Below are 144,179 nucleotides of genomic sequence, written 5' to 3'. Positions count from 1 at the left end.
AGGAGCGCAGTCTAGATTTACATTACTTTACATCTTTGGCTTAATAGGCTAGAAGACATGCAAGTCTTTTATGTTTATATTGAAATTGTAAATGTTTTGGTTTATTGATTGATTACATGATAGGTACACACATTTTTTACCTTAAAGTCACATTTTTGTGTTGGTGTAGATTAATAATTTAAGTATGGTGTTCCAAGACCCATCGAGTGGCAGGGCACAGCGCGGATGACGTCATCCAAAAATTGATTATTTTGGTTGCAGCATCGATGCCGAATCGCGATGCATGGATGCTGCGATTAAATTCAACACCCCTAATGGATATCACATACACTACACAATGTTAGGCCCCGTACACACGACCGAGTTTATTGGCAGAATTCAGCCAGAAACTCGATCGGAGCTGGATTCTGCCGAGAAACTCGGTCGTGTGTACACTTTTCAGCGAGGAATATTCTCTATTTCCTCGTTGTTCAATGAGGAAAGTCGGCCCGCCGAGATCCTCGGCGGCTTCAACACTGAACTCGACGAGGAACTCGATGTGTTTGGCACGTCGAGTTCCTCGGACGTGTGTATGGGGCCTAAGACATTTTTTGCTTGAAATCGATGCCCTCTAGCTCTTTGGCTACATTTTGTTTTTCAAGGTTGGACTAGAAAACATGGTAACAAGCTAACGAGTGACTGTGGAAGCCACCTTATGCACCTTGCTTTTTTACTGCACTGTTCACTATAGTAAGTGTCATGTACAGATAAGAGACAGATTATGGCTGAGCAGGGGCCATAGGTAAGGTAGCAGCTTCAGTCATCCCATCCTTTTAACTTACAATGCTAAGGATTGCAATAGGCTCAGAGAAGCTATCCAATTTAAACTGTCTGGCATGGCATGGCATGGCTTCATCAGGAACCAACTTCCTATAAGTAGCTACTCCCTTGTGCAATGACAGGCAACTGTGCCTACTGCAGGAGCATGAAGATTGTACATGAGCCACCTTGATATACACAAAGCCATAGGCTCCTTCCTAGGCTGCCTTTTGAATAATCAAGCTCTACAAATAGAGGACAGGCGGATAATTGAAAGGTTGGCCTCATGCAATCATAGAATGTGTTTCACTGATGGAACCTATAGCAAAGCTTTAAGGAACGGAGGAAGTGGGTGGAAAGGGCAGATATAGCTGCCGGTACTCTGGACGACTGCCAATGACAGGTCCAGTGCTCATGTTAACCCTCACAGCATAGGGGATTACTACTGCGAGGCTATGGGGGGAAAGGGGTGGCAGGGGACTTTGAATCTCAAAGAGCAGTGCATTCCCTTGTGCTAAATAAAAAAAACCTACGCTTTATTGAGCCCCTGTAACAAAACCTCTGTAGTACCCTCCTATTTAGTGCAGGTTGAAAGGTTAATTTAGTATTGGCTCCTCTGTAATCAGTGGAGCAGGGGTCAATTGTTTTAGCCTGTTCAGTGCCTCACAAGCTGTTGCTTTGATTACTTTCCCCTGTATTCTAGAAGATTCTAGATTCATAGCTGGAGGAAGAACAGAGTGGTTAGCAGTGGCGGCTGGTGCTAAAAAATTTTTGGGGGGGGGGGTGCAAACAAATGGAAAAAAAACACCAATTGCAGCCTCACTGTGCCCATCAAACGCAGCTACTGTGCCCATCAATTGTCGCCACTGTGCCATCAAATGCAGCCACTGTGCCCATCAAATTCAGCCAGTTGGCCCCCTCAAATACAGCCAGTTTGCCCCCTCAAATACAGCCAGTTTTCCCCTCTCAAATACAGCCAGTTTGCCCCTCTCAAATACAGCCAATTTTCCCCCTCAAATGCCCCCAGTTTTCCCCCTCAAATAAAGACAGTTTTTCCCCTCAAATGCCGCCAGTTTGCCCCCTCAAATAACACCAGTTTGCCCCCCCCCCCGCCCAGCACTTACCTTTGTCGGGTCAGCCCTCCTCCTCCACGTTCCCTCAATGTCATCTCTGCTCGCCTGTCGCTTCAGCCAATCAGGTGACCGGTAACCAGACCCGATGCACCTGATTGGCTGAAAGACCAGCGCTCAACAGGGGGCCGCACACCTGAATTGTTGGGGGTGGCAGCGGTGACAATGCATAGATTCATGCAATGCATGAATCTACTGTATGTATTGTTGTTTGATGGGTGCAGGAGAGAGAGGGCGGCGCTCCTTTGCCCACTATGGATGCACCGCCACTGGTGGTCAGCCTTAATATTTATGGTGAATCCAGCCAATCAATGGGCAGGAGTGTTCAGTAGGTGGCTGGGAGCCCATAAATAGTGTGGGGCCTGGGGTAGGGTGAGAAGTTGCTCCTGGAGGTGACCACTGTGCAGGGGATCTGCACCGGTAGCAGAATCATTGCAGGTGTCATCTAGAAGAGATCGAGGTTCCAGCTGAAGCTTTATCTGAGGGGCTTATTTGCAGAGATTAGTTCTGGAAACAAATCGGGTTTGGAAATGCTCACTGGGGAGTGCCAGGAAGAGATTGGAGGAGGAAAGTGTCCAGCTGTCCTATGGTGGTATGAATGTGTGTCTCCCTTTCAGAAGAGTGCCTGGTGGATATCGCAAGGAGGCAGCTGATGATCCTGTGGCCTTGTGAGTAAAGACTCCAGTGCTGAAAGTTAGTGACTGTAAACAGCTTTTGGTCTTTTGGGAGAAGCTATAGTCATCTGTCAGCATTAGAGATCCTGTGGGACATTTTGGGGGTTATTTACGAAAGGCAAATCCACCTTGCACTACAAGTGCAAACTACAAGTGCAAATTGCACTTGAAAGTGCATTCAAAGTGCACTTGGAAGTGCAACCGCTGTAGATCCAAGGGGGATATGCAAGGAAAATAAAAAACAGCATTTTAGCTTGCACATGATTGGATAATAAAATCAGCAGCACGCTCCCTCATTTCAGATCTACCCCTCAGATTTACAGCAACTGCATTTCCAAATGCACTTTCAGTGCAATTTCAAGTGCACTTTGCACTTGTAGTTTGCACTTGTAGTGCAAAGTGATTTTGCCTTTGGTAAATAACCCCCATAGTGTAATTCAGCAAGATAGAGGAGAGACCTTTAAAAGTTCAGTCCACCAATTTTGGGGTATCCCATGTTCCCTTTCACCCCATCCAAATTCACTGTTATAATAAATCCCTAAAAAGACACCCGTAATCGGTTCCTTTGAGCCAGTGACAGATAGGAGAGAATGTTTTGTGCCTTGCTGTGTGTACTTTAACAGGGGGAAAAGAACCAGCAGCTCATTGGGAGGTGCGCTACACTTCAATCTATCATTCACTAAAAGCGGAGTTCCACCTAAAAATGGAACTTCCGCTTAATCCACTCCTTGCCCCCTTACATGCCACATTTGGCATGTAATTTTTTGGGGGGAGGGGGCTTCAGGAGGAGTGGGACTTCCTGTCCCACTTCCTCCTTCCGCCGAGGGGCTGGTAAGGCGAATAGCTTAATCGCCTTATTGCAGCCCCTCCCTGTAGGCGAGCGCCTGTCCAATCGGACGGCGCCGCGCCGCTCGCGCATGCGCAGTGGGTGCCCGGCCGTGAAGCCGAAAGCTGTCACTGCCGGGTGCCCACACTAGGAATGAAGACGTCGGACGGCGAGGGGGGGCGAGGAGCGGAGCCCCGGGCCGGCGCGTCGCTGGAACCGTGGAGCAGGTAAGTGTCTTTTTATTCAAAGCCAGCAGCTACACTTTTTGTAGCTGCTGACTTTTAATAAACTTAAAAACAGGCTGGAACACCCCTTTAATGTAGAGGCATTGGTCTAATACTTTACACCATGACATGTAGTGTGCCACACAATGGTATCAGGCGCAGGTAAATTAATGGGGGACATTTTCTGACATTTTAGTCTCTATTAGAAGAAATTAGTAAGCACCGACTGCAGGTGACATTTCCATTTGAACTTTACAGCACATTTGTTCTGACCAATATAATTATGTAGGTCAGTGTTTTCTAGATCTCCCATTATGAAAGCATTAAGATATGACAAGTTACATGTCTTCTAGCTGGTTACACAAGTTCTGTTGGGCAACAAATGGTGCCAACCAGCGACTACAATGGCACTTTCATCACCATGTAATTTTATTCACTAGACAGGAAAGTAATACTTAGGCTGATTTCATGTTTTTGAAAAGTTCAGGAGAGCCACCTAGTGTACATATGATTTCACTACAGCCAACTTGCCAGTTCCAAGCGACAGCTTTTTCCTGAGGATTATATTCACTGTACTAGCCAACACAATGGGGTTGGTTTACTAAAACTGGAGAGTGCAAAATCTGGTGCAGCTCTGCATAGAAACCAATCAGCTTCCAGTTTTTTTTTTGTTTTGTTTTTTGGCAAAGATTAATTGAAGAAGCTGAACTTAGAAGCTGATTGGTTTTTATGCAGCGCTGCACCAGATTTTGTACTCTCCTGTCTTAGTAAATCCACCCGCTGTAGTACAAAGAAATTGTACTGAGAAAAATATGCAAAGGCTACCATTGCAGGCAGGGGCGGACTGACCATTGGGACTCTCGGGCACTCCCCGAGGGCCCCATGCCACTAGGGGGCCCCATCAGGGTTGCCAGGCTCAATAAAACCAGGCACAGTATATAAAAATCTGTGTTTATTTTACATCTGTCCCTGATATGTCCAAAACCGACATGCTTTTGATGTGAAAATCCTGAGATTTTAGCTGCCCTACCTATGCAATGCCTCCTGGCGTGGTGCTCATCTGTAAGCCCGGGGGCCCCATAATCTTCTATTGCCCGGGGGCCCCATGAGTTGTCAGTCCACCCCTGATTGCAGGTGTTCTTCTGAAAATGATAACTGTCTTTCTTTTCTTTGTTAATACTTTGTGACATTGAACCCGGACAAAAAAGCAAATAGGAAAAGTCAGAGTAAAGTCAGAATACCTAATCTGCATAAGTGTGTGTTGACACTATAAAACTGGTTCGGCCACATCTAGAGTTTTCCATCTAGTTCTGGTCACCAATCCTCAGAAGGGATGTGCTGGAACTGGAGAGAGTCCAGAGAAGGGCAACAAAATTAATAAGGGGGCTGGAGGACCTCAATTACAAGGAACGACTACAAACATTGAATTATTCTTCTGGGAGATGAGACGATTGAGGAGAGATATTATAATGATATACAAATATCTTAATGGTGATTCTAGCATAGGGAATAAATTATTTAGGCTCAGAGAGTGTAATGCCGCATACACACCATCACTTTATGTGATGAAAAAAAACGACGTTTTTAAAAACGTCACTTTAAATGACCGTGAAGGGGGGAAAAAGTTGTTTTATGTCTTGTGAAAAACGACAAAAAAAAATTGAAGCATGCTTCAATTTTATGTGTCGTTTTTCAAAACGTTGTTTTTTACTTCACTGAAATTGACCGTGTGTAGCAAAAAACGACGTTTAAAACTACGTTTTTACACCCATGCATGCCCAGAAGCTAGTTATGAAGCGAGCTTCAATGGAAAAACGTGGTGAACGTAACCTCGCTTTGCTAGAGCATTGTGAAAAAACGATGGTGTGTAGGCAACTTCGTCTTTGAAAATTGATGTTTCAAAAACGTCGTTTTTTACTTCACAGAAAGTGTCGTTTTTTTTCATCACATAAAGTGATGGTGTGTATGCGGCAAAAGAAGATACGCGGCCACTCAACGAAATTGGAGGAGAAGCCGTTTAACCTTAAACTGCGTAGGGGTTATTTTTCACTGTCAGAGTAGTAAGGATGTGAAACTCACTTCCACAATCAGTGGCGTCAGAAGGAATTATTGATAGTTTTAAAAAAAACTCTTGGATAGGCATCTTAGCGAACACAGTATACAGAGATATGGGATATGATTTTTCTTTTTTTACATAAACACACACACACACAGGTTCAACTGGATAGACTGGTGTCTTTATTCAACCTTACCAACTATGTAACTATGTAACTTACTTTTGCCAACCTACCAAAGTTACTTTGTTAATTCTCCTAGAAGTATTTTACATTTGCACTGATTAATTTAGAATAAGCATTGAGACTACATGGAAGAAGGACAAATCTGTGAACTCCATCAAAGAGATTTATAGATAGATTCAGTAAGAGTTAGGCCGGCTTATCAGTAGATAAGCTGACCTAACTCAGAATCTACGCCGACTTATGTTTAAGTGTATTCTCAAACAGAGATACGCTTAAACATATCTAAGATACGACGCCTTGTGCTGTCCTATCTTAGGTTGCAATATTTCGGATGGCCGCTAGGTGGTGCTTCCATTGCGGTCGGCGTAGAATATGTAAATTATTAGATACGCCGATTCACGAACGTACGCCCGGCTGCCGCAGTACATTTACGCCGTTTCCGTAAGCCATTATCAGGCCTAAAGTTATTCCATCTATTAGATGGAATAGCAATGTTAAAGTATGGCCGCCGTTCCCGCTTCGAGATTCGAAATTTTTACGTCGTTTGCGTAAGTCGTCCGCGAATAGCGATTTACGTTGTTTACGTCCACATCAAAATCAATAGGCCCGTGCGGCGTACTTAGCCGCAATGCACACTGGGAAATGTAGGCGCCCGGTGCATGCGCAGTAAAAAAAAAACGTCAAAAACGTGAGGTCAAGCCTTATTAACATAAAACACGCCCCCCTTACACACATTTGAATTCGGCGCCCTTACGCCCGCCCGCTTTAGGCTACGCCGCCGTTACATAGCAGGCAAGTACATTGTGAATTATGTACTTGCCTAGCTAACTTACGGCGGCCTAGCCTAAACACGCTAAGCTACGCCGCCGCAAGTTTAGGCATCTGTACGTGAATCTACCTAATTGTAACTGGAGACTCCCAAGAAACGTAAGAAGTGAGTTGGTGACTCAGTGCAGCAGGGTCAGTTGAGCTATGAAATTTAATGTACTGTACTTTTTACCTGGTTACAGGTGTGAGTGAGGCAGCTGTTAGGTATAGGCGGGATAGGGCGGCGTGCACAACCACACGGACAGGCATTTAAAGGGGACGTACAGGTACGTTGATATGCCTGTCCGTGCCATTCTGCTGACGTATATATACAGGGGCTGATCCTTAAGTGGTTAATATTCACTAGCATGATTCCCCATTTCAAAGACACGTTCATAAATGTTTTCACATTTGAGTGCCAGTGGCTAATGCTCTGGGCAGTTGCTGGCTCTTCATCCCACGTATGATGCCAATCATGTGATCACTATGTAAACTCAGAAGCACTAATCAAAGGCAGGCTGTTCGCTCCATTAACAAAAATATAATCCTTTGACCCGCAGATGCACATTCACTGCCACTGTCAGGCTGCAATATTAGTCTGCAGCACCATCTATTGAATGATGTAGTTACACTATTAAAAACATGAATTACAGATTAGATTCTGACTAAAGAATTAAAGACTAAAGTGTTTTTTAAATTGTATTTTTCTGCATTTTTGTCCAAATAAAAATGTGTATAAAAATGATTTCAGGGGCAGATTAGTCACAGAGTAATTGTTAAATTAGCCAACACATGGTGCATCTAGTCACAAGCAAGCAGAAATCCTCTTTTTTTAAATCCCCTCACACATGAGTGGGAATTCAAAACGAACACAACTTTCATTTATTTCCTAAACCAAGTGAATATGTTCTACTTTATTACAACAACTATACTCCTTTAGTAAATCACCCCCTATGAGTTGGCTTACTTGCTAAAAACAATGCACTCCCTGTTTGGTTGATATCATTTATAATTATTGTCATGCATTCATTAAATAAGGCTCATAGTCTTCATTGACTTTAGTTTGTTTGAATTAAATCAATGCTGCCATCTAGTGGACATTCTGTTTAGCTGCACCTGTTCTATCTTAATACAGTCAGTTAGAATAGTTCATTAGTTTGACCCATGCAAGCCTCTGTATTTCAATCCCATGAGGCTTTGGACCATCTCCAGAACTTTCTTTCCATTTTCTCCCTGGAAGCAAGCACATGCTGAGTTCTATCCCACGTTAGCCATACCGATCCATCTCCGGTACGTTTATCTTTGTGTCTCTAGCTAGGTAGTTAGGGATGCTCTAATTGTGTGATTATTTACTAATTGTACTTGTTTGTATCTATTACAGTTTTACTCTGTCTTGTACTAATAAAAGTTCAAAAGGATTCTGTGCCTACTGGAATGCATTGGTATGAGAGGAGTTAGCAGTGTGCCCGAATACACCTCAGTCACGTGTAGTGAGGGGCATAACAATTATATTGTAAGCTCCCACAAACAGGACCTTCTTAATCCTTTTGTACTAAATTGTATTTTAACTGTACTGCAACTTTTATTTTGTAAAGTGCTGCGCAAACAATTGGCACTACATAAATCCTGTACGATAACAATAATAATAATACAATAATAATATTAACAATAAATAATAATAATAATAACATAGTAGTTGACTCAGCAAAGTGATCCTTTCACATTATTTAGTGAATAAAGTAAATTGTTACTCCCCATTGCAAGCTTATCTTAGTGGTTATTATATAATAGCAACTGGTTAAAAAATCCATCCTGATCAGTTCAATCCACTATGTCAGCCGGGAGAGTTTGGGATTGAACACAGACCTATAATGATTGCTGATCCAAAGGCAACCAGGCAGATTGGGCAGAGATCTTACACGTGCTTCGACTTCAACACACATTAAAACATCTACTGCTTCAACATGCCTTGATGTGTTTTTGATACTTCTGAAATGCTTTGATGGTGCTTCAGTGGTACTGATTTGAAGCTTTAATGAAGCTTGGCAGATGCCCTGTGTGTGTGCCGATATCCCATACCTGCAATTTCTCCAAAGCAAAGCTAAAGCTGAATTAAAGCCTCTCTAAAGCTGCAGGTATATCAAGCAAGATTTGTCATAGACTTCTATGGAGGCTTTGAAGCATCACTAAAGCGACATAGGGTATAATTTTTGAAGCAAAGCAAATGCAAGTGTAGCACTACCCCCGAAGGAGCTGCTGGTTTGTTTTGGGTGGCATGTTACCTCTACTCCTTCGCCGTCTAGGGTGTACGATGAGAGTTGAGAAGAACTGCAATGTCCACACTTTAGGTTTCTTTTTCTCTGCTTTATTACCCAACGGGGTAAAATAGTTAAAGTGGTAGTTGAAGAGGTGGAAATAGTAATAGGTAGTAGGTTCAGGTGTATAACTTTGTTCGGAAACATTCCTGCTTCCAGCAATATAACTTTCGTTGCCACTCTAGCCAGAGTGGGTATTGTGCACCCGGATAGGCCTCTATCACCAGCCTAGCAGCCAGGGTGTCACACGGAAACTTTAGCAAAGTCTCTTCCCAAAGATGGAGATATATTTGGTCCAGAATCCTTCTCAACACAGGATTAAGCACCCGGATCTCTCTTGAATAAACTTGTGAACTCAGAACTGACAGGCGACCATCATTCAGCCTCTCAGCAATCGTGCGTCCTTCGATGACATTCAAGGCCTCTCCTGAGATACCAGCCTCGTGCTCGGTGCTCTCCAAGACAGGTTCTTCATCGGGTGGCTTCCTCCCTCAGGACGGACAGCACAGGTCCACTCCACGATTGTACACCCAGTCTGACTACCAGGCCTACATAGTAGATTACAACCCCAGACCAACGTGGTCCCGGAGCCAGGAACACTTGAACACACACACCCGGCCGTGAGGGCCACACACAGGGGGTGGTGGGACGACAGACAGGATCGGCAACAACGGCGACGACCCAGAACTAATGACGTCTGTCCCTTAAGTACTCTCCCCCAGCATGCACAGCGAGGCGATCAACCCCCACTGATTGGCTGCCAAGGAAAAACACCCAATACGCCCTGACTCAACTGCTGCCACCCTTGGCCTGGGGCGGTACCAACACCCCAGACAGCAATAGTGGTCACTCACAGTACAGCCATGGCTGGAACAGAGGCCCAAATTTGGCAAAACAATACGGTCAGGTAATTAAGTCTCTGACCACCCTCTACATTTAAGGCAGCGCCAGCTATGAAAGTAGCAGGCCGCTACACAAGATGTAAACATGTCTGTAAGCTAACCATTTTATTTAGTGACAGGGGCTTTGACTGGCACTCAGAGAGCTTTAAGGGATCGTTTACACTTGCTTTAAAACAAGGCTTCGGACATGCTTTTTTAAAGCTTTCTGAACGCCAGTCAAAGCTCCTGTCTTTAAATAAAATGGTTAGCTAACAGTCCTGTTTACACTTTGCTTTGCTTCAAAAATAATACCCCATGTCGCTTTAGTGGTGCTTCAAAGCCTCCACAGAAGTCTGTGACAAAGCTTGCTTGAAGCACCTGCAGCTTTTGAGAGGCTTTTATTCAGCTTTAGCTTCGCTTTGTTTTGGAGGTATTGCGGGTACGAGATATCAACACACACAGAGCGCCTGCCAAGCTTCAACCCACAACAGTAAAATCAGTGTGTATATGCAGTAGCGCATGCTTGTTATACCCACCGTGGAACCTAAGGGGTTAATCCTCTGCATTGTGTAAAAAGGATGTTTGGTCCAGTATTCTCTGATCCTCCCCTGCTTCCATAGTCTCCAATCCATTTGCTAATAGTACAGGGCCCTGGGGGCACTCTGCACATGCTCAGTTTGGTGTGTATAGCTAAAGAGTTTTTGTTTTTCTGGGGGGAGGATGTATGTGATCAGCACAGGGCCAATTAACACTGTCCAGTCAGAGGGTCAGGGGTCATGCAGCCTAATGGGACAATCAGAGGAGAATGAAAACTACTCCTAAAAGCTTTAACCAGACACTGATAGAAGTCTTAAGACTGATATATACCGCTGATGAGAAAAGGTATTTGGCTGTTTATGTTTACTAAAATATTTGCATTTCCATGTTCTTTGTACTGTGGGAGACCAGATATAGTGAATGCAGTGTCCTCGGTTTAGTAATACTTTAAAGTACAACTCATAACAGGAACAGTTTCAAAAAGGAAAGCTCTGCAATAAGAACTAAGCAGTGTGATGAAGAGACTAATATTTATTTAGTGTCAGATGTCAATAGGGGGCAGCAGATTAGTATTCTCTTACGGCAAACCAATTCTATTTATTTGCATGAGCAAACTGGAGCATAGGTGAGGCTGTTATTTAATGATAACTGAGCAAAACTTAATAACACACTTCCGAGATTACTCAGGTCTATGCCTTACAAAGGTCTACAATTTAATTCTGCTCTGTTGGACAATAATGACATCACAGTCACTTCAATTTTCTTCAGTTCTTATCAACCGCTTACACAATATAACCTTGGCTTTCAGGAATGTAACAAGGAATAACAAATGTTTCAAATAGATACAATACCACCCTCTGCTGTCTCTGAATATGAACTGCATGTGCTAAAGAAAAGCATGATTATTTTTTTAGCCTTTTATAGCTCTGACAAATATTGAGGACTACATCCATGATTTTTTTCAAATACCAATGACACCTAAAATAGAGAAATATATTTGTTTATATTCCAGTGCTTTATATGAAGCGTAAAGTCCCAGCTATGGGCCAGATTCACAAAAGAGATACGTCGTCGTATCTCCTGATACGCCGTCGTATCTCTGTTTCTAACTATGCGACTGATTCATAGAATCAGTTACGCATAGATAGGCAGAAGATCCGACAGGTGTAATTATTTTACACTGTCGGATCTTAGGATGCAGTACCGCGGCCGCCGCTGGGGGGAATTCGCGTCGTAAACCAGCGTCGGGTATGCAAATTAGGAGTTACGGCGATCCACGAAGATTTTTCCCGTCGTTGCAAGTGTTAGATTTCCGTCGCAAAGATAGGGCACCTTTAACATGGTGTAAAAGTACTCCACCATGTTAAAGTATGCCTGTCTTTCCCGCGTCGCTTTTGAATTTTTTTTAAATCTTTTATTTTTCCTGGCGTAAATCTTTTTTCACGTCGCGATTCACAAAACGTTGGAGCGTCGTAATTTTGCGCAAAGCACGTCGGGAAATTTGCGACGGGAGCATGCGCAGTACGTCCGGCGCGGGAGCGCGCCTAATTTAAATGGTACCCGCCCCATTTGAATTGGACCGCCTTGCGCCGGACCTGTTTACGATACACCGCCGCAAATTTCCAGGTAAGTGCTTTGTGGATCGGGCACTAACTCGGAAAAATTGCGGCGGTGTAACGTAAACCGGTTACGTTACGCTGTGCCCGCTGTACGTGAATCTGGCCCTAAGATCTTAGGTACCAGGATCAAACCTCTTCTGGCTAAATTAACTCTAACTGACCAAGTAGAATGTACACAGTAAAGGGAGGCCAGAGACGATGCCTCAAATGTTCCCCCTAATTTATTATACTTCTACAACCGATACACTGATGCTTCTCTGGTCAGCAGAAGTAGATCAAGCATATGATACAGTAGACTAACATAGAAACATAGAAAAGTGGCAACAGAAAAAAGACTAACGGCCTTGCCTACACACGATCGTGAAAAAAAAATGCTCTAGCAAAGCGCGGTGACGTACAACACGTACAACGGCACTATAAAGGGGACGTTCCATTCGGATGGCGCCACCCTTGGGGCTGCTTTTGCTAATATTGACGATTTGCGCTTTTCAGTCTGTTACAGCGTGATGAATGTGCTTACTCCATTACGAACGCTAGTTTTACCAGAACGAGAGCTCCTCTCATAACTTGCTTCTGAGCATGCGTGTTTTTTTCACGTCGTTAAAGCCCACACACGACCATTTTTTACAACCTTAAAAATGACAACGTTAAAAACGTTGTGAAAAAATAGAGCATGTTCGAAATTTTTAATGGGCATTTTTTAGATCGTGAAAAATGCTCTGGAGCCCACACACGATCGTTTTTAATGACATTAAAAAAAACTTCATTTTTTAGAACCCGAAAAACAGTCGTGTGTACGCGGCATAAGTGGTCTATTAATTTTGTCCCATTTTTTTTACTTTTCTGTCTAGATCAAGAGTCTATGTTTGTCCCAAGCATGGTTGAATCCACTTAATGCTGACTGGCCTGTTTGAAGTCTAGGGTGACAACGCTCACTTGTGTAGCCCTCTTATGGGGGGGGGGGTTATGAGAAATAGCCCTCCCCAAGTAGGATATTGCGCTAAACCTGTAGGTAAGTATGGGAACCAGAACTTTGCTAAGTGGAAGGGTGGGTTTGATGATAAAGTTGGTAGTGCCTCCACCCAGGACAGGACCTCTGTGAACAGAGGGGATTCCCTTCCTGGGAAATTAACCAGTAATCTAAAAAAAGTGATTGAGAGCAGATGAACTACTGTAACCAGCATATAACATTGTGGCAAGGTCCCAGGCCTCCTTCGGTCTAATGAGAACCTCCAGGGCCAGAGATAGCTGACATCCTCTTGAATATGGTGGGTTGTGAGACATAGTGGGTGCAAGGTAGTTAAAGTTATTGGTCACCAGACACTTCTTAAATGCAAAAGAGATTTTTATTTCTCTTAACAGAACTTTTAGGAGAGAGGGTTAGGGCCAGGATACCCTTAGGTAGTTGGAAGATTAATTGACAGACTCCGAGACTTCAATAGGAGGACAGCCATGCAGGGAAAGGCATCCAGCAAGACGCCACATCTGCATGTGTAGGAGTGCTATCTCCTATGGCAACAGTCTTTAACAGTTTCTAACACAAAGCATAACAGTTCTTTCACTTCCACTACAATCACTTCTTGTAGTTCTTCAGCCCACTGAGCACCCGGTCTCTTACTAGACTAGACTGACACTGAATCCCTTGAGCTCCTCCAATCTTCACAGTGGTATCTTCCTCAAGCGTCACTCCTGCTTCTCTGCTGGATCCCTAGCTTGGCACTCAAGATTCCTCTCAAGCTTCACCCCACTGGTCTGCTCTGCAAGCGTCACCACCACTGGTTGGGTCCCTGACTTGATACCCACTGAAGTTTCCCCATTCTTCACCATCCCCGGTTGGTGAGAACACTGCTCCGGTACTTGCTTCAGTTACTCACTTGATCCCAAGTAATAAGGTGGTTAATCTCTTAGTGGCAATAGCTTCCCCTCTACCTCTGACCACGACAGGTTCTCTGGCCGGCAGAACCGCCACTTCTGGTTGGATTGCAAGCCACAATCCCAAACCTGCACTGCTCTCTTGCTTCTGGATAGGCCCTTAGACAGCCCAGCAGCCACATGTGCCGAGGTAGGCCCAATCTCCAGCCTAGCAGCCCGGGTAGTACAACACACGTCCCCCCAGACAGCTGTCCAGGTGGCATTGAACACAGATCACCTGACTCCACCCGAATATATAATATATAGGGATACTTCCAGATGAATGTTGCAGCAAAGTGCAGTTGGTGGGACCCCCGAGGATGATGCAGCATCTGTCTTGTTGTGTTGGAGACCTGAAGCCAAGATCTGCAGTCATTGGAAGATCCTCCAACTGTTTTCCAACCAACCAATCAAGTAACATATATTTTTGATAAATATAATAAAATGGTTTCCATGGTATGGTTAAAAACAAAACAAAAGGGAACAAATAAGAAAACTACTAACACAAGGTTAGTTGTGTGGAGTAGTCTATGATCAAGGTAAGGATAGGGGCCAAGTATGTATAGGACACTTTTTGAATATTCTTTTAGCATTAGTCCAAACTTCCCATTGGGTTCCGTACTTGCAGAGCTATGCCATTGCTCCCATGTTACTTTTCTGCTGTGCTAACATGCTCTCGCTATTAATATCAATTTGGGTAACATAGCTTGACTAGTCATGTTTCTCCCACTAATAGTCTCACTGGTAGCATTCGCGCTCTGATTAGCGTCCCTCTAGTAACATTTTCCTTTTGACAATTTAGTTTCCCTGGTAACATTCTCCCTGTGGTAGCTGGTAGCATGGTCCCACTAGTACTAGTAATGTGATTTAAATGATTACCAGATCGTGACAATCCTGTGTCACTCTCCTCTTCTCTCCACTGCTTGTCATGCCTTCTGTTCAATAGTTCCTCATGGGCATATAAAAACAAAAAATAACATAGCCTGATACTATAAAACCAAGACCATTCTCCTCGTACTTTATTTATTGTGCTCACATAAACATGTAGTGATCTCACACTATACCACCAACAATCTTCCACCACTTAGTTATATCACATTTAGTATTCAAAGACCAGACGCTGTTTAGGCCACTGATATTAATTTCATAAGGGTTTACACTCATCTACAGTTGGGCCCTGAGATTACTAATGGGGGAACCTTAGTCTTTTTGGATTTAGAAAAAGCTTTTGATTCCGTAGACTGTAATTACATGCAGGAAGTACTATGGCCGTTTGGCTTTGGTCCCACATTTTGTGAATGGATTACGCTACTATATCATTCCCCTGTTGCGGCGGTTAAACCTAATGGGATAGTTTTGGATTTCTTCCCAGTAGCTAGGGGGAAACTCCAGGGATGTCCGCTGTCTCCTGGATTATTTGCCCGATTTATAGAACCCCTGGCTGTAGCCTTGTGTGTGTCCTCTGGGGTGAAGCGGATCCAAGTGGGGGTGTTGGAGGAAAAAATTATGCCAATTATATAGTACTATTCCTAGGAGATCAGGACCAATCGTTGACCTCTGCTTTATCCATTTTAGACACCTTCTTCCAGTTTTCTGGTCTTAAGGTTAATTGGGGTAAGTCACAAATTTTACGTTTGAAGGTTCTATCTCCGACAATGAGGGCCCCCGATAGGCTGCCCACTTCAGTGGGTTGACAAGGTGAAATATTTAGGCTTGATTATCTCACAGTCAGTTTCAGACTTCATCCCTCTCAATGTACTCCAATTCTGCAAACTCTTGAGCATCGTACGCAAGCCTGATAGGTACAATTAATCTGCTGAAAATGACATTTCTCCCCCTATTTCCATATATCTTCAGGAATTTTCCAGTATGGATACCCAAGACTATTTTCCAGACCATTCAGTGGGGGGACACCGGGTATTCCATTGCAAGTGTTGACACAGCCCTGTAAAGAAGGGGGGGTTGGCAGTACTCAATTTTGCTAGGTATTTCTTAGCAGGGCAGTTGGTATTTGCACATAGGTGGTTGTCCCAATTAGATGATGATGCAGCAGTAACTCTAGAAGCTGCAGTTGTAGAATCCTATGAGGCATTGTCCTATTTTTTTGTACCGGGAAGGAGAGCTCCTTATCCCCTCACGGGGTCCATGCGATCAGTCATCAAAGCGTAGGATTTGGCTAGAGGGTATGAACTCCAGAGAGGTGTGGTGTCTCCACTTACTCCCCTGTGGCACAATTCCCGACTGTCTCATTTTTTCTCGTATTCAGACCCAATCACTTGGACCAGATATGGGATTAAAACAGTAGGCGCAGTGGTCGGAAATGGGATGTTGTTGACATTCGACGAGCTTAAAAGTAAATTCCAGCTCCCCAACTTGCATCTATTCCGTTTTCTCCAGTTTAGGTACTCTCTTTCTGCCCAATTTGGGTCTTCCAATTTGAATGTGCGGGTTCGGTACCTGGAATCACTGCTCAGAGCTAAAGACCTTTTTAAAGCCCTGTCTATTATTTATAAGGAATTATTTACAGTTATTTACAGACATTACGAAGGTTTTAGCCTCCTGTCGAGCTGCATGGTTGTCGGATTTACCGCAGCTTGACAATAATGATTGGGCAGTGTATAGAGCGTCACGTTTACTAGCACCACGGGGAAACGCTGCGGGGTTACCCAGTGACGTTTACAGGTGAGCCCGCCCCCTTCAGACGCCACGGAAAACCCCTGTTTAAAAAAAAATTGGCGCAGGGTTCCCCTTAATATCCATACCAGACCTGAAGGGCCTGGTATAGAATTTGGGGGGACCCCCACGCAATTTTTTTTGTTCGGGGTTCCCCTTAATATTCATACCAGACCCAAAAGGCCTAGTAATGGACTGGGGAGGAGAACCCATGACGTTTTTTTCAATGACTTTTATCTGTATTGCCGGGACCCAACAATTCATTACAGCCGTGATCAGTTTTAAATTACTTTTTTTCCTTAAGAAATTTCATTTTGTGCAGGGAGTGTTCTAAACACAGGAAAATGCACCACTTTAGAGGCATACTATAGACACCCCCCAGGTTCAAAATTTAAAGGAATATTTCACTTTTGCTGTTTCACTTTAAGCATTATTAAAATCACTGCTCCCGAAGTTTTTAAAACTTTTTTTTGCATTGATACATGTCCCCTGGGGCGGGACCCATGTCCCCAAACACTTTTTATGACAATAACTTGCATATTAACCTTTAATATTATCACGTTCGTGTCCCATAGACTTTAACGGTGTTCATGCGCCTGCCGTGTAGAGCTGACTGCGCAGGCGCCGTAAACACCCGAGTGTCACTTCGGGTATTTTCGGAAGGCGTGATGCGCTTTAGCAGCCCGTCAATCAACTCCGCTTGGCTTAGGAACGCCTATACCCGGAAGGAATCCCCGCTCGGAGCCGGATAACAAGGGCTGATAAAACGATAAGTACAAAAAAAAAAAAAAAAGCATACTGCAGATGTCAGCAGTATGCTGGATCTAATGACAGAAAGTTGATTTTTGGGTGAACCCCCGCTTTAAGGAATGGAAGTTGAATCCAACATAATTTTACTTAAAGTGTAAGAAGATAATGACTTTCCTTAGCCCTGTCTTTGCAGTGATAACATTTAAAAAAAAATGTACAGCATGGGAGAAAGGTACTGTAATTTCTATATAGGGACTGCACTAACTAGAATAAAAACAGGAGGGTCGAGGGGCAGGGGAACATACGCACTATTTATCTTTCAAAAAGTGTTTCCCAGAGCTAAACCTTTCATGTAATTTCTAAATTGCTGCAATTGCAAATTTCAAAAGCCAGTATAAAGGAATAGTTGTGGTAAGAAAAAAGCACTTGTAAGTTTAACATTTTTTTTTATTTTACACAATTCTTCTTCGAGTGGGCGTGACAGGGGGTGTGTCCTATGCTTACATACTTTTGCTAATAGGTGTCCTTAAAAAGGTTGGGAGGTATGGACTACAAAAAGTGTCATTGCATGTATGTTCTATTAGCAACTACAAGTCCCTCTGCCCCAGGGACTTGTAGTCATTTTGTTCACAGATCCTACACTCACAGAGTAACGCTCAGCCATGCCAAATGTGAACATACACAGGGCGTACCATGGGGCGAAGAATCTCCGGATTCAGTAAGGGAGGGTAAGGGCAGTTTGGGAGTGAAGTGCTGCATAATCTAAATATGGGCATAACATGAAGCATGTTCAGAAAGGTGGACTTCACTTTTAAGTCTCTGTCATGCATTTAAAATTGTGTCAATACTATCTTCACACTCTATGGCCCGAAATCACGTACAGCGGCAAATAGTTATGCTGGCGTAGCGTATCGAATATACGCTACGCCGAAGTAGCGCAGAGCGGCGAGCACAGTATTCACAAAGCACTTGCTCCCAACGTTGCGCCGGCGTAACGTAAATTCGTAGGCGTGAGTCGGCCTAATTCAAAGTAGGTGGAAGTGGGCGTGATTCATTTAAATGAAGCGTGACCCCATGCAAATTATGGGCCCGAACGAACGGCGCATGTGCCGTCCCGTGGACGCATCCCAGTGCGCATGCTCAGAATCACATCGGAAATACTCCTTAAGATACGTCGAATCACTGCCTACGACGTGAACGTAACCTACGCCCATCCCTATTCACGTACTACTACTACGTAAACGACGTAAAATACGACGGCTGTTCCCTGGTTCATACCTTTGCATGAGTTGCGTCTCATAGATGGGAAATAACTATACGCCGGACGTAAGCCTTACGTAAACCGCGTATATTAATGCGCTGGGCGCAAGTAAGTTCGTGAATCGGCGTATCTCACTCATTTGCATATTCGAATCGTAAATCAATGGCAGCGATCCTTGCTGCCAGCTTAAATATGCGCCCACGATACGACGGCGTTGGAAACTTACGTTGGTCGTAGGAAGCCTATTTTCAGGCGTATCTAGTTCTGTGGGCATGGGCGCACAGATACGACGGCGCACATTTACACTTACGCGGCATATCTCGAGAAACGTCGCGTAAGTGCTACGTGAATCCGGGCCTATATCTACATCATCATTCTTTGTATACACAGAGAGCTAAAAAAAAAAGTATACTTTTTTAGCTTTTTCAGTTACATGGAATTCTTAAAAGTGCTTTAAGATCTACTTAGAATTTTGCCATTTCGCCCACATCACTCCATTGTCAGTAAGCCTTGACGTATCCCCAACATTTCTTTTCACGCTCTTACTTTTTATGACAAACTGGAAATGTGTAGGATGTGTCTTTTGATGTGCACACCAACTCGCATAATACTCTGAGAAGGTAAAACTGAAAATATACCAAAAGGGATTATATGAGACAAAAATGGAGAAATTCCCCCCGGGGCTTTTAAGCGACATACTGCGTAAAGTATATTAAATTCAAAGACATGGAAATATATAAAAAAAAATCTTTACTAGGTTTCTGTATCACGAGTGATGAAGATGCAGATAGTTGTAATATAAAATACATTCAGGTTACAGTTTGAGACCTATCTCAACAATGATTAAATATTAAATGATACAATGGAATAATATATAGTGCCATTGATGAAGTAGCTTCCATAAGAATACCCCGACGCGTTTCGACCACAATTTGGTCTTCTTCAGGGGGATTTGTTTTCTGGAAAGATGTCAAAAAAAGTATGTTAGGATTAGGGTTGAGCGAACCCTGTAAAGTTCGGGTTCAGTACGGACTTTGGGTTTTTCCAGAACCCGGACCCGAACCCGAATAGTTGGAAAAAGTCCGGGTCCGGGTTCGGGGTTCGGGTATATTTGGCGCGCTGCACGGCAGCCAATCGCCTTTCTTTTAACAACTGTGACTGTAAACTGATCACAGCCATGCCTACTTATGGCATGGCTGTGATTGGCCAGTGCAGCATGTGACCCATCATGTGACGTGCCTCTATATTAGATAGAGGCACACAGCACAGATTGTCACTCTGCTGCACTCTAGATAGGGAAAGGCTGGTGCAATCTGCTGCATAGGGAAAGTTAGGTGATCTGGCTCTATTCTACTTATGTGAGGGAAAAGGTTCCTGATTGTTCTTTAGGGAGAGTGTTAGGTCTGTGCTGTGATACTGCTCCAGAAATTTCAAGAGGGACACTTAATTCATTTGATATCTGCATCATCTTATTGTATCTGGCTCGTTGTCACTGCTGTACTTATGTGAGGTGGAGGCTTCCTGATTCTCATAGGGACAGTTTTAGGTCTATTGCTGCAGAAATATCAAGAAACACTCATTCATGTGACATCTGCTGTGTTCATATACTTTAGGAATTTTGTTCAACTATAGTGGCTGTTTGCAATCTATAGCTAACTGAATATTTCATCAACAGTACATCTACCACAGCACCTGTGCACCCGTGATATTCTGTGTTCTTGTCAAGTTCCATTAGCAGGCACAGTTTGCTGACATATTTCTTCTGTAGTGCCAGTCACAGTCATTACTGTATAGGTGAGGTGACAACAGTACATCTGCCACACCACCTGTGCACATCTGTGCTATTCTGTGTTCCTGTCAATTTCCTTATCAGGCACTGTTTGCTGACATATTAGCTCTGTTGTGCCAGTGACAGTCAGTACTGTATAGGTGAGGTGACAAGTATTTCATCATCATTACATCTGCCACACCACCTGTGCACATCTGTGCTATTCTGTGTTGCTGTCAAGTTCCTTATCAGGCACTGTTTGCTGACATATTAGTTCTGTAGTGCCAGTGACAGTCAGTACTGTATAGGTGAGGTGACAAGTATTTCATCAACATTACATCTGCCACACCACCTGTGCACATCTGTGCTATTCTGTGTTGCTGTCAAGTTCCTTATCAGGCACTGTTTGCCGACATATTAGTTCTGTAGTGCCAGTGACAGTCAGTACTGTATAGGTGAGGTGACAAGTATTTCATCAACATTACATCTGCCACACCACCTGTGCACATCTGTGCTATTCTGTGTTGCTGTCAAGTTCCTTATCAGGCACTGTTTGCTGACATATTAGTTATGTAGTGCCAGTGACAGTCAGTACTGTATAGGTGAGGTGACAAGTATTTCATCAACATTACATCTGCCACACCACCTGTGCACATCTGTGCTATTCTGTGTTGCTGTCAAGTTCCTTATCAGGCACTGTTTGCTGACATATTAGTTCTGTAGTGCCAGTGACAGTCAGTACTGTATAGGTGAGGTGACAAGTATTTCATCAACAGTACATCTGCCACACCACCTGTGCACATCTGTGCTATTCTGTGTTCCTGTCAAGTTCCATAGTCAGGGAGAGTTTCCTGAAATATATTTTCTGTAGGGGCAGTCAGCACTCTATAGGTGACTCTGTATATTTCACCAGCACAGTCTACCTGTCCCCTGTGATATACTGTCTGTGCAGTACATTGTTTAGTGCTGGCTTCCTGCTTCTTGCTATAGGTGGATAAATATATAGGTGAATCTCTGCCTATTTCACCAGCTTACACTTTTTTGTATTTAAAATTTCTCAAAATTAGGGCAAGACCCTAAATTTAAGAAATATGAGGAAACCGTCAAATAAGGGACGTGGCCGCGGGTGTGGTGCTGCTGGTGGAGCTCCTGTTAGAGGGGGAGGACGTGGTCGATCTGTGCCAGCTACAAGCACAAGTGAAACACCTTTCTCAGGTGCGAGTAGCCGACAGAGCCTGCAGCGGTATTTGGTCGGGCCTAATCCAGCTCTACGAATGTTGAGGCCAGGAGCAGAACAGGCAGTAGTAGATTGGGTTGCTGACAGTGCCTCCAGTTCCTTCACATTGTTTTCCAACCAGTCTTGTGCTGAAAGTTCAGAGTTGGCGCCTGCAGCCGATGTCCACCATCAGTCTTTCACCTCACCCCCTTGCAAATCAGCCAAGCAGTCTGAGCCCCAAAGCATGCAGCAGTCTCTTCTTCTTTTTGATGAGTCTGTTAGCATGTGTTACCAGGGCCATCCAACTAGCCCAGGCCCAGAAGGGGAAGAGATTGAGTGCACTGATGCCCAACCACTTCTATTTCAGGATGAGTTCATGGGGGGGGCCATCACAGCACGTCTTGCATGATGATGATGATGAAACACAGTTGCCAACTGCTGGTGCTTTTGCAATTGTGCAGAGCGACAAGGAGGGCAGTGGTGAAGACTGGGTGGAAGATGATGTGCAGGACGATGAGGTCCTCGACCCGACATGGAATCAACCTCGTGCAGGTGACCCATGTAGTTCGGAGGAAGAGGCGGTGGTCGCACAGAGCCACCAGCACAGCAGAAGAGGGAGCAGGGTGCCAAAGCAGAGCGTCCGTCCCCTAGACAGTACGCCTGCTACTGCCCAACCCAGCAAGGGTCCGAGCACACCAAAGCCAGGTCCAAGGAGTTCCCTAGCGTGGCAGTTCTTCACACAATGTGCTGATGACAAGACACGCGTGGTTTGCACGTTGTGCAATCAGAGCCTGAAGCGAGGCATAAACGTTCTCAACCTGAGCACAACCTGCATGACCAGGCATCTAAGTGCAAAGCACGAGCTGCAGTGGAGTAGACACCGCAAAAACCAAGAAAGGTCTCTGGCTCTTCCTGCTTCCTCGTCTGCATCAGTCTCGGGCCTCTCTGCCTCTTCATCCACCTCCGTAGTGACAGTGCCACCTGCCACCCCTCAATTAGAGGACCGGCAAGCAACACTACCACCTGGGTCACCAAACATCTCCACAATGTCCCATGGAAGCATTCAGCTCTCCATCTCCCAAACACTGGAGCGTAAGAGGAAGTACCCCTCTACCCACCCCCGAGCCCTGGCCCTGAATGCCAGCATTTCAAAATTACTGGCCTTTGAAATGCTGTCATTCCGTCTGGTGGAGACGCAGAGTTTTAAAAGCCTGATGGCATTGGCTGTCCCACAGTACGTCGTGCCCAGCCGCCACTACTTTTCCAGGCGAGCCATCCCTTCCCTGCACAACCAAGTGGGGGACAAAATCAGGTGTGCACTGCACAACGCCATCTGTGCTAAGGTCCACCTAACTACGGATACGTGGACCAGTAAGCACGGTCAGGGATGTTATATCTCCCTAACAGCGCACTGGGTAAATGCAGTGGCGGCTGGCCCTGAGGCCGATAGCAGTTTGGCGCATGTCCTTCCACCACCGAGGATTGCAGGGCGCTTCAGTTTGCCTCCTGTTCCTAACTCCTTCTACTCCGCTTCCTCATCCTCTGCCGCCTCCTCATCCAGTCAGCTTAAGAAACTCACCACCAACTTCAGCACAGCCATGGGTAAACGCCAGCAGGCAGTTTTAAAACTTACCTGTTTGGGGGAAAAAACACACACCGCGCAGGAGTTGTGGAGGGACATGGAACAACAGACCGATGAGTGGTTGACGTCATTGAGCCTCAAGCCGGTGGTGTGCGATAACGGGCGAAATCTCGTAGCAGCTCTGGGCCTAGCCGGTTTGACGCACATTCCTTGCCTGGCGCATGTGCTGAATTTGGTGGTGCAGAGTTTCCTGAAAACTTACCCCGATATGCCACAGCTGCTGCAGAAAGTGCGGGCCTTCTGTGCGCACTTTCGGCGTTCTCACCCTGCTGCTGCTCGCCTGGCAGCGCTGCAGCGTAACTTCGGCCTTCCCGCTCACCGCCTCATATGTGATGTGCCCACAAGGTGGAACTCCACCTTGCACATGCTGGCCAGACTGTGCGAGCAGCAGCAGGCGATAGTGGAGTTCCAGCTGCAGCACGCACGTGTGAGTCGCTCTGCGGAACAGAACCACTTTACCACCAATAACTGGGCCTCCATGCGAGACCTGTGTGCCTTGCTGCGCTGTTTTGAGTACTCCACCAACATGGCCAGTGCCAATGACGCCGCTCTCAGCGTGACTATCCCACTTCTATGCCTCCTTGAAAAAACCCTACTGGCGATGATGGAACAGGATGTGGCACAGGAGGAGGAGGAGGAGGAGGAATCAGGATCATTTGAAAGGCTTTCAGGGCAGTCATTCACAAGTGGCTCCGAGGGTGGGTTTGTGCACCAACAAAGGCCAGGTAGACAATTGTCTAGCAAGGGCACAGTTCTGGAGGATGACGCGGTGGAGGATGAGGAGGAGGAAGACATGGAGGAGGAGGAGGAACCATGTTCACAGCAGGATGGCATCCAGACCAGCTCATGGCCAGTACTGGTGCGTGGCTGGGGGGATACAGAGGAAACAGATGATACACCTCCCACAGAGGACAGCTTTTCGTTGCCTCTGGGCAGCCTGCCGCACATGAGCAATTACATGCTGCAGTGTCTCCGCAACGACCGGCGTGTTTCGCACATTATGACAGGTGCTGATTACTGGGTGGCCACGCTGCTGGATCCCCGTTACAAGGACAATGTACCGTCCTTAATCCCCTCACTGGAGCGTGAACGCAAGATGCGCGAGTACAAGCGCACGCTGGTAGACGTGCTGCTGGTGCAATTCCCACCTGGCAGCGGGGCCACAGTGGAAGCAGAAGGCGAAGGCAGAGTAGTAGGAGGAAGAGGTCGCCAACGCAGCAGGGGCACCGCCAGCACCTCAGAAGGCAGGGTTAGCATGGCCCAAATGTAGAAAAGCTTTGTCAGCACGCCACAACAAAAAGCACCACCAGCTGATATGGAACGTTTTAGCAGGAGGCAGTATTTCAGCAACATGGTGGAGCAGTATGTGAGCACACCCCTACACGTACTGAATGACGGCTGTGCCCCCTTAAACTTCTGGGTCTCCAAATTGGGCACATGGCCTGAGCTTGCCCTTTACGCCTTGGAGGTGCTGGCCTGCCCTGCGGCCAGTGTATTGTCTGAACGTGTATTTAGCACGGCAGGGGGCGTTATCACAGACAAGCGCAGCCGTCTGTCCAGATCCAACGTGGACAAGCTCACGTTCATTAAAATGAACCAGGCATGGATCCCAGAGGAGTTGTCCTTACCTTGTGCAGAATAGACACCGGGCCGGCCTTACCCATCCATTTTTTTTTCTGAGCTTTCTAGGGTTGCCATCTCATCGCTTTCAAAGCAAAAACATATTAATTACACAGGTTCTCTGGCTGATTAAGGTGCTGTTAATGAAACTCACTTGGTGCCTTATCGAGTCTATCGACATTAAATTAGCCCCAGAACCTGTGTAACTCTGTGTTCAGGTTTAAAGGGATGAGGTAGCAACCCTAGATCTGTCTAACTATTTTGGGGTTTACCCTAATTTAAAAAATAAATCAATTAAAAACCAAAACCTGCTGTGTTGGCTACCTACTCCTCCTCCTCCTCCTCCTACACCGCCGCTTCCACCTTCAGTCACATTCTTAGGCTTGCGCACTGCAACTGCTTTATTTAAGTCCCACCAGAGGTTCTCAATCAGATTTAAGTCTGGTGACTGCGATGGCCACTCCAAAATGTTCCAGCCTTTAATCAGCAACCATGCTCTAGTGGAGTTGGAGGTATGCTTGGGATCATTGTCCTGTTGAAAGGTCCAACGTCTCCCAAGCCTCAGGTTAGTGTCGGACTGCATCACATTGTCATCCAATATCTCCTTGGTACTGAGGAGAATTCATGGAACCTTGCAGACGCTGAAGCTTCCCTGTACCTGCAGAAGCAAAACAGCCCCAAAGCATGATTGACCCACCGCCATGCTTCACAGTAGGCAAGGTGTTCTTTTCATCATAGGCCTTGTTCTTCCTCCTCCAAACATAGCGTTGATCCATGGGCCCACACAGTTGTAATTTTGATTCATAAGTCCACACAACACAATCCCAAAACGTGTGTGGTTTGCCCACATGACTTTCGGCATACTGCAGTCGACTCTTCTTATTCTTTGGAGACAGCAAGGGGGTGCGCCTGGGAGTTCTGGCATGGAGGCCTTCATTACGCAGTGTGCGCAGTATTGTCTGAGCAGAAACTTCAGTACCCACATCTGACAAATATTTTCTCAGTTCCTCAGCAGTCACACAGGGACTTTTCTCCACTCTACGCTTCAGGTAGCGCACAGCAGTCAAAGTCAGCATCTTCTTTCTGCCACGACCAGGTAGCGTTTCAACAGTGCCCATTGCCTTGAATTTTGCATTTACTACTGTATTACAAAACCAATTGATATCATTTTAGTTGCATATGGTTCTTTATGAAGTCCTTGTAGGATTTCATTCTGAATACAATTACAAATGTACACTAAATTCCCTAAAACCCTTTACAGCATTGGGGGGTTGAATAATTTTGAACAAAACTGTATGGACCTCGTCCTCCAAGGTCAAAATCATTATATTTTTTATTTTTATTTTTTTTAGGTTATTTTGAGTTATTTCCCTATCCACATTTATTTCCAGAGTACTTGCCATGCTCTTCCCGACATTTTGCTGCCATTTGCAGCCCTCCAGCACTTTCCCTTAGTTTTTTAGAGACATTTTTGTAGTCAAAAGTCCGGGTCCCCATTGACTTCAATGGGGTTCGGGTTCGAGTCAAAGTCCGGGTTCGGGTTCGGTCCCGAACCCGAACTTTTTTTTCAAAGTCCGGGTTCGGGTCCGAACCCGAACATCCAGGTGTCCGCTCAACTCTAGTTAGGATACTAACATTCAAGCAAAATGCTGGCACCCATAGTACAGGTAGTGGGGATATATTTACCGCTCAAAGCATATAGAAGATGACATGTAACCAGAAATCATGGCCGTGGTGCAGACAAAGGATCCCAATATCCCCATGATGAACATCCCCCATCTCTCCAGGCGGGAGTCAACCAAACAGAGGCTTGCAGGGAGTCTTGGGTGTGGACCTGCGAGAGGGGGGGGCTAGGAAAAACAGACGACACCCATAATGATTCAATATGTATTTGTAATAAGAATATAAAGTCATTGTGTACTAATAAGATCTTGGCATAAATATGTATAAAGGAATATGGTAGAGTATGAAGGTATTGTTGATACTAAAATCAAAATAACATGTTATTGTTATTAAATATACCATAACCATAGACATGGTAGGTATAATATATAAATGGATGCAGAGTGAACATGCTGCTGGTGGATAACGTGATTAAAAAAAAAATTGACAAAAAATGTGTGGTGCGGAAGTAATGTGTGTGTGTGTGTGTGTGTGTATATAGGTACAGAGTGCATGTTAATGCACTGTGTATGGGTTTGGGAGTACAAATGTGTGTACAATGATGTGCAAAAAAAAGTAGAGAGAGAAAAAAAGAAGTGAGGAGAAAGAGCAATATGTGTAGTGAAAAGTGAAAACAGAACAAGAAAGACTAGCCAAGCAGGTGACATGAGCAGAAAGTTAAAAATGTCCAAAGTAAAAGAAAGTATGTGTGAATGGTGAAGGTCAGTGTGATTGTATGTCCCAGTGCTGGTAGTTGTAAATAAGTGTAGATATATATGTGTTTTAAAGCAGTAATGATATTGCTAAGTAACTACAGAGTGTAGTATAATGTGCAAAAGCAATATGAATATATGTAGTATGCTGGATCTAGTTCTCACATGGGCTCGCATCCTGTCAGTGTGTGTGGAGGGAGCTCTTCCGGCATCACTATCAGACCCGGGAAAATTAGGCACATTAAATAGGGTCTAAGCCAATTTGTGCCAGGTGTCGTTTTTTCCCTCCCCCTCATTAACCACATCCCCGTGCTGGTTAACCCTTTACTCCCTCGGCATTCCTGTAAGCTGATGCTTCGGCCACTGCCGTCACCTCCATCGCAATCGTGTGGTGTCATGACGCAAAAACGCACGCGGGGCCGAGGCCACGCATGCATGCAGCGTCAAGGCAATTCTAGAGGTGATCAAGGAATGCCGCCGACACGGTATTGCTCCCCCGGATGGCCACAGGTGGAATAGCACATCCTAATGGGAGTATAGCAATGGGGCGAATCGTGAATGATAACACGTCTCCCCACCGTGCCGGGAAGCCTATGGAAATGGCGGCACCCGCCCCACATGGAGAGTGGGGGGAGGAATGAGGAGTGAAGCATCAGTGTGCACCCAGGACATCAAAAACATAAGAAATAAGAAGTACAAAGTGAATAACCCAGAAGGGGTATGGTAATAGCATATACATTCAAACATTACATTAATGAGTGAATTACTTAACTGGTAAAAAAAACTATAGGCTAGATGAATAACATACTTTTTTTGACATCTTTCCAGAATACAAATCCCCCTGAAGAAGACCAAATTGTGGTCAAAACACGTCGGGGTATTCTTATGGAAGCTACTTCATCAATGGCACTATATATTATTCCATTGTATCATTTAATATTTAATCATTGTTGAGATAGGTCTTTGCGTTTTTGCATCATGACACCACGCGATTGCGATGGAGGTGATGGCAGTGGCCGAAGCATCAGCTTACAGGAATGCCGAGGGAGTAAAGGGTTAACCAGCACGGTGATGTGGTTGATGAGGGGGAGGGAAAAGACGACACCTGGCACAAATTGGCTTAGACCCTATATAATGTGCCTAATTTTCCCGGGTCTGATAGTAATGCCGGAAGAGCTCCCTCCACACACACTGACAGGATGCGAGCCCATGTGAGAACTAGATCCAGCATACTATATATATTCATATTGCTTTTGCACATTATACTACACTCTGTAGTTACTTAGCAATATCATTACTGCTTTAAAACACATATATATATCTACACTTATTTACAAATACCAGCACTGGGACATACAATCACACTGACCTTCACCATTCACACATACTTTCTTTTACTTTGGACATTTTTAACTTTCTGCTCGTGTCACCTGCTTGGCTAGTCTTTCTTGTTCTGTTTTCACTTTTCACTACACATATTGCTCTTTCTCCTCACTTCTTTTTTTTCTCTCTCTCTCCTTTTTTTTTTTTTTTTCACATCATTGTACACACATTTGTACTCCCAAACCCATACACAGTGCATTAACATGTATATATATATATATATATATACACACACACATTACGTCCGCACCACACATTTTTTGTCATTTTTTTTTTTTATCACTTCATCCACCAGCAGCATGTTCACTCTGCATCCACTTATATATTATACCTACCATGTCTATGGTTATGGTATATTTAATAACAATAACATGTTATTTTGATTTTAGTATCAACAATATCTTCATACTCTACCATATTCCTTTATACATATTTATGCCAAGATCTTATTAGTACACAATGACTTTATATTCTTATTACAAATACATATTGAATCATTATGGGTGTCGTCTGTTTTTCCTAGCCCCCCCCTCTCGCAGGTCCACACCCGAGACTCCCTGCAAGCCTCTGTTTGGTTGACTCCCGCCTGGAGAGATGGGGGACGTTCATCATGGGGATATTGGGATCCTTTGTCTGCACCATGGCCATGATTTCTGGTTACATGTCATCTTCTATATGCTTCGAGCGGTAAATATATCCCCACTACCTGTATTACCATACCCCTTCTGGGTTATTCACTTTGTACTTTGTATTTCTTATGTTTTTGATGTCCTGGGTGCACACTGATGCTCCCCTCCTCATTCCTCCCCCCACTCTCCATGTGGGGCGGGTGCCGCCATTTCCATAGGCTTCCCGACACGGTGGGGAGACGTATTATCATTCACGATTCTCCCCATTGCTATGCTCCCATTAGGATGTGCTATTCCACCTGTGGCCATCCGGGGGAGCAATACCGTGTCGGCGGCATTCCTTGATCACCTCCAGAATTGCCATGATGCCGCATGCATGCGTGGCCTCATTTCTGGTTACATGTCATCTTCTATATCCTTCGAGCGGTAAATATATCCCCACTACCTGTACTATGGGTGCCAGCATTTTTCTTGAATGTTAGTATCCTAACATACTTTTTTTGACATCTTTCCAGAATACAAATCCCCCTGAAGAAGACCAAATTGTGGTTGAAACATGTTGGGGTATTCTTATGGAAGCTACTTCATCAATGGCACTATATATTATTCCATTGTATCATTTAATGTTTAATCATTGTTGAGATAGGTTTCAAACTGTTTGTAACCTGAATGTATTTTATATTACAACTATCTCCATCTTCATCACTCGTGATACAGAAACCTAGTAAATATTTTTTTTTATATATTTCCATGTCTTTGAATTGAATATACTTTACACAGTATGTCGCTTAAAAGCCCCCAGGGGGAATTTCTCCATTTTTGTCTCTACAACATTTTGGGGTGTGTGGCCTTTGGACTCTCAATATATGTGTTTTTTCTCGTCTCAAAAGGGATTATATGGTTGTTTTTGTAAGACTCTATTCGCCTTGAGGCGATTCGGTTCGCATTTGTCAGCGCTATACAAGTTACTCACTCACTCACTCATTATTGCATGATACTTACGCTGATGTAGAAAGGCAGTATAAACCTTTGTAGCAACAAAATGCATCTATGGAGGATGGTTGAAAACAGGTGATAGTGTGACCTGTAGTTCTTTATAAGTGACAACTACTGCCACATCTTCCTCCAGTCTTTACCTACTTATTTGGAAAAGTCAAAATGAGGGATATGCCAAAAACTATTTGTATACAGTATATGCACAAACAGAGAGACTAATCCTCCCAAATGTATTTTGAAAAAAAGGACAAATCAAAAAATGAATAGAATCTAAACTGCAGCTCAGGGGAAAATGCATTTCCACCTTTTAGACACCTAGATAAATGAGCACCAGCATATCACTAAAGACCGATAAGCAGGGGATAATAAGAAAATAAGAACATAAAGTTGTGGTGAAAGATCTAAAAATAGAAGCATAATACACTTACACTTTAGAAGCTTTTTTTACTGATGGATGAGAAAAGTGGGGTGAATAATGATTCTTTGAAAAACAGAAAATAATGCTAACATTGCTTATGTATTATAGCAGCAAAAAAGCACAAAGTAGAAGGTTTAGGTTTCATACTAGGTTAACAGAGCTTTGATATCATGGTATTTAGGTATGGCCATTTCATAAATTGTTCAAGATAATTAAAATATTTAGTTTGTTCTATATTCCATGCTCTGCATTGCATAATACACTCAGAGGACTAGATTCACAAAAGAGATACGACGGTGTTTCTCCTGATACGCCGTCGTATCTCTGCTTCTATCTATGCGACTGATTCATAGAATCAGTTACGCATAGATATCCCTAAGATCCGACAGGTGTAATTGTTTTACACTGTCGGATCTTAGGATGCAGTACCGCGGCCGCCGCTGGGGGGAGTTTGCGTAAACCAGCGTCGGGTATGCAAATTAGAAGTTACGGCGGATCCACGACGGATTTTCGCGTTCGCTACGTCGCCGCTAGTCTAGTTTCCCGTCGCAAAGTTAGTCGTTTTTTTTGGTGCCCTAACTTTAGTCAGCAAGCGTATTGCTGTCTAAAGTATGGCCGTCGTTCCCGCGTCGAAATTCAAAATTTAATGTCGTTTGCGTAAGCCGTCCGGGAATACGGAAGTACGCTATGCGCGTCGCCGTTCGAAAAAATGACGTCACTTCGCGCAAAGCACGGCGGGAGTAAGGAAACGGAGCATGCGCAGTAGGTCTGGCGCGGGCGCGCGCCTAATTTAAATGTTAGCCGCCCATTCGATTTGGCCCGCCTTGCGCCGGACGCATTTACGATACACCGCCGCAAGTTTCCAGGTAAGTGCTTTGTGGATCGAGCACTAAACCTGAAAACTTACGGCGGTGTAACTTAAATGGCTTAAGTTTCCAAAGGCGCAATTGTACGTGAATCTGGCCCAGAGTTCCTTTCTGCCATTACAGTGGACCTGAGCTTAAGGTGTGATCTTATAGTGAACATTCAGAGTTGTTAATTGTGTCTAAGCAATACTCTGAAAGATGGACCTCTTTGAAAGAAGAATTTCTCCTGAGAACATCAGTGTACTTTTTGTGCCAGATTCACGTAGAATCGCGGCGGCGTAACGTATCCTAGATACGTTACACCGCCGCAATTTTTCATCGATGAAAACCTACGCCGGCGGCCTCCGGCGTAAGGCGGGCCAATTTAAATGGGCGTGTGCCATTTAAATTAGGCGCGCTCCCGCGCCGGACCTACTGCGCATGCTCCGTTTCCGAACTCCCGCCGTGCTTTGCGCGCCGTGACGTCATTTTTTTGAACGGCGACGCACGTAGCGTACTTCCGTATTCCCGGACGGCTTACGCAAACGACGTTGATTTTTAAATTTCGATGCGGGAACCACGGCGATACTTTAGACAGCAATACACTTGCTGACTAAAGTTAAGGCACCAAAAAAGTGTAACTTTGCGACGGGAAACTAGACTAGCGGCGACGTAGCGAACGCGAAAAACCGTCGTGGATCCGCCGTAACTCCTAATTTGCATACCCGACGCTGGTTTACGACGCGAACTCCCCCCAGCGGTGGCCGCGGTACTGCATCCTAAGATCCGACAGTGTAAAACAATTACACCTGTCGGATCTTCTGGCTATCTATGCGTAACTGATTCTATGAATCAGTCGCATAGATAGAAACAGAGATACAACGGCGTATCAGGAGAAACGCTGTCGTATCTCATTTGTGAATCTGGCCCTTTGTGCCTAGGCATTTCTGCGTTTCCATCATTCTCATAGCTGTACATCTGCAGTGTAAGATCATCCAAGACACTGCTGCCTCTGACTGTTATCCCCACAAGAGTTAAAGTGGTATTGTCACTGTAGGGTAGGGGCACAGAGGTGCCTCGGTGTAAATCCCCAAACTGGTCATTAGATATCACCTCTGCTTTTGTCTGTTTGCAACTGAAAGAATGTGCCGTCACATTGGGATTCACTGAAAAAATGTATATAAACTGCATTGCAGTAAAAGAGTTAAAAGGCTGTCCTGGTGTGCACGCTTTTTCTTTCCTATAAATTGGAAATGTCTTCTGCACAGTGGCGGCCCGTCCATAAGGGGCGCAGAGCACTGCGCTCCAAGCCCACCAAGTTGTGTGATAATAGTGAATGAATATTCACTATTGTAACACTGAATCTCCTGACACCCGTCATTCGATTGGCCGAAAGGAGATCTGTTTGGATTGGCTCGCAGGAGGAGGAGGGAGGATATGCACGGCGCATGAAGAAGAGGAGGGAGGTGACGCAGGGGAATCAAGCCAACAAGCAGCCCGGAGAGAAGCTGCAGCTGCCCACCGCTCTGCCTGCGAGATGGGGTAAGTGCGGAGCCACGACTGACTGACCAATGTGGGGGGGTGCCGTCCGTGACCCAACCGACTGGGGGGTGGCGGCAAATGGTATCAACAGACTACTGTCGTTGCTGGCTAGACCAGTCCAGTATGCCTCTGTCATGGCACCCAGCAAGGGATCCCATGCCCATAGCACCTCAGTGTGTCTAGGGGACCAGCCTAAGTCAGGCAGCAATGGGTTTAAGAGTACACGTGCTTTCCCACCATGAGGCTGGGCATATTAAGGACAAGTAGCCCAGCATGTTACACAACATCACTACTGTGCTGCTCATTGCTCTCCTGAGGACTTCCTGGAGAGGAATCTATGCCTGAGTACCTATTGTGAAATGATCTCCCTGTTTTAATTTCCTCATTTGTGATTTGTGCATCTCACATGTAGGCTCTCAGGAAAGAACTCATTTATGCATATTGTATAAAGTGAAATAGTGCTCACCAACACAAACACATACAGTACATAGTAACAGACTGGGGGGAAGACAAGGGAAAGTAATGCAATATTTTGGTGGTAGGGGACACAATTCTGAGAAGGACAGAGAGGGCAATCTGTAACAAAGACCTGAAACGCCAAACAGTATGTTGTCTACCGGGTGCTCGGGTTCAGCACATCACGGATCCGGTGGACAGATTACTGGGGGGGGGGGTGTTCTGGGGAAGACCTGGCTGTCATGGTACACATTGGCACCAATGACAAAGTCAGAGTAAGATGGAGTGTCCTAATAAACGATTTTAGGGATTTAGGAGCTAAATTGAGGAATAGGACCTCCAAGGTAGTATTTTCAGGAATACTACTGGTACCTCGAGCCACACCAGAAAGGCAGCGGGAGATTAGGGAATAAACAAGTGGCTGAGGAGCTGGTGTAGAAAGGATAGTATTGAGTTCCTGGAGAACTGGGCCAACTTTTTAGTCGGCTACCAGCTCTATAGAAGGGATGGACGGCACCTAAATGAGGAGGGTGCAGATCTGCTGGGAGTGAAGATGGGCGAAAAGTCAGAGGGGCTTTTATTCTAGGTAATGGGGGGGAGGGTCCAGACATAGAGATAGGAAGAGCGGAACGTATTTCAGTGGGTGGTATTGGAGGCATTAGTAGTAGGTTGACTAAATCTCCAAAACCCACAGTAAGTATAGTAACAAGTAGTATATGCAACCTCAGAACACCCAATAAGGAGATAGTATGCGACCAGACAAAACTACAAGGCATGTTTACTAATGCCAGGAGTCTGGTGGACAAGATGGGAGAACTAAAGCTGCTGTTGTATGAGGAGGAATTCGATTTTGTGGGAATTTCAGGGTCCTGGTTCAATAGTTCTCATGATCATTGATTTGAGGACTATCTCCATACTTGTAATATTGCTTTCCTTCATCTATAATAGATCAATAATTTTCTCCTTTAGATACGATTACCTGTGTCTTTCTTGGAGATCACTTCCATATTATTACCATAACATCTAATAAGGTATTTTTACTTTTACATTATTGTAACATCCCCACCATTTTAAACCTTATGTCTAATTCACTCTTTCTCACACCACTTAATGAGTAGACCTTCACCACACATGATTCAATTATTTATTCTCAACCCTTCATATTATATTTTATACTTCCAATGAATTGCACTTAATTTGCACATTTCACTAGTCACAACCTTATCTCAATTTTATTTCACATATTTGCATACACTTTCATAATATATTTCTCCCACTCATTTATATTAAGTTATACATATTCCTGTCATTCTTATTTGTTTATTACCTGTTCAGCTTCATGCTGCATCATAATTACTAGCACAAATAATAATTTTTATTTATATACACTTATCAATACCCACATTCACAACAAAACTATTTTTGTTTATTGTTTATTTCACTATTTATGACATTATTATACTTACTACCGTGTTTCCCCGAAAGTAAGACCTACCCTGAAAATAAGACCTACCTTGGTTTTCCAGGAGGGCTGCAATATAAGCCCTACCCCGAAAATAAGACCTAGTTTGAAGTGGTTGTCTCCTCCTCTTCTCCTGCCTGTTAGCGGGGGTTCTCGACCCCCCTCCCTCTGCAATGCTTGGCTCGTGGAAGAGAGCTCAGGCAGGCTATGGAAGCCCAGAACGGCACTCAGATCTCCTTCTCCTGTCAGTGGGGGATGTCAGCCCCCTCCATCTGTAAAGTTTGGCTTGTGGAAGACAGCTCAGGCAAGGCTATGGAAGCCTGGAGAAGCGCTATGATAAGGTACCTGACACAATACATTTTACTTTACTTCATACAGGGGATTCCTGTCAGGCAGAGATGGAGAGGGGTAGAGAAGACCGCACAATAGTAAGCCCTACCCCGAAAATAAGCCCTACTGTGTTTTTGGTTGCCAAAATGAATATAAGACCCGGGCTTATTTTCGGGGAAACACGGTATTATATGATTTATATATATAATATTTAGTGCAGACTTTTACCTACCCAAACATAAAACACTTAACCTTCATTGTAACCAATCATTACCTCTCCTGGTATATTATGGATAGAATGGGTTTATGTGCATGCCATTTGCCATTTAAAAGATTAATCTATACACTTGAAAACATGACACATGGACTGTTTACTATTTTATACCTATACTTTTTAATAGGCAATCTTTTGGCAGTCACTTTACTGGGTTCCCCCTCCCCCGCCCAACCCGGGTCTCCCGGCTGGTGCCCTGGATCCTTCCCACATTTTGCTGTGGGCCTCTGTAGGCCGTCCTATATGGCACATTGCGAGACTGTTTGGGGGTTCTAACCACCCTTGCGGAGACAAGAAACCAGGGGTCCCTCTGTGGATTTTAATTAGACTCTGGCCTAGATACAACTGAAACCTATACACCGTGAGTTGGTAACTATACATTCAAAGTTTATTCTGCCTCACTAGCACTTTTTACCATGTGCCTTATCGCTTTATTATTATACGTTTATTCTTTGTTACAGTTTTGCACCCTATTTTCCTCCGAAGAAGACCCCAGAGGGGTTGAAACGCGTCAGTAATCACTTGACCCGAATATTAACCATTCATGTTAATTGATGTCATGTAATTTGGTGCAATACTTCATGTGTGCATGCTTTCAGTGTAAACCATACCAGAGCTTATTGTTTTATATTTTTCTACCCATCAAATAATTCTACCTTTTTACATATGTTATTTTGTTGCATCCTTTAATTTCTTTTGCTGCCTAAAAACCCCACTGGGGAGCCTTTCCATATATAATAGTTGTCATGATTGGCTGGCGATCATTCAAGGGTATTCCCTATATCGCAGGGACAGGGAGGGTGAAAAGGGTGGAGGGGTATGCCTGTATAATAAAAATGATATACAGGTGAATATGAGGGATGACATCACTAATGGAGCAAGAGAAGAGATGGAATCCTTATGGATAGAGTTACAAAAGGAGGAAACCAAGGAGAAAGTTATACTGGGAGTATGCTATAGGCCCTCTAATCTGAGGGAGGAGGGGGAGGCGGACCTCCTGTCACAGTTTGGACTGGCGGCAAGGATGGGAAGTGTCATTATAATGGGGATTTTAATTGTCCAGATATAGACTGGGCGGAAGGAACCGTGCATTCATCTAATGCTCGCCATATCCTAAATGTCATACAGGACAATTTCATGGGTCAGATGGTAAATGCACCAACAAGAAACAATTCGTTACTAGACCTACTGATTACTAATAATACAGACGTGATTGCGGATGAATAAATATGGGGGAACTTTGGAAACAGCGATCACAGGTCAATTAGTTTCAGCTTTAACCACTTCCCGCCCGGCCTATGGCCGATTTACGTCCGGGAAGTGGTTACACAATCCTGACAGGACGTCCATGGACGTCCTGCAGGATTTCATGCCGCGCGCGCCCGTGGGCGGCGATCAGTGATGCGGAGTGTTAGTCTTACACCCTGCATCTCCGATCTCGGTAAAGAGCCTCCTGGCGGAGACTCCTTACCACGTGATCAGCCGTGTCGAATCACGACCGATCACAATGTAAACAGGAAGAGCCGTTGATGGCTGACAGACGCGAGTAAAGGAGAGCCGATCGGCGGCTCTCCTGACAGGGGGGGGGTTCACGCTGATTGTTTATCAGCGCAGCCCCCCCTCGGATCGCCACATGGACCACCAGGGACAAACAAACAAAAAAAAAAGCATGTAAAAAAAAAAAAAAAAGCTTTTTTTTTTAAAAAAAAAGATGCCAATCAGTGCCCACAAATGGGCACTGACTGGCAACATGGGTAGATCAGTGCTGCCCCACAATGTCCATCAGTGCCACCCCAAGTATCCATCAGTGCCACCCCACAGTGCCCATACATGCCCAGTGCCCACCTATCAGTGCCCATCTGTGCCACCCATAAGTATCCATCAGTGCCACCCATAAGTGCCGCCCATGAGTGTCCATCTGTGCCGCCTATGAGTGCCCAGTGCCGCCCATGAGTGCCCATCAGTGCCGCCCATGAGTGCCCATCAGTGCCGCCTATGTGTGCCCATCAGTGCCGCCTATGTGTGTCCATCAGGGCCGCATACCAGCGCCGCCAATCAGTGCCACCTCATCTGTGCCCGTCAGTACTACCTCATCGATGTCCATCAGTGCCATCTCATCGGTGCCCATCAGTGCCGCCATATCAGTGCCCGTAATTGAAAGAGAAAACTTACTTATTTACAAAAAAATTAACAGAGAAAAATAAAAACTTAATTTTTTTTTCAAAATTTTCAGTCTTTTTTTAGTTGTTGCGCAAAAAAAAAATTGCAGAGGTGATCAAATACCACCAAAAGAAAGCTCTATTTGTGGGGGAAAAAAGGACGCCAATTTTGTTTGGGAGCCACGTCGCAGGACTGCGCAATTGTCATTCAAAGTGCGACAGTGCTGAAAGCTGAAAATTGGCTTGGGCGGGAAGGTGCGTAAGTGCCTGGTATGGAAGTGGTTAATCACAAAAATAAGAAACATAAGGGGAATACAAAGACACTGAATTTCAAAAGAGCCAACTTCCAGAAATGGGATAAAATCCTAGGAACAATGAATACGGAGGAAAAATGGGTGTGCTTTAAGAACATACTAAATAAGGGTATTAGCCAGTGAATCCCAAAGGGTACTAAAGAGCTGAAAAGAAAAAGCCCTGGGTGGCTTAACGCCAATGTACAAATGCATATAAAAGCAAAGGAGAAGGCCTTTAAAAAATACAAGGCTGAGGGATCATCATCAGCATTTCAACTGTACAAAGAATGCAATAAGATATGTAAGGGTGTAATCAGGGAGGCTAAGATAGAACACAAAAGGCACATAGTAAAGGAGTGTAAGAAAAATCCTAAGGAATTCATTAAGTACATAAATATTAAAAGAGGGAGAACAGATCATGGCCCCATAAAGAATAATGAAGGGATTCTGGTTACAAAGAATGGTGGGATGGCAAAGGTTTTGAATGTATTCATCTCCAGAGTCTTAACAAGTAAACAGGGGGCTTCAGTAACCAAAACTGCAATGTTTGTCCTCATTTCATGTCACAGGAAGCACCCCTCATGATTAACAGAGGATAATATCAGAAACAGACTTGAAAAACTTAACATAAATAAGTCACCGCGACCAGATGCTTGCATCCGAGGATCCTCAAGTACCTCAGTCAAGTAATTGCCAGCCTGTTGTTCCTAATTTTTACGAGCAGTCTACTGACTGGTATGGTACCAGCTGATTGAATAAAAGCCAATGTAGCACCAATATTTAAAAAAGGACCAAGATATATCCCTGTGAACTACAGACCAGTTAGCCTAATATCAACAGTACGCAAGCTCTTGGTGGGGATGAAAAGGGACTATATACAAGATTTTAGTAATGACAATGGTATTATTAGCAGTAATTCATGAAAAATTGTTCTTGCCAAACAAATCTATTAACCTTCTGAGGAGGTGAGCTGCCATCTAGATCAGTGGTTCTCAACCTGGGGGTCGGGACCCCCTCGGGGGTCGAATAAAGATTTGGCAGGGGTCACCGCATCCCGGGCTGTTCCTGAAGCCTGCACTACTCTCCCAGCCTTTATGCAGCCGCCCAGAAGGGCAGTCCCTGGAGCCTGTGGCCGCCCACTCAGCCTCTTCGCTGGCGCCCATTCAGTTCATGGCATGGTTGGGGGGCAGAGACTAGAGATCAGCTGACTGGTGAGGAACGTGAAGTGGGAGGGGCTGGAGGAGACGATATCTCCTGATTTCGGCATCGGTGTCACTGCTACGAGACACCACAAAGTCAGAGAAACTGAAGCTGGAGACAGTAAGGCCTAGTACACACGAGAGGATTATCCGCTGGAAACGGTCCTCCGGACCATTCCCGTGGGTAAATCCTCTGGCGGATTTTGATCTGATGGTTGTACTAACCATCAGATCGAAATCCGCGCGGAATCCATCCGCGGTGACGTGTCGCGCCGTCGCCGCGATGATGACGCGGCGACGTGCGCGATGCTGGAAGGTAAAGACTTCCCACGCATGCGTCGAATCATTACAACGCATGCGAGGGAGGGGATCGGACGGATTGAGTCTGTACAGACCACCGGATCAATCCGCTGGACAGGATTCCAGCGGATAGATTTCTTAGCATGCTAAGAAATTTTTATCCGCTAGAAATCCATCGGCCCGAAAAATATCCGCGGAAAAATATCCGCTGGGCCGTACACACCACAGGATCTATCCGCTGGAACTGATCCGCGGATAAATACCAGCGGATAGATCCACTCGTGTGTACGGGGCCTTACACTACCTGTAATTATAGTTGCCATTAAAAGGACTCAGGAAGAGCTAAATGTCCGTGGGTTAAGGGCACAAATTACTTGTCTTGCCTTGGGTGCTGACAACCCACGCTACGAAAATTATTTTACTGTTAGGGGTCCCCACAACTTGGGAAATTTTATCAAGGGGTCAAGGGGTCACGGCACTAGAAGGTTGAGAACCACTGATCTAGATAAAGGAAGGCACGTAGACATAGTGGGGCAGATTCATAAAGCACTTACAATGTTTTTTGGTAGATGCACGGCGTAAGTGCAGATTTGCGCCGGCGGATCGCTGCGCCTTACCCAGAGAACCATATTACGCCTCCAAATAGACTTCATCGCCTCGGTGTAACCTTTCCACGCCGGCGCGGTGTTGGTGCAGATTTACGCTGGTCCGATCTGGCGTGGCCATGGTTTTTTTGTTTTAAATATGCAAATTAGGTTTTTGGGCCGATTCATAAACTTAAGCTTGTCCGGCGCAGGCTACTCCCGGTGAGCGGAAGAGAAAATTCCGGCGCCAAGTTACCCCTCATAAAAGCAGGGGTAGCTTTGCACCAGACTTGCACAGGTCAGCTGGAGAGCAGCTAAAGCAGCAGCGTTACACACGACCTGAGCAACAACACTTGCTGGACAACACATCTGTGTGCCAACATGCCAGGGGCAGCCGTGGTCCTTGCACTATTGCGTCGACGGGCACGTAGGAGGGCACGGGAGAGAGTATTCCGCACGCGCATTGACGTCTTTGACATGGGGGAATTGGAGGTGTTTCGCATCTACAGATTCAGCCGTGAAGTCATCCTGGAAATAACCAGAACCCTGCAGGATGACATCACCAGCAAGACACACCGCGTACATGCAGTGCAGCCACTGGTGAAGGTCCTGGCAACACTGCATTTCCTGGCCACTGGATCTTTTCAAAGAACAAGTGGATTGTCGGCTGGGATGTCACAATCCACCATGAGCAGATGTGTGCACCAGGTTATCCCTGCAATCCTGAGACGCATGGCCAACCAAATCATAAAACCCACCCAGGAGGTCCAGCGGCTGAAGACAATGACAGATTTCTACCAAATTGACAGATTCCCACGCACTGTGGGGGCCATTGATTGCACCCATGTGGCACTACAGCCCCCCCGTGACATGGAGCACATATACTGCAATCGCAAGCATTGGCATTCCATCAATGTACAGGTGATTGCCGATGCCCAATGCCTCATATGGCACGTCCGTGCCAAACACCCAGGATCCAGCCATGACAGCTTCATCTACCGGCAAAGCAACATCCCTACAGAATTTGAACAGAACGTGTACGGGAACAGCTGGCTGGTTGGTGAGTGACATGGGTGTCAGGTATGACTGTCCCCCCCCATGATGCAGACATCACGAGGGGCACATGCATGACTAACATCCTCCTGTCTTTTCCCTTCCAGGTGACGCGGCATATGCACTGGGATCCCATCTCATGACCCCATTCCGGAACCCCCAAACCCCAGGAGAGAGAAGATACAATGAAGCACACGCACGTACCCGTGGAGTGGTGGAACGCACATTTGGCCTCCTAAAGTCCCGTTTCCGATGCCTGGATAAGTCTGGGGGTACCCTGTTGTATTCCCCAGACTTTGTGTGCCAGATCATAGGGGCATGTTGCATGCTGCACAACCTCGCAGTGAGAAGGGGCCTGGAGATTGACATACGTGATGACCTGAGCCCCCAACCACATAATCCCCCCCTGCCAGAGGCTATCCCGTCTGCTGATGGAAGAGCCGTCAGGACACGCCTCGTGGAACGCTTCTTTTCTCGTTAAACACACACATTAATCATGTCACTATGAGAATGCACGCATGCACACCACTGTGGTCCCTAGCACACACACCCCACATCCACAATGAATTGGATTAGACCGAAGTACCCCCATGGTACTAGGGAGCAGCAACGCCGCGCCAAGGCTCCAATTATGTTGCTGTCCATTCATACACCTTTCACACGGGTCGTGGGGATCACTTCTCCCCAACGACTGAGGGTGACAAACCTTAAAGGCAGGATTGTCGCCCCCCCACATTCACACACCATTCACACTGAAAGCTGCACTACTCCCCGTGTGCAGGGAAATAAATTAAATTGACTCATAACCTGAGTATCTAAAAAATAAATAAGAATCATAACCTGAGTGCACAAAAAATAAACAAAAACAAATCAACGTCCCTTGCGTGGGCTCTTTCTTGTCCCTAAGGTTTTGGGCCGCTGTTGCCTGGTGCGAGCCGGGGCTGGGGGGGCTGGTGGGGCTGGGGGGGCTGGTGGTGGAACCTCCCCCAGTCTCTCCATAGCTGCCTGCTTGCCCTCCATTGCCACGGCTAGCCGGTGGAGGTAGCTATTCGTGGCAGCCTGCATCCGCAGCTGGCGGGTGATATTGCTGCGCTGCTGGCGCCTTGTCAGCCTCCCCTCCTCTCTGACAGCACCTGCCAGGCTCCGGACCTCAGTAACCAGCTCGGATGTGGTGTCCTGCAGGTCACCCATACAGGACAAAAGGGCTGCCCCGTTACCCACAACATCCTGCAGGCTCTCGTTTAGGAGCCGACTGTCCCCAGCCTGCTGCATAACGGCCTCCTTCAATGCCACAGTGCAGGCAGCATGGCTCTCGGCAGAGGATGCCAGGCTACCTGCGACCCTGGTCAGATCCCCCGCAAGAGTCCCAATGTGGCGGGTCTGCCTGCTTTGGTCCCTTGCAAGACTTAACTCCAGCTCTGCAGGGACTCCCCTTGTTTTTTTTAATGCCTTCCTCTGGGCAGGAGCGGATTGAGGCCGGGTGGAAGGGCTGGCCCTGGAGGGGCTGGGGTCCTGTGAGGGGCTGGCCCTGGAGGGGCTGGGGTCCTGTGAGGGGCTGGCCCTGGAGGGGCTGGGGTCCTGTGAGGGGCTGGCCCTGGAGGGGCTGGGGTCCCGTGAGGGGGAATCCCTGATAGGGGTAGCAAGCCCTGAGGGGCTAAGTCTAATGAGGGGAGAGGTTTGGGAGGGGCCAGCAATGGGGGTCTCCAACAATAAATAAACAGTCTCCTCCTCTAACATGACCTGCTCCTCCTCCACTTCCTCCATCACATATGTAGGGGCAGTCTCCACCCTGGATGTGGTGGGTCGGTCTGCAGCCGATGATGGCCCAGCTCCATCCTGCACATCTGTGGAGGACACAAAACATTCAGATGTTGGTGGTCCCACACACTTGACACTTGTCCCCCCCCCCACACACATGCAACACACCCGAAAGAAGATAAAACACACTTACCTATCCTCAAGGGCTGATCCCCAGAATCAAAGCCCTCCAGGCCCTCCACCAGCTCCCTAGCCAGGAACCTGGCCACAACAAGGTCCTCCGCTGTCAGGATGATCTTTTTGGCTGGTCCTCCTCCAGTTCCACTGGCATGTTTTTTTTTGGACATCAATTTCTCTTTCACTAATCGACGCAAGTCATTAATTTTCTTGCGGATATGCTTGGGCTCCCTGTCTGCCACCCCCAAAGCATTCACCTGTGTTGTGATCTCCGCAAAAATTCTCATTTTATCTGCCTTGCCAGTGTAGGCACTCTGTGGCCCATAGAGGCGGTCCCCATGTTGGGAGAGGCCCTCAATAATCACAGCCCTCTCCTCAGGGCTGAAGTTGGTCATTCGCCCACCTGATTCATCATCAGCCATAACTGACCAACACACTGCAAACTACCTAGCTTACAAAAAAAAAGCTTCAGTACATTTGCACCTGTAGGGCGGAAGTCTGGGCTGATTTATGGACTGGGCGTTGGTAGTGGGCCGGCGGAGCTCAGGGCTCACGCCGGGTGCAGTTCTGAGCATGTGCAGATTGGGGCATTTACCCCTGGATGTCACTGAGCATGTGCGGTCTAAAATGCGCCCCGGCGTGACCCCTGCGCCACGGTCGGCACTTCATTAGCATATGGTGACTCCCATTTGGCTTTACCCCGCCTTACGCCGTCTAACATCCGCCCCGCTGGGGCATCGTAGACAAAAAAAGGTTATTGAATCACCTAACTGCCGCTCCGCGCTGGACCGGTGTAGTCTAAAAATGATGCACCACGCCGGTGCAAATCTGCACCATTGTATCTGAATCTGCCCCAGTGTATCTGGATTTTGCAAAGGCATTTGATACAGTTCCCCATAAACGTTTACTATACAAGTTAAGGTCTGTCGGCATGGACCAAAGGGTGAGTACATTGAAAACTGGCCACAAGGGCGAGTTCAGAGGGTAGTGATAAATGGGGAGTACTCGGAATGGTTCAATGTGGAAAGTGGGGTCCCTCAGGGTTCTGTACTGGGACCAATTCTATGTAATTTATTCATAAATGACCTGGAGGATGGGATAAACAGCTCAATTTCAGTATTCGTAAGCTTCAGTAAGCGTCAGAGGGTGGATCAAGGTCATCAAGGCAAGTGCTTGATGTGGGCGCTGAACGGTAGAAATAAGTTCATCCGAATTTTCCCCAAGGGTATCATACGTCTTTTTGGAGGGCAAATTTTCTGTCTCAAGTAGATATTTTACAGCGGTTCTGAGGCAGGTTCTGATTCACGGTCTGGTTCAAACTCTCACATCAATTACTTCATTAGGTTCCATCTTGATGTTCTCGTTTCCTCTCATCAGGTGGAAATCCAACACTTAAACCTCCGGTAGTAGAGGACATGTCTCCTGACATGGCTCTCGTTTAGGAGCCGACTGTCCCCAGCCTGCTGCATAACGGCCTCCTTCAATGCCACAGTGCAGGCAGCATGGCTCTCGGCAGAGGATGCCAGGCTACCTGCGACCCTGGTCAGATCCCCCGCAAGAGTCCCAATGTGGCGGGTCTGCCTGCTTTTGTCCCTTGCAAGACTTAACTCCAGCTCTGCAGGGACTCCCCTTGTTTTTTTTAATGCCTTCCTCTGGGCAGGAGCGGATTGAGGCCGGGTGGAAGGGCTGGCCCTGGAGGGGCTGGGGTCCTGTGAGGGGCTGGCCCTGGAGGGGCTGGGGTCCTGTGAGGGGCTGGCCCTGGAGGGGCTGGGGTCCTGTGAGGGGCTGGCCCTGGAGGGGCTGGGGTCCCGTGAGGGGGAATCCCTGATAGGGGTAGCAAGCCCTGAGGGGCTAAGTCTAATGAGGGGAGAGGTTTGGGAGGGGCCAGCAATGGGGGTCTCCAACAATAAATAAACAGTCTCCTCCTCTAACATGACCTGCTCCTCCTCCACTTCCTCCATCACATATGTAGGGGCAGTCTCCACCCTGGATGTGGTGGGTCGGTCTGCAGCCGATGATGGCCCAGCTCCATCCTGCACATCTGTGGAGGACACAAAACATTCAGATGTTGGTGGTCCCACACACTTGACACTTGTCCCCCCCCCACACACATGCAACACACCCGAAAGAAGATAAAACACACTTACCTATCCTCAAGGGCTGATCCCCAGAATCAAAGCCCTCCAGGCCCTCCACCAGCTCCCTAGCCAGGAACCTGGCCACAACAAGGTCCTCCGCTGTCAGGATGATCTTTTTGGCTGGTCCTCCTCCAGTTCCACTGGCATGTTTTTTTTTGGACATCAATTTCTCTTTCACTAATCGACGCAAGTCATTAATTTTCTTGCGGATATGCTTGGGCTCCCTGTCTGCCACCCCCAAAGCATTCACCTGTGTTGTGATCTCCGCAAAAATTCTCATTTTATCTGCCTTGCCAGTGTAGGCACTCTGTGGCCCATAGAGGCGGTCCCCATGTTGGGAGAGGCCCTCAATAATCACAGCCCTCTCCTCAGGGCTGAAGTTGGTCATTCGCCCACCTGATTCATCATCAGCCATAACTGACCAACACACTGCAAACTACCTAGCTTACAAAAAAAAAGCTTCAGTACATTTGCACCTGTAGGGCGGAAGTCTGGGCTGATTTATGGACTGGGCGTTGGTAGTGGGCCGGCGGAGCTCAGGGCTCACGCCGGGTGCAGTTCTGAGCATGTGCAGATTGGGGCATTTACCCCTGGATGTCACTGAGCATGTGCGGTCTAAAATGCGCCCCGGCGTGACCCCTGCGCCACGGTCGGCACTTCATTAGCATATGGTGACTCCCATTTGGCTTTACCCCGCCTTACGCCGTCTAACATCCGCCCCGCTGGGGCATCGTAGACAAAAAAAGGTTATTGAATCACCTAACTGCCGCTCCGCGCTGGACCGGTGTAGTCTAAAAATGATGCACCACGCCGGTGCAAATCTGCACCATTGTATCTGAATCTGCCCCAGTGTATCTGGATTTTGCAAAGGCATTTGATACAGTTCCCCATAAACGTTTACTATACAAGTTAAGGTCTGTCGGCATGGACCAAAGGGTGAGTACATTGAAAACTGGCCACAAGGGCGAGTTCAGAGGGTAGTGATAAATGGGGAGTACTCGGAATGGTTCAATGTGGAAAGTGGGGTCCCTCAGGGTTCTGTACTGGGACCAATTCTATGTAATTTATTCATAAATGACCTGGAGGATGGGATAAACAGCTCAATTTCAGTATTCGTAAGCTTCAGTAAGCGTCAGAGGGTGGATCAAGGTCATCAAGGCAAGTGCTTGATGTGGGCGCTGAACGGTAGAAATAAGTTCATCCGAATTTTCCCCAAGGGTATCATACGTCTTTTTGGAGGGCAAATTTTCTGTCTCAAGTAGATATTTTACAGCGGTTCTGAGGCAGGTTCTGATTCACGGTCTGGTTCAAACTCTCACATCAATTACTTCATTAGGTTCCATCTTGATGTTCTCGTTTCCTCTCATCAGGTGGAAATCCAACACTTAAACCTCCGGTAGTAGAGGACATGTCTCCTGAGTGTCATGATTGTCTTCAAGAGGGTGTCACGATCGCTATCGTGCCAAACAGACAGCGAGGCGTGGTCACGCCCCAAGTGGCTCTGGGTGGGATTGAACCCAGGACTTCTTCTTCACTACTCCAGATCTTTGCCACTGAGCCACTTCTCAAGTTCATATTCTGCTTGCTGTCCATCAAAGCCTGGTTCTGAACTATGTGCTGATTGCCTGTCTTTGAATCTCCCTGCAATCTGCACCTGTTTATCCTGGTCCAGCTGAGGCAGGTTTCCTAATCAACCAGGGTATAAAGCCCTGCCTCACTATGAGGCAGGTGTCAGTTCATTGTACTCTGCTTGTCCTGTCTGTGCCAACGGTTCCTGTGTTCCTGTGATTGTCTTCATCTAGAAGACTGACCCCGGCTTCTGACCCTTTGGCTTACGTACCCTGGATTTGCTGTACTCCTGCCGTCACCTGGAATTGCTGACAGGACGTCTGGACCTCCACTACCTGGACCCTGGAGACCCCTCTCTGCACTAACAGCTCCTTTCAGCCCCAACCATCAGCATACCAGGAACTGCTCTAAAGGCTCAGGCTATCTCCTAATTCAGCCATCTCCAGCTACAGGCATCTCCATCTGGAGCCATCTCTACCTACAGGCCGGACTTCATTCCACAGCCAGTCACAACCTGGGAACTCAACCCAGCCTGGAATGGTCTTCAGAACCGCAAGTATCTTACACATAATACCATATACAGTCATACTGTGATCCGTCTGTTTTTGCTTACCTATAGGACTTGGCTTGGTGAACATTACATTGCTTGTCAGAACTTTCCTGGTTACTTATCTGAGTACTGCAAGTTATTGCTATCGGTTTTTCATTACTTATATCATTGCCATAGACTCATGCATTAATCCGGCCTGCTTACAAGTCACAGCCTAGCTAATTACCTAAACAGCCATTTAAGAACTTTATTCCTAAGTATTTACATCTGCTTATACATAGCTTATGAATTAATAAGCATTCATGATTAAGTTGATTCTCTAAAAAGAGGTTGTGATGAACTAAACCCTAAACTCTTTGACCATACAAGAGAGTGAAGTAGTGGTTTAACCCTGAGAAACCTCCGCAGCTGAGATCCAATTAAATCATAACTAAACTCATACGCAGGAGCGTTACATATGAGCATACAAACCTGCAAAATGGACTCCACTCAAGGTAAGCCTTTACAGAGGGGAAATCCATAACCAATCAAGAGCGAGTTCCTCCTCATCACTCTCGTCTTCAGGTAGCATGGGTTGGCAGGCTTTCCTGGGCCTCAGAGTAGGGGACTGGTAAGTCTCTAGGCAAGGAGATGGAGGTACTTGAACAGCTTCGGATATAGGTAACAGATGTTTTCAGTACCAGGTCTTCAGGGGGCCAGTCTTACCCTCAGGCCAGATTTGGTACACAGGGAGCCCGGATAATCGTTTACAGACAGTGTAAGATTAAGTGCGCCATCGATCAGCCAGTTTATGCTTCCCAGGCACTTCTAGATTGCAATAACAACACACGATCTCTGGGTTGTAGATTCTTCTGAAGCCTGTCGACATACCCCCGGTAGGAAGCCTGGGAGGTATGATCTAATGATGTTCCAAAAGCCAGGTCCACTGGCTTCTCTTCCAAACATTAGTCTGTAGGGGGAGTACCCAGTAGAGTCCATTGAAGGTGCTATTATAAGCATGAACTACTGCAACTATATGGAGAAAGGGGCCAGGAGCACTGAAGAGGGACCTGAGAAGAGGAGGATCTGGGCTGCTCTGTGCAAAACCACTGCACTACTCGAGAGAATGTAAGTATAACATGTTTGTTATACAAGACTTTAAAGTGGTTGTAAACCCTTAACCAACGCTGTATCCTGACCTAGGCCTAGGGCAGCACTTTGCAGGGGGGCAGCATGGAAAGAGTCCCCGCCGGCTTGCGCTACACTGTTAGTGTAACGCAAGTTGCTTCTAATTTTGACTGTCCTTTCCTCCTGGACCACAAACCTTCCTCACTGCGCTATATGTTTTCTGCTGCACCATTGGCATGGTTATATCTCTCCATAAAATTATCAGAAATGTGTGCTTAAAGTAGAACTATAGGCAACACTTTTTTTTTTCATTTTGGATAGAGTAAGGGAGGGTTATAGCTAGGGTTGTCCCGATACCACTTTTTTAGGACCGAGTACAAGTACCGATACTTTTTTTCAAGTACTCGCCGATACCGAATACCGATACTTTTTTTTAAATGTGTCCCCAAATGCAGCCATGTCCCCCCACAGATGCAGCCATGTCCCCCCACAGATGCAGCCATGTCCCCCCACAAATGCAGCCATGTCCCCCCACAGATGCAGCCATGTCCCCCCCCATATGCAGCCATGTCCCCCCCCATATGCAGCCATGTCCCCCCCCATATGCAGCCATGTCCCCCCCCATATGCAGCCATGTCCCCCCCCATATGCAGCCATGTCCCCCCCCATATGCAGCCATGTCCCCCCCCATATGCAGCCATGTCCCCACACATATGCAGCCATGTCCCCACACATATGCAGCCATGTCCCCACACATATGCAGCCATGTCCCCACACATATGCAGCCATGTCCCCACACACATGCAGCCATGTCCCCACACACATGCAGCCATGTCCCCACACACATGCAGCCATGTCCCCACACACATGCAGCCATGTCCCCACACACATGCAGCCATGTCCCCACACACATGCAGCCATGTCCCCACACATATGCAGCCATGTCCCCACACATATGCAGCCATGTCCCCACACATATGCAGCCATGTCCCCCCCACACATATGCAGCCATGTCCCCCCCACACATATGCAGCCATGTCCCCCCCACACATATGCAGCCATGTCCCCCCCACACATATGCAGCCATGTCCCCCCCACACATATGCAGCCATGTCCCCCCCACACATATGCAGCCATGTCCCCCCACACATATGCAGCCATGTCCCCACACATATGCAGCCATGTCCCCACCAGTGGCGGCCCGTCCATAGTGGGCGCATGGGCGCCGCCCCCCCCAAAGCCTTTAAAAAAAAGAAAAAAAAGTGCACTGTGTTAGGCGGGCACCGGGCGCCGGGCACAGTGCAATTTTAAAGCGTGATGCCAATGCAATCCTGTGATTGCAGGCAAGATGCTTCATTTGTGGTGATTTTTGACGCCCTGTGGCGTTCTTGACTGCGCCTCTGATCACTCATTGGGTCATTCCTCTTCATGGCTTCATGTCTGGGCGGTGCTGTCCCCGGGCGGCGTGTCACTTCCGGTTTTTCAGCTTTGGGTGAATGGAGAAGCCAGGTAATGTTACGAACAGCCTGTCATTTTTGTTTTACACTGTTATTGCCTATTCACCTTTGTGCTGCATGTATTCTCAGTCTTTGATCAGACTGAGAGTGGATGGAGCCGTGCCTGGAATCACCTCCGCTCAGCCCTTCACTTCACCTGACAGTCTGCTGGAAGCCTTCATTACACATCTCCAGTATGTGTAACACGAGGGCTGCATGTATTCTCAGTCTTTGATCAGACTGAGAGTGGATGGAGCCGTGCCTGGAATCACCTCCGCTCAGCCCTTCACTTCACCTGACAGTCTGCTGGAAGCCTTCATTACACATCTCCAGTATGTGTAACACGAGGGCTCCCAGCTCTGCGACCTCCTAGAGTCATGCAGCTCATGCTGTGTATAGGTCAGTATTCTCTCATCTCTCTCTCTCTCTCTCTCTTCTATATCTCTCTCTTTCTATTCTAAATCTTTATCTATCTATCTATTCTATATCTATATCTATCTATCTATCTATCTATTATATCTCTCTGTCTATTCTATATCTATTTCTATCTATTCTATCTATCTATCTATCTATCTATCTATCTATCTATCTATCTATCTATCTATCTATCTATCTATCTATCTATCTATCTATCTATCTATCTATTCTATATCTCTGTCCGTCTGTCTGTAAGCCCAATCATGGATGAGTGACGTTGGGGGGGGGGGGGGGGGTGGTTGTGATTTTGTTTGCGCCCCCCCTAAAAAAAATGGAGCACCAGCCACCACTGGTCCCCACATATGCAGCCATGTCCCCCCACAGATGCAGCCATGTCCCCCACAGATGCAGCCATGTCCCCCCCAATGCAGCCATGTCCCCACACATATGCAGCCATGTCCCCCCATATATGCAGCCATGTCCCCCTTATAAGCAGCCATCTCCCCCCCCCCCATACCTAGATGCTGCCGCCGCCGCTTAGTTAATACATGCGGGGAACATTACAGCTTTCATTTGAATAGCTGTAGTGTTTCCCGCCGCGCTGCGTATAGACACTCCCCCTTGCTCGGGATTGGACAGATCACCCGAGCAAGGGGGAGTGTCTATACGCGGCGGGAAACACTACAGCTATTCAAATGAAAGCTGTAATGTTCCCCGCGTGTATTAACCAAGCGGCGGTGGGATGCGGTGTAGCGACGGCGGGGGGGGTGACTGAGTATTCGGCCAGGCATCGGCGGTATTTGCGGGAGTACAAGTACTCCCGCAAATACTCGGTATCGGGACAACCCTAGTTATAGCCCCTGTCATTTTATTTTTTACCATCCCTGTCCCATTGCAGAGATTTCCCTTCACTTTCTGCCCCATAGCCAAACAGGAAGTGAGAGTAAATCTATGCAAATTAAGGGAATCCAATGCCCACCCAGGCCCAAAAAACGAGTGTCCCCACTCGAAAATTTCAGGGTGGGTCTTAAACGGAAAGGGGTGTGGCCTTGACAGGAAGGGGAGGGCCATATTTAAATTAGAGGGGGGAAATGAGTTTGGTCAGGTCTAGGGCAGCATAATACCTAAATACACTACTGCCCTTTACAACTACTTTTGCTACCGTGAATTTCTCCTAAACATACTGACGTCTGCACATGCGCACTGAAGAGACAGTTCGTACGCACCGTTTTCTTCAGCTACTACTGGTACCGGCGGCTCCCGCGCGCATGCTCATAAGTGGCGTCATTGCGGCTCCAGCCAACCACAGCACTGGAGCCCGCAATAACCGGAAGTAACTCCAGGAGACATGTTGCCAGCCAAAGTGGTGTGCCAGGACTGCTTCGGGGGGTTAGAGCTAAGGTAATTGTATCATAATGAGCAGGTATGCTATGCATACTAGCTCATTATGCCATTGTCTTGCAGGTTTTTTTATTTTTTTTTGTCCTCGTGGGCTTACAACCACTTTATAACTGGCTCAGAGAGGGTTAATATGGGAGTGTCCTTACAGGATCTAATGGTCTGGTGCCTATAACTATAAAGTGTCAGGTGAAGACCTGATTGATAAGTATTACCGGTATAGATGCAATGTGTCTCTGATTACTCAAAAAACAAATGCAAAAGGACAGATAATTATGTGATCATCAAACCGGTGTGAAACAGCGATAACTGTAGGCAGTGGATAGTCTCAAGTGATTAGCAAGAAATGCTTTAAAACATACAAAAATAGTAGCAAAAAAGAGAATTAATTAGTAGCCCCTGTGTAGTGTCAGGGTGTCTAAGGGGCACTAAGGCACCCTGATTAGTGCGTAAAGAGATGTGAAATTTTGGTTTAAGTGTCTAGTATTATTATAAATAGAATGCAACTAGTAAAAAAATGATGAAATGAAAAAATTAATTAAAAAATACTACTTCTTTGGAAGTATCACTGTGTGGTGATTATTAATTACAATTAGTATGTAATAGTGCAACAATAGTGCAACAATGTTGCAATGTGTTTGGGGTTATTGGGAAGCCTCCCAAATTAATCACAGTGTAAAATGTATATATTATAATATCTAAAATAAAGATCAAAAATAATAGAAAAGTTCATATATCCACACGTGTTCGTGCGACTCAGGAATATAAGGAAAAAGCAAAAGTTGGATTGATATAAGGGCTGCTATGCCGCACACTTAGTTGAACCAAAACAATGTAGTCCTATGGTAACGTTATTTCATGTGGGTTAACCCTCAATTAACCGGTGACTTGAAGTGCCATTAACGTGCATCGAAGTATCGGTGACAGCTGTGCTCCCCCACATGGGTCCCCACTCACCAGATGTCGTCACCCCCCAGGGGGCAAAAAGCGGGTGGTGGTGGTACCTAGGTATCTGCAGGATGATGGTCTTCTACGATCAGTCCTCAGATGTCTCCTTTATCCAGGGATCAGGGGATACTTGAAATGGTTTTACAGGTGTCCGCGTTGAATCATTCGTTAGACAAAAAATAAAAAGAAAAAACGCATAGCATAATACGTCTTTGTAATGTTAGGATGTACCCAACAGATTGTTTTATTAAAAAACTGATTGATTGGAATGGATACTCCACGTGAGTCCCTGCGCAGAGGGACTTCCAATGTTCAATGAATTTAAAAACAGTAACAAAATTTAAAAAATAAACCAGTAAAAAGAAAAAAAGCACCAAGCTGCACTAGCCCACTGTCTGTTGCTGCTAGTTGTTGCTACACTGCTCGGATAGCCAATATGAAATCCTCCCTTGGCGTCCGTGTGTACTAGCGCAGTGCTCAGCTGAGACAGGTAGCGTGCTGGCTGGTAGCGTGTGAACAAGCGTATGAGCGTCTGTATAGGTCACCTGACGCGTTTCGTCATGTGACGTTCTCAAAGGCGATAACAGGCTTCATACGTTCAAGGTTTAATATAGCTGCTTCAGATGTGTTCCGCCCCCTGATTGTGGGAGGATTAATTTGGATGGGTGTTACCAAACAAAGAGAGTAGATCCGTTTAATAGTGGTTGTAACCCCTTGGCCATCTAATATAGGGGACGGAGTGTACATATGCTGCAGCTTTGAAATACATACAAAACAAAAGTACAGATAAAAAAGAGAATTATATAAAAACTAGTGTATCTTTCTACATGCATTAATCTCTGTCCGATAGTAGTGCTTATTGTGTTGTCCCGGGTGCACAAGAGAGAGCAGGCATATGGTACTGATTATAAGATTTAAATGACACCACGTCCTAAACCAGAATCTAAACTCCCGGTATAATGGAATGTATATATTATGGTGTATTACTTAGATGAATATGTGGAACGTATACCAGTACATCTGAGATTAAGTTTCACTAGAAATATCTACTGGCTAGGTTTTGGATGGTGTGATAGCTCCACTGGGGAATGTTAAAAATAAAAATAAAAATAAAAATATTATTGAATATTCCAAAATTACCCCGATAAATAGATGCCCCTAGGATTCCAATTGGTAAGCTTATATATGGTCAGTGGTGAGGATATATTAATATAGACCTTGTTTTGTTTTTGGAGGATCGTATACTTTTCTGTTATACTAGCTGGGAGAGGGTATATTTTATATAATAAGTGATATTTAGGAGAGTTTAATTACACTTCAAAATATATATATATATATATATATATATATATATATATATACCCAGAGGTATATAATCCATTGAAGTCTAAAATTTGTATTTTGGGGACCGATCCATAATATAATATTCTGCTGTACTATCTAGGAGAGGGTATCCAATTAGCTCAAATGTAGCATATTGGGTTAGTTATTATGTCAATATGTTCAGTGACAACCTACTAATACATAAGGCCCTTGTGTGACACATTTATAGCCCTGGAGATGAGGAATAATAATTTTGTGTTGAGTATCTGAGGTTGATGTCAGGTGGATTACAAGACATCAAACATCAGATCCGTAGGATGGATATAACTCAGGTCTCGCTTGATCAGCGTATTAGGTGAACATCCAATAAGATTTACTGGTCCAAATCCCGTTTGATTGGTCAGCTTAGGATTAATATGTTCACTCTAATATCTGAAATAGATGGATATGTATTAATGATGTGTTAAGGAAGCAATATATGGACTCCAACAATACAGTCCAATGACCCATAAATGCCAAGGCCCCATGACCTATCCAAGGCAGTCAGTAAATAGGGGGCACTGTTGTACTGTCCGGGAGAGGGTATTTTAAGGGCAACCTATATTGCTATGTATGCATATCTAAAAAAAATATATATATATATATATTTCTTTGTATTCATTATCACCCTCCCGGTACAAGGGCTGCATCTATAGAGCCCTTTAAGACCCCAAGGGCGATAATGGGACACCACCATACTCAGTGCCCAATATTAATCTGAAATTTGTATTTTACACGTTCAAAAGGATCCTTAATAGTCTAAATAGTTTATTTTAAACAAGATGTACTCAGGGGGTACACTGATAATTCATATTCTAATGCCCAACTATCTCAGTTAAGTTAGGGGTTTGTATGGTGTCAGTCAGTAGTTTTGACATAGGAATTTATATCGTGTAAGCCTCTGGGAGAAGTATAGCTCACTTACTTAACATAAAGGTACTAACATAAACCAGGCTGTTAAAGATGTTGCATGGATATATTGGAGATAGCAATCTACTCGGAGTCTATTAGGAATGTCAACTTATTCTTTCCTATTTTCAGGGTATATTGTCATGTGCTTAGAAATTTGAAATGAAACAGTTTAAATCGATATCCAGGTTGAGGCCGCCCGGCGCTAGCGCCCCCAGCCTGTGTATCCAGCGGGTCTCGTTCTGGGATACCTCGGTTTTTTTTGTTTCCCCCCCGCCAGTGATCCTTTATAATATCAATGCCGAAAAAAGTCAGGCATGAGGGATCTTTGTGGTGTTTTTCATCAAAGTGTCTGGAAAGACTGTGCTTAGGGAAACCATTTCTGATATTAGCCATATGTTCCCGTATTCTTACTCGTAAGGGTCTGGTGGTTCTGCCGACATATTGTAACCGGCACGGGCACTCTATGACGTAAGTCACATGAGTGCTGTTACACGTAATTAATTCTTTGATCTGGAATTCCTTGTTGTTCACGTGTGATTTAAAACTGGTTTTCCTTCGAGGTTGTGGTCTGTTGGTTCTACAGGGTAAACATCTTTGACAACGATAAAAGCCTTTGAGCTCTGGGCAAATATTTACTTGTTTTGGAGGGTCTAAGACATTGTGGACAAGATGTGTCCTGAGGGTAGGTGCTTTTCGGTAAATGAATTTTGGGCGTTGGGGTAATAATGTAGCCAAAGTTCTATCTTCCCTCAAGATTGGCCAATATTTGTTAAAGATTTTTTCCAAGTCATGATATTGTTGACTATACCCTGTAATAAAGGCCATATCCATCCCGGGATTTGTTTTTGGTGCTTTCTTTTTAAACATTGCTCCCCTGTCCATATCGCGTATAAGCATTTTTAGTTTCATTAGCCCTTCTAATTTATAACCCTTTTCCAGGAACTTTTTAACCAGCATATCAGCCTGCATATCGTAATCCTCTATTCGGTGGCAATTTCTTCTGATACGGAGTAGTTGTCCTTTCGGAATGTTTCCTGTCCACTTTGGGTGGTGGCAGCTGGTTACTGGTATATAGCCATTCCTATCCGTCTTCTTGAAGAAGGTTTTAGTGGCCAGAATGCCATTATATTTGAAGATTTGCAGGTCTAAATAGTCGATAGTTTGTGTGTCCCATTTTCCTGTAAAGGTAATTCCAAACCTGTTGTCATTCAGTTGTTTAATGAAGTTGTCCAGAGACTCTGGTGTTCCCTCCCATAGAATCATCAGATCGTCTATATAACGTCTATACAGTCTGAGTTGTGGTATATCAAGACTGTATATATATTCGGCTTCCCACATATCCATGAAGAGGTTCGCTACGCTCGGAGCGTAGCGAGCCCCCATCGCGACTCCTTTCTTTTGTACATAGAAATCATTTTTATACCAGAAATGGTTGTTCATCATAGCCATCTTAAGGCCTTCCAAAATAAACGAGATTTGTTCTTGTTTCATTGTGGTATGATTGTGCAATGCCACTTCGACTCCTTTAAGGCCGTCTATTTGTCTGATACTCGTGTAGAGGGAGTCAACGTCTATGGTTGCCAAAAGGAGGTTATCTGTGTTGGCAATACTTTGGAGTTCCGTTATTAGTTGTGTACCATTTTTTAAGTGTGATCTTCCTTTAGCAACTAGTGGTTTGAGGAACTGATCCAAGTATTCACCTAGACGTGAGAATATAGAATTTATACCACTTACAATAGGTCTTCCGGGTGGTTTATCTAATCTCTTGTGTATTTTGGGCACTTGATAAATGACCAGAGTTTTTGTGGATTCCGAGATAAGATACATTGCCTCCTTTTTGTTTAAAATTCCAATGGTTTTACCTTTATTAACAAATTTTAAAAGTTGTTTCTTGTAAGTGTGAGCAGGGTTCTTCTTTAGTTTAACATAAGTGTCCGGTACCCGTAACAAGTTCTCCATTTCTGATTCATAGTCAGCTTTAGTAAGTATGACCAGTCCATTAGATCCTGTAAGGACACTCCCATATTAACCCTCTCTGAGCCAGTTATATCATTGGCACCATTAAACAGGGTATCTGAAGGATTGTGTCTCCTATAGGAAGATCCACTGAATTGGATTTTTTCCTGCTAACAGATTACCCAACACCTGTGAACATACAGGAATTGTGAACACCCAAGGGTGATCCAATTTGCAGCGCCACTATCCCAACTTTTTCACATTGCAATTGATCTCATCACTGAGGTTCCCTAGGGAGGCAGCAGCATCAATTTACATCCTAAGCGCGGATTCCCCTTTATCTTTACAACCACTTTAATATCACTTTCAAGTATAACTAAAGGCAAAACTCTTCTTTTATTTTATTTTTGGATAGGCTGAAGAGGGATTAGAACCCCTGTCAGTTTTTATTGCTGTCTGTGCCCCCATTAGGGAGAGTCACCCTGTCTATTTGTCCTGTTTACCGTTATCTTTGAAAGAGAAAGTAAAATTAAGTCCCTAGAAAAGTAATAGATGGGAAATCTTCCAATGGGGACACTAGTTCTGGTGACCTGGGGGGGGGGGGGGAGGCCCAAGAAATTCCCCTAACTTGCAGGGATTTTCTCCCACTTCCTGTTTTGGTTATGGGACAGGAAGTGAAGGTAAATCTCCCCAATGGGACAAAGATGGCAAAAATAGACTTATGCCGCGTACACACGATCGGTCAATCCGATGAGAACGGTCTGATGGACCGTTTTCATCAGACCAAACCGATCGTGTGTAGGCCCCATCGGTTATTTATCCATTGGTTAAAAAATGTGAAACCTGTTTTAAAATTAACCGATTGATACCTAACCGATAGAAAAAAAACGATCGTTTGTAGGCACGTTCATCGGTTAAAAATCCATGCATACTCAGACTAAATTAGGGGACGGGAGCGCTCGTTCTGGTAAAACTAGCGTTCGTTATGGAGATAGCACATTCATCACGCTGTAACAGACAGAAAAGCGTGAAACTTCTTTTACTAACACAAAATCAGCTAAAGCAGCCCCAAGGGTGGTGGCATTGGATTTGAACTTCCCCTTTATAGTGCCGTCATACGTGGTTAACGTGACCGCGTTCTGACACGATCGGTTTTTTAACCGATGGTATGTAGGCACGACTGACTATCAGTCAGCTTCATCGGTTAACTGATGGAAAAATCCATCAGACCGTTCTCATCAGATTGAACGATCGTGTGTACAGGGCATTACAGTAGTTATAAACCTCCCCTACTCTATCCTAAATTAAAGTAAACAAAAGTTTTGCCTATAGTTCTACTTTAAATAGCATTTTCAGTTTGCAGTGCTCAGAAACAGTAAAGTTCCGGCATCGCATTGAAAGGGTTTGTAAAGGAATTTTTTTTTTATCTTAATAGCTTCCTTTACCTTAATGCAGTGCTGTTTTCATGTCCTCATTGTTCGTTTTTGCTCTCAAGTTGCTGTAATTCTTCTCTGATCTCCACACTTCCTGGTTGTCTGTTTCCTGATGACCACAGTACTGGGAGCTTACTCTCTGTGGTCACTAATCAAGGAGGTGTGATTACTGTGTGTCTAAAACCCCTCAGCACCAATCAGTTTAGTTTTCCAAACCATCACTGCCCTGTATTGGCTCTGTGGCTCTGTACATCACAGAAGCAGGAAACAACATGCAAAAACGAAACTAGAAACTGTAGGTACATTATATGATTGATTTTTATCTATTTTTAATCATTTTTAAAAGGAATCAGTTAACTATTATGTCTCTATACCCTGTAAACAGTCATTTCAGCAACTCCTTTAAGCTGTTATAAAGAAGAAAAAGGACAATAAAATGCCTCTGTCAATGCATCTAATAAACAGTAATCATTACACTGAATTTGCAAATGTCATCATCTACAAACATGAACACTAAAAATCATATAAAATAAAGCAGTTTCACATACAAATAATAGGATTTTTTTTATATTAGATTTCCCTATTTTGATATTTCTCTTAAGTTTTTTTTCCTTACTCTCAGGTGACATCACTACTCTTTCTAAGCATAGTTTTTTCTAGCAGTTGTCAGAGCATGCATGTGATTAGTGTCTCCCCGTCATGTCCTCTACAGTCACACTGCTCCACCTCCTGGATTGCAGAGGGATGGTCCTTGCCTGCAGACTACTGGATGATACTGGAATGTAAAGCATCATCGCTGACTGTCCAGTACTGAGCCTGTCTGCAGATCTGAGAGCAACCACAGCGCACCATCACCAGCATGACCCAAGGAAAGGTAATCCTATTCATCAATAGGCTATATACAAGGAAAACACATATATACATCATAAGCAGTCTGCATACTCACAGCTGTTCTATAATAATCAATGACCTAGAAACACATGTTATGTAAGTCTCTGCCTGCACTGTTATATATATTTCCTACATGTGATGTAACATGAAATTATTTAATGCCAGGACACGGCGGCGCAGGTCAGCATAAAAAACATCTAATTCCAAAACACGATTTATTCCATAAGGCAGCACCTTCCACTTACAGGTAACTTAAGAGGAGAGTGATGCCATGAATAATGCAACGTGTGTTCACTTTCAGGAGGGTGGAATCAGCTGGCATCAGAGCCTATCAATACTGCGTCACAGATACTACAATGCAGACAATTAGGCAGAATGGAGCACAGGCTCGCTCTGCCAAGGCCCAATATAGTGCAGGGTTTAACCCCTTTATTGCTGCACCCAACACAGGCAGGCATAAGACGTCTTGAAGGGAGATTTGATACGGGAAGGAAAAAGAAATTTAGGACAGTCGGATAAAGATAAACACAGACAAACAGTAAAATATGTAAAAATAGAAACATTTTTATTTATTACAGGTATTTATATAGATCCTGCAGTTACACAGCACTTTACATACCGTACATCTACATCCATGTCTGCCCTCAGGAGCTTACAATCTACACTGTGTGCTCAATTATTAGGCAAGTTAGTATTTTGACCAAAACATCATTTTTATGCATATAAGTTCATGTGTATAAACTTGAGGCTTAAATCCAATAAGCATTATCAGGTGATGTGTATTTGTGTAATGAGGGAGGGTGTGGCCTAAGGAGATCAACATCCTATATCAAGGTGTGCATAATTATTAGGCAGCTTGTTTTCCCCAGGCAAAATAGTCCACAAAAGAGATTAAACTGACTCTGAAAAGTCAAAAATTGTAAAAAGTGATGCAGCAATTGCTAAGAAATTGGGGTGTCATACCTCCCAACGATCCCTGATTTCGAGGGACCGTCCCTGATTTGGAGCAATGTCCCTCTGTCCCTCATTCTTCTCATTTGTCCCTCATTTTGGTCTGATCTATACAGATGTATATAAAATGCACTTTTTATCTATAAAAAAAAGTGTTTCCCAGTGCTAAACCTTTCATCTGATTTCTAAATTGCTGCATTTGTAAATTCCAAAAGCCAATATAAAGAAATAGTAGTGGTAAAAAAAAGCACTTGTGGGTTTAACCAATCTTATTTTTTTGTACAATTCTCCTTTAAGGGGGCGTGGCAAGGGGTGTGTCCTATGCCTACATACTTTTGCTGATAGGTGTCCCTCATTCCCATCTCAGAAAGTTGGGAGGTATGGGGTGTGATCACAGAACCATCAAAGGTTTTGTTGCTAATAGTCAACACGGTCACAAGAAATGTGTTTAGAAAAAAAAAGACACAAATTTACTGCCAAAGATTTGAAAAGAATCAAATGTGAAGCTACCAGGAACCCATTATCCTCCCGTGCTGTCATATTCCAGAACTGCAACCTACCTGGAGTGCCCAGAAGTACAAGATGTTCAGTGCTCAGACACATGGCCAAGATAAGAAGGGCTGAAACCTGACCACCACTGAACAACAAATACACTGTACGTTGAAATGTCAAGACTGGGCCAAGAAATACCTGAAGACAGATTTTTCAAAGGTTTTATGGACTGATGAGATGAGAGTGACACTTAAAGGACCAGATAGATGGGCCTGTGGCTGGATCAGTAATGGGGACACAGAGCTCCACTTTGACTCAGACGCCAGCAAGGTGGAGGTGGGGTACTGGTATGGGCTGGTATTATTAAAGATGAGATAGTTGGACCTTTTCGAGTTGAAGATGGACTCAAAATCAACTCCCAAACCTATTGCCAGTTTTAAAAAACACTGGGCCAAATCCACAAAGAAATTGCGGATCTTAGTTTTAGGCAGAAAAGTTACACTGGCGCAATTTTAGTATTTTAGGTAGCGATCCACAGAGCACTTACCTCTAAAATTGCGCCAGTGTAGCTGATCTCCTTGCATCTTAAGCGATCCCTAATTAAAATGGGCGATTCCCATTTAAATTAGGGCGCGCTCCCGCGCCGGACGGACTGCGCATGCGTGTGACATCATTTTTCCCGACGTGCATCGCGCATACGTAGTTTACGTCGGGCTTTGTGGATAGCAACGGGTTCGTAAAGTTGCGACGGGAAAAAAAAAAGTTACGCGACGGGAAAAAAAAATCAAATTTAAAAAAAAAATGCGGCGATCGAAAAAAAGGTATGGTTTTGCATGGTCTACTAAAGTTAGTCCATATAAAACCAACCTTAGTTTTGCGCAAGCAAATTCGTAACTTACGCAAATCACACAATGCCTAAAGCTTTGTGGATCTCCGTAAGTACTAATTTGCATACGCAAGGAGGGATTTCGACTCGAAATGCCCCCAGCGGCGGATGCGGTACTGCATCCGAAGATTCAACAGCGTAACTAAATTACGGATGTCGGATCTTCTGCCTAACTTGGGAAAAATCCTTTTGAGGATCGCTCCCAAAGTTAGGCACAGAGATACGCAGGCGGAACAGCAGTTCCGCCTGCGTATCTCTTTTGTGGATTTGGCCCACTTTCTTCAAAAAGCGGTACAGAAAAAAAGTCTGCATATTTCAAGAAGACCATGATATTTATGTAGGACAATGCTCCATTGCATGCATCGAAGTCCTCCACTCCGTGGCTAGCCAGTAAAGGTCTTAAAGATGAAAGAATAGTGACAAGGCCCCCTTCCTCCCCTCCCCTTTTTCTTCTTTTTTTTTTTTATATTTTTACATTGTGTTTTAAAAAATTTGGATCACTTTTATTGCTGTCACTAAGAATGTAAACATCCCTTGTGACAGTAATAGGTGATGACAGGTACTCTTTATAGAGGGATTGGGGGGTCTAAAAGACCCCAAATACCTCCTTTGCACTTCAAAGTATTCAGATCGCTGAAAACGGCGATTCTGAATACTGGCTTTGTGCCAGTCTATCTCTAGGCGCCGGAAGTGGCGCAACGCGGATCGCTTCTCCCGGTGGGACGGGAGGCCCGGTAAGAGCGGCGGGATAACAACCGAGCGGCTTTTAGCCTGTTATCCCTGGAAAGCCAACAGCTGGCTCTAAAAAGCTGCAGCTGCAGGCATCATCCCGGTATAACCCCCTAAAGCCGAGGACGCATATATTCGTATGCTCGGCGCGAAGGGGTTAATCTGGCATTTGCACGATTCTTTGTAACAAGTGCAGAGCCTTTCTCTGCTCAGAGCTGTCAAAAAAATAAAAAAATAAAAAGCCGGCAAATGTTTATCAACATTCCTCAGCGTTGAGACATAACTATAAACATTGTATTATTTGGTTCTTTTAGATCAAAGGGATGAACTTCAGTCTGTAAATGAGGTCAGTTTAACCACGTAAAGACTAAGCCTTTTTATGACACAAGTTAAAATAAGTATTTTTTGCTAGAAAATTACTTAGAACCTCCAAACATTACATTTTTTTTTACAGAGACCCTAGAGAATAAAATGGCGGTTGTTGCAATATTTTATGTCACACTGTATTTGTGCAGCGGTCTTTCAAAAGCAATTTTTGGGGGAAAAAATATAACTTCAATGGATAAAAAATAAAAAATAAGAGAAAAAACTAATTTTAGCAAGAATCGTGCAGCTCTAGTAGAAACAATAACCATTAGTGTTGGGGTAGGAGCAGTACCAAAAATACCTATTGGATCTAGAAGCGTCAATCAGATAATTAAAGTCATTAATGTCTGCTGTCAGAATACACTGATCAGCCACTGCAGCTGTTGATCTTTGAAAGTTTTCCAGGGTGATTGTTCGACAAAAGTCAATCTAACTATTACCATCTGTCGAACAGGGAGGGCCACACATAGATCGAGATTCAAAGGGTTCAGTAGGGACCAGGTTTTTGATCTGTCTGATCCCTAATTTTCAAGTCTCAAGGGAACCCCTCTTAGACTGATTGTTATTGGGAGAAGGCCCCTGCTAGACTGGTGGTTAGTGGGAGAAGACCCCTGTTAGACTGATGGTTATTGGGTGAAGGGCCCTGTCAGGCCGCGTACACACGGTCGGACAAAACCGATGAGAATGGACCAAGGTTCAGTTTCATTGGTCCAAACCGACCGTGTGTATAGCCCATCTGTCTGTTGTCCTTCGGTCCAAAATTTTAAAACATGCTTTAAAATCGAACCGATGGCCCGCTGCCCTATTGGTCCAAACCGATGGTTAGTACAGAAAGCATCGGTTCAAAACCCCACGCATGCTCAGAATCAAGTAGACGCATGCTTGGAAGCATTGAACTTCGTTTTATTCAGCACGTCGTGTGTTTGACGTCACCGCGTTCTGACCCGATCGTTTTTTGGAATGATGGTGTGTACGCACATCAGACCATCAGGCCACTTCAGCGGTGAACCGATGGAAATGGCCCGTCGGACCATTCTCATCGGTTTGGAACAACCGTGTGTACGTGGCCTAAGACTGGTGGTTAGTGGGAGAAGGCCACTGTTAGAGTGGTGGTTAGTGGGAGAAGACCCCTGTTAGACTGATGGTTATTGGGTGAAGGGCCCTGTTAGACTGGTGGTTAGTGGGAGAAGGCCACTGTTAGACTGGTGGTTAGTGGGAGAAGACCCCTGTTAGACTGATGGTTATTGGGTGAAGGGCTCTGTTAGACTGGTGGTTAGTGGGAGAAGGCCCCTGTTAGACTGGTGGTTAGTGGGAGAAGGCCCCTGTTAGACTGATGGTTATTGGGTGAAGGGCCCTGTTAGACTGGTGGTTAGTGGGAGAAGGCCCCTGTTAGACTGGTGGTTAGTGGGAGAAGGCCCCTGTTAGACTGGTGGTTAGTGGGAGAAGGCCACTGTTAGACTGGTGGTTAGTGGAATAAAGGCCCTGTTAGTGGGAGAAGGACCCCCTTTAGATTAATGGTAAGTGGCCACTGGTGCATTGGTGGTCAGTGGGAAGAATACACCCAAAAACCGATAGTAGCTACTTCAATAGAACCCTGGATGAGAAAGTTCATTTTCACATTTATGTCTATTGCAGCTTCACCACACAAAATGTTTAGCCCTCATGCACACAGGGTATTCGATTTTCTCCTCTGAAATAGCTAGATTCAGGTAGAGTTAGGTCGGCGTATCAGTAGATACGCCGACCTAACTCTGAATCTGCGACGACCTAGGTTTAAGTGTATTCTCAAACAGAGATACACTTAAACCTATCTAAGATAGGACAGCGCAAGCCGTCGTATATCTTAGGGTGCAATATTTTGGCTGGCCGCTAGGTGGCGCTTCCATTGCGGTCGGCGTAGAATAAGTAAATCACTAGTTACGCCTATTCACGAACGTACGCCCGGCCGACGCAGTACAGATACGCCGTTTCCGTAACGCATTATCAGGCCTAAAGTTATTCCATCAAATAGTTGGAATGGTAATGTTAAAGTATGGCCGCCATTCACGCTTCGAAATTCGAAAATTTTACGTCGTTTGCGTAAGTCATCCGTGAATAGGGACTTGCGTCGTTTACGTCCTCATCGAAATCAATAGGCCCGTGCGGCGGACTTAGACGCAATGCACACTGGGAAATGTAGGTGCCCGGCGCATGCGCAGTTCAAAGAAAACGTCAATCACGTCGGGTCAAGCCTCATTATCATAAAACACGCCCCCTCAGACAAATTTGAATTAGGCGCCCTTACGCCCGCCCGCTTTAGGCTACGCCGCCGTAACTTAGCAGGCAAGTACTTTGAGAATCAAGTACTTGCCTCGCTAACTTACGGCGGCGTAGCCTAAACACGCTAAGCTACGCCGCCGCAAAGTTGCGGCCATCTCTCTGAATCTAGCTAAAAGTCTTTTACTCCTGGCAGGAGAATGCTGCTTTAAAAAAAGGACCTAAGCTGCGTAATGCACGTGCTTTTAGATGCATTTAGCTGCATGAAGTTTTTGAGCATTAATGGATTCCATTGATGAGAATTTTAATCTATTCTGACCATTGGAATAAATGAACGCTCAAGCATAAAACTCATCTAGCGTTTAGACGCATTTCGGTGCAACAAGTGTATTTTCTGCTCAAAAGTTCCTCTCCTGAACCTGCTGGTGATGTTTTCTTTTTAAATGCCTATGTGTGCATGGACACATACTACATGACAAGTATAGGATGTACAGTATGTGACAAGGATAGGGTAATGGTTATGTATAAGGTGCACTCAGATCATATTATGAGTATATTGATGTAAAAGGATCAGTAAATGTTTTGCAGGGGTTTTAAAATGTCTACAGGTATTCAGCAGCTTCACTTCATGGCAAATGATTACTTAGTCTACCTACGCTGTATATTATGTGTTTACAGGTCACAGTTACTAACAAAAGTACAGAGAATGGAGGGGGGAATGGAAATAACACCGTCAATCCCTCTGAACCCCCGTCTTATGAGGAGGCCACGTCAGAAGAGGGAAAGAAGGCCGATTATCTTCAAACACCTCCATCCAATATATATCCCAGCTGGACACAAGAGGATGCAGGTAGTTCTTATGATAGAAATGTTTACATTTTTCACATTGTATATTTAAAAAAGCTGTACCAGAATAATAAAACAAAGCGCTTTGTGGGCGCTTTTAATTCTTTATTCGGCCACTTGCGGGGGTTAAAAGCGCCCCACTAGCACATGAAAAATGCTGGTAAAGCGCCGCTAGGTTTAGCGGCGCTTTACCAGAATTTTTCGGGCGCTGGCAGTGTGAAAGGGCTCTTAAAGCGGAGTTCCACCCAAAAAGTGGAACTTCCGCTTTAAGGCTCCTGAGCCCCTGGGGGGGGGGGGGTACCTAGTTTTGACAGGTATCCAGCTCCCACTTCCGCTCATACCACCCCTCCTTCCCTGCAATCTTTTGGGACACATCACAGGTCCCAGAAGATTGCCCGGCCATTCAGGACACGCAGCGCAACTCACGTATGCGCAGCGCACACCCGGCTGTCACAGCCGGGTGCCCACACTAGTAATTCCGGCGCCGCAAAGAGGCAAGGGGAGAGAAGCGAGGCTTCGGGTGGCCGCATCGCTGGACCGTGGGACATGTGAATGTGTGTTTATTAAAAGTCAGCTACACTTTTTGTGATGAATGTGCTTACTCCATTACGAACGGTAGTTTTGCCAGAACGAGCGCTCCCGTCTCATAACTTGCTTCTGAGCATGCGCAGGTTTTTAACGTAGTTTTAGCCCACACACGATCATTTTTTACAACCCGAAAAACGACATTGTTTAAAAGGTCGTTAAAAAATGCTGCATGTTCGAATTTTTTTTTTGTCGTTTTTCAGAACCCGAAAAATTATGTGAAGCCCACACATGATCATTTTAAATGACATTTTTTAAAAACTTTGTTTTTTTCATGCCGAAAAACGATCGTGTGTACGCGGCATAAGAAGTTACTGAAAGCTTCTTTTTTTTTTTTTCTATTTGGGATAAAAGTTTTATTTAAATTAATAAAAGCTGACTATTGTCAGTATTAAATGATTGGCGTCACCTTCTTACACTTGTGGTGGGACCGTCCCATTCTCCGCCATTTTTGGGTTGATGTCCATAACCTAATCAATCAGCAATCAAACAACACTAGATGGCAGATGACCATGATACAAAGAAGAAGTCTGTAGGGTCTTACGAACACTCCTTGATGCCTCACCTCCTTAACCACTTGAAGACCTAGGGCCAGATTCACAGTACAAGTACGCCGGCGTATCTACTGATACTCCGGCGTACTTTCAAATTTGCCGCGTCGTATCTTTCGTTTTAATCCTCAAACCAAGATACGACGGCTTTTGGCTTCGATCCGACAGGCGTACGGCTTCGTACGTCTTCGGATCGTAGGTGTAATACTTCGGCGCCCACTGGGTGGAGTTTGCGTCTTTTTCCACGTCGGGTATGCTAATTAGCTTTTTCCGGCGATTCACGAAGGTACGCGCGGCGGTCGCATTCTCTTATGTCGTCTTTAGTCGGCTTTTCTCGGCGTATAGTTAAAGCTGCTGTTTCGTGGCGTATAGATAGACTTGCCATGTTAAAGTATGGGCGTCGTTCCCGCGTCGAATTTAGAATTTTATTTTTTTGCGTAAGTCGTCCGTGAATAGGAAAGGACGTAACTCACATCTACGTTCAAAAAATTACGTCATTTCGCGCAAAGCACGGCGGGAAATTTCAAAACGGAGCATGCGCAGTACGTTCGGCGTGGGAACGTGCCTAATTTAAATGATCCACGCCCCCTACCCGGATCATTTGAATTAGGCGGGCTTGCGCCGGAGGGATTTACGCTACGCCGCCGCAACTTTACAGGCAAGTGCTTTGTGAATCAAGCACTTGCCCGTAAAACTTGCGACGGTGTAACGTAAATGCGATACGTTACGCCGCCGCAAATGTACCTGAATCTGGCCCCATGTTTTTTTCTTCCATTTTTGTTTATAAGTTTAAATCAGTATTTCGAAACTTATAACCCCCAAACATTATACTTTCTTTTTTTTTTAGCATCGACCCTAGGGAATAAAATTGCAATGCAATTGTTTGTCACACAGTATTTGAGTAGTGGTTTTGCAATTGCATTTTTTTTTGCAAAAAATACACTTGTATTAAACATGAATGAAACACAATATTTACCCCATTTTTTTGTAAAATTTGAAATATGATGTTACGCCAAGTAAATAGATAACTAACATGTGACGCTTTAAAATTGCGCACGCTCGTGGAATGGTGTCAAAGGGCAGCACTTATAAATCTCCATAGGCAATGCTTTACAGTTACAGAGGAGGCCTAGCACTAGAATTATTGCTTTCGCTCTAACGCTTGCAGCGATACCTCACATGTGGTGCGAATACCATTTACATATGCGTGCGTGACTTACATATGCGTTAGCTTCTGCGTGCAAGCACAGAGGGAAGGGGTCGCTTTTAACATTTTTCTTTTCCTTATTTCTTTTACTTAATTTTTTTATCACTGTTATTCCTACGGTATTACAAGGAACATAAACATCCCCATTAATAGAAATAAGGATGACAGGTCCTCTGTATGAAGAGATCTGGGCACAAAAACACCCCAAATCTCTTGTTTACCTTTAAAAGCAAAAGATCAGAAAATGTATTTAATTTTTTTGATCTTTTGCTTTAAAAAAAAAAAATGTTTATTTCCAGCCTGGATCGTAAGTGACGTCATGACATCGCTCGGGTCCTCCAAGGCCATAGAGGCGATCAAAGCAGATCTACTCTTTGATCTCCTGTGCGGCCAGCCGACGGCACACAGGCGCATGGTTTCTCGGAGAACCGGCAGAAACGATAAACCAGAGAAACACCGGAAAGTGTAGAGGTAGACCTCCCCTCCAGCAGCTTATGACATGATAGGAATGCTTTCATGAGAAACCAGCCACCGGCTGTAAAAAGAAGTATGGAGGTCATGATATCTCCAGCGATAATTCCGGTAAACCACTTGCAAGTATGTATACGTATTGCGGTTGGCAAGTGGATAATGCTGGCAAATGCCTCCTTCTGCTCCATTGGAAGTCCCTGGTAACACCCACAGTTAAAGAGTGGTTACCAGTGGCGGCTGGTGTTTTTTTGTTTGGGGGGGGGGGGCGGGAAACAACCACCCCCCCTGCGGCACCTCAACCCCCGCTGTCTACCAGTCCACACCAGCACTTACCCCATCGGCGGCAGGGATTGTCGGACACACCACAGCATTGAGAATCGGCGGGCACACAGTGGCGGGGATCGACGGGCACATTGGGCAAGGGATCAAGCTGCGGCGGGCATCTGGCAGCGTCTCCTGTGTCCTCTTCTTTTCTAAGATCATGGCGGGTTCCGCCATGCGTCTCCTCCCCTCCTCATAGGCATCCAATAGGATCTTTCAGCCAATCGGGAAACAAGTATCAGACACGTGCTTCCCGATTGGCAGAGAAGCAATTCAGTGTTAGAAAAGCGAATATTCATTTGCTTTTCTAACAAACCTGGATGGGCTCCGAGCACAATGCTCTGAGTCTAGACTATTTTGAAGCCTATTGAAGCCTCTGGCTCCAATCAGGTACATAAAAAAAACACCCCTACCGTTGTAATTCATGCGCCCGGCGTCCTGAAAGGATGCATGAATCCAGGGGGTGGCCACGGCGGCCGTGGATAGATTCATGCTATGCACGAATCTATCCATTAACCATTTAGGGGGTGGCATGGAGAGAGGGGGCCCTTAATGGACGGGCTGCCCCTGGTAGTTACTGAAGATACAAGATATAATGGAAGTTGAGGAGTGGAAGCATCGATGTGCGAACACTTACACAAATTCTTCAAAACTTGGGCCTTGTGGCTAGATTTCCTTTCCTCTGTGTATGCAATTAACGTGCTGATTGTAGAGGTTTACTCAGATATGTACTGACTTTTACACTTTATACTGAGACTTCTCGAATAATATATATATACAGTACAGACCAAAAGTTTGGACACACCTTTTCATTCAAAGAGTTTTCTTTATTTTCATGACTATGAAAATTGTAGATTCACACTGAAGGCATCAAAACTATGAATTAACACATGTGGAATTATACATAACAAAAAAGTGTGAAACAACTGAAAATATATTTCATATTCTAGGTTCTTCAAAGTAGCCACCTTTTGCAGCAGACACATCTCTAGAACTGCTAAGAGGAGACTGTGTAAATCAGGCCTTCATGGTAGAATATCTGCTAGGAAACCACTGCTAAAGAAAGGCAACAAGCAGAAGAGACTTGTTTCGGCTAAAGAACACAAGGAATGGACATTAGACCAGTGGAAATCTGTGCTTTGGTCTGATGAGTCCAAACTTGAGATCTTTGGTTCCAACCCCGTGTCTTTGTGCGACGCAGAAAAGGTGAACGGATGGACTCTACATGCCTGGTTCCCACCGTGAAGCATGGAGGTGTGGGGGTGCTTTGCTGGTGACACTGTTGGGGATTTAGTCAAAATTGAAGGCATACTGAACCAGCATGGCTACCACAGCATCTTGCAGCGGCATGCTATTCCATCCAGTTTGCGTTTAGTTGGACCATCATTTATTTTTCAACAGGACAATGACCCCAAACACACCTCCAGGCTGTGTAAGGGCTATTTGACCAAGAAGGAGAGTGATGGGGTGCTGCGCCAGGTGACTACCTCTTGAAGCTCATTAAGAGAATGCCAAGAGTGTGCCAAGCAGTAATCAAAGCAAAAGGTGGCTACTTTGAAGAACCTAGAATATGAAATATATTTTCAGTTGTTTCACACTCTTTTGTTATGTATAATTCCACATGTGTTAATTCATAGTTTGATGCCTTCAGTGTGAATCTACAATTTTCATAGTCATGAAAATAAAGAAAACTCTTTGAATAAGAAGGTGTGCCCAAACTTTTGGTCTGTACTGTATATATATTTTTTTTATGATTGAGAGAAGGGCGGGATGATTTGATCACTCTCCTCTCTTTTGTTGTACATTTTTTGGTTTATTTTTGTAAATCTATTTATTGGTGTTTCCTTTTTTGGTTTCTTACTATAGCCCCACTTTCTATACCCTTCCCCGATGCCTCTTTCCCTACCCCTTGTCCTCTACCCTCCTTTCCTCTACATTCCCCTTGGCAAACCCTACAATTAATGATGTGCTCTCCACATTTTCTGTTAATTGATTGTTGGTGCAATCTTCTCATCTAGATTGTAGGCCTCTGTAGATATTGTGTTATGCCGCGTACACATTAACCTTTTTTCGGGTTCTAAAAAATGACGTTTTTCAGGCTCTAGAAAAAAAGTTTTTTTCAACCCGATCATTAAAACGGCCTACACACGATCGTGAAATAAAAATGCTCTAGCAAAGCGCAGTGACGTACAATACGTACGACGGCACTATAGAGGGGAAGTTCTATGCGGATGACGCGACCCTTGGGGCTGCTTTAGCTGATTTTGTGTTAGTAAAAGACAATTTGCGCTTTTCTGTTTGTTACAGCGTGATGAATGTGCTTACTCCATTACGAACGCTAGTTTTACCAGAATGAGCGCTCCCGTCTCATAACTTGCTTCTGAGCATGCGTGGATTTTTCACGTCGTTAAAGCCCACACACGACCATTTTTTAGACCCCGAAAAACGACAACGTTAAAAACGTTGTGAAAAAATAGAGCATGTTCGAAAAAAAAAATTCTGACGTTTTTTAGAACCCGAAAAATGCTCTGAAGCCCACACACAATCGTTTTTAATGACATAAAAAAAAAAAAACGAAAAACGATTGTGTGTACGCGGCATTACAGATAACCCTGACAATTCATATTGGGGATGTTTGTATTATTTTCTCTCTTTGCATATGTGAAAACAAAGATTTTACAAGAAAAAAAATAAAAATGATTTGCCTCTAAACAGTCGCTGATTTTTTGTTTACTGTAAAGCACAAAAAATAAAAACTGCAGAGGTGATCAAATACCACCAAAAGAAAGCTCTATTTGTGGAAAAAAAAGCACATCAGTTTTGTTTGGGTACATCGTTGCACGACAGCGCAATTGTCAGTTATTGGCAGTCACGGCATAGTCATTGGCAGTGCCGTATCGCAAAAAATAGCCTGGTCATTGAGCAGCCAAATATTTTGGGGGTTGAAGTGGTTAAATGAAACTGGGAGCAGACAAGCTCTTTATTGCAGAAAAGACAGGCAATGTCCCTTCTGCAATACAATAACCTATTTTCAGACTTCTTTAGAATTTACATTAACTGGAGATGCGCCATTTAGATGGCATCTTCTCCTCAGCTTTATCTGGTTGACAACCAGATAAAGCTGAGGAGAAGATGCCGACGCTGGCAAAGGACCTTGGACTGCAGCTTTGACCAAAGGTAAATAATGCCCTTGCTATAGGTGAAGGCCATTTACATAACTCATGAAGCCCAACCAGAAAACTCCCAGGGATCATAACATCCCATCCAGCCTTGTTGTTAGGGCTCTGAGCTCAAAGCCATAGCTCCCAACTGTCCCTGATTTCGAGGGACTGTCCCTGATTTGTAGCAATGTCCCTCTGTCCCTCATTCTCCTCATTTGTCCCTCATTTTGTCTATGAAAAAGTGTTTTCCAGCCCTAAACATTTCATCTGATTTCTAAATTTCTGCATTTGTAAATTCCAAAAGCAAATATAAAGGAATAGTAGCGGTTAAAAAAAATCACTTGTGGGTTTAATCAATCTTGTTTTTTTTGTACAATTCTCCTTTAAGGGGGCGTGGCACGGGGTGTGTCCTATGCCTGCATACTTTTGCTGACAGGTGTCCCTCATTCCCATCTCAAAAAGAGCTCACTCCTGTGATGGTGAACATAAACAGTGAGGCCTTGTACACATGACCGAGAAACTCGACAGGCGAAACACATCGTTTTGCTCGTCGAGTTCCTTGTTAGGCTGTCGAGGATCTCGGCGAGCCAAATTTCTCCATTGCCGTCGAGGAAAAAGAAGACATGCTCTCTTTTTGGCTCGACGAGATCCTCGACAGTTTCCTCATCGGAAAGTGTACACACGACCGGTTTCCTCGGCAAAAAAAAAAAACAGCAAGTTTCTTGCTGGTTTTTGCCGAGAAACTCGGTCGCGTGTACGAGGCCTGAGAGCCAGGCCCCTCTTAGCAACGTCCTAGCAACAAGGCAGGATGGGATGATGTGATCTCTGGAAGTTTTTCAGTCAGGTTTCAGGGGGTACTATACATAAATGGCCTACACGCATAGCAAGGGCATTATTTAACTTTGGTCAGAGCTGCACAGTTTTTGTTTAACCTACAGACACCCATTACCTGCAGATGCAGTTTTTGGTACAGGTGAACTATGCTTTTAAGACAACAGTTATTAACCACTTGCTTACTTGGCACATATACCCCCCTCCTGCCCAGGTGAAATTTCAGCTTTCGGCACTGCGTCGCTTTAACTAACAATTGCGCGGTCGTGCGACGTGGCTCCCAAACAAAATTGACGTCCTTTTTTCCCCACAAATAGAGCTTTCTTTTGGTGGTATTTGATCGCCTGTGCGGTTTTTATTTTTTGCGCTGTAAACAAAAGAGCGACAATTTTGAAAAAAATACAATATTTTTTACTTGTTGCTATAATAAATATCCCAATTTAAAAAAACAAAAACAATTTTTTTTCTCAGTTTAGGCCGATACGTATTCTTCTACATATTTTTGGTAAAAAAAATTGCAATAAGCGACTGGTTTGCGCAAAAGTTATAGCGCCTACAAAATAAGGGACAGAATTATTATTTTTTATTATTTTTTTTTTACTAGAAATGGCGGCGATCTGCGATTTTTATTGGGACTGCAACGTTATGGCGGACACATCGGACACTTTTGACACATTTTTGGCGCCATTCACATTTATACTGCGATCAGTGCTATAAATATGCACTAATTACAGTATAAATGTGACTGGCATTGAAGGGGTTAACACTAGGGGGTGAGGAAGGGGTTAAATGTGTACCCTAATTGGTGTTCTAACTGTGGGGGAAGGGGGGTGACTGGGGGGGGGGGTGACCGATCTATGTCCCTATGGACAAGGGACACAGATCGGTCTCCTCTCCAGAGACAGCACCGCTGTCTCTGTGTAAAACGGCAATGAGAGATGATCTCATATGTTTACATATGAGATCATCTCTCATTGGCCGCACAGATCGCATCGCAAACGGCCACTCTGATTGGCCGTTCGCGGCGATCTGTGATTGGCTGTGTCCAAGGGACACGGCCAGCACAGCAGTTCCCCGCTGCACGCTCTGGAGCGCTAGCGGGGAACACGCAAAGGGGCGGACGCCACTTGGATTTTGGGATCCGCGCTGTAGCCGTCATTTGACTATAGCGCGGGTCCCAAGAGGTTAATATGGGCTGCCTAATACACCACAATGGGCCCAAATTCGCACTTGTAAGTATTTTTTTACAAAAACCTTTATTTTATTTTTTCTGTGTTTACATATGTGCTCATTTACTACACAGTGGAATATGCTAGGGGAGAAAATAAGTATTTTTTGGCTAAAAATATCTACCTTTTTTTTTTAGAGTTGAATTCCACTTAAGTCTATGACCAATAATTAGATATGTGCACACTGAAATATTTTGTTTCAGAAGTTTGTTTTCGTCCGAAAAATACATTTATTTAGTTACTCCCGAAATTTGTTTTTATTTATTTTGTTTTGTTAAAAAATGCTTTCATACGAAAATCCGAATTAATTAAGGTCAAATCTGTCAATTGAAGGCTCAGGCCCCATACACACGAGAGGATCCATCCGCTGAAAAATCTCAGCGGATCGGTTTCAGCGGATAGATCCCCTGGTGTGTACGTTCCAGCGGATATTTATCCGCGGATATTTCCGAATTCCAGCAGATAAAAATTTGTAGACATGTCTACAAATCTATCCGCTGGAATCGGCACCAGCGGATCGATCCGGTGGTCTGTACAGACTCACCGGATCGATCCGTCCGAACCCATCCCTCGCATGCGTCGTAATTCGACACATGCGTGGATATCCTTATATGACAGCGTCGCGCACGTTGCCGCGTCATCATCGCGGCGACGGCGCAACACGTCACGGCAATGGGAATTCCGCGCGGATTTCAATCCGATGGTGTGTACACTCCATCGAATTAAAATCCGCAGATGATAAATCCTATCGTGTGTATGGGGCCTCATGGTGTCTGTCGAATGTTCCAAGAAGATTCGACGAAGCAGCTAAACGGTACGACGCCGCAATCGTACATTTCCGGTCTTATGCTCCGCCCACAAGCTATAGTAGAATTCTAATGTTGTATGACTAGTAATAATTATATTGAATTAATTAATGTTACTAGTCAACCAACATTAGAATTCTTCTATAGCCTATGGGCGGAGCATTTGACCATAAATGTCCGCTCGCGGCGATCGTATGTTTTTAGCTGCTTCGTCTAATCTTTGTGTCTCTATAATGTGGAATCTTTTCTCTATGTGGAATCTTTTCTCTCTATGTCGAATAATCCCTAACTAATAGTTAGGTTAGGCACATTCAACCGCAGGTTCAATAGACACAGATCGCTATTGTTACCATCATGTCGAATCTTCTATCTATATCGAACTGTTGTTGGAATTCGGACGAAAATGAATGCACATGTCAAATAATAATAGTATTTTACACCTGCCTAGAGGCTCCTCTTTAAACAGTAGCAGGGATGCATTGTGGTGCTTGTTCATTTACATTATGGTTATACAGGATACATTTGTTAAAGCGGAACTAAACCCTCCAATCCTTTATAGAGCAAAGAAGCTGCCATATTGGCCTCTGTTTGATCTGCAGTTGCCATGGTGCTGCACATGTGACCAGTTAAGACACTGCCATTTGATGGCTTGACAGTTCAGCTGAGAATACAAGCAATTGTGAGGGTTATCATTCAACGTAACTGTTTTGGGAAAGGGGTTTAGTTCCACTTTAAGCCTTTCTGCATACCATCAGGTGGCAGCTGACCATTCCTCTTTGTTGCAGGGCACAGCCCCGGCTACGGGAGTGGAGCTTATTCTGGAGACACGGAGATGCTGACATCAATGAGCTGGGAGGATGCCCGAGTGCGCAGGTCATTTATCCGGAAGGTATGTGGGGGGTCAGTTCTCTATATTGTAATGGAAGTGTATTTGCCTTTCTAGTGTAAATATATGGGATCAGTGAGAGCGAGTACCAAGAGCTGAGCTGTGAGAACAGAAAGACATTGTTCTCTCCAGAGAATAATATCACGGATGATATAAAGGACATTTCTCCTCTCCCCAATGCTCTTCATTTTTTTTTTTGCTTTTCCAGGTCTATTCAATCCTTTCACTGCAGCTTTTAGTCACCGTCTCCATTGTGGCTCTCTTTACCTTCTGGTGAGTTATTCCTTAGTGTAAAAACAACTGAATTTTGACACAAGAATTAATATTGTACATTAAAACATGGTTCCCTAAGTACATATTCACGTATCTGAATAACCCATATGGAAGGAAAACAGGTCAAAAGTGCATGATGGCAGTTCTCCTTATGAACTGGACCAATGGTCTCCAAACTGTGGACCTTTACTAGCCTTTATCCTGACCTTGTGGAAACCCCCCCCCCCCCGCGCACTATTACTCTCACTGACGCCAACAGTGGTTCATAATTCCTGCCACTGACACCAACAAGGGGGCGCTATTATTCCTATTGACCGATGATGGAGCACTATTCTTTCCAGTGTTAACAATGAAGGGGAACTATTCCTCCCACTGGGCATTGATGGAGCACTATTCCTCCCACTGATAACAAAATTGGGGCACTATTCTTTGCACTGACCAATGATGGAGCACTATTCCTCCCACTGTTAACAATGATGGGGCTCTATTGTTCCCACGGACCAATGATGGGGCACTATTCCCACTGTTAACAATGATAGGGCATTATTCCTCCTGCTGATACCAATGATGGGGCACTATTCCTCCCAATGATAACAATCATGGAGCACTAATGATGGCGCACTGTTCCTCCTGCTGATACCAATGGTGGCGCACTGTTCCTCCTACTAATACCAATGATGGGGCACTGTTACTCCCACTGATACCAACAATGGGGCACTATTCCTCCCATTGATAACAATGATGGGGCACCATTCCTCCAACTGATAACAATGATGGGGCACTATTCCTCCCACTGGTACCAACAATAGGGCACTATTCTTCCCACTGACACCAATAATGGGGCTCTATTCCTCCCGCTGACACCAATGATGGGGCACTATTCCTCCTCCTACTGACCACAGGTGCTATATACATTGTTCACTCCCGCTGATCACCAAGCCTGAAGCATTGTTTACTCCCAGCATAACAAGGATTTGTGTGTGAGCCGTTTAAGCTGTATGGGAATGAAGTGCTGTGCCCACCGCTGTGAGTGTTGGCTGGGAAGGTAGACTATCTATGCTCCAGGCAATGCTAGAGAATGACAAGTGTCCCAGGAGCCGCACATCAAGTCAAGACCTGCTGTATGACAGTGAATGGCAGTTTCAGCCTGGACCGGACTGGATGAAAGAAAATGAATCATGTATATCCACACAGTTTAACATTTTTGGAGTAACTATATTAAGTCCTTTAATAGCTAACATGATAAGTTACTTCACCTTAGCCCAGCGCTGCAACAGCTTCATCGGCCTGCTATGCTAAATTTTTAAAACAATGTACTCGAACAGCGATATATATGTATATCTAAATATTTTTTCAAAGATTCCAGCTATAGCCGCTCTATACACCTCCGTCACCGCAGCTGCCTGCTCTGTATACAAACTGGTAATGGCAACAAATACTCTTTCCCTTTTGAAAAATTGTGCTTAGGTCCGCCTTTTATTGCGTCATTTCCTGTTTGGAAATAACGTGATGCAATCCTGCAGTGATGCCCACTGACTCCTGGGAACAATGGCACACATCTCCCAGGAGCACTGCCCCCCCCCCCCGGAAATTACATACATTGCTGTTGCCCAGGAAGAGGCAGACTACAAGGGACACCCTAGCAACAAGCCAGATACAGTAAGTAAAAAAAAAATTGCCAAATGTTATCCTAGCAGAAAAATAATGATACATATAAAGATAAAATTATGGGTGGAACTCCGTTTTAACATGACAAAAAATAATATATATATATTCACAAGGCAATGGAGGAGAACTGCACACGGTATATAACGAGTGCCAGCAAACAGGTCTTCCCACCGACCATATATATAAGAGAAAAAGTTCAAGATTTGCTGCACTTAAAATCGTTTTATTTTTCAAATCTTTATTTTTCATACAGATATGTTCTGACTTGATCTGAAGAAGGGCGGTAGCATGTAAGCCCGAAACGCACCTCTGGTATGTAACCTTTACGAGAAGATTTGAAAAATAAAACGATTTTAAGTGCAGCAAATCTTGAACTTTTTCTCTTATATATATATATATATATATATATATATATATATATATATATATATATATATATATATATATATATATATATATATATATATATATATATATATATTACACACACACACACAAACACATTAGCTGCTGTGCAAAGTATATGCATTACTACATTGCAAAGTCAATAGCTTCATAATCGTATTTCACAGATTTCCGCTGTTTATTACTACAATAAAGCAGACAGAGTTTGTATGTGGTCTGAACTGTGTCTGGTACAGGTAATATCATTTTTTTTTCCAGAATACAGGTAATATCATATGAGAAATTATAACCTGTCACTTGTCTTTCAGTGATCCAGTTAAAGAATATGTCCAGGCAAACCCAGGCTGGTATTGGGCATCCTAGTGAGTATTTATATATTTAGTTCACACCATTTTTTACTATTTTAGCTACTTTACCATCTTCATTATGTTTCCAGATATCGGGGCCCATTCACATTTGTGTGTTTTAAAGGGAATGTATTTTCTAAATTTTATATGGCTCAGGCTAAAACAAATAAAATAAAATATATTTATTTTCTATAGTCAGGTAAATGTAAAATATTGCATATGTACCTGTATATTTTATGGCTTTTTTATCCAGCAGATGGAGCTCTAGGCTCCTGTTCACATGTTTTTATCTATAACCCCTATAAAGCCCTGTTAGAAAAAGGCCTATTTACATAGACCAGTTCCTGCACTCTGTGAATGGGCTAGTTGCGAGGAAGGAGGAGAGGGCCCGAACTTCCAACAGAGTTCATTGTGGCTAACTCAGCTGGAAGTGGGAGCAGGTACCTGTCAAAACCAGGTACCCGCTCCCCCCCCAAGATGCGAAATGTGGCAACGGATGGGAAAGAAGAGGCAGACAAGCGGAGCTTCCCCTTTTGGGTGGAGCTCCGATTTAAGTTTTATTTACCTTTGTGGCTGGGACTGGTGGTAAAAATAGGTGGTTGCGCTGTGGTTTTACTGCCCCCCAACTGCCCACCTTAACCTAACATGGCAGCTGGACAGAGTGGTTTACAGTGATGCTTTGTTTTGTGGGCTTGGCAAAAATGACACCCCATACCTCCCAACATTTTGAAATGGGAATGAGGGACACCTACTAGCAAACGTACATAGGCATGGGACACGCCTCCTGCCACACCCCCTTAAAGGAGAAGTAACCAAAAAAAAGGTTAATTAAAGGGTCACTAAAGGAAAAAAAATGTTTTTGCTGAAATTACTGTTTACAGGGTATAGAGACATAAAAGTTAACTGATTCCTTTTAAAAATGATTACAAATAGATAAAAAATCAATCATATAATGTGCCTGTAGGTTAGTTTCACTTTTAAACTGTTTTCATGTTCCTGTGAGCTAGAGAGACACACAGAACAAAAACAAACAAATCCAGGGCAGTGTTTTGTTTTTAAAATGAATCTGATTGGTTCTGTTAAGTTTTAGACACACAGTAATGACAGCTTAGACGTACAGTGAAAAGCTCCCAGTACGATGGTTATAAGGAAACAGACAACCAGGAAGTATGGAGATCAGAGCAGAATTACAGCTACTTCAAAGCAAAAACGAACAATAAGGACATGAAACCAGTACTGCAGAAAGGTAAAGGAAGCTATTTAGCTAAAAAAAAAAATTCCTTTAGTGATCCTTTAAATCCACAAGGGCTTTCTTTTACCACTACTATTTCACCTCCCAGCCTTCTGTAAGACAATCAACTGCAGATCGTTTTTCAGAGGGGCAGTGAATACCATGACAAGTGTAATTGAGCAATGATAGCAGGAAACCATTAGTATCAGCCGACAGTCTGAAGCTTCAGAAATTTTTGTTGTGTTCTATGTGGAATTCAGAAGGAGAAAAACAAGAGTTTAGGAAATTCTCTTTAAAACAGGGCAGTTTTGCACATCCAAATGTATATAATTGCACTTTACACACTTTTTACATGTCCACCATTAAAATACACCAAAGCTAAAAAGCCTGAAGTCTCTGTGTACTTTAGGCACAGTTTGTCCACGCTATTACATGTATGCAAATGGCACAGCAGTGTAAATAGGCCCTTATATTTTTCATCTTTTTGGCAATGGTCTGCTACTTGCTGGACTCAAGTGACCCTTTTAATGTTGCTAGTCAGAAATGCCTAGCATTCCATGCGGAAGCGTGGGTCCATTGTTGCTCAAAGATTTATGAATTAGCCAACACTGGACAGTGTGAAGATCTACAGAACCATATGGCAACCAATCAATTTGTATTTATTTACAGTAGAAAGATGAAATTTATTTATGCTGTTATTTCATATGTCAACAATGACTGAATACTCAAAACTGTCAGTGTAAAAAAGACAATAATCTAAGGCTATTTTTTAGAGTGTAATGAGGCTTATTGAGGCAACTGCCTCGGAAACCCAAGCCTGGGGGGGCACTAAGGCCGAAGTGCTCATACTAGCAGTATACAGTTGTGCTCATACGTTTACATACCCTGGCAGAATTTATGATTTCTTGGCCATTTTTCAGAGAGTATGAATGTGATAACACAAAAACTTTTCTTTCACTCATGGTTAGTGTTTGGCTGAAGCCATTTATCATCAATCAACTGTGTTAACTCTTTTTAAATCATAATGGCAACAGTAACTACCCAAATGACGCTGATCAAAAGTTTACATACCCCAGTTCTTAATACCGTGTATTGCCCCCTTTAACGTCAATGACAGCTTGAAGTCTTTTGTGGCATTTGTGGATGAGGCACTTTATCTTCTCAGATGGTAAAGCTGCCCATTCCTCTTGGCAAAAAGCCTCCAGTTCCTGTAAATTCTTGGGCTGTCTTGCATGAACTACACATTTGAGATCTCCCCAGAGTAAATATATATTCCCAATTAAGGGATGGGGCATGGGACTATATGAATGCAATTGGGTATATCAATAGAACAATGAAATAATGATAATAGCTCTGGAACCACAGAGATCATACAACGAGACAAGGTTTATAAAAAAATATATAGTTTTAATTGTACACTCTATTAATACAAAAAAGGCTAAAAAAACATGATCACATGAGAGATTGCAATTCAACATTAATTGACTTATGTAGTATCATATACTGTGGGTCCTACATGTTGGGGCTTCCTCAGGGACACGTAAGTATATAAGACAATCTCTAGAATAATCGTGGAACGTGGGCCAGGGAATCAACAAGCAGGAATTGCTCACACACACTAGCTCAGAACAAGTGTACAATTAAAACTATATATTTTTTTATAAACCTTGTCTCGTTGTATGATCTCTGTGGTTCCAGAGCTATTATCATTATTTCATTGTTCTACTGATATACCCAATTTGCATTCATATAGTCCCACGCCCCACCCCTTAATTGGGAATATATATTTCTTTTTCTACCAGGGACAGTAATGCATTTGGCTACTTACGGTATATCCTCAAGTGCAAGCTCTATATATTTCTCCATCTCCCCAGAGTAGCTCAATGATATTGAGGTCAGGAGACTTTATTCTGCTGTAGCCAATGACGGTTCGACTTGGCCTTGTGTTTTGGATCATTGTCATGTTGGAATGTCCAAGTACGTCCCATGCTCAGCTTCCTGGCTGATGAATGAAAATGTTCCTCCAGTATTTTTTGATAACATACTGTATTCATCTTGCAATACAGTAACACTGGAGTATAGCACAATTTCTCAGGAAATTGTGCTATACCCCAGGGTTACTGTATACTTCACAGGAATCCTGTTTGTTGAATTACTTGTTTGACATGCAATAAAATATTGTCTTTTTTTATATATATTTTTTTTCTTGTGTATTAAAAATTTCTTGTCAGGCACTGTAATAATCCCCTCCATTCCCTAGATTGTGTACCAGTTTTAGGGATGAGGTGCCGTATCTAACAGAGGACACACCTAACACCTTCATTTGCCTAACCACACCACATGTTTGCCTAACCACACCACATGTATTTCACCTGAAGTTATTTGTGGGTTTTTCTTTGGCAGTTTCCTGGCAGTTGTGGCTGAAATTTTAGTTTATCTACTTTACCGTGGTTTGGTTTCAACAGAACCCCTCATTTTCCACTTCTTAATTAGAGTTTGAACACTGCTGATTGGCATTCTCAATTCCTTGGATATCTTTTTTATATCCCTTTCCTGTTTTATACAATTCAACTACCCTTTCCCGCAGATACTTTGACAATTATATTGCTTTCTCCATGACTCAGAATCCAGAAACATCAGTGCAGCACTGGATAAAAGATGCAAGGGTCTGTCAGGAGTCCATAAACTCATTGACCTTTTATACACACACACACACACGCACAAACACACTAATTACAAGCAAACAGATCACAGGTGAGGATGGTTACCTTTAATAGCCATTCAAGCCCATTTGTGTCAACTTGTGTGCATGTTATCAGGCCAAAATCACCAGGGTATGTAAGGTTTTGATCAGGGTCATTTGGGTAGTTTCTGATGTCATTATGATTTAAAAAGACTAAACACAGTTGATTGATAATAAATGGCTTCAGCCAAACACTGACCATGGGTGAAATAAATGTTTTTGTGTTATCATTCATATTCTCTGAAAAATGGCCAAGAAATCATAAATTCTGCCAGGGTATGTAAACTTATGTGCACAACTGTAATACATAAATAATAATAGTCCTCAACAATAAGGTAAAAACAGCTGCAACATAAAATTGTGAGATAAAAACACAACAAAATAGTGAGAAAATGGCAAATATATTGTGCTACTAAGAACTAAAGGATAAAAAAAAAAATATTATATAAAGTCTCTAAAGACCAAAGACACAATGACTTATAAGTACCCAGGGTAAGTGAAACAGATGAAAACACATCACAAGAATGCATTAATGATTCAGAAAAAAAAAACTCCACCATGTGATACGCCACCGACATAGAGTTTAAGATGTACTCTTACCCAAGAGCATAGACCCTCTAATTATGGAAGATCATAAGAGCCTTTTTGTATTCACCATTCCAGGTTAATCAGGGGAGGCAGGAGTCTGTAATATTAAAAACAATATGTAATACAGCGCTATCAAAAATAACTGCAATCAAATATATAATAAAAAATAGGATTTTTTGTACTCACCGTAAAATCCTTTTCTCTGAAGTCCATGGACGGACACAGCTCCTTAAATCTTGACAAGTGGGTTATGTTCCCTGTTTACAGGAGAGGACTAGGCAGAAACATGTTAAATAGTTAAATACATGTTACATTAACAGAGTTGAACAGCCCCGCCCAGGGGGCGGTCCCTCCAGACATAACCCTCCTCACTGCAGCTTGCAGCCTCAGTTCGTAACAAGCAGTACAAACCTAAAAAGGAGGGGTGGGAGCTGTGTCCGTCCATGGACTTCAGAGAAAAGGATTTTACGGTGAGTACAAAAAATCCTATTTTCTCTTATCGTCCATGGACGGACACAGCTCCTTAAATCTTGACAAGTGGGACGTCCCCAAGCAGTGTCAAAAAACGAGGGGTGGGAAATATATCAGTAAAAACAATTTTAACTTCACCCCAAAACAAGCAGAGCTCCTCAACGGAGGAGGTGCAACTTTAAACAGCCGCCGGCAAAAACTAGCGGCTGAAAAAAACATCATAAGATGCACTCACAGCAACCATGTAAATTCTGGAAAAAGCGTGAACGGACGAGCAAATCGCCGCCTCGCACACCTGTGAGACCGACGCATGATGTCGGGAAAAAAAAAAAAAAAACCCAGGAAGCACCAATTGCCCTGGTCGAAAGTGCCGTGACCGGAAAGGGGGGCCCGCCCTTAGGAGCATAGGCCTGTATGACGGCCTGCCCGATCCACCGAGAAATGGTGGTCGACGAGACCGCCAGGCCCTTTTGTGGACCAGACACCGACACAAAAGAGAGTCAGAAGCTCCGAAATGGAGCCGTAGTAGGCTGGTATACCCGCAAAGCGCGTACCACGCCTAAAGTATGAAAGGCCGAAACCTCCTTCGGAAGAAGGGAAGGTCGCGGGCGCACCATCACCTAATCCTTATGGGGGATCAAGCATGGCGGCTTGCAAGACAAGACCGCCAACTCAGAAACCCCTCTAACAGAGGTAAAGGCCACTAAAGGGGCCACCTTCTGAGATAGTGTCAAGAGAAAATCTCTCTGATGTTTCCAAAAGGAAGGTTCCTGAAGAACCGAGAGCACCAGAGTCAAAACTCATGGGGGAAGAGATGGGCCAAGAGGGGAAAGTATATGACAAACCCCTTGCACACAAAAAAAGGGGACCCACCAGGGAACGGGCCGCAAAAAGGCCACTAAAAGAACACAGCCAAGGCTGAAATCTGCCCCCAAACGGTGCTTTAAGCAATTTTTAGATCCAATCCAAGCTTTAAAAACAGCAGGACCCTGGACATTGAAAGTACGCCCGTGGACGTCACTCCATCCCTTCGCACCAAGAGAGGTGCGACGGTAGATCCTCCGGAAGAAGACTACGGTGCCCTGTTGAGATGACCGAGTCAGACAGACCCTGGTCACCTAAAGTCTGGCTTCCAATAACCATGTTAAGCAAGTCAGTGACTGTACAACAGGAGGAAGTATGGGACCTTGAGACAGGAACCTCCTGCCCTGGCAATCGCCAGGGTGCCTCCGCTACCAGGCGCCCGATATCAGCGTACCAAGGACGCCGAGAGTAATCTGGAGCGATTAGAATCATCGGGATCTCCTCAGCATCCACTCTGTGGAGCGGCCGAGGAAGCAACTACCATGGAGGAATGGCAAAAAATCACCGATACAGACCCCACAGGGCCACCAGCGCGACTGACGCGTCTGTACAAGATCACTAGACCTGGCCACTAACTGACACCCTTGCGGCGGAGACAAGCTGCCAGGAGATCCATGCCATGTGAGGCTCACCTCCTGCAAGGGAGCCGAAACACCCCAAGCACAAAGACCAGTCGCCCTGGTCCAGCATCTGGCGACTCCAGTAGTCTGCCTGCCGGCATACCTGATGGTAGACTGAAGCCACGGCCGTGGCGTTGTCCGGCTGAAACCAGATTGGTCGACCACAAGGAGAAGCATAGCCTGATCGCCTAAAATAGTAGGACAATGAACAGTAGACAGCACCTGGTATTCCCAGGCGGTCTTCCACCAGGCACTAGCCAGGCCCGACCCTGGGTAGCTACCGAGACCAGACACATTCAAGGAGGTGTGGTCATAGGTCCACGCAAGTCCAGCGACTCAGGGCCGACTGGACCCCCCAGTTTTGTGAACCTCCAGGTTCACAACCCGTGAGCTGGCATTCGTCGTAAACACCGACCACTGGAAGGAAGGAACAACTTCCCGGACCGAAGAGTCGGGAATCTCTGTCACCAACTCAGAGAGACTCTGACTAGGTGGCGCACAGGAATCTAATGATTTCAGAGACAAGAGATTTTTACCACCTGGACAGTAGTTCCACTGGAAAACCAGGGTGTGGAACTGGGAATACTGTACCACCTTGAAGTAGGCTACCCACAGACCATGAACCAGCAGGCGCCCGGAGAGAAGACCGATTGCGTGATGCCAATACCTTCTCCGCAGACTGAAGAGTCTGCAATTTCTCCAGGGGAAGAAGGACCTTTGCCACTGAGGAGTCTGGATCAACACTAGATACTCCAACGCTGAGTCGGAACCTAGCATGCCCATAATTTGAACCCTGGGTCGCACACATGTAGGGCAGGCTTGCTGCCACTGAGCTACACTTTCTGGCCTAAACGTTTAACATCCACCCGAATCTTCGGAGGGTCTGAATGGGAATAACCTATCCACTAGGTCGGAGACAGAAGCTGCTCTCAGAAGAAAGTCGTCAAAGTAGCCAATGAGGCAAAGCCTCGCTGTCCCAACAAAATTCAAATAAGTGCGAGCTCCTAGCTGAAAACCCATGGTGCTGACGCCAGATCAAAAGGGAGGGCCACAGGCTGACAGAGACCCTTCTCTCATCACGAAGCACAGAAAAAAACACTGTGACATGTGCAAAACGGGACATGCATGTATGCGTCCCTGATGTCCGAGGACGTCAGGACATCCCCCGGATGAAGCGCAGCTACCACCGAACAAATGGATTCCATGCGGAACTACCCGACGTTCACAAAGGTATTTAGGGCCTGAGGCCCATAGAAAACCCCAAAACTCTCGTCCTGCAGGAAAGGTAAAATTACCTTGCAGCTTAGCAAATCCCACACTGCCCAAGGCAGACCGACGTGCCGGGAGGGGAAGACACAAGGACAGAACTTTGTTCTGTGGATAGGAGGAAACCCTATCTAGTACTCCGAAGAGACCACCTCGCAGACCCACTAGTCGGAGAGCAGGGAGGTTTCACTGAATTGTGAACCTGCAAGCCGCCCCTCCCACCTAGAGACAGGGAGGGAAGGCTATATACATTGGCAGGATTTGGGTGCCGGCGTGATCGGCTTATGCACCCAGGGACAGATTAGTCCCCCAGCTGGGCCTTTGACGGCCTGGGAGGGTTGCCCCTAAATAATACACACACACATAGTGTGTATGTATATTATGTAGGTGTATGCACACATGTCTTTGGAGGAAACCGGAGTACCCGGAGGAAACCCACACAGACACAGGGAGCGACAATGCAAGCTCCAGGCAGATTGGCGTCAGTGTGCAGATTTGAACCAATGACTCTTTTGCTGCCAAGTAATGGAGTTAAGTACTACACCACCGTGTGCATAAAACCATTCTGAAACAGACGCCCTGGATAACAAGGGCGCAGCATTCAATGAAGCATCACAGACCTATATGAGGCCCTGGACCAGCTGGTCCGCTAGGCTAATAACCTCAGGAGAGAGTCGGTGCTCCTCCACTGTCTGGTGCAAAATGCTCACTCTGTGAGTTGTATACAGCACTAGGGGTCAGGACTACTCCAAGATGGCCGCCGAGCGTTCAGAACGCGGCCACAGGAAAAAGGCCAGCACAATGTAAGCTGCGCCATAGCGTGGCTACGACAAAATGGGCGCCAATGGGAGTTTTCAATGTAATTGAAAAATCTCCCAAAAAATAGCGCCAGCGACCACTGAGACCCCAGTGTAGTGGCCACAATAGGCCGCAAGCCAGACCCCAGCATGGTAAACATGGAACGGGTCAGTACTTCGGATCTTCTATCAGTCAGATCCATACAAGTAGGGGTTCCCGCCCGGCGGTGAGGGACTACAAAAGCCCTCAGTGGCTTTTCTCATTCCGCATCTCAGAAATTATCAAAGAAGGGCACAGAAGGAAAAAACCTACACAGCGGTCTGATTTGTGTGATCCAAAAAAGACCGAGCCCTCAGCGGAAACCCAGCTGCACTATGCAGCTTAGGAGAGTCCCTTGCAGCAGTAAAAAGCGCACCCATAAATGCCTTATTCTGCCTTTTTTTTTTTTTTTTTTTTAACTAGGTACCTAGTCCATGGCTCCAAACAGAGCATTCCCCAGGGGATAACGGGGGAAGGGGGCACTCTTTTACCGCCCGCCCGCAGTCCACCCCCACCCTGGCACAAACTGTGTCCAGGACTAACAATAAAAACTCTGTGGGAATCACAGGTGCCAACACCTGCTGCCACCACCAGCATGTGGGGAAGGACCCAGATACTGACTCCAATATTTACATATAGTGTGTATTATAATATGCACACCTGTCCATACAAATAGACAAAAGCTCCTAGAGCCCTATTCAGGGCCTCTCACCCACTTGCTGCGCTGACCAGGGGTAACCAGGGGACTCCCTCAGGAGGAGACTGCCCAGCGCTGCCTGTGAGGAAAAGAACCGTGAGGTAACTCTGCAGGGACCTGTGTTTAAACAGGAAAAGCCTCCTAGGGCTGTTTTATTTAAGGACAAGTCACAGATACAGCATAAAAAGCAAAACCATTACAGGTGTCACCAATCAGTCAGCGTCTGCTGAAGTATAATCATAAACATCTGTGCTCATCACAAGGCTTTTTACCTCACAGGAAAGCCCAATACAAAAAAGGAAAACACAGGCCAGATAACACAGTCCCCTCAGGAAGGCCCCCTCCTCCCTGACAGCAGCAATGTTAGCAATGCAGCAAGGGAAAGGAGCAGGGAAGTAAGGGGAAGGGACCCCCGAACCCCAGGAATGCCCAGCTGTACCAACCCACCGAAGCAGGAGGGACTGTACTTACCCGTCCGAGCGAGGACTCGCTGACGCATTCCTGACAGACCTACAACCGCAATGGAGGTAGCTGTCGGCCCGGTCCACTGTGATTGAGACAACACCACAGCTCAGTCATATGTGGACCTCGGAGCAAAGCTCACCGGCCACCTCAGGAGTCATGAGGTATGGCGTGGCAGACCAAGCCTCTTTGCAAAGGTGTGCCCACGCTTGCTGGTCGGACTGAGTAGACTACAAGGATCTATAATATCCAGCCTGTCTCTCAGCCAACAGTTGAAAGAAGATTCTTCAAGAAAAAGTAAAGTAAAATAAAATAAAATTTCTCCTCAGGGCGCTGGGCCCAAAGGGAGCCATACGTCCTTCTCCTTTGCTAGGCAGAACGAAACTGGGGCTGCAAGCTGCAGTGAGGAGGGTTATGTCTGGAGGGACCGCCCCCTGGGCGGGGCTGTTCAACTCTGTTAATGTAACATGTATTTAACTATTTAACATGTTTCTGCCTAGTCCTCTCCTGTAAACAGGGAACATAACCCACTTGTCAAGATTTAAGGAGCTGTGTCCGTCCATGGACGATAAGAGAAATAAGTATATGCAGCAATTTTCTTGTGAGATACACACAGCACATAACAATAAATCAAGTCATCAGTTGCACTAATTAAATGGTTGTAAAATATTAATGAATTTATGTTCATAACCACATAAAAGTAGAAGACAGAAAAGAAGCCCATAAAGTGATGTTGAATCCAATGGGGGAGATTTACCAAAACTGGAGCACTCCGAATCTGGTGCAGCTGTGCATGGTAGCCAATCAGCTTCTAACCTCAGCTTGTTCAATCAAGCTTTGACAATAAAACCTAGCAGATGATTGGTTATTATGTAGAGATTTACAATGTTTTTCTCTCTCCAGTTTTAGTAAATCTCCCCCAATGTGTCCCTCAGTGCTTTACACTTTCACCAAAAATTTGTGAATTCTCAAGAAAAGCCTCCACCTCATATAATAGCCGCTTACCAGCTCCTCATGACCTCCTGTTAGGTAAAGTCTTTCACGCTTGTGGCTATATACCCAGCCAGGGCCTTTGATCGCCCAGGGGGATCGCGATGTCAGGCTTCTTCCACCCGAAAAGGATTCCATCACGTGTGAGGCTTGGCCGGTGTCTCCTCCTCCCAGAATCCTCTGCCCCCAGTACTATTGACAGGACCATTTCTTGTCAAAAAAGCATTCCCATTACTTTGGTGAGACTTCCTCGTACTTCAAATTGTGCCTACAAGTGAGGAAGTTAAGCCCCATACACACGATCAGAATATCGTACAAAAACTACAGATTTTCAAAGCGATCCTACGATAATTTGATTGTTAGTACACAGCTTTCGTCCAAAAATTTCCAAAGGGACAAACACATACCGGTTCATTAAATTTTTGTAGATTTTGTCCGAAACAAATACATTACAAATACATTACATAATTTTCCGAATTGTCATTCTGTCATACAAGAATGTTTGTAGTTTAGTAACCTATTATTTTTTGCCATATGGAGACTAGCATGCTAAAAACCGGACGATCATGCGTCTCATAACCTCATTGGCCCGGATTCACAAAGGAGATACGACGGCGTATCTCCAGATACGCTGTCGTATCTCTGAGTTGTGCCGTCGTATCTATGCGCCTGATTCTTAGAATGAGTTACGCATAGATTTCTATTAGATCCGACCGGCGTAAGTCTGTTACGCCGTCAGATCTTAACTGCATATTTATGCTGGCCGCTAGGGGCGTGTACGCTGATTTACGCTTAGGAATATGTAAATCAGCTAGATACGCATATTCACAAACGTACGCCCGGCCGACTCAGTACAGATACGCCGTTTACGTTAGGCTTTTCCCGGCGTAAAGTCACCCCTGCTATATGAGGCGTATATGCGGCGTACCAATCTTAAGTATGGCCGTCGTTCCCGCAACGAAATTTGAAAATTTTACATCGTTTGCGTAAGTCGTCCGTGAATGGGGCTGGACGTAATTTACGTTCACGTCGAAACCAATACGTCCTTGCGGCGTATTTGGAGCAATGCACACTGGGATATGTCCACGGACGGCGCATGCGCCCTAATGCATCCTATGCATTAAGGTGAAAAAACACCTGGCAATGACGGCCCCTCAGCCCCCTGTTTACTTACCTGAGCCCGTTCACCTGCTGTGCGCGTCCCCTGGTGTCCTCTTCTCCACAAAGTCTGGCTGTTGATTGGATAGATTGATGGCAGCGCAGCCATTGGCTTGCGCTGCTGTCAATCACATCCAATGACACGGCCGCCGGGGGGCAGGACCGAGTCATACACTCTTTCGTGTATGACAGGGAGCACGCCCGCAAGCTAACCCCCTTGGAATAGAGCTTCCCAGAGGGGGGTTAGCTATTGCGGGGAGGTGCCGAGACAGCCGCAGAGGGACCCGTGAACAGCAGGAACTGCACAGTGGAGGTAAGTATAACATGTTTGTTATTTAAAAAAAAATTAACCCATACAATCACTTTAAAGGAAGATTATGCAAAGGACCACAACAAAAACAGAATAAAAAAAAATACTTTTTGAGTTTTAACCTTTTCCTACTCTTAAATGAAAAAAAAAAAAAGATTTGGCTTGGTTATACTTGATTTAAAGGGTAAGTTCACCTTTACACAAAAAATGAAAAGTAAACAAACTCCAAATATTCTGTCCACCCCTCCAGACCCTGCTGCACATAGCAGCCTGTGCTACCGGGGTAGCCACCATACACCGCAATACACGATGGGGTTGATTTACTAAATCTGGAGAGTGAAAGCTGTACACGGTAGCCAACCAGCTTCTAACTTCAGCTTGTTCAAAAAAAAACTGGAAGCTGATTGGTTTCTCTGCAGAGCTGCACCAGCTTACGCACTCTCCAGTTTTGGTAAATCAACCCCCAATATGATGACTATCCATCAAAATGCTTGCAAGGGCAAATTATTAGTGTTCAATGCAGCTGACTGTGCTGATCAATGATAAGCACATCTGAGGCTTCTTCTGGTGTGGTGTTACGAAACAAAGAAAGAAAGAAAGAAAGAAAGAAAGAAAGAAAGAAAGAAAGAAAGAAAGAAGCACTTCTCATTGGTCAGGACGGTCATTCTGACCTACGATCGCGTGCCAATTCAAGAGTTATTATGGATATTTACTGCATGGCTATTGTGGTGTTTACATACCAATAAGCTGGCAGCACAAGGCATCTAGGGTCCAGGGAGGTGACCAGGACACTTGGAGTTACTTCACTTTTTCATTACCTTTTAGTTGTAAATAAATATCCTCATTATGTCAGATTTTATTTTTTTTGGTAATAAATGTATGAAAAGGCATTCCTACAACTAACTTCCTGTTGGTTTTGCTTTGACAGCGTTGTTTTCTTCACAACATACTTGGTTCTGGCCTGCTGCAGCGGACCAAGGTAAGAGCCGGCTCATTGACATGATCTGTAGTTAAAATGAGACCATTTTGATTTTCACACAGTAGGAATGAATGTTCAATCTGAGATTTGAGGCAGGGTAGGTGGGGGATCACTGGAAAACTATTAATGGGTCCGGGTGGGGGGACATGCAAAGACAATTTGACTGATAACTTTATCCTCCAAGAGTGATCGGGCACCAGGCAATTCATGTAGTTACTGAATAATGTATGCACACATTACCATACCTCTCAACTTTTTGAGATGGGAATGAGGGACACCTATCACCAAAAGTATGCAAGCATAGGACACACCCCTTTTCCACGCCCCCTTAAAAAGAGAACTGTGTGGTTTTTTTTGACACTACTATTCCTTTATATTGGCTTTTGGAATTTACAAATGCAGCAATTTAGAAATCAGATGAAAGGTTTAGTGCTGGAAAACACTTTTTGATAGATACCAAATGCATTTTATACACATCTATATTGATTAGGCCAAATAAGGGACAGAGGGACATTGCTCCAAACTTAGGGACACTTGGAAACTATGCATTACAAACAAAAGTTCAGATAAAGTGCACAAAGTGCAGATAAAGTATAAGGCCTCATTCATGCATCCACATGCAGACAGTCCTATTCATGTCTTTCGGGACAAAGCATCTGCTCAGACACGTGGTTCTAAAGTCTGAAGGTTTTTTACCCTAAGTTAAAAAAAACTTCTGTGCTGCAGGATCCCCAGCCCTCCCTTATACTTACCTGAGCCCAATCACGATCCAGCATTGTGCATGAAAGCAGTGACTCTTGGCTCTCTCCTTCCTCACTGGGCAAATTGATAGCAGCGGAAGCCATTGGCTCCTCAAATCCTGTGGTAAGGTATGGGGGCAGGACCGAACTGCCCTGTCTGTGTCTATAGACGCAAGAGATTGATGCAAGGGATTGAGCTTGCACAAGTTTCCCTCATAGAAAGCAGCCTTCTACAGGGGCACTCGCTGAAGTGTATCGTGGTTGCTCTGTGCAATACCAATACACAGCGCAGGTAAATATAACATGTTTTTGATTTTGATAAAAAAAAAAAGTTGCTTTAAAAGAAAAATGCTTTAATATCAATTTAAGTTCAGTAGTAACACATAGAGAGCAAACATTAGTTTACTGCCATCTAATGGCTTAAGTGTGAGTTCTGATATTACAATGTCCAGTCCTCATACAGTATTTGCTATAAAGTTGATCTCATGGTGCATTTTTTTTTTTTTTTTTTTTGCAGGAGGTATTTCCCATGGAACCTCATCTTGCTGTGTATCTTTGTAAGTACTGAGACTTTACAAGAGCCGTCCCCCTAAGCAGAGTAGCAATAAAACCAACTTGCATACAGGATGCTATGGCAGAGTTGAATATGCATATACTGTATTTTATGCTGTAAAGGAGATGTCCAGTAATGCACATGTAATTATTTACTGTTTGTATAGTGAAGGCTTTCAAACCTTTAGTAGTTATTTCACATTCAACTGGACCTGTTTGGCGATATTGACATTGTTTCATCACTCATCTGGGTGGCCTCTGCAGTTCAAATGAATATGGCTACATACCCCAGCATTTATTCTAATGTGGGTCACTATGGATCATGATGACTCTAATTTGAACACTATGGTGATGTGAAGTGCGTCAAGACAGATGCTAATGGTCCCATGCATTACCTAATGTGAAAAACTCTGAAAACAGTTTTCGGGTTAACAAAATTCAGTCCCCCTGATCCATTATCCAAATAATGGGCCACGCACCAAAGACTTTGGCTTTGGGTGGGAGTGAGTGGTGTGTTGTCGTTGCAATAAACCTTGGCTAGCGTTGATTGTCTTCAGTGTGGGGCCCGTTATTTGAATGGTGGACTACAGTGGACAAAGATAGGACTCCGGGGCCTTGGCACCCAGCTGAATGCAGGGGATTGAGGAGGATACAGGCTGTCCTGTGAGGGGTGAAAAGGGTTGGGTTTATCTAACAATCAGTCCCCAAGGTGTCATAAACTCTTCAGATAGGTGTTTGTTGTTTTAGTTACATGTGAATGCATGTCAAATCACTGGGGTAAGAGCACATGGTCGTGCAATACTGTGCATTCAGATCAGTAAAATATATAGATCTGCATGCAGCAGTATTGTATTATATGAGCCCATGTGCACAAGTGTGTAAAGCACCAATATCTTGACCTGTGTAAAAAAAAAATTGCATCCACAGTTCTGCATATGGAACTTATTTTACATACAGTATGTACAGGCAAATATACTCTTATTAGAGCTTATTCTTCCTAGCAATGAAGGACATTAGGCAGCAATAGGGCCAATGGGGCATTCACAATACCAATGCTGTATCCTGGCCTTGGCCAACAAGGCCCAGGCCTAGGGCAGCAATTTGCAGGGGGGCAGCACGTAAAGAGTCCTACGCCGGCTTGCGCTACACTGTTATGGGGCGGACTGGGCTGAGAGGAAAATTAGTCTAGCTGCCCCATAAAGCGGCTGCATTGCTTCCGTTATGCGAGTGGCCAGCATTCTGCAACTGTGGGGGGTGGGGGGGGGGCACTGCTTCTAATTTTGACTGTCCTATCATCCTGCACCACAAACCTTCCTCACGGTGCTATATGTTTTCTGCTGCACCAGCCCCTGTCAGTTTATTTTTTACCATCACTGTCCCATTTCCTTCCTTCACTTCCTGCCGCATAGCCAAACAGGAAGTGAGAGGAAATCTATGAAAATTAAGGGAATTCATCTCCCCCCCCTTAGGTCCTTAGGACTAGTGTCCCCACTTGAAATTTCAGGGGTGTGGCCTTGACAGAAAGGGGTGGGTCATATTTAAATTAGGTGGTGCACAAGTTTAGTCAGGCCTAGGGCAGCACAAAACCTAAATACACTACTGCACTATACGCACGTAAACATTAGCGCAAATGTGATGTGTACAGTGATAGACAAGATTTTACATAGGATCTTGCTGTTGGAAATATCCTATGTAAATATTCAAACACCCTATATGGAAAATCGTATTATCAGCTAGCATTGGGAGCAAAAGGAAATGTTTGTTACTGCCAGGTATGGAGGAGCACGTGATTCACGTGGCAACACTGAACAGCACTGAACCATCACAGTGTCAGCTAGGACTCTAGGGATTCATAGCTTACACCGGAATTTATTTCCCCGCTGGCTAAACAGAGAGGAAAGGGAAGTGAAAGGAAGGTAAAGGTAAATTCAGCTAGGAAGGTCTAACTCAAAGTGAACCTTTTGTTTTTAAGGAGAAGGCCAAAGCTATTTTGGCTATACTTCTACTGTGGGGGAACAGGGTGCACTTAGTTCTGCACTACTGTGGCCCATATTCAGCCAACAGCGGGCTAAATTCTGCTGTTGACTGACATCACAGAGCCAGTCCATGCCCTGCAAGGATCCTGACTGTGAGCCTGAGCCAGCCGCTCCTGCCCCCTCCACAGCCTGGTGGTCCAGTGAGCACTGAAGGGGCAGAGCAGAAACAGGTGACGTGTTAGTCACTGAAGCGGTCATGGATGCTGCATCCACCTAGGTGAGTATGGAACGTGTGCTATGGGATTATTGCATTTTGTAGCTACGCACCTGTCCCTGCATGCCTGTCAAATGCGGATGTGTGGGTTTGTCTCCATTGAGTCCATTCCCTAACCCAGGCTTCCTGCATTCTCTGCATGCAAAATAAACAGCTTTTCACAGAGGACAGTCCTCTGCACCCGTTTGAATAAGCCCTAAGATAGATAGTTTTTTATATTTAGAAGAATAGATGGAACTGGCAGCACATGCAGTTTTTGTGATAGAAATATGCTTCCTAGTTCCTTCTATCCAAGGCTTAATTGTATCAGGATGGCATAACTAAATCAGCCGAGACTTGTCTATTGCTGCCATAGACAAAACCCATCATTTGGTATTGAACAATACAATATGCTCAAGTCAAAACTCTATTATGTCATCTTACATGGTGATTTTTTTTTATATTTCTCTAGACACTTTCCATGTCATATGTTACCGGAATGCTGTCCAGGTAAGGAGACCATTGTCTAACAAACTTATGTTGACCTCCCCAACATTGAGAAATAAGAAAGAGGGACAGCTTTTAGCACAAATTATATAGGCAAAGAACACGTTCCCTGCCACGACTTCAGTTAAGTGGACCACAGAGAATTAATATACCAAAAATGGTATGGCTGGTTAAACCCATAATTGCCTCTTTTCACCACTACATGTCCCTTATACTGGCTTTTCAAAACAATATGCAATAATATAGAGTTTGGATGAAACGTTTTGTGCAGTATAACTAAACCAGTTAAAGTAAAACTGGACTTAAAAATAAAAATACTGCAAAATAGGCGGGCTCTTTATTGCAGAAGACACAAACCATGGAGTTGATTTACTAAAAGCAAATGGACTGTACCCTTTTCAAAGTGCAGTTGTTCCAGAGCTTGATAAATGAGGTAAAGTTTCACTTTGAAAAGAATACCCAATCACATGCATGGAGGATAAAAAAAAAATATATTTTTTGCTTGCACGTGAGTAAAGTTTACTTTACTTTATTTACTAAGCTCTGGAGCATTTGCTCTTACCTGGTGCACCAGCACTTTGCAAAGTGTACAGTTTATTTACTTTTAGTAAATCAACACCTTAGGCTGGGTTCACACTAAGATTGCATGCAGCTCACAGCAGGGGTCCGGTGCGTCCCTGTTCTTCATTTTAGGGATGATTCAGGCTTAAATTTTTGCCTGAATTCGGACGCGAAACAGTGGCAGTAACGCACAGGACTCCTGTGCAATTCTCTCCGCAGTCGCCACAGAGATGTGTGAACCGGCTCTATTGAGAACCAGTCACAATCTCCTGTCATGAGAATTTAATGCAGAGAATTTAATGCAGGGAAACCCGCATCCAATTCGCAATAGTGTGAACCCAGCCTTAATAATTGTTTCTTGCTTAAGTAGACAGCATCTGGACAGGGCTCTTCAGGTCCACTTTAACAGACCCACAACTGACTATACTAAGCACCAGAAGGGTAGCTAAAGTACAAGGTCCCCAAGGTCCAGCAATATCTGTACTCACAAGGACAGTTGGATGCCTCCTTCCAATCTTCCAAGCAATGGCCTCCAGTGAGACCAGACAGATCTGTTGGGGACAGCTCCTCTCAGTCAGCTTCTTTAAAAGCACCCGTGTCTCTGCATTCCTCCCTTCAGGTTGCCCACCTAAGGCTTCTTTCAGCATCTTGTGCCTGGGGAGAGCAGCTTGCCCTTCCCAGACTAGACTCCTCCACTCTGGGACAATACCCAGAGCTCTGTGTGCCCCAAGAATATATGCAGCCACTCAGCACGCCTTCAGGACCTGCCTCATCTGCATAGCTTCACACCTACTATCCAGAAACTTCTCCAGTCTCTAGGATACAGAGGAAGCTTATGCATACTGGGAGCAGCAGAGCACACAGAACAGACCTAACTAGCAGATTGTGGGCTCACTGATTATAGTGAGCTAAAATATGCTTTTACCTAACAGAATTATCCACGCTGCCTACAGCATACCTCCCAACTTTCTGAGATGGGAATGAGGGACACCTATCAGCAAAAGTATGTAGGCATAGGACACACCCCTTGCCACGCCCCCTTAAAGGAGAATTGTACAAAAAAAAATAAGATTGGTTAAACCCACAAGTGCTTTTTTTACCACTACTATTCCTTTATATTGACTTTTGGAATTTACAAATACAGCAATTTAGAAATCAGATAAAAGGTTTAGCACTGGGAAACACCTTTTGATAGATAAAAAGTGCATTTTATATACATCTGTATAGATCAGACCAAAATGAGGGACAAATGAGGAGAATGAGGGACAGAGGGACATTGCTCCAAATCAGGGACAATCCCTCGAAATCAGGGACAGTTGGGAGGTATGCTACAGTGTGACAACTAAATTTACCTATCAGAACCAAACTAAAGCTAACCTATTTAAACATAGCACCTACCTAGGAGGGTGCTACAAACAAAACGAGAACATGACTTTTTAGGTACCATTATTTATTTATAAAATCTATTATTTATTAAAGTGGTTGTAAACCCACATTTTTTACTTTTTTATTACAGGTAAGCCTATAATGAGGCTTACCTGTAGGTATAAAGAATATCTCCTAAACCTGTACGGTTTAGGAGATATTCCCCTCGCAATGCGCCGCTGATTGCAGCGGCGCATGCGCAGGGGGGATTCTCGGCTGAAGGGCCGGCCCGGCCGACCCATGCCGGATTGAAATCTCCCGCGTGCATGTCATCGCCGCTCCAGCCAATCACAGCGCTGGAGCGGCGATACCCGGAAGACACGCTCGGCTCGGCCTGGACCAGGTAAGTTCCCTACCTCGTTCCGAGGTAAGTATTTCATAATGAGCTAATATGCGGTGCGGTGCTCATTATGGCTTTTGCCTTGCAGGGTTAAAAAAAAATAAAAAAAATGTATATGCGGGTTTACAACCGCTTTAATTTAAAATCAGCCATTTTATTTCACAGATTTAAAACCAACTAAAAGAAAAGGATTGTGTACATCATAGTGTTTAAATAACCTCCTTGAACCCCATCAATAAATCATAACCATTTGCTCACAGTTACAATGTTTTCAATTTACTGTACAGTATATATTGTTTCATATGATCAACTGAAATCACATGAGGGGATATCCAGACTTGCCTCAATGAGATTTACCTTCCATGATATAGTTGAGACTAGACTAACCTGCTTACAAATGACTCCTTCCTCACTGTGTGTCCCTTGTCTTCTCAGCTATTATAATACCACATCTGTGATCCTGTGTCTCGGAATTACTGCACTTGTCTGCATTTCCGTCACTGTATTCAGCTTCCAAACCAAGGTAAGAGATCATGAAAATCAAATAAACATCAATAGCAAGGTTACTGGTGGAGCTGGGATGTGTAAACTGCCTAGTGTCAATTAAACCCATATCTGTGTCCCCAAATATAAGAGTGACTTGCAGGACTGGACACGTGCACTACAATAATGCACATAATCATACCTCCCAACAAGCACGGATTCTGCGGGACTATCCCGCATACAGAAGATTTTCCCGCAAAACGAGCGTCCCGCGTTAACACCCTCGCCGCCCCCCCCCCCGGTCAACAACTTTGAATGAAGAGTAAAACATGGCATCCCACGGTTAACCCCCCCCCCCCCCCCACCTGTTTAACAACTTTGAACGAAGAGTTTAAAAAAAAAAGGCGTCCCGTGGCAGCACCCCACCCCCAAAGACTGTCCCGCAGTGAACATTTGGAAAGTTGGGAGGTTTGCATAATAGATGTATATAGAGAAATCCCCAGCACTTGTACACATTAAGACATACAGATTAAACCGCATCCAATTCGCATAACATTATAAAATACATTGATTTCAATGAGTCTGGTTCACATATGTGCGAGGCATTCGCACTGCGAATTGCCCAAAAAACGTGTGCGTTTTCTAGGCATTGCGGTGCGAATTCAGGTCCATTATCTTCTATGGGCACGCATCTGATTCGAACATGCGTTCATTCTGAACAGGAAACATGAGGGGGAACTCCACGCCAAATTTTAAATTTAAAAAAACGGCATGGGTTCCCCTCCAGGAGCATACCAGGTCCTTAGCACCAACCCCAAAGCACCCTGTCCCCATGTTGATGAGGACAGGGCCTCTTCCCGACAACGCTGGCCGTTGGTTGTCGGGGTCTGCAGGCGGGGGGGCTTATCAGAATCCGGGAACCCCCTTTAATAAGGGGGCAACCAGATCCCGGCCCCCCACCCTATGTGAAGGAGTATGGGGTACATTGTACCCCTACCCATTCACCTGGTGGAAGAAAAATGTCAATAAAAAAACACACTACACAGGTTTTTAAAGTAATTTATTAGGCAGCTCCGGGGGTCTTCTTCCGACTTAGGGGGTCTTCTTCCAACTTCGGGGGTCTCTTCTGACTCTGCAGCCTCTTCTCCCGCTCTCCGGTGCCTCCTCCCGCTCTCTGGTTATTTCTTTCTTCTGCCGGGCACCACCGCTATCTTCTTCCAGCTCTTTTACTAGCGGTGGCCCGGTCTTCCTCGTTGCCTTCTTCCCTCTTATCTTCTTGAGATGTTGACTTGACGCTCTGTCCCGCTGTAATGCCGGTTGCACGGTGCGCAACGACTTATATAGGCATGGGGCGTGGTCACCAGGTGATGTCACCCGGTGACTCCACCCCTTTATGGCGTCACAGTCCTATCATCCCCCGAGACTGTGATGCCATAAAAGGGTGGTGTCACCAGGTGACATCACCCGGTGACCATGCCCCATGCCTATATAAGCTGGAAGAAGGTAGCGGTGATGCCAGCAGAAGGAAGAAAGCACCGGAGAGTGGGAGGAGAACCGGAGAGCGTGGAGAAGGCACCAGAGAGCATGGAGAATGCACGGAGAGTCAGAAGAGACCCCCGGAGCCCAGAGTCGGAAGAAGACCCCCGGAGCTGCCTAATAAATGACTTTAAAAACCTGTGTAGTGTGTTTTTGTATTGACATTTTTCTTCCACTAGGTGAATGGGTAGGGGTACGATGTACCCCATACTCATTCACATAGGGTGGGGGCCGGGACCTGGGGGCCCCCTTATTAAAGGAGGCTCTCGGATTCCGATAAGCCCCCAGCCCGCAGACCCCGACAACTAACGGCCAGGGTTGTCGAGAAGAGGCCTCGTCCTCATCAAAATGGGGACAGGGTGCTCTGGGGTGGGGGCATGCGGGCATGCAGCCTGGTACGGTTCAGAAGAGGGGGCACTCGCTCGTCCCCACCCCCTTTCCTGACCGCCCAGGCTGCGTGCTCGGATAAGGGTCTGGTATGGATTTTGGGTGGACCCCATGCCGTTTTTGTGGCGTAGGGGTTCTCCGTAAAATCCATACCAGACCTAAGGGCCTGGTATGCTCCTGAAGGGGAACCCATGCCGTTTTTTAATTTAAAATTTGGCGTGGAGTTCCCCCTCATGATAACAGCGGTGAGACTTCCCTCCCCTCTCCCAGGTCAGCAAATCCACAGCTAAAACGCAGTGGAACCGCTGAACAGCTGATTGAGAACTTAGCAAAGAAAACGGAGCTAAAAAACTCAACGCAAAAGTGTGAATCTGGCCTTAAACAACAATATGCACACTATAAAAAACATAAAGCAGTGAATGCTACTTTCACCAAACTACCATTGTCAGTGAATCAATCACGGTCATTTAATACACATGCACCAGCTACATTCACCTGCAACAAAGGTTTGGTGAATGTCAGAATCACTGTTTTATAAATATGTCCTTTTATAAATATGTCCCTACGTATTTGTAATTTCAAGGTGTAATAATCCTGGAGACCTTTATGGAAGTTGTTCTTCCATGTTTAATAAATATGCAGCTCAAATGGTTATTTACCAAGGCCTTCACGTTGTAAATGTGAAAAGTGCATTTTTTCCTTTTAATTTTGTAAGGAATATGAGAATGTTACACCCCTTGTCCGCTTCTTATTGCTTTCTTAACCACTTCCCTACCGGCCCATAGTAAAATGACGTCCACAAAGAACCTCTGCCGTTCTGAGTGGACGTCATATGACGTCCTGGGCTTTGTGGGGGGATATCTGAATGATGCCTGCAGCTAGAGGCATCATTCAGATATCCTTCTAAACTGCCGGCGATTCTGCACAACGTAAGAACGATCATAGCGGCGGTTCCGCCGCTAGATCGTTCTTACAGGCGGCGGGAGGGGACATCCCCCCCCCTCCCGCCGCCATCCGGTGCTTCTCCGGGCTCTCCCGTGCCATCGGGGGCCCGGAGAACGAATCGTCCGGCGCGCGCAGGAAGCATAGAGATGACTGGTGACCAGATGGTCACCAGTCATCTCTATGACCGTCGGAGGACCCGGGCGCGATGTGATGACGTCACGCCCGGGTCCCCGTAAGTAAACAAAGCCGCGATTGCGGCTGCTAAGCAACCACAAGCATGAGATCGGTGAATTTTTTTTCACCGATTTCATGCTTTCCAGCCTGGAGGAGAGATGTGGGGTCTTATTGACCCCGCATCTCTCCATAAAGAGTACCTGTCACACACATTCCTATTACAAGGGATGTTTACATTCCTTGTAATAGGAATAAAAGTGATAAAAAAAAAAAAAAAATTAAAAAAAAAGTGTAAAAAAAGAAATAAATATATAAAAAAAAAGAAAAGAAATAAAATTTATTTTTTTAACGCCCCTGTCCCCGGTAGCTTGCGCGCAGAAGCGAACGCACACGCAAGTCCCGCCGACATATGTAAACGCCGTTTAAACCACACATGTGAGGTAACGCCGCGTGCGTTAGAGTGCCAGCAACAATTCTAGCACTAGATCTCCTCTGTAAATCTAAACTGGTAACCTGTACAAATTTTCAAATCGTTGCCTATGGAGATTTTTAAGTACCGAAGTTTGGCGCCATTCCATGAGTGTGCGCAATTTTAAAGCGTGACATGTTAGGTATCTATTTACTCGGTGTAACATCATCTTTCCTATTTTACAAAAAAATTGGGCTAACTTTACTGTTTTTTAATTTTTTTAATTCATGAAACAATTTTTTTTCAAAAAAAAGGCGTTTGAAAAATTATTGCGCAAATACCGTGCAAGATAAAAGGTTTCAATGACCGTCGTTTTATTCCCTAGGGTGTCTGCTAAAAAAACATATATAATGTTTGGGGGTTCTGCGTAATTTTCTAGCAAAAAAATTATGATTTGTACATGTAGGAGAGAAGTGCCAGAATAGGCCTGGTATGGATGGGTGTATAACTGCCCGGTATGGAAGAGGTTAATCTATGTTTGGGGAATCTCACCCTCTTTTTTTTGTCCTGGTGTCCAGTGACACTGGGTCAAAAAGTGGTGGGAAATACATTTAAGAGTTGTCACCAAAATCAAATGGAATGGGGACACCTGTTTTGGTGACAACTGTGTGAGAGCGTATTTCTCCTAAATTTGAGAAGCTTGCTTCCATTCCTGTTGTGTCCCCAATTCTAAAACCATTCCTTATGCTACAACAAAAAGAGTAAAAAAACTTACAGGTATTGATATACTTTGAGTTCATTTTTCTATTGAGTTTGATATACTAAAACAGTGGTCTCCATACTGTGGCCCAGTGGTCTCCAGACTGCGGCCCTTTGCTGGCCTTTATACAGTTCTTGGGGAACTCTTCCTCTTAATGACACCAACAGTGGGGAATAATTCCTCCCACTAGTATCAATGATGGGGCACTACTGCTCCCACTGAGACCAATGATGGGGCACTATTGCGCTAACTGACACCAATGGTGGGGCACTGTTTCTCTCACTGATACCAATGATGGGGCACTACTTCTCCTCCTACAGACCTCCAACCTTGAGGCCATGTTTATTCTTACTGATGCTGGGCCTCGGACAATTTCTACCTCCGCTTGACACAGTCCGTCCCCCCTAAAGTCTGAAAGACAGTAAACTGGCCCTTTGTTTGCAAGGTTTGGAGACCTCTGCATTAGAAGAACCATGGAGAGTTGTAAGGCAGCAAAATATCAATAAAGTCTTATTCCTGTAGTATAGAGAGGGGCCATCATGCTGGTCCCCTGATTATGGAGAAAATTTATTATTTTATCCATAACCCAAGTTATTCAACTTTCACCTGAACAAATTTCTTTATCTACTAAAAGGCATAAGACATGGTTAGCAAGTAAGTCAGGTGAAAAGTCATATGAAAGTAGCTTCCCTTTTTTATGCCTCTTCCTGCACTAGCTATGAATAATAAATTACAGTGCATGATCAACCATAGGAAATCATGAGAAGAGTCTTTATGTGCCGTTATCAATCCTGTTATAGAAAGAAAGGCAGTGCTCTGCTGTTGTGTATGTGAGGGGTAGTAGGCAAAATTTGGAGTAATTCAATCATCCACTACCCAGTGCAACTGGAACACTGCCGCGTGACACCCCAAACACTTGCAACAGCCCTTTTCTAAACTTTCCTAAAATGGTATCTCTCAACCTTTTTTACCTTGGAGGAACCCCAAAAAAATATTCAATTCTCAGGGAATCCCTATTTAAAAATGAATGTAACTACAAGTAATGGTACATTAGGGTGAGCAGAAAGTTTTATAAAAAAAAGCCTAACAACTAAATGAATATAAAATAACAGAAAACAAAAGGAAACCCTAATATTAGTAGTTAGTGTAGAAGTGACCCCTTACATTGGTGGCCAGTGGAAAATTGCCCCCTTGCATTGCTGGTCAGAGTAAGTGGGAAATCAATTTGCTACTGCTTGGTGCTCAAGGAATCCTAGGCAACTTCTGGAGGACCCCTTAGGTACCATGGAACCCTGGTTAAGAAATGCCGTCCTAAAAGCATGAACAAGCGTACAGCATTTAGGTACAGCCAACATTTCCCTTTGCTCGGCACTCACATGTGCCTTCTCTACCTTGGTCATCACAGTAAATAAAGTATGTGCCATGCCCAGCACTCTGTGTCATTTAGTCAAAGTGCATAGCTTTACTATGTTATAGTAGCGGTAACAGTACCCCCCCCCCCCCCTTACATCTAAAGGGTGTTCAGAGGGGGAACCTATAGCATTAAAGCGGAACTTCACCGAAAAGGGAACGTTCAAATTGCTTGCATTCTTTCCCAAACCCCCCCCCCCCCCCCCCACTGCCACATTTGGCACGTTTTGGACAAAACCAGGTACCTGCTCCCACTTCCGGTGATCTGAGTGGATACCCCCCCACCCCCCACTGCAGCCTTCTTTGACACATCACACTTTTATTTCATAATTTAATTTCTTTCATTTTGATTAATAACACAAAAAAAACATTAGGCAGGCTGCTAACCCATTAATTTAAATTTTAATTTATTTTTGCTTGCCAAAGGATTTGTATTTCTATCAACCCAAATAACTACATGCCGCCCTGACAGACAACACAGCCAGCCTGGTGACCGGACTTTTCTCTGCTGCAGTTAAGCAAAACAGCTAGGTCACCTTTCTGCCCCTGGCCTGTGATTGGACAGCAAAGGAGCATCAACAGGCTTATGAGGCCATCTTTCTGCTTTCTCCATGTAGCTTATTGCTTGACAGCACATATGAAAGTATGAGGCCTCGTACACACGACTGAGGAACTCGTCGGAAAAGACACATCGTTTTCCTCGATGAGTTCCTTGTCAGGCTTGTCGAGAAACTCGACAGGCTTTCTTTGCGTACACACGGTCAAGACCAAATCTCCTCGTTCTCAAACGCGGTGACATACAACACGACGGCAGGGGAAGTTCGATTCCACTGGCACCACCCTTGGGGCTGCTTTTGCTAATCTCATGTTACTGCGTGTTAAGTAAAAGTCTGGTGAGAGACGATTTGCACTTTTCACTCTGTTACAGCGTGACGAATGTGCTATCTCCATTACAAACGCTACTTTTACCGAAGGTGCGCTTCCGTCTCATACTTTATTCTGAGCAGGTGCGGGTTTCTAAGCATACACACAAACGTGTTTCTCGTCGAAAACCAGCCCGACGAGAAACGCAACGAGGAAATTGAGACTCCTGTCGAGGAAAAAGAGAACTTGTTCTCTTTTTTCCTCGTCGAGTTCCTCGACAGTTTCCTCGATGAAAAACATACACACAACCGTTTTTCTCGGCAAAAAAGCTCTACCACCAAGTTTCTTGATGGATTCTGTCGAGGAAAACGGTCGTGTGTGCGAGGCCTGACACTTGGTTGGACCATAATGCTGCCCTTTCCTCTCCCAATCTGAATGTCTCTGTATAGGGGGTTACAAGAGGCAGAAATCAAGTCAAAGTCAGACATTTAAATTAGTTACATTTTTTAAAAAAAAGTCTTTTTAAATTAATGCATTAATTGTTTTCTGTACCTACCTCTAAATCTAAATCTAGTCTAAATAAAGTTTATAAAGTCTATAAATATTTTTTTATTAAAAACAAAAATAGCAAAAAATGGCGAGTTTGTCTCAAAGTTAGAGTCCCAGGGCCAGATTCACGAAGGTTAGCGGATCTTTAGATCCGTGTAACCTATGTGTTTTAAGATCCGCCCTCGCAAGTTTGTGAGGAAAGTGTCAAATTCACAACACACTTACCTCCAAACTTGCGACGGCGGATCCTAACTCCCCCGGCGGAATTCAAATTCCGCGGCTGGGGGAGTGTACTATTTAAATCAGGCGCGCTCCCGCGCCGATTTAAATACGCATGCGCCGTCCGGGGAATTTCCCGGCGTGCATTGCTCCCACTGACGTCAATAGGACGTCAGTGGTTGCGACGTGAGCGGGACTTGCGACGCGCGTGTTCGTGAATCGGCGTACGCAAACGACGTAGGAAATTTCAAATTCGACGCGGGAACGACGGCCATACTTAACAATACTTACCCCTGCTTTTATAAAGGGTAAGTATACGACGGGTACCGCGCTACGGAAACGACGTAAGAACACAGCGTCGGGTCCGCGTACGTTCGTGAATTTCGCGTATCTCGCTGATTTACATATTATTCAGTGTAAATCAGCGTGAACGCCCCCGGCGCCATTTTTAAATCCAAAAAAAGATCCGACAGTGTTACACAGTGTGACACTGTCGGATCTCGGCCCTATCTATGCGTAACTGGTTCTATGAATCAGGTGCATAGATAGGACCAGTAAAAATCAGAGATACGATGGTGTATCTGAGATACCCCAATCTATCTCTTCTGTGAATCTGGCCCCCAAAGTGGGAAATAATAAACGAAAAATAAGTACCATCATTCGAGAATTGTATGTAAGAAGGGAGTAGGAACAGTTGCTAAGGCTGTTTCCCACAGTTGCTAAGGCTGTTTCCCACAGTGGAAAGGAGAATGGACAATCTTGGTACCGATAAGCACAATACACTTTGAATAAAAATAGTATTTTTTTTACATATAAAACACAGACATGATTCCAAAGCATCAATACATAAAAACAAAACAAAAGTCGATACAGTATAGATGAGGGGTGCCCTACCTTTTGATCCGCAAGGGCTAATTAGGCGGCTTGGTAAAGGGTCGTGGGCCTCAATTAACAGAGCGGGCGGATGGCAGGTCCATGTCTGCTCTGCATATGCAGAGGGGATACGGACATGGACACAGCCCACTATACTTTTTTTTTTTAGCGGATCGGATTGGAGGTAGGACACAAGTCGGTTTACATCTGTCACTCCTTAGAGGTGAATGGAGGGTCCAATTGGGTCGGACTGACCGTGGGAAAGCGGCCCAAGGCTGCTTTCACACTGATGCGCTGCGGTTTACCAACGCAGTGTACCCTTGGCTTTCCTGCACTTTGCAATAGAATTCTATTATATTCTGCAGGTTTGGTGCATTTTCAGAAAGCTCACCAAACTCGCAGGTAATAACAGAAGTCTATGGCTCAGTGCATATTGCTCAGTTGTGCTGCTCTGCATCTGCGGGTCAGTTTGAAAGCAGCCCAGTAACCACTGCAGAACAGATATGCCCATATATACACTGTGATTTTAGTAATAAAATTACCTTTAATAACAGTATTCTATTCTAAAATACCCCAGAGCAGAAGGTCGTGGGCCACATCAGAGGGCTCCGCGGGCCACTGATTGGGCACCCCTGGTATAGATATACTTGTAGACTTCAGGTTATGTTTAGGTATTTGGAAATTCCTCACAGATTATATAATCCTCTACAAGTTTTGCGATCAAAGGACTGCTTCATCGGGAGGATAAAACTATAAGGTAAATAACATGTTTAAGATACAATATATAAGGAATAATGATAATCGAGTTGCAAGGCGAACATAAGAAAATTACAAAATTAAAAATTTCGAAGTTAGGAAATTCGGAAATTCGAAAATTCTAATTTTGGAATATTGAAATTTCGGACATTTGGAAATTCAAAAATTTCTAAATTAGGAAATTAAAAATTTTGGAAATTCGCCTAAAATAAAAATAAATAAATAAATAAAACAGAGACAGTACCGAACACTTTTTTGCAACAAAGTGCTATGATTTTTAGCTACAGGCATGCCTCTCGTTTAGGGTGACCAGATATCCCCAGTTTCCAGGGACAGTCCCCGGATTGAGGACACTGTCCCCGGACCAAGTCTGTCCCTGGTTTTGTCCCAGGATTGGATTTGAACAGGGGCTGGGGCAATTTCAAAGACAGTCAGTGCAGAATTAAAAAAGAAAAAAAAAACAGAATTACACACCCCCATTTTGCCGCCTCTACTAGCTTAGGGGGTGTATTTTTTTCCATTATCTGTGCCCCTTTCTGATGATCATGTGCTGGTCGGAGTGGAGGAAATATTTCTTCAGTTTCGGGCGCATGCCCATTCAGCTCCTCTCGCATGTTCTTCTGCCTTGGCTCAAGTCCCGGCCACCTGCCTGCTTATCTCCTTGCCTTCCCTGGCGGAGTGATCTTCCTCTGCACCCCACCCAGCAGTAGCCGGGGCCATAGAGTAAGGCCCCGTACACACGATAGAATCTATCCGCAGATAAATCCCAGCAAATGGGTTTCTGCGGATAGATTCTATGGTGTGTACACGCCAGCGGATCTGTTTCCGCGGAGAAATCTCCTCTGGGATGGATTCCAGCAGATCGAATATTTGTTGTGCTGCACAACATATCCATCTGCTGGAATCCATTCCAACGGATGGATCCGCTCGTCTGTACAGACTTACCGGATCCATTCGTCCAAAGGGATTCCCCGCACGCGTCGTAATGATTTGACGCATGCGTGGAATTCCTTATATGACAGCGTCGCGCCCGTCGCCGCGTCATAATCGCGGCGACGGCGCGACACGTCATCGGCAGAGGATTTCCGTGCGGATTTCAATGGGATGGTGTGTACACTCCATCCCATCGAAATCAGCGGATATCTTTGAGAGGATTTATCCGTGGAAACGGTCCGCTGGACCGTATCTGCGGATAAATCCTCTCGTGTGTATGGGGCCTAAGACTTAACAGGCTGTAAGGTGGGCGACGGGCATTGAGTCGCTGATTGCCGCCATTACTAGTAAAAAAAAAAATGTCCCCGGATGTTATTTTAAAAATCTGGTCAACTTACTCTAGTTGTACGCTGGTGTGAAGCTATAAGGGTAGGGGCCCTAGGCAAAATTATGCTTCACCATGGATTTGGTTATGTGATTTGTAATGGCACACATAGGGAAAGGCATTGGGACACATAATTGTAGCCACGTGACTCTCTGCAGTAACAATAAAACATTTTAGAGTAGTAAAGGGATGGTGACCTGCCTAGGCTCTCCTGTAGCAGGGGCCCAATCCCAGTTGCAATTGCTTCAATCCCTACTCCTACACCAGAGTTTGTAAAGTATATATTTCTTCTGCTCTTATAGGTGGATTTCACTTCCTGTCATGGTGTACTCTTTGTGCTCGTTATGGTTCTTTTCTTCAGCGGCCTCTTCCTTGTCATCCTAATCCCCTTCCAATATGTAAGTATTCATGTTATTTTATATTTTAGGACCATGCTGCCATATACTGTATAACACACTACAGACGCATGTAGATGCTCACAGACCTGCTGTCAGCCAAGGACCTGGCAGGGCCTAGGGGAGATCTGCATTAACAGTGTTTGGAGAATGTGGGCGGTTGTTCTCAGCCCCTGCCAGGACCTTGGATAACGCCTGAGATCTAGGGAGGGGATCATGGGGAAACTCTGTAGTGTCAAAACACTTTGCTATATTTAATCACTTGACCTCTGGAAGATTTACCCCCCTTTGTGACCAGGCCATTTTTTGCGATACGGCACTGTGTTACTTTAACTGCCAATTGCGCGGTCGTGCGACATTGTACCCAAATAAAATGTATGTAATTTTTTTCCCACAAATAGATATTTTTTTTTGGTAGTATTTGATAACCACTGCGTTTTAATTTGTTTGCGCTGTAAACAAAAAAATATTGACACTTAAAATATATATATATATATATATATATATATATATATATATATATATATATATATATATACAGTGAGGAAAATAAGTATTTGAACACCCTGCTATTTTGCAAGTTCTCCCACTTGGAAGTCATGGAGGGGTCTGAAATTGTTATCGTAGGTGCATGTCCACTGTGAGAGACATAATCAAAAAAAAAAATCCAGAAATCACAATGTATGATTTTTTTAACTATTTATTTGTATGATACAGCTGCAAATAAGTATTTGAACACCTGAGAAAATCAATGTTAATATTTGGTACAGTAGCCTTTGTTTGCAATTACAGAGGTCAAACGTTTCTTGTAGTTTTTCACCAGGTTTGCACACACTGGAGGAGGGATTTTGGCCCACTCCTCCACACAGATCTTCTCTAGATCAGTCAGGTTTCTGGGCTGTCGCTGAGAAACACAGAGTTTGAGCTCCCTCCAAAGATTCTCTATTGGGTTTAGGTCTGGAGACTGGCTAGACCACGCCAGAACCTTGATATGCTTCTTACAGAGCCACTCCTTGGTTATCCTGGCTGTGTGCTTCGGGTCATTGTCATGTTGGAAGACCCAGCCTCGACCCATCTTCATAGCTCTAACTGAGGGAAGGAGGTTGTTGCCCAAAATCTTGCAATACATGGCCCCGGTCATCCTCTCCTTAATACAGTGCAGTCGCCCTGTCCCATGTGCAGAAAAACACCCCCAAAGCATGATGCTACCACCCCCATGCTTCACAGTAGGGATGGTGTTCTTGGGATGGTACTCATCATTCTTCTTCCTCCAAACACGGTTAGTGGAATTATGACCAAAAAGTTCTATTTTGGTCTCATCTGACCACATGACTTTCTCCCATGACTCCTCTGGATCATCCAAATGGTCATTGGCAAACTTAAGACGGGCCTTGACATGTGCTGGTTTAAGCAGGGGAACCTTCCGTGCCATGCATGATTTCAAACCATGACGTCTTAGTGTATTACCAACAGTAACCTTGGAAACGGTGGTCCCAGCTCTTTTCAGGTCATTGACCAGCTCCTCCCGTGTAGTCCTGGGCTGATTTCTCACCTTTACTAGGATCATTGAGACCCCACGAGGTGAGATTTTGCATGGAGCCCCAGTCCGAGGGAGATTGACAGTCATGTTTAGCTTCTTCCATTTTCTAATGATTGCTCCAACAGTGGACCTTTTTTCACCAAGCTGCTTGGCAATTTCCCCGTAGCCCTTTCCAGCCTTGTGGAGGTGTACAAATTTGTCTCTAGTGTCTTTGGACAGCTCTTTGGTCTTGGCCATGTTAGTAGTTGGATTCTTACTGATTGTATGGGGTGGACAGGTGTCTTTATGCAGCTAATGACCTCAAACAGGTGCATCTAATTTAGGATAATAAATGGAGTGGAGGTGGACATTTTAAAGGCAGACTAACAGGTCTTTGAGGGTCAGAATTCTAGCTGATAGACAGGTGTTCAAATACTTATTTGCAGCTGTATCATACAAATAAATAGTTAAAAAATCATAAATTGTGATTTCTGGAATTTTTTTTTTTTGGATTATGTCTCTCACAGTGGACATGCACCTACGGTGACAATTTCAGACCCCTCCATGATTTCCAAGTGGGAGAACTTGCAAAATAGCAGGGTGTTCAAATACTTATTTTCTTCACTGTATATATATATATATATATATATATATATATATATATATATATATTTTTTTTTACTTTCTGAATCTAATTTCTTAATAAATTTAGGCCAATATGTATTCTGCTGCATGTTTTTGATAAATTAAATCCCAATATATAGCGGTACTGTGATATTGCGGCGGACAAATGGGCACTAACTGACTCTTTTGACACTTTGTAGGAACCAGTGACACTAAGGCTCCATTCACACCTAGGCAGACAAATTCGCGGCGTTTTGTCGCCGCAAATCGCTGTACAAATAGCAGCGTTTTGTACCGCGATTTGCGGCGACAAAACGCCGGTATTGTCCGCCTAGATGTGCCCCAGATTGACCCCCTCTATGGAGATGCTTCCCATCTCCTAGCCGAACGCCGAAAGCCGGGACCTTTTTTCAGGCGGCAGGCGTCCGGCGTTCGGCGTGGAGATGTGAACCATCTCCATAGAGGGACATGTGTTTTCATCCCTCTGGCGGCAGCGGCGTAGCACTACAGGCGTTAAAACACCTAGATGTGAATGGGGGCTTATACAGTGATCAGTGCTAAAATATGCACTGTCACTGTACTAATGACACTGGTTGGGAAGGGGTTAAACCTCTAGGGCGATCAAACGTTTAATTGTTTTTGTGTACACAGTGGGGTTGATTTACTAAAAGCAAATCCACTTTGCACTACAAGTGCACTTGCAGAGAAAGGTTCTACTCCCTGCCTTGTTTTACATATCTCAGTTCTCTGTGTTTTAATGACAAGCGGCGGTCGCCAGAGGACATTGAGTGCCCGACACCCGCAGATCTGCTTTTGCTGTGAACTATCACAGCAGAAGCGGCTTGCTGCCAGCACGCATGCGCCCCCTGCAGGCGGAATATATACATGATCCTGCGCACAGCTGCCGCCCTGTAGCAGTAAAAGTGCTAAGTAGTCAGCAAGTGGTTAACAAACTAAAAAGGAACAAGTAAGAGAAGGCATTGTTAGGTATACATACACTATAATCTTGCCACCGTAGGCCATGGATTGGTCTTTCTTCGAATCCACACTTACTGTACTGTATCTGTAACCAAACAACCATATTCAACGATTAGAAGTAAAGAATATATCATAAAAAACAATAACTGAGTGTATTCTTGACTTTCCCCTCCAGGTGCCATGGCTTCATGCAATCTATGCAGCACTGGGAGCCATTGTATTTACTTTGGTAAGTGCAAGTGCTTTTTTCTGTATTTTACACATGCAGACATTTCTTACATACAGGATAATAGGCAACCAAAAAAAATGAAAGGCTAAGTTCACCTTTAAGTAAAAAATAATAAATGTACATATTTTGCAAGTAAAAACACTGAACCTAGCATTACTCAGTTTTTGGGGTGCTCAGTTTGCATTATCATCACAAGTGTTCATTTATTTTTACATAGCAAATGTCTAAATATATATATATTTTGCCCCAGAGTTCAGATTTAAAGTGGTTGTAAACCCACAGAAAACCAACAAAAAAACTAACAAACCAAAAAAACCTGCAAGACAAAGGCATAATGAGATAGTATGCATACTAGCTCATTATGAAATACTCACCTTAGATTAAAGCCCCTGTAGTGGTCCACCTACACAGCTTGTAACATCACTCCTAGAGTTACTTCCGGGTATCGCAGGCTCCGGCGCTGTGATTGGCCGGAGCTGCGATAAGGTCACTCCCGCATATGCGCGGGAGCCGCTGGAAACGGCACACCAGCTGAAGCAGCACAAAGATACCATTGCTTCAGTGCGCATGTGCCGCTGACGTTGGCACATGCTGATAGAGGGGATATCTCCTAAAGGTTTAGGAGATATCAGGGGTAGCTACAGGTAAGCTTTATTATAGGCCTACCTGTAGTAAAAAGTGGTCTGTAAGGGTTTACAACCACTTTAATGCGTAGGAAATCTGATCATATTTTTTTGACATTAGCTTGGCCTTAAGCCGGCCATAGATGGGTCGAATCTCGGCCGGTTCAGCAGGGACCGGCAGAGATTTGATCTATATATGGGCAGGCTGGTTGTACTGAAGTCAATCCACCGTCCGACTTCAGTACAACCAGACTGTTGGATTTTTTGCATGCAACTACTGCCGGTGGGTACAGTGATCATTGTGTTCTGCCGGCCCGGAAAGGCTCCCTGTCGGCATGACATAGTAGCACTGTGGGAGGCATTCCTCAATCAACACTGACTGTGTTGATGGGGAAATCAAGCAAATTTCTTTGCTGCCAACTATGGTGGCAGGAAAAGAACTTGTTTTATCTGTGGCCTGCCTTAGTGATGTCATTATAACTTACATGCGATACCATCACATTTGTCGCAATCGTGTCCTCAGTCAGGGCTGGTGCAAGGATTTTTGACACCCTAGGCCAGGGGTGCCCAACCAGTGGCCCTGGGGCCACATGTGGCCCGGGGAGCCCTCTGATGTGGCCCGCGACCTGCTGCTCAGCGTTGTGAATGAAGCCCCCACTCCACTAATTGTGCCCTGCGACCAGTTACCAAATCACTTAAGTGGCCCTCGCTCTTCAAAAGGTTGGTCATCCCTGTCCTAGGCGAAACCTCATTTTGCCGCCCTCCTTGGCTGCATACCCCACCTTTTTAATAAAGCGCCCATCAAATTCAGCCTACCAGCGCCCATCAATGCAGCCTACCAGCGCCCATCAAATGCAGCCTCACCAGCGCCCATCAAATGCAGCCTCACCAGCGCCCATCAAATGCAGCCTCACCAGCACCCATCAAATGCAGCCTCACCAGCGCCCATCCAATGCAGCCTCACCAGCGCCCATCCAATGCAGCCTCACCAGCGCCCATCCAATGCAGCCTCACCAGCGCCCATCCAATGCAGCCTCACCAGCGCCCATCAATGCAGCCTACCAGTGCCCATCAATGAATGTTTGCTTGCTTCCATTCATTCGGGAGTCAGGACACAGACACAGTCCTCTGTTGTCGCTGCGCCTTTGACACTATATGTGAACGGAGCAGCGGCTGCCTGCTGATGCTAAGACTTAGTTGCTTGCTGCAGAGAGAAGAGAGTAGGGACACCAATGGCCGGGCACCCTAGGCAGCAGTGCGCCCTAGCTGACCGCCTAGTTTGCCTAGTGGTGGCACCGGTCCTGCTCACAGTAGGCACTGAGATGCTATACACTTTCTGGTTTGCTTATTATACTTTTGTTTCCTTTTTACAGTTCTTGGCATTTGACACCCAGATATTGATGGGAAGCCGGCGGTTCACACTCAGCCCTGAGGAATACATCTTTGGAGCCCTCAACATCTATCTGGATATCATTTACATCTTCACATTTTTCCTCCAGCTGTTTGGCACAACCCATGACTGAAGATATTCATTAAATTATTGCACACATACAATACCTGTGTAACATCCCTGTAATCCAAGAACTCATTCATTCTGTCTTCCATATTTATTTACTACCAACTGGCATCTTTACAGATTCAGGCCCAGATTCTCGTAGGAGTTACGCCGGCGTATCTCCAGATACGCCGTCGTAACTCTGAGTTTGAGGAGTCGTATCTATGCGCCTGATTCTTAGAATCAGTTACGCATAGATTTGTCTTAGATCCGACCGGCGTAAGTCTCTTACGCCGTCGTATCTAAGTTGCATATTTACGCTGGCCGCTAGGTGCCGCTTCCGTCGGTTTACGCGTCGAATATGGTAATGAGCTATTTACGCCGATTCTCAAACGTACGTGCGGCCGGCGCATTTTTTTACGTCATTTCCGTAAGGCTTTTTTGGGGCGTAAAGTTACCCCTGCTCTATGAGGCGTACCAATGTTAGGTATGGACGTCGGAACAGCGTTGAACTTTTCACGTTTTACGTTGTTTGCGTAAGTCGTCCGTGAATGGGGCTGGACGTAAGTTACGTTCACGTCGACTAGGCATTGAGCGGGCGCAATTTAATTTGAAAATTCGACGTAATACTGAGCATGCGCCGTTCGATTAAAGCGTCATTGATGTGGGGTCACATAGCATTTACATACAACACGCCCCCTTACCAGCCTAGTTTGAATTACGCCGTATCAGATACACTACGCCGCCGTAACTTAGAGCGGAAGATGTTTCTGAATACGGGACCTGCCACTCTAAGTTACGGCGGCGTAGTGTATCTGAGATACGCTACGCCCGCCGAAAGATAGGCGTTTTTTAGAGAATCTGGGCCTCAGAAACTAAATGCCACTTATGCCAGGGCATACACATTTACTACCAACAGGCCATTTTCACTGGATATCTGAATAACACTATCATGGCTTAATGTGACCTGAACCTTAATCATACAAGGCTATAACATCAGATCACTGACACTTCTTACATATAGTAGACACAGGCAGATGTGTACTGCTAAATTATAAATGCACGTGGAAAATTCCAACAGCAGTTTCCTGAATTATTATGACTTGTAGCAGTGTGGAGCTGCTTAGTTTACATATATTGTACTTAATGTTGCTTTACAGCTGAAGTGTTGAATTATTTAGTTCTATAGACATGTATTTTTACATCATCTTCATTAGAATTGATCATTTCACCAGCACGACGACAACGCACATCTGACACGAGGTTCTGAGTGTTGTGCATGATGCCTATTTTTGTACCCCATCTGAACTTTAGTTATAATAAGATTAAAGCTGATATACAGATTGGCACAGTAAAGATTATTTTCTTCTGAGCTGGCATTGTTTCTTTTGTCCGGCAGTTCTTCTGCATACGGTATATGTGTAAAGCCTCGTACACACAATCGGATTTCCATCGGACAAATCCGTGGAGTTTTTTCCGAAGGGGCGTTGGCCGTGAACTTGGTATGCATACAGACGGTAGAACTTTTTCAAACCAACATTCACGAAACCACATGGTTTTGCTGCTGTTTAGCGCCACCCTTTGGGCAACTTCTGCAAATGTTGTCTTATAGCATTGGTTTGGAGCATGCGTGTTTTGTACTTCGGATTTTAGTCCGACGGACACATTTGTTGTCGGAAAATTTGACAGCATGCTATAAAACATTTTTTTTTATTTTTATGCAGTTCAGTCTTGGGCCCCAGTTCTCAAAAAGGATATCGGGGAACTGGAGAAAGTGCAGAGAAGGGCAACCAAACTGATAAGAGGCATGGAGGAGCTGAGCTATGAGAAAAGATTAGAAGAACTAAATTTATTCACTCTTGAGAAGAGGAGAATAAGGGGGGATATGATCAACATGTACAAATATATAAGGGGTCCATACAGTGAACTTGGTGTTGAGTTAAAATGAACTGTTTGTCATTTTTTTTATTCATAGCCCGTATGCATAGCAGCCCTTCCCCTGTGGCGCACTAACACACCCCTGCACAGTAGAGCTGCACGATTCTGGCTAAAATGAGAATCATGATTTTTTTGCTTAGAAGATAGATCACGATTCTCGTGGTGTAACATCATCTTTCACATTAAAACAACAACAAAAAATGGGCTAACGTTACTGTTTTTTTTTTTTCATTGAAGTGTATTGTTTCCCCAAAAAATTGCATTTGAAAGACCGCTGGGCAAATACAGTGTGACATAAAATATTGCAGAAATTGACATTTTATTCCCTAGAGTCTCTGCTAAAATATATATAATGTTTGGGGGGTTCCAAGTAATTTTCTAGCAAAAAAATATTGATTTTAACTTTTTTCTTAAGTGTCAGAAAAAGATTTTAGAATTTAAGTGGCTAAACTTCTTGCATTTACACACAGAAGTTTGATCTAAGAAGGAAGAGTTAGTTACAATGTTTCATGTTGTTACAAACCTGGCAGACTGCCTGGATATTTTCTTTACACACACAGAAGTTTATCCCTTTGATCTAGGAAGGAAGCGTTAGTTACAATGTTTCCTGTTAAGAACTTGGCAGATTGTCCCGGATAGTTTCTTTTGACAGCTGAGTGAGCAGATAAATCTCTCCACTTGTTATATGAAAGAATCGGAAAACTCTGCATTGGAGATCGTCAGGGGGGTTGAAACGAGATCACGATTTTTTTTAACGATTAATTGTGCAGCTCTACTGCACAGTGCTCCAAGCGATGGCGCTGCTTACACTGTGCAAGGGGCATGTGGATCCAATGAGAGCTGGATAGCTGTTCTTACACAGAGCGCAGAGGGAGGATAGTGTCAATACACTAGCAGATTTAAATACACTAACAAATTGAAACCAAACTTAAGCTGATCCTTTATAAGCAGTTACAGCAAAACCGCTGGATTCGGGTGCTTACAGTACAAGTAGTGCTCCAGTGTTGTGTTTGTTTATGCCCTCAAACACAGCATCAGAATGCCACCTGTACCATGCATGTGCCAAAGTACAGCAGTAAGGGTAGTGCTTCGTTGCTGGGTTTGGGGGCATACACAGTACAGGTAGTGCTCTGGTGTGGTGTTTGGGCAGCACCAAAGCACCGCCTGAACTCAGCACCAGAGTGCTGCCATACTGGGCATGCCTCCACACACAGCATCAGAATACTACCCACACTGTGCATGTGCCAGAGTACAGCAGTATGGGTAGTGCTTCGTTGCTGGGTTTGGGGGCATACACAGTACAGGTAGTGCTCTGGTGTGGTGTTTGGGCAGCACCAAAGCACCGCCTGAACTCAGCACCAGAGTGCTGCCATACTGGGTATGCCTTCACACACAGCATCAGAATACTACCCACACTGTGCATGTTGCGGAGTACAGCAGTATGGGTAGTGCTTCGTTGCTGGGTTTGGGGGCATACACAGCAGGGCCGTTTGAAGGAATTTGGGGGCTCCAAGCAAGAAGCGGCGAAGGGTGTGTTGCTGAGTTTCAAAGTGAGAAGTGGGGGGGGGGGGGCACTGTGCAAGCTCTGGAAGCATTTTGTTTTTTCAATTTGATAAGTGTAAAAATCGATTCTGCTATAAACCGGGTAGCACTTCTTCTGATAAGCAGGGGGGGGGGGGGGGCACTGCTGCCGAACGTCAGGTAGTACTTCTTTGGATAAGCGTCGGCTAGTACTTCTTCTGACTGCCTCCCCCTCATGTTCTTTTTTACCCTCCCTACTGCATACCGCGCGGCGCAAGATTCAGTTTGCTGTTCCCGGCCGGACTAAAAGGAAGTCAGCACTGACTGAGTGTGTGCACTTCCTGTCAGTCCGTCCAGGAACAGGAAACTGAATCTCCTGTACCACGCGGTTACGGTAGGAGGAGTGCAGGAGGAGCTAGGAAAGGAGCTCGGCCACGCTACAGGCTGCAGCATTTATAGGAAGCTCCCTGCTGGAGCCCCAGGCCTGCTCGGGGCCCCAGGCAGTTGCTTTTTTGCCTGTCTTGTTCCGACGGGCCTGATATACAGTACAGGTAGTGCTCTGGTGTGGTGTTTGGGCAGCACCAAAGCACCGCCTGAACTCGGCACCAGAGTGCTGCCATACTGGGCATGCCCCCACACACAGCATCAGAATACTACCCACACTGTGCATGTGCCAGAGTACAGCAGTATGGGTAGTGCTTTGGTGCTGGGTTCGGGTGCATACACAGTACAGGTAGGGATCTTCTCCCTGCTAACAGGAAGGTAGAGCTATCACACAGGAAGGCAAAATATAAGAAGATTAAACCGAACTCATAAAGTATAACTAACGCCAAAACTTTTATTTTATTTTTGGATAGAAGGGAGAGGGAACACCTGTCAGTTTTTATTGCTGTCTGTGCCCTTTAGGAAGATGTACCCTCTCTATTTGTCCTGTTTATTGTTATCACTAAAAGTAAAAGAAAAAAATAAAATTTCTGGTTGTCATCAGAACAGTAATATAAGGGAAATCTTCAAATTGGGGACACTAGTTCAGGTGACCTGGGGGGGGGGGGGGGGCATGGGACTTTCTCTCACTTCCTGTTCAGGCTATGGGACAGGAGTGAAGGTAAATCTCCCCAATGGGACACAGATGGCAAAAAAAAGCAAAAAAAAAAAAAAACTGAAAGGGATTATTACCATTCCTTACTCTATCCAACATTTTAAAGAAAGGTTTGCCTTTAGCCTAGGTTCACACTGAATGCAGGAAATAAATTGTGCGAGTTCAGCTGAACTCGCACAATTTCATTCCCGCATTTCAGTCCCGATATCGGGGGGCGATTTCAGATACATCTGTGCGGGTTTCTGCACAGATGTCAATGGAATCGCACCCCCCAAATTGCCAAAAGTAGTACAGAAACTACTTTTGGGAATCGATGCGATGCCACAAGTGCGGTATCGCACCGATTCGGACGCTCCTTTTTCCGGCAATTGCTGACGATTTGGCATGCCATTTGACATGTCAGATTGGAATGCCAAATGGCATCAGTGTAAACCAGGGCTAAGTGACACTTTAAAGCGGTAGTTCACCCCCCCCCCCAACACATTTTACCATCGAGACAGGCATTGTAGCGCGAGCTACAGTATGCCTGTCCCGATTTTTTTAACCCCGTACTCACCTTGTAGTCGTCCATCGTAGATTTCGGCTCCCGCGGGGAATGGGCGTGCCTATGGAGAGGGAGGATGATTGACGGCCGGCCCTGGCACGTCACTCTCCCCGAAGACAGCCGGAGTAGGTCTCGGCTCTTCACGGCGCCTGCGCACAGGCTATGCGCACGCGTCGTGAAGACCAAGCCTATTTCGGCTATTTCCGGAGAAGCGTGACGCGCCAGAGCCGGCCGTCAATCATCCTCCGTCTCCATAGGCACGCCCATTCCCCGGTATCTTCGATGGACGACTACAAGGTGAGTACGGGGGTAAAAAATTCGGGACAGGCATACTGTAGCTCGCGCTACAATGCCTGATTTTAAGGTAAAATAAAAAAAAAAAATTTTCCCGTCGATAGGGTGAACCCCCGCTTTAACTTGTTTACCCCAGCACTTTGAATGTTTGTGTTTACTACCATGTTTAACAGTAGACAATGAGAGTAATGTAAGAGTGAGTGGACAACTGCAGAAACAATCCTCCGTGAAGGTATAGACAATTACATGCCGCTCAACTTTTTAAGATGGGAACGAGGGACACCTATTAAAGAAAGTCTGTAGCACAGGACACTCCCCCCTGTCACGCCCCCTTAATGGAGAATTATACAAAAATAATTATTAGTTAACCATTTAAGGACCCCTTCACGCCGATATACGTCGGCAGATGGGCAAGGCTGGGCACAATCACGTACCTGTACATCCAGCCATGGCCGGCGGCGCCGGCGACACGCTCGTAACCCAGCCCGAAGTTCCGTGACCGCGCCCGCGGGACCCGATCGCCGCCGGTGTCCCGCGATCGGTCACAGGAGCTGAAGAACGGGGAGAGGTGTGTGTAAACACACCTTCCACGTTCTTCATTGTGGTAATGTCAGTGATTATCTGTTCCCTGATATAGAGAAAGACGATCACTGACGTCACACGTCCAGCCCCGCCCCCCTACAGTTACACATATGAGGTCACACTTAACCCCTACAGCGCCCGCTAGTGGTTAAATCCTTCACTGCATTGGCATTTTCACTTTTCGCTGTGAGAATGACAATGGTCCCAAAAATGTGTCATAATTGTCCAAAGTGTGCGCCATAATGTCGCAGTCACGAAAAAAAAATCGCTGATCGCCGCCATTAGTAGTAAAAAAAAAAAAAATATTAATAAAAATGCCAAAAAACTATCCCCTATTTTGTAAACGCTATAAATTTTGTGCAAACCAATCGATAAACGCTTATTGCGATTTTGTTTACCAAAAATATGTAGAAGAATACGTATCGGCCTAAACTGAGGAAAAAAAATTGTTATATGTTTTTTTTTTTTTTTAATTGTCGCTCTATTTTTGTTTATAGCGCAAAAAATAAAAAACGTAGGAGGTGATCAAATACCACTAAAAGAAAGCTCTATTTGTGGGGGAAAAAAGGATGCCAATTTTGTTTGAGAGCCACGTCGCACGACCGCGCAATGGTCAGTTAAAGCGACGCAGTGCCGAATCGCAAAAAGGGGCCAGGTCCTTAACCTGCATAATGGTCCAGTGGGCTTAAGTGGTTAAACCCACGAGTGATTTTTTTTTAACACTTCTATTCCTTTATATTGGCTTTTGAGATGTACAAATGCAACAATTTAGAAACTGGATGAAAGTTTTAGCACTAGGAAACACATTTTGATAGATGAATTGTGCATTTTATTATATACAGGTATATGCATCAGACCAAAATGAGGGACAGATGAGGAGGAATGAGGGACATTGTTCCAAAGCAGGGACAGCTGTGAGCTATGCAATTATCATTGTGGTAGCTGTTATCAAATTCATGCCCCTGGTCAGTATAGTAATGTAGAACTGACAGCGGTATACTGGGTGTAGGAACATGGCCCCTCGCTCTGTATTCAGTGCCCTGGGTGTAGGAACATGGCCCCTCGCTCTGTATTCAGTGCCCTGGGTGTAGGAACATGGCCCCTCGCTCTGTATTCAGTGCCTTGGGTGTAGGAACATGGCCCCTCGCTCTGTATTCAGTGCCCTGGGTGTAGGAACATGGCCCCTCGCTCTGTATTCAGTGCCTTGGGTGTAGGAACATGGCCCCTCGCTCTGTATTCAGTGCCCTGGGTGTAGGAACATGGCCCCTCGCTCTGTATTCAGTGCCCTGGGTGTAGGAACATGGCCCCTCGCTCTGTATTCAGTGCCCTGGGTGTAGGAACATGGCCCCTCGCTCTGTATTCAGTGCCCTGGGTGTAGGAACATGGCCCCTCGCTCTGTATTCAGTGCCCTGGGTGTAGGAACATGGCCCCTCGCTCTGTATTCAGTGCCCTGGGTGTAGGAACATTGCACCCCTATCATTACTGTGCAGGAGTGTGGGGTGTAGCAAGATGACGGCGACGGAACGTGACTTGGTGTAGAAACATGGCCCCTCGCTCTGCGTTCATTACTGTGGGGGTAGAAAGATGGCGGCGGCAGGAAACCCATTGCTGTGCGCCTTGGGTGTAGGAACATGGCCCCTCGCTCTGTATTCAGTGCCCTGGGTGTAGGAACATGGCCCCCCGTTCTGTATTCAGTGCCCTGGGTGTAGGAACATGGCCCCTCGCTCTGTATTCAGTGCCCTGGGTGTAGGAACATGGCCCCTCGCTCTGTATTCAGTGCCTTGGGTGTAGGGACATGGCTCCTCGCTCTGTATTCAGTGCTCTGGGTGTAGAAAGATGGCGGCGGCCGGAAACCCATTGCTGTGCGCCTTGGGTGTAGGAACATGGCCCCTCGCTCTGTATTCAGTGCCTTGGGTGTAGGAACATGGCCCCTCGCTCTGTATTCAGTGCCCTGGGTGTAGGAACATGGCCCCTTGCGCTGCGTTCATTACTGTGGGTGTATAAAGATGGCGGCGGCAGGAAACCCATTGCTGTGCGCCTTGGGTGTAGGAACATGGCCCCTCGCTCTGTATTCGGTGCTCTGGGTGTAGAAAGATGGCGGCGGCAGGAAACCCATTGCTGTGCGCCTTGGGTGTAGGAACATGGCCCCTCGCTCTGTATTCAGTGCCCTGGGTGTAGGAACATGGCCCCTCGCTCTGTATTCAGTGCCTTGGGTGTAGGAACATGGCCCCTCGCTCTGTATTCAGTGCCCTGGGTGTAGGAACATGGCCCCTCGTTCTGTATTCAGTGCCCTGGGTGTAGGAACATGGCCCCTCGCTCTGTATTCAGTGCCCTGGGTGTAGGAACATGGCCCCTCGCTCTGTATTCAGTGCCCTGGGTGTAGGAACATGGCCCCTCGCTCTGTATTCAGTGCCTTGGGTGTAGGAACATGGCCCCTCGCTCTGTATTCAGTGCCCTGGGTGTAGGAACATGGCCCCTCGCTCTGTATTCAGTGCCCTGGGTGTAGGAACATGGCCCCTCGCTCTGTATTCAGTGCCCTGGGTGTAGGAACATGGCCCCTCGCTCTGTATTCAGTGCCCTGGGTGTAGGAACATGGCCCCTCGCTCTGTATTCAGTGCCCTGGGTGTAGGAACATGGCCCCTCGCTCTGTATTCAGTGCCCTGGGTGTAGGAACATTGCACCCCTATCATTACTGTGCAGGAGTGTGGGGTGTAGCAAGATGACGGCGACGGAACGTGACTTGGTGTAGAAACATGGCCCCTCGCTCTGCGTTCATTACTGTGGGGGTAGAAAGATGGCGGCGGCAGGAAACCCATTGCTGTGCGCCTTGGGTGTAGGAACATGGCCCCTCGCTCTGTATTCAGTGCCCTGGGTGTAGGAACATGGCCCCTCGTTCTGTATTCAGTGCCCTGGGTGTAGGAACATGGCCCCTCACTCTGTATTCAGTGCCCTGGGTGTAGGAACATGGCCCCTCGCTCTGTATTCAGTGCCTTGGGTGTAGGGACATGGCTCCTCGCTCTGTATTCAGTGCTCTGGGTGTAGAAAGATGGCGGCGGCCGGAAACCCATTGCTGTGCGCCTTGGGTGTAGGAACATGGCCCCTCGCTCTGTATTCAGTGCCTTGGGTGTAGGAACATGGCCCCTCGCTCTGTATTCAGTGCCCTGGGTGTAGGAACATGGCCCCTTGCGCTGCGTTCATTACTGTGGGTGTATAAAGATGGTGGCGGCAGGAAACCCATTGCTGTGCGCCTTGGGTGTAGGAACATGGCCCCTCGCTCTGTATTCGGTGCTCTGGGTGTAGAAAGATGGCGGCGGCAGGAAACCCATTGCTGTGCGCCTTGGGTGTAGGAACATGGCCCCTCGCTCTGTATTCAGTGCCCTGGGTGTAGGAACATGGCCCCTCGCTCTGTATTCAGTGCCTTGGGTGTAGGAACATGGCCCCTCGCTCTGTATTCAGTGCCCTGGGTGTAGGAACATGGCCCCTCGTTCTGTATTCAGTGCCCTGGGTGTAGGAACATGGCCCCTCGCTCTGTATTCAGTGCCCTGGGTGTAGGAACATGGCCCCTCGCTCTGTATTCAGTGCCTTGGGTGTAGGGACATGGCTCCTCGCTCTGTATTCAGTGCTCTGGGTGTAGAAAGATGGCGGCGGCCGGAAACCCATTGCTGTGCGCCTTGGGTGTAGGAACATGGCCCCTCGCTCTGTATTCAGTGCCTTGGGTGTAGGAACATGGCCCCTCGCTCTGTATTCAGTGCCCTGGGTGTAGGAACATGGCCCCTTGCGCTGCGTTCATTACTGTGGGTGTATAAAGATGGCGGCGGCAGGAAACCCATTGCTGTGCGCCTTGGGTGTAGGAACATGGCCCCTCGCTCTGTATTCGGTGCTCTGGGTGTAGAAAGATGGCGGCGGCAGGAAACCCATTGCTGTGCGCCTTGGGTGTAGGAACATGGCCCCTCGCTCTGTATTCAGTGCCTTGGGTGTAGGAACATGGCCCCTCGCTCTGTATTCAGTGCCCTGGGTGTAGGAACATGGCCCCTCGCTCTGTATTCAGTGCCTTGGGTGTAGGAACATGGCCCCTCGCTCTGTATTCAGTGCCTTGGGTGTAGGAACATGGCCCCTCGCTCTGTATTCAGTGCCTTGGGTGTAGGAACATGGCCCCTCGCTCTGTATTCAGTGCCCTGGGTGTAGGAACATGGCCCCTCGCTCTGTATTCAGTGCCCTGGGTGTAGGAACATGGCCCCTCGCTCTGTATTCAGTGCCTTGGGTGTAGGAACATGGCCCCTCGCTCTGTATTCAGTGCCTTGGGTGTAGGAACATGGCCCCTCGCTCTGTATTCAGTGCCCTGGGTGTAGGAACATGGCCCCTCGCTCTGTATTCAGTGCCTTGGGTGTAGGAACATGGCCCCTCGCTCTGTATTCAGTGCCTTGGGTGTAGGAACATGGCCCCTCGCTCTGTATTCAGTGCCCTGGGTGTAGGAACATGGCCCCTCGCTCTGTATTCAGTGCCCTGGGTGTAGGAACATGGCCCCTCGCTCTGTATTCAGTGCCCTGGGTGTAGGAACATGGCCCCTCGCTCTGCGTTCATTACTGTGGGTGTAGAAAGATGGCGGCGGCAGGAAACCCATTGCTGTGCGCCTTGGGTGTAGGAACATGGCCCCTCGCTCTGCGTTCATTACTGTGGGTGTACAAAGATGGCGGCGGCAGGAAACCCATTGCTGTGCGCCTTGGGTGTAGGAACATGGCCCCTCGCTCTGTATTCGGCGCTCTGGGTGTAGAAAGATGGCTACAGCCGGAAGCTCAGCTCCCTGCACGCTGTCAGCAGTTGTGGTGTTATGGCAGATCTGGAGGACCCTGGCGCTGCTCCATACGGGAATTTCCCCAACTACTACACCTTCCATCCGCCGGAGAACCGACTCAGCCTCCTTCCCCCGGGACATCTGCTGGAGCTCCTGAACCGACAGGGGGGAGGGGAGGCGCCTCTGCTGGGCCTGGACGTGGGATGTAACACCGGAGTGAGTGGGGGCTGGGAGGGGGCATCGGACACGGCTGCTATATAATCACATAGGAATAGCCCCCGGGGGGGATGTAGGGAAATCTACACCCAGATATACAGACAATCGTTTCATATTGAATTCCAAAACCAATAATCAATAGACTTCTTTATTACCTGTGCTGACACTGCAGCTTCCAGATTGGTCATTACAGTGGTCGTGCTATGATACACCCCCCTCCCCCACACCCTCTCCTTTACACTTGTGTCGCCCTCTGAAGGGTGGTTGGCAGTGAATTGCTTTTCAGAGGTAATTTCATTATGTCACCACCTCACTTTTTTTTTTTTTAAATGGTGTAAAGCCCGCACCATTACGCATTTACCAGCAGAACTGCCCACTGAAGCCCACAGTGAGATACATGTTGCTGTGTAAAATCCCATCTGACCGTCCTTGATTTCTTCTTCCCCCTTTTTTTTTTTTTTTTTAATACCAGGCACTTTCATCCCCTTCCACTGATGAGACGGTACCAGGGGGCACTGATGGTGGACACTGATGAGAGAGTACTGATTGGCACTGTTTTCGGTGGGGGGGGGGTGCTTGTTATACGCTGATAAATACAGTTAATCTTATAACACTAAGAAACCCCTTTTTTTTTTTTTTTTTTTTTTTTTATTTCAGTCTTTTTTTTTTTTCATTTGTTTAGCAAGAAATTAAAAAACCCCAGTGGTGATTAAATACCAAAAAATAAAGCTCTATCTGTCCCAAAAAATATTAAAAATGTAATTTGCGTACAGTGTTTCATAACCACGCAATTGTCATTCAAAGTGTGACCGCGCTGAAAATTGGCCTGGGCAGGAAGAGGGTTTAGGTGCTCAGTAGGCAAGCGGTTAAAATAGGCATGCCCCCCCCCCCCCCCAAAGCTGCAAAGGCAGTCATACAGGTGCATGCACATTATGACCTGCCAAACGCAACCTATTTAAGTGAATGGAGCATTGCATGCGGATCAGTGTAGTGGCATGGGGTTAAAACAGACAATGAGGACGTGACATAACTCCTCCACCACCACCTGTCAAATGCCTTTTGAAAAGCAATGCACCACGGATCTGCCTTCAGAGGGCTACCGCTAGTATAAACAAGCCCTAATGTGATGTGAACAAACCCCGAGGGTACATTTACACCAGCCACCATGTTATAATGCAGTGGAATGCCAGCAGTGCTGATTCCCTGATTGTGGTGCATCACGCTGTTCACCCTTTTTTGCTTAAAAAAAAAAAAAAAAAACTTTATTGAACAGTTCTACTGGCAGTGAGTTTTCTCGCGCACTGCTGAAAAAGTGCTGCCTACCATATTTTTTTTCAGCACACACCGGTGCAGCGTGGTGGTGTGAACTGACCAGATAGGAGGCAAGGCATTTTGTCTTGTCTTGTGGTGGGACTGCGCTGGAATACCCCCCAATGTAGTCTAGAGCTGCACGATTCTGGTCAAATTGAGAATTATTTTGCTTGGACTAAAGATCGCGATTCTCAAAAACTGAATGCCAGAACCCCCCCCCCCCCTCAAATAAATAAACCTGTGATTATCTGAAAATATGAATATATAAAAAAGAGACCATTGATATGTCTATAATGTTAAAGACCATATAACTCCTATGAATAAAGCAGAATCAAACTTTGGGAGCGGGCGCGGGCGTTCCTTCTTGATTGACAGTCTTCCGAGAGGCTTCCGACGGTCGCATCCATCGCGTCACTAGTAGCCGAAAGAAGCCGAACGTCGGTGCGGCTCTATACTGCGCCTGCGCACCGACGTTCGGCTTCTTTCGGAAAATCGTGACGCGATGGATGCGACCGTCGGAAGCCTCTCGGAAGACTGTCAATCAAAATAGGAACACCCAGTCCCGCAGCCCATACCCGGAAGCGACGGAGAGGATGCATCTCGTAAACCGTAAGTACAGCTCATATTTTAAAACAACTAGCCGATTCCCCTAGACAAAACGAACATCCATCTAAGGGGAAAAAGTATATTGTACGGGTGAACCTCCGCTTTAATACATCAGAAGCAGTACCGCCGGCAACCACTGGGTGGCGCATGGATACACACTACAGTTGTACAGAACTGTCAGAGAAGCCCAGGCATCCATCCAGCCGCGCAGGACGTCGGTTCCGATATCTGCGCCATTTGCGTTCCACGCTGGTTACGTGGAACCGGCGGTGACACAAAAGAATCGTGGGGAGATCGCGATTCTCTCCGCGATTAATCGTGCAGCTCTAATGTAGTCCCAATGCTACTGGAGTTAATGTTATGAAGAGGCCTGTGACCTGTGTGTATGTATAATGTGTCCAAACTGGGCATACCAGAGACGGGGCACACTCCCTCCCAGCACTCTCGGGTAACTGTAGACACATGACCTGTACAGCGGGGTATCATGAATGGGAATGGCGCTCTGTTTACATGCAGTGTGTAGGTAAAGTAAGCTACACTGCAGCTCTGGTACAAGAAAAAAAGACAGAACCTTTCTCCCCCTTGTACTGGATGCTACAGGAAACCTTTTTTTACTGCGTGAAACGCAGGCACAGCAGCCTATTCAAATAAACGAGCTGCCGTGCATTTGCCAAAGTGGCCCACAAAGCCGCTATAGTGTGAACCTAGCCTAATAGAGATGAACATGTTCAGCCTGTATAGTGACCATAGCTGCCCCCGTAGACATGAATTGTGATATATGCAGAATTACCTGTTGAAAATGAAGGGGGGGGGGGGGAGCCTGCAAATAAGAAAGCTGCAATAGACAAGTTTTTCAATATGCTTTCATTTAAACTGTAACGTGATATTAATCACTTGCCGACCGCCACTATAGCCAAATGATGGCTACAGCGCGGGCGGACAGTTCTGGGAGGCCGTCATATGACAGCCTCCCGTTATTGCACCTGCTGCGGCACGCTCTATGATCACAGTGATGTAGAGAGCTATTCATGTGATCAGCTGTGTCCAATCTGGCTGCTGCACACAGGTTGTTGTTTTTTTTTTTACCTTCATGCATAGAATGTACTAAAGTAAAAAACCTTGAGCCTTTACAGCCACTTTAAAGTTGTTTTCGAGGTTAAAGCGGATCTCCGCCGGAAAAAATAAATATTAAAAGCCAGCAGCTACAAATACTGCAGCTGCTGACTTTTAATATTAGGACACTTGCCTGTCCTGGAGTCCAGCGCTCGTCACTCTGCTGCCCCCACCGCCATCCTCGGTGAGGGAACCAGGAAGTGAAGCCTTGCGGCTTCACTGCCCGGTTCCCCACTGCGCATGCACGAGCCACTCACGCCTTGCTCACTGGTCCCCGCTGTGTTCTGGGAGCCGTGTGTCTACCCGCAGACTGTGTGGCCAGAAGTGGGTGCAAATGCCTGTCTCAGACAGGTATCTGCACCCCCCTGAAAGGTGTCAAATGTGACACTGGAGGGTTCCGATGAGCGGAAGTTCCACTTTAGGGTGGAGCTCCGCTTTAATCATAAAAAAAAGCTACTTGGGTTATTTTACATGTTACTATTCTGTAGGAATTAAGGCAGAACTCCCGCCAAAAAGTGGCAAGATGGCATATGGCGATACAGTGTCACAGTATGAAAAAACTGACGTGTTTGGGAACCATGGATGCAGCCAGGGGTCAAGTCCTGGGAAAAAAAGTGTGGGAACTCACAAGATCCACTCCCCCACAAAAAAAAAATGATACGCTCCTATGCATAATTACTAAACCGCAAGTTCTTTCTAAATCCTGAGATAACTCGCGGCAGACCTCCGCAATGTCTCCTGGGAACAATGACAAAAGCTCCCAGGAGACATTGCGGCATCAAAGAAGTGACGGAATACCCGCACGCTACCGATGAATCCATATACAGGAAGCGGCCAGTAACATAAAGGATTACTAAGGTTCGCCTGCCCCTGACAGTGACTCGAGCTGGGCACCGCCGCCTAGTGAAGAATTGGCTCGGCTGCTCTAGTCCTGCAAAGGGAACTGCGTTCCTGCTGTGAAAAAAGTGCAGGAACTCCGTTCCCATGCGTTCCCGCAGGACTTGAGCCCTGGATGCAGCCCTATCTCCTTCCTACCGTTCATGGGGACTCCTGGACCACCTTTAAACTAGAAGATCTTGGCATTTCCATATAAGATTGACACTTTTGAATGCTTTCATCCCTCATGGTTCCCTATTTTTCCCCTACCCCACCTTGCCCATCCTTTCCTCTCCTGCCCCACCACCCCCTACTGTTGGTTACTCTTTCTTGCAGACTTCTGAAAACCAGGTTCTCTCATTCTAATTCCCATTAGGTTGTGTCCTCAGTTACACTATCCCGTTGGGTACCAAAACCTCTGTTTATTTTATAGCTTTATATGACTCGCTCCACCTCTACCCCTCCAGGGTCGGAATGGATTTGTAGTCCTGTTGACTAGGTGCTCTTGGTTATCATGCCTATTTTGTGCTCTCTAGGACCCCTTTCACACTGGAGCAGTGCTCTGGCAGGATGGGGAAAAAAAAGTCCTGCTAGCTGCATCTTTTGGAGCGGTGTGTATATCGTGTCTTCACCGCTCCTGGCAATTGAAAGCAATGGGACACCGCGGCTATGCCACCTGCAAAGAGGCGCTTTGGGGCGGTTTTTAACCCTTTTTCGGTCGCTAGCAGGGGGTAAGAAATAGCAGCGCTTTACCGCCATCGCTCCTCCTGCCCCAGTGTGAAAGGGGCCTAAATGCTATGCCTATCTTTGTTACACTGTCTCAAATGTCAATTAATCTTGCATGTGCTTGTTTTACGTTGTGTTTTGTTTGTGTTTTTTGTTTTGTTTTTAAATTATTCATTGAAAAAGGCATAAATTGCCCAACGCAGTTTTCAAGCATCATTTTTTTTTTCTTCAAGCCATTGTATTTTCCTATCATATATTTTTCCTATACATTATAGTTTACATTTATATTCTAGTTACAAATGCTCTAGTAGTCTTTGTACAGTTCTTTAAATGTACATTGTTGACACTGAACCAGGTTGTAATATGAATTTTATGTTGTCTTTCCAGGAGCTCAGTATTGGTTTATATAACCATCTCTTACAACCAAAGGGGAGTTCGGAGGCCCTTCAAGATGTCCACTTCTTGTGCTGTGACATTGACCCAGATCTGATCAGTAGAGCCAAGACTGGAAACCCCTTCCCCGATACCATCACATTCTCTTCTCTGGATATCATGGACACCTCATCACTGGACATCTTCCAAAAATTCCTGGAAAAGTTTGGCCAAGCCAGGTTTGACGTTGGATTTTGTATGTCAATAACCATGTGGATCCATCTAAATCATGGTGACCACGGACTGGTAGACTTCCTTAAGAAGCTAACAACACTGTGTGACTATCTGCTAGTAGAGCCTCAGCCATGGAAGTGTTATAGGTCAGCGGCCCGGCGTCTCCGCAAGCTCGGGAGACAAGACTTTGATCACTTCCACACACTGGCCATCCGTGGAGATATGACAGAAGAAATCATTAACATCCTGACCAGACACTGCAATAGTCGGCTTGTTCATCGTTTTGGTAATACAAGTTGGGATCGAAGTCTTTTATTGTTTAAAAACAAATCAACAAAATTACCCAGCTAGAGTTTTATGCATTTTTTTTTTTTTTATTATTTTTATTTTTTAAAGTGATTTTTGCAAAAATGTTATATATTAAAATAAATATACTTTTAATATACAGTGTATTTCATGAACTCTAAAACTTCAGAACTGTATATGGTAAATGTCCCGATATTGAACAATTTATCAGCTTTGTAACTGTGTTAAAAGAGAAGTATGGGTTTTGTTATTTTGAAGAATTTTACTTGCCTAGCTGGATGCTGCATCAGTCCCCCCGCCGGCTCTAAGACTGAGAACCGAGCGATCAAACACCATTTTTTTTTTTGGACTTAAAATTGATTTTTATGAAATTTTATTTTAATAAAATGCTTTTGGAGTAAAAAGTTCAAATTTACAGTGAAGTGAATGGAGATTGTGCCATGCGTATGCTAGTGCAGAGCAAATGATCCCTGGACAGTTCAGCCGGATAATGTTGAATGTCCTTCAGCCAGGAAATAATGGAGAGGCCTGTGCTAGGGAATTTTTTTACATACATATTGGGGTGGATTTGCAACTGTCATCTCTGTCTCGCAGCGACTCTTTCTCTGACCCGCTGTTGACTCACCGACTGTTCTATTTGCTTTAATGGGACGGCTGGTGATACGGCCAAGACCCAACAAGGTGAGGGACGTGGCGGCAGCAGGTGAGTGAATGTATGTTAACAGGTGCTGCCAACGCTGGATCTGAAATGACAGGTGCTCTTTAAATGTAAGGACTTATTCTTGTTGGTTGTTAGCATTTTTAAAGGGGTTGTAAACCCTCGTGTTTTTCCCCCTTAATGCATCCTAATTTGCTATTGTCTTCTGGCTTCCCTACTGGCCAATCAGGGCAAGAGGTAGTTTTTAAAACTGCTTTGGCAGGGAGGAGAATCCGGGGGAAGCCGCAACCGTGGATGGGGGGAGTGCGGACCTGGCGCAGGGTTTGTTTGCCCCCCCCCCCCCCCCAGTAATTTTTATCAATTAACAAAATAGAAAGTAAATGAACAGAAAAGAAATCAAATCAACTCAATATTTGGTGTGATCGCCCTTTGCCATCAAAACGGCATCAATTCTTCTAGATACATTTGCACACAGTTTTTGAAGGAACTCCGCAGGTAGGTTGTTCCAACATCTTGGAGAACTAACCACAGATCTTCTACGGATGTAGGCTGCCTGAAATCCTTCTGTCTCTTCATGTAATCCCAGACAGACCTCATGATGTTGAGATCAGGGCTCTGTGGGGGCCTATCTATGCACACTTAGGCATTTACAGGTGTATTGGCAGGCTGAAAAGAAAACCCAGCACACTCAGGAGAGAAGATTTTGAGCAAAAAAAAAAGCTTGATGCACCTAAACACAGAAACGCTAGATGAATTTAAGTAGGTTTGAATGTAATGCATTGCAGTGGCCAAAATAAATTCATATTGTGGCCAATTAAATCCATTAACACCCAAATGCTTGACACACCTAAATGTGCGTACAATACGTGGCTTTAGGTGCAATTTTTAAGCAGCTTTTCTCTAAACTTCAGTGCCCTAAATTTTCCATGGGTGACATTTTAAAGTCCCTATGGGTCACCAGTTTGTAGTTGACCATGAATAATGGCCCTAGAATTATTGCTCTCCCTCCAGCAATATGTAAGTAGTGCAATCAAGGCTTCAAAAACTTTTTGGGGGGTAGCATTTTATGTGCTTAGGCGGTAATTATTATTTTTTTTTTTATATATATCATATAGGGGACAAAAACTCTCCTAGTGTACAATTATCCGATCTCTTCCATCGCACAGCCGTCAGTCGACTTATCAGATTTACAAACATTCTTAGCTGCTGCGGCAGTCGGAAGTGAGTTAAAAAAGAAAACCACTGCAGATACAGTTTTACTCTCTGGACTAAATCCATCTTTTTCTTTAAAGCAAAACATTTTTCCATTTAGAATAGAGTAAGGGAGGGTTGTAACCCCTGACAGCTTTTCTTTTTTGTCATTTGTCCCTATTGGGTAGACTTCCTTTCACTTCCTGTAACTCTGTTGCACCAAAGGGTTGCATTGTTATAAAAGGGCCAGGGACTTTTTCCTGCAGGTACAGCAACCCATTCCAAAGAAGGATTCGCACAGATGTCAACCTAGCCTTAAAAAGGAGAAGTTCACCTTTACCAAAAAATAATAAATGCACATTGCGGGTAAAAAAATGCATTTATTTATTTATTTATTTTTTCTAAGGAGCAGACTCTCATGATCGCTGTCTGCTTGTTCCTCCTACTGCAAGCAGTAACCTGAGATCCGGAAGATCAATGGACTACGAGAACGCTCACCAGCACCCTCCTAGGTCATTAAAATTCACAGGAAACTGAATAGTGACAGGGAGTGTGGGAGAAGAACCCCCGCCCGCTGTCACGTAGTAGGGGGCAGAGGCTGCAGTTGCTGGAACATGTTATATCTTCCATCCTATAAACAGGTGAAAGATATAACCTGTTCCAAAGGTGAACTTATCCTTTAACCACTTCACCCCCGGAAGATTTGGCTGCTCAATGACCGGGCCATTTTTTGTGCTACGACACTGCTTTGCTTGCGATGTTGTACCCCAACAAAATTTACGTCCTTTTTTCCCCACAAATAGAGCTTTCTTTTGGTGGTATTTGATCACCTCTGCGTTTTTTATTTTTTGCGCGATAAACAAAAGAAGAGCGACAATTTTGAAAAAAACAAACGGATGTGAATATAGGTGCATTGTTGTCTATGGGACAATGAAAATGGCTGTGTAAAGATCCATAATGCAGCAATGCGTTCAGAGCCATTCAAACAATGTGAAAATTGTGCGATTGAGTGAGGTAATTTGCGGCAATTTGCGTCCACACATATGTATACGCAATTATATATGAGAATGTCATGAAAGAATAAAATAGAGAAGTGGCCCCCTGGGATCGTCACCCCTAACACCCATTTGTTTTATAAATACATTTTACTTTTAATAGAGGGCTATGGTAATAAAGTACATGTCTCTCTGCTCTTGCTGGTTCTTTCTGTTTTGTGTTTCAGATGACAAGCTGCGTGCTGTTGCTAGAAATATTTTCCTCAGCTGCTGAGCACTGGATTGGTGAAAAATCCTTTGGCGGGAAACATCTAGCCAATGAGTGTAACCTTTTACTTTTATCCTCTCCTATCGCCGGGCGGAGTCAGCATTTACCTCAGGCCTGTCAGCTGGACTCCCCTCTGGATTCTCCTCAGCCTTACCTCTGTATCTTTTCACCTGTTCTCTGCCTAGAATGGATATTCTAATTCATGAACCTGCTACCATGGGCCTGACAGTGTGATCAACATCTCTCCGACAGGACCCTCATCATCATCATCATCATCATAGGCTAGGGGTGAGTGAAGGCTCTGAGGGCTGGAAATGTACACGCACTTCACTCTGTTCTGTCTGCTTCTGTCTCTTCAGTGTCAGTGGGGTTGATTTACTAAGGCCCCTTTCACACTGGGGCGGGGGCAAAGAAAGGGTTAAAACCACAGCAGAGGCGCTTTGCCGGCGGTATAGCCGCGGTGCCCCTTTCATTTCAATGGGCAGGAGTGGGGGAGGAGCGATATACACACCGCTCCAAAGATGCTGCTAGCAGGACTTTTTTTGTCTGTGGAGCGGTGCGCTCCAGTGTGAAAGCCCTCGGGGCTTTCATATTGGAGAGACAGCAGCGGCTCTTTTAGGTCGGTTTGCAGGCGCTATTTTTAGCGTTATTGCGCCTGCAAACCGACCCAGTGTGAAAGGGGTCCAAAGGGAAATCCACTCTGCACTACAATTGCACTGCAAGTGCACTTGTAAGTGTAGATCTGGGGAGAAGCTCTGTTGATTTTATCATCCAATCATGTACAAGCAAAGATGCTGTTTTTTATTTTCCTTGTATGTACCCCTCAGATCTACAGCGACTGCACTTTTAGTGCACTTGTAGTGCAAAGTGGATTTGCCTTTAGTAAATAAACCGCCCGCAAAGTGCCCGTGCAGCGATGCTTTGCCAGCGGTTCAGTGACGCTGCCCATTGATTTCGATGGGCAGGGGCACTTTAGGAGCAGTGTATTCATCGCTCTTACAGCGCTTCAAAGATGCTGCTAGCAGGCTTTTTTTTACCGTCCTGCTAGCGCACCTCAGGGCTTTCACACTGGAGTGAATGGAGCGGCTCTTTCAGGGCGCTTTGCAGGCGCTATTTTTAGCATTATAGTGACTGCAAAGTGCCTCAGTGTGAAAGGAGTCTAAGAATATTGCTTACTTGGGCTCTTCCCTGTTGTTGTGGCACTTTGGAGACAAGGCAGGTCAGCCGCCAGAGCCTCCTATTGATCAATGTTAGAATAATGTTTTTATGCAATTAATTGTCTAAGATATATGGTTCTTCCTGGTCTTCATTTAATATTTAGGTTAAAGTAGAACATTTTCATGGTAGGAAAACATGTATTAGCAGATGCTTTGGGGGTTATTTACGAAAGGCAAATACACTTTGCACTACAAGTGGAAAGTGCACTTGAAATTGCACTGAATCACTGTAAATCTGAGGGGTAGATGTGAAATGAGGGGAAGCTCTGCTGCTTTTATTATCCCATCATGTGGAAGCTAAAATGCTGTTTTTTATTTTCCTTACATGTCCCCCTCGGTTTTACAGCGACTGCACTTCCAAGTGCGCTTTGCTCTTGTAGTTTGCACATGTAGTGCAAAGTGGTAAATAACCCCCAATGGCTTTGCATATAATTCTCGCTTTTGGTAAGGAGTTCTGAAAAGGATTTTAGAAGGTATGTTTATATGCTGCATTCAACATGTCATGTAATTTCGCTACTGCTATGGAATCAATCTATTCTTCTGCATATACAGTAAAAAAAAAACGTTAGAACTGTTTCCCCATTCAGTTCAGGTTAGTTGAGGTACCGTATTTGCCGGTGTATAAGGCGACCGGGCGTATAAGACGACCCCCTAATTTTAAATTTTTTAAAGATTTTTTGCCTGTACTCACCGTATAAGACGACCCCCTTTCCGAGGCTTCATATTTCTTCCTTCTGGAGCCATATCATTCTTCATTCTTGCTGGTGTTGGAACCATTCCGCCTTTGGCCAATCAGAGGCCTGAGCGGCCTATTTAAACCAGCCCCTTCCTCCCTTCAGGTTGCTGGTTCGTAACAGCTTCTGAAGTACCTTGCTGCTGATCATACCTGTGGATACCTGTTTTACCTGACTTTTGGCTTACCCTTCGGATTGCTGCTCTCTTTAACCCTTGACCTCCGGCTTGAACTTTGGATCTCCTGCCTTCTCCTACCCCTGACCACGGCTTGCCACTTGGATCACGCTTCAGCTTCTGTCCCTGTGTGGGTGCTCCACTCCTGGACTGCTTCCTGTTCCCAGCGGGCTACCACTACCCAGTTCCTGTTCCTGCATCAGGATCTCCACCTTGCTACTGGTCCCGGCGCCTCCCGGTGCGTTCTTCTCCCTGTCCCAAATCCAGGGGGCGGATCGCGTCAGGTCGCAAAGGTGATCCGCCCTGAGGCCGACACGGAGCGCGCTCACCCTTTGAGGCTCTTTGTCAACAAGTCTCTGCGTTGACCGATGCAGTTCAGAAGTTGCAAGAAGGATACCTGCAGATGGACGGCCGTCTTCAGCAACTGACTGTCGCACCTGGACCTTCGGTCCCCCCCGCAACTCCAGCCACAGGGGCATCCACCCCCCAGTCTTCTGCAGGGCCAGCAGTAGCCATGACTCATCCGGAACCCCGGGTCCCTACACCTGAGCGGTTTGCAGGCGACCGCAAAAAATTCCGAGCCTTCAAAAACGCTTGTTCACTATATTTGACATTACAACCCAGAACCTTCTGCTCAGAAGTCGTGAAGGTGGGCTTCGTGATTTCGCTCCTTTCTGACGAACCCCAAGCGTGGGCCCATGGCCTGATGGAGCAGAGGAGCCCGATATTGGACACTTTGGACTCTTTTTTTGAACACATGTCCAAGTTGTATGATGATCCTCTGCGCTCAGCTACGGCGGAAGTCACACTCCACAACTTGAACCAGGGTAGGAGGCCTGTGGAGGATTACATTGCAGAGTTTCGCAAGTGGTCAGCAGACACGGGGTAGAACGAGGCGGCCTTGAGGTACCAATTTTACAATCAGAGTCCCTTAAGGACGAATTGGCCAGAGTCGATCCTCCCGCTTCACTTGAGGGTTTGATTCAATCAGCCACCCAGCTCGACAGACGCTTGCGGGAACGACAGGCAGAACGCTTCCAAGCGACCCGTCCCAACTGGACACCACCAAGATTTCCTCCGGCTCCTCTGCCTCTCCCAGTCCCGCCAGTGTCCTCTCTTCCTGACCCTGAGCCCATGCAGCTCGGCCTAGTTCGGTCTCCTCTTACTCCCGAGGAGAGACAGCGAAGACGCCAGTCCAATCTGTGCCTGTACTGTGGTGGAGCAGGCCACTTCCTTCGTTCCTGCCCAGTGAGACCCTGTAAGTTTAAATTACCACCTGCTTTCAGTTACCACATTACTAACCTACCTCAGACTTATATTGTCCTTTTTCTATCATTGCAGCTCCCGGAGGGGGCAACCCGTCTGCCAGCCATAATTGACTCTGGAGCATGTAGCTGCTTCCTGGACTCTGCCCTAGCCCAGAAGCTGCATGTTCCCTGCCGTCCCAAGGACTTCCACCTGCAAATTCATCTGGCGGACGGCTCCCTTCCACGTTCCGGATTGGTTACCCAGGAAACGCTGCCTATCTTCACTATCTCTGATGCCGAACATCAAGAATTTCTCCGCCTGGATCTCATACCATCCCCAATGTTCCCCATCATCTTGGGACTCCCGTGGCTGCAGGTTCACCAACCCTGTATTGATTGGTGCAAAAAAGAAGTCAAGTTCTCTTCCTTATATTGCTCCCAGCACTGCCTTCTGCCCGCCAAAGCCTCTTGCTCTACCATGACTGCCGCACCAGACAACCTTCTTCACGTCCCTTCCGCTTACTCTGAGTTTAAAGATGTCTTTGACAAGCAGCAGGCCGAACGCCTTCCCCCGCACAGGCCATACGACTGTCCTATCGATCTTCTGCCCGGCTCCAAGATTCCATTCGGTCGTATCTTCCCCTTGTCGGAGACGGAATTAGTAGCCCTCAAGGCTTATATCGACGAAAATCTTGACAAGAAGTTTATTCGTCCTTCCTCTTCTCCAGCCAGGGTGGGGATCTTCTTTGTCGAAAAAAAGGATGGCTCCCTCAGGCCTTGCATCGACTACCGGGAATTAAACAAAATTACTATAAAAAACAGATACCCATTACCTCTCATTCCGGAACTATTCCAACGTTTCCGTGCAGCTCAAGTCTTCTCTAAACTGGATCTCCGGGGAGCCTATAACCTCATTCGAATCACGGCGGGGGATAATTGGAAGACCGCCTTCAGATCCAGATTTGGGCATTTTGAATATCTAGTGATGCCCTTAGGCCTCTGCAACGCCCCCGCCATGTTTCAGCACCTGGTTAATGACATTTTTCGCCGGTACTTGGATGATTTCCTGGTTGTCTATTTAGACGACATTCTCATTTTTTCGGCCTCTCTTGAGCTACACCGGAGCCACGTCAAAAAAGTGCTGCCCATTCTCAGGGAACATAAGTTGTACCTCAAGGCCGAAAAATGTGAATTTGAGAAGACAACGGTTCAATTTTTGGGATTTATCATCTCCACCAACGGGATAGCCATGGACCCACAAAAGGTTAAGGCAGTCCAGGACTGGCCAGCTCCGACCGATAAGAAGGGCATACAACGATTTATTGGTTTCGATAATTTTTTTTTTTTTTTAATTGTTTTTATTCAGATTTTCAAACAATACAACAAAAAGACAATAGACAAATACACAGCTCATATGCATACATCATGAACCTCATATAACAAGTCTGGTGAGAAGGGAGGGGGAATGTACAGGTTTACAATAATACACCTCTGTGCCCAAAGCGTGAAGACCAGTATCACATATTTACCTTGGGGGTCCAGACGGACCTCCTCAATCACACAAGGGAAATTTTTGTGAATAAGGATTGACACCCCCCCCTGGCATAGGTGGAGTAGGTAGCATGTAATGCCCTTTGTACCCAAGGTTTCTTAAGAGTCAGGATCTTGCTGCCCATAAGATGGGTTTCTTGGAGTAAGATAAGTTGGGGCGAGTGAGCCTTTAAATATTGGAAGAGGGTGGAACGCTTAAATTTAGAGTTGAGGCCTCTAACATTCCAGGAGAGAATGGTAAAGAAATCAGGTGAGCGGTCAGCCATCTGGTAAAGGGGGCAGGAAGTAGGGGGGATGACCAACTGGACATACCCCGGCGCACCTCAGGAGCAGCAAGATCCCAAGCACATAGTATTGTACACCATGAACATTCGAGCATGACATATTCAGAAAAAAATTGTAGGCATAGAGCTGAGCGAATACAATCAACATTGAACAAAACCAAATACCCAGGCACAAAGTACCTATCCTACTATGTCCCGGCCCCCTAACAACGGTCAGGAGGGCGGGAATAGTTTTACCCCAAAAACATATATTAAACAGTGTAACTAAGCCCCTAAAAACTGGGGGCTCTACACAGTAGACGCCAGGTCGTCCACATCTGTACTCGGACGGCTGGCGTATCAGAGACCAATGGTCAGTGTCCAAGTTCCGGCTAGCAAAGGGGGACATGATGGAAAAAAAAAACAGACAAAAACAAAATGGGGGAGACCAAAAAACACAGGGGAGTGGGGGGGCGGCAGTCCTGGAGTGCCGCCACACTTGCAGGTCGGGGTGGCGTGCATCCTAGTTCGTGGACTGAGCATCACACCTCCTACCAACTGTAGAAGGGACCGATTCCCGGTCAGGGCGAAGCATAGTGGCCGGTGCCCAGGGCCAACTGAGAGGGGAAAACAGATAGAACGATAAGGCCGAGGGGCAGGCGCACCGGCATGTGGGGGGGGGCAGAAGGGAAGTACCGGATCATGGGCCAGTCAACAGGCAACTTCAAAGGGAACATGACGGTTCTGCACATCCAGCAGTGGAGGGGAAGAGGAGGGGGGCAAGGCAGCGGCAACCAAAGCTAGTACCTAGCAGCTAAGGGGCAGACAAGGATTTCTTTATGGAGCAAAAGTAAATATGGCAGTTCTGTGGGGAGCGCCAGCCAGGGCGCCGTGTCAATGGGCCAAACTGGGGGAGGTGGGTGACCCGCATGGAGTAAACTTGGCAAAAGACAGTGCAAAAACGGGGGAGGTACTTGCCATAGGATGAGGGCCCTCACCGGCTCTCCAGCCACGCCATAGCCGCCTCCGGGTCCATGAAGAAGCGGGTACGGTCGCCGTCAATCACACGTAGCTTGCTGGGATAGAGTAGGCTAAATTTGAGACCTTGATCCCGCAGGCATCTCCTCACCTCAGTAAAGGAGCGGCGTCGGTGCTGTACTTCCGGGGAGTAGTCGGGGAAGAGCATGATCCTGGCTCCGTTGTAGAGCAGATCCCGTTTTTCTCTGGCGGCAGCAAGGATTCGATCCCTATCCCTGTAATTAAGCAGCCGGAGTAGGAAAGGCCAAGGAGGGGCTCCAGGGATCGGAGGCTTGGGCGGGACCCTGTGGGCCCTCTCAACCACAAACGTGGGCGGCATGGCAGGCAGGCCCAGGAGGGAGATCAGGAAGGCTTCTGTAAATTCTGCAGGCCTGAGGCCCTCTGCCTTCTCAGGAAGGCCCAGGACCCTGACATTATTCCTCCTGAGGCGATTTTCGGTGTCAATGGATTTCTCCTGCAGGGCTTTGACCTGGATTTGCAGTGCATGTAGGTCCCTGGAATCTGCCCTTGTAGAGTCCTCCAGCTGCGATATGCGGCCCTCCGCCTCCACGAACCGGGCCCTAAATTTGTCCATGTCATGGCGGATAAGACTGACATCCGCCACTAAGTGATCAATCTTGACCATCACCGAGTCCCGACCCTCCTTGATGGCCGCCAGGAGCTCGGCATGCGATGCGGCGTGGGATGCAGGTGGATTAGGGGAGGCTGGAGCGCTGACCGACATCTCCTGTGCTGGGAGCCTCGTGGGCAAGATGGCAGCCGCGACTCTGTCACCGATCCCGGTGGAGGAACGGAGCTTGCCCGGAGACAACGGAGGAGCCCTTGGGGTGCCGGGTGCCTTCTTTCGCCCCAGGGTGTCAGAGAGGTGGTTGCTGGAAGCAGGAATCGGCGCTGGAACCAAGGCAGGATACCGGTAGGAGCGGAGCTCAGTCAGCACACGTCTGCTCCTGTTCACATCCCGGCCACGCCCCTCGGTTTCGATAATTTTTACCAGAGATTCATTATCAGTTTTTCTTCCATTGTGGCTCCCATCACCGAGTTGACCCGTCAGGGCTGTCGGTTCCATTGGTCCCAGAAGGCACAGGAAGCATTCGCAAGGCTTAAGGCAGTGTTCTCTTCCGCACCTGTTTTACGGCACCCAGACCCAGCTCTACCCTTCATCCTGGAGGTTGATGCCTCCGAGACGGCCACTGGCGCTATCTTGTCCCAGAGACAGGGACCTAAGTCTCTATTACACCCTGTGGCCTATGCATCCCGGAAGTTAACTCCTCCGGAGAGGAATTATGACGTTGGGGACCGAGAACTGCTTGCCATTAAATTTGCATTAGAATAATGGAGGTATTTGTTGGAAGGAGCGCTCCATCCCATTTTAATCTTCACTGACCATAAAAACTTGGAGTACCTTCGATCTGCCAAGCGACTAAGACCCAGACAGGCCGTTGGGCGCTCTTCTTCACTCGTTTTAATTTTCACATCACTTACAGACTTGGCTCAAAGAACGGGAAAGCGGACGCCCTTTCTAGAATGTTTGCTGACACTTCGACTCCATTGGAACCTAGTACTGTTTTAACCTCCCAGAATTTTTTTTTTGGTTTCCCAAACAGACTTGCTAAGCTCCCTTAAAGTGGCTTCCAGACAGTGTCCCGACCAAGTCACCTATTCTCTGGAGAAACGGGACGACTTGCTGTGGTCAGGGGGTAAGATTTTTGTACCGGCAGAAACAAGGCAACTAGTACTGAGTACGTTTCATGACCATAAATTAGCAGGCCACTTTGGATCACGAAAGACTTTGGAATTAGTCGGCCGCTCCTTCTGGTGGCCGAAATGGAGGCAGGAGAGTAAAAACTATGTTTCATCTTGTTCCCGCTGCCAGCGTTGCAAGGGCCCAAATACCAAGTCCTGGGGCTTATTGAAACCTCTTCCCATTCCGGAACGTCCATGGTCAGAGGTTTTCATGGACTTCATTGTGGATCTGCCCCCATCTGAAGGCTTCACCACAATTTTAGTCATAGTGGACCGCCTGTCTTTTTTTTTTTGAATCCAACAAAATTTTATTTAGTTTGCAGAGGTACAAATTATACAAGGTCCCCTTAACATTGCGGGGACAAAATAACAACATAGATTAAGACATCCCATATTCGGTGAGTATTTATAGGTAGGAGGTAGAGCCCCCTCCCCCGAACCATTTCAAACAACACCATCCCGCAAAGTAGCACCGTCCCCATCTCACCCCACATTGATGCCCAAAAGTCTATCCATCACAAGGTCTACCGGGGGTAGACCTGGCACATCCAACCACTTTGCCCATAATTTCTCAAATTTGTGGGTATTACCCCTGTGTTGATACACCACTTTCTCCATCCTCAGCACCAGCCCAATATTATTAATCCATTCAGCCAGAGTCGGAGGAGCCTCAGCCCTCCAGTGAACCATAATGAGTTTCCTTGCTTGGAACAGAACCCTGTGTATCGCCTCTCTGTCCGCTTCCTCCCATTCATACTCCTCCAGAGCCCCCAAGAGACAAGCCCTCGGGTCCTGTGGAAGAGCCACGCCAAAAGTTGAATTTACGGTACTCACAACTCCCGCCCAATACGTGTGGAGCTTTGGGCATCTCCACAGCATATGGATCAGATCACCATGGTTTCTTTTGCACCTGGTACAGGTTGGGTCAAGCTGAGGATTCATCTTATGGAGCCTGTGTGGGGTATAGTAAGTGCGCAGCAAAATATACAGTTGTGTGAGCCTCTGTGAAACATTCAGCGAGCATTTGCCCACTGCCTGAAAGATTTCTTCCCATTGTTCCCCATCCAGCTCGCCCGCATCCGCCTCCCACCTTTCCCGTATCCTCAGGGGATGCTGCTTCATCACGTACTGTAGCAGAATGGCGTAGCACTGAGAAATAAAGCCTTTTGATGTCCCAGCATCCCCCAGAAGATCAAAAGCAGGGGTCGGCGACAGGCACCACTCAGAGGAGCGACCCTGTGCCGCCACTGCGTGCCTCAACTGCAGATAGGAGAAGTGCATAGTCTGGGGCAAGCCAAACGCCCCCCGTAGTGCAGAGAACGAGCGGAGCACCCCGTTACTGAATATGTGTGTGAGGTGCGTGATCCCATACTGTTTCCACCTGGCCCCGGACTGCAACTTGGCCAATTCAGTGTATGTGTCGTTCTGCCATATAGGGCTGTACTTCGTGTAACCCTCCGCGTTTTGCACGTATTTGACCTTATTCCATACCTTCTGAATTAAACTAAAAGTGGGGAGCTTCTTGTGCGGTTTAGCAAAGGCTTGCGCCTCCAATGCCTCAGGGATCGGCCTTCCGCCCACGGTGTGCTCCATAAGCTTCTGAGCCGAGTATCTCACCGCCGGCCGAAACATGCCAACCAGTTGCTGCATCTGAGCCGCCAAATAGTACAGCCAGGGGTTTGGCAACGCCAATCCCCCGCCGTCTTTAGGTCTCTGCAGGTGTTCCAGCCTAATCCTAGGCGTCCTATCTTTCCATATGAGATCCCGAAAAATACTATTTACTGTATGAAAAACCTTCAGGGGTATAACCATAGGGGTGTTGTGTAAAAAGTACAACAGTTGCGGCATGAGTATCATCTTAATAAGATTCACCCGGCCGGCAAC

The 144,179-nt window shown here is 45.5% G+C and overlaps 2 protein-coding genes across 2 annotated transcripts; both read left to right on the top strand.

Annotated features, from left to right (window-relative positions):
* The first annotated feature begins 59,146 nt into the window (after positions 1-59,146).
* On the top strand, positions 59,147-114,744 carry FAIM2 (Fas apoptotic inhibitory molecule 2). Its single transcript, XM_040340263.1, has 12 exons — positions 59,147-59,285; positions 65,661-65,832; positions 75,776-75,879; positions 76,085-76,149; positions 78,531-78,584; positions 91,735-91,785; positions 93,043-93,082; positions 95,779-95,816; positions 98,575-98,662; positions 109,125-109,220; positions 112,514-112,567; positions 114,564-114,744. The coding sequence occupies exons 1-12, from the start codon at positions 59,271-59,273 to the stop codon at positions 114,711-114,713; spliced, it is 927 nt and encodes a 308-aa protein (XP_040196197.1). The 5' UTR covers positions 59,147-59,270; the 3' UTR covers positions 114,714-114,744.
* A 10,641-nt stretch (positions 114,745-125,385) lies between these two features.
* Positions 125,386-131,400, top strand: BCDIN3D (BCDIN3 domain containing RNA methyltransferase). The gene is made up of 2 exons (XM_040340262.1): positions 125,386-125,671; positions 130,691-131,400. Exons 1-2 carry the CDS (start codon positions 125,492-125,494, stop codon positions 131,258-131,260), a joined length of 750 nt encoding a protein of 249 aa, XP_040196196.1. The 5' UTR covers positions 125,386-125,491; the 3' UTR covers positions 131,261-131,400.
* The last annotated feature ends 12,779 nt before the right edge of the window (positions 131,401-144,179 follow it).

Source organism: Rana temporaria, chromosome 2 (genome assembly GCF_905171775.1).
Source record: "Rana temporaria chromosome 2, aRanTem1.1, whole genome shotgun sequence".
Taxonomy (NCBI): Eukaryota; Metazoa; Chordata; class Amphibia; order Anura; family Ranidae; genus Rana; species Rana temporaria.
This window is presented reverse-complemented; position numbering and strand designations above follow the sequence as displayed.

What these genes read in the sequence shown, in the direction of transcription:
- BCDIN3D (XM_040340262.1), top strand. Translation starts at nt 125,492, where the DNA reads ATGGCAGATCTGGAGGACCCTGGCGCTGCTCCATACGGGAATTTCCCC. An exon ending in ACGTGGGATGTAACACCGGA is followed by an intron (nt 125,672 to 130,690) that starts GTGAGTGGGGGC and finishes TTGTCTTTCCAG; the next exon opens with GAGCTCAGTATTGGTTTATA.
- FAIM2 (XM_040340263.1), top strand. An exon ending in GTGGCTCTCTTTACCTTCTG is followed by an intron (nt 76,150 to 78,530) that starts GTGAGTTATTCC and finishes CTTGTCTTTCAG; the next exon opens with TGATCCAGTTAAAGAATATG. An exon ending in TATTCAGCTTCCAAACCAAG is followed by an intron (nt 98,663 to 109,124) that starts GTAAGAGATCAT and finishes CTGCTCTTATAG; the next exon opens with GTGGATTTCACTTCCTGTCA.